The sequence below is a fragment of the Pelmatolapia mariae genome, linkage group LG23 (genome assembly GCF_036321145.2).
Source record: "Pelmatolapia mariae isolate MD_Pm_ZW linkage group LG23, Pm_UMD_F_2, whole genome shotgun sequence".
Lineage (NCBI taxonomy): Eukaryota > Metazoa > Chordata > Actinopteri > Cichliformes > Cichlidae > Pelmatolapia > Pelmatolapia mariae.
In genome coordinates this window covers 50,553,594-50,677,617 of record NC_086246.1, presented here as the reverse complement: position 1 = coordinate 50,677,617, position 124,024 = coordinate 50,553,594, and the positions used below count along the sequence as shown (strand labels likewise).

Below are 124,024 nucleotides of genomic sequence, written 5' to 3'. Positions count from 1 at the left end.
TCAGTGCTGTGATGTGCCAGCGTCACTGTGTGCCTCGTTGTACAGTCAGCATCCCAGGAGCTCGTCTCATAGAGATGTGGAGGTTAGAAAGGCCAGGTGGGACCTGAAGCATCTCTCCAGTCTGGGGACAAAAAGAATTCATCTCTACAGTTTTATTTCTGTTGTGTGTCTGCTTTGGTCTTTTCTTTTAGTTAAACAATAACTTTTGTAACACCCTTCGGACAGTTTCATGAAAGAACAACAAAATCTTTATTAGTATGCTTTTCTGATGTACACTGACTGGACATATTTTTAGGTACACTTTGCTCGGACTGTTATTGGACCCTCTTTATTTCACAGCACAGATTGGAAGTGTTGGAAACGTTCCTCAGAGGTTTTGGTCCATACTGACATGACAGCGTTACACAGTTACAGTCAGTGTGTCAGCTGCACATGCCAAAGGTGCTCTGTTGGACTGAGATCTGCAGTGAGTGCCATCTGAAGATGGTAATTGTTTTCATAAAGTGATGGACATGGTCAGCAACAATACTCAGGTAGGCTGTGACATTTAAACGATGCTCAGTTGGTGCTAAGGGGCCCACAGTGTCAGATCCACAGGATTACACCTGAACTGCTGATACAAGCCAGGATGGATCCATACTTTCATGTTTCATTCACCAAATGTGGTCTGACCTGGAATGGGAGTTGGATTCTGTGATTCTGATTCTATTACTGGTATCGCTTATTGATTCGATCCTTTATTGATTCTGTTATTGAGTCTGTTGGGTTCTCACTGGCTCGCTGTGACAGTCACCGCCATTGCTAAGCAGCGTATGTTACTTTTTCCTGGGAGTAATTAAGTATTTCATTACACTGCTCATTACATTACTTTGGTGCTTCTCTATAAAACGATCTCAAAATTCCCAGTTACAGCTCAGGCTACAGTCCCGCACACCAACGCAAGTTCCTGTTGCAATGAAGACGCAAGCGACCTTTCTCTTAGTATTCAGGTATGAACACACAGCTGACAGACAGGAGCAAAGATGAAACCAGCACAAAGACACTTGTGATCGCCACAGTGATAAGATAACCTTTATTAGTCCCACACGTGGGAAATTTGTTTTGTCACAGCAGGAAGTGGACAGTGCAAAAGTTATGAAGCAAAAATTAGAATAAAATAAAATAATAAATACAGTACACAACTGTACAGAATAAAATAAAATACTATATACAGTAGAATAAAATAGAATAAAATATGCAATAAGATAAAAATAGAATACAAGTGCTATATACAACTGAGTAAAAATACAACGATGCCAGATTCTACTTCAGAAAACAAACAGGTAGAAACCGAGGCTGCAGCTGGACTCTTCATCAGTTTGAAGTTCAGGGTCAGTTTGGGCTGGGGCTAGCTCAGTGTGTTCAGTGTATTCAATCATATATTTTTATTTATGTATTTATTATTAGTAGTACTAGTAATAATTTAGTTTCTCGGACAGCTCTCTGTAAACTCTAGAGATGTTTATGTGGGAAAATCCCAGTAGATCATCAGTTTCTGGAATGTTCAGATCAGCCAGTCTGGAGCCAACAAGCCGCCATGTTCAGAGTCACTGAACATTCTGACGCTCAGTGTGAACTTCACGGTCACCATGACCATGTCTGCCTGCCTAAATGCGCTGAATTAGCTGATTACATATTTGCATTAATGTGCAGTTGAACCCAGTAAAGTGGCCGATGAGTAAATGTTTTCAGTCCAGATGAAATGGTGATCGCAGCAGATGTTCATTGTCTGCAGCAGTAACAAGGCAGCTCTGGACAGATGGTGAGCAGAATGCAGTGTTGCATTCATTTGGTCCGGTCCTGTGTCTCTCACAGAAGCTGACAGAGCAGCTGGTGGTTGCTCATAAACAGGCTTGCATGTCTGTACATGCAGACCAGCACCTCCACTGTTCAAGCGCTGTCCTGGATGATGAATCCTGACTATTGCTAAGCTGTGCTGAGGCTGCAGCTCCCTGTTGCTGTGCTCATCGCTCACAGTGCACCTCTGTGGTCTCACACACACCACTCCCCACTCGGGGCTCCAGAAGAGCATCCTTGGAGAATTTACAGACTGGTCAGACGGATCCTGCTGACCGAGAGAAGACCCGACTCATTTGTGTGTGTTCCATATGCTATCATGTTGATAATGAGCTCACACACAGTGTGCTAGTTAGTGTGCAGCATCAAATAGTCATCAGTTGTGTAGTTGTTTACAGCACTATACTTTGATGCTACTACTTCAGGTGAAAGTGAATGACACACATGAACACCTGAGTGAATAAACTGAGCAAAATATTATATAACAGCTCCACTGTGCATATAATAATAATAATAATAAGAAGAAGAAGAAGAAGAATTCTTATTCCCAGACTTAAAAGAGCGATGCCAACAGTATTTGAATGGGTGGCAAGGGCATTGTCTGAAGGCCAAGAAAGATGCCAAGCGGCTTTACTTTACCAAGTGGATCATCATGGCCATATTGGTCCATTTGATTGACCTTTATTATAATTATGCATTTATTTTATTTTATTTTCGGTTGTTACAGATGGGACAGACATGACTGGGGGAGGACAGGGAGGAAGAATGAAAGAAAGAGGGGGAAAGAAAGAAAAATAGAGGGGAGAAAAGATGGTGAGAAAGGGGGGAAGAAAAAACAAACAAACAAACAAAACACCTGGATCACCTGTATGGAGATAAGAAAAAACAGAAGAGAAAACAAACAAACAAAAAACAGCAACATAATAAATACAGCACCATCACAATAAACTAGCTAACAGTAGATAACAGTAGATACTAAATATTACATGTTATTGTGCAGCACGCAAGATCGACAGCGCACAATGTGCTTTGAGGCAGCAGCCAAGAAAGGTGTAGTTTGTGTCTGTGAACACCCGTGTGTACACCTGTGTGTACACCTGTGTGGATCAGCACGCTTGTATGCAAAAGGTTTCTCCATGTAACGATCTGCTAGGGAGTGTGGGGAGCCATAGCCCCGTCCCCCAGGCATGAAGCAGGTATGGAGGAGATCCAGGCCCCAGAATATGAGGACCCAAGGAGGACCACCAGGGGGGCAACCGTGCCACCCTCCTGGGAAGAGCTGATGTTGATGCTTTTAAAGCATTCATGTTGTTTGATGTTTGAGCTGATAAATGGTAGGTCTGAAATTTCTAGATTATTACATAGTGCCTGTTCTACATCTATCCAGGGTTCATCTAAGAAGGTGTGTTTTAACCATCTAGAGATGAACTGAAGCCTGTTAGGCAGATCTAATCCTCCTTTATCCTTGGTCCTTTGTAATGTTTTTAAGCTGATACGTGGGGGTTTATCTTTCCAAAGGAATTTAGAAATATACGAGTCTAGAGATCTGAACCAGTCTTGTGATGGCTTACTTGGGATCATTGAAAATAAATAGTTTATTTTTGGCAAGACCATCATTTTTATAGCAGCGACCCTTCCCATGAGTGATATGGGTAGAGATTTCCATCTAGCCAGATCGCCTTCTACTGTCTTTAAAAGTGGGATGTGGTTTAATTTAGTTAATTCTGCAAGCTTAGGAGAGATATTGATACCTAAATATTTAATATTTCCAGGTTGCAGTCGGGTAGATGAAGAACACCGTATCTTTTTAAGACGGTCTTCCACGTCTTACTTCGAATGGGACAAGGTAGTCTACACCAACCCGGGTGAAGGGTGGATCATCTGGCAACACTCGCTCTTGTGGAAGATCAGCCATCAGTTGTTTCCCAACTCTCCCATGCAAGCGACAACATGTCACACACTTTGCGATGATCTTTCTAATGGCTGTGTTGGCACTTGGGATCCAAAATGTCTGTCGCAATTCAGAGAGCATGTGATTGCGCCCTCCATGCCCAGGATTAAATCGGAAATGTCTCTAAACAAGATAATAGGCTGCTTAGCGATTTCCGGCATAGCTGCCCAGCTCAGTTTTCCACCAACTCTCAACAGAACTTCCTGTAGTACAGGGTTCAGTTTGTGTAAGTGGCTACTGCGCTTCACACTTTGTCCCTTGTGTAGAGCTCAAACCTCTTCTGAGAATTTCTCCTTTTGACAAAATCTGATTATGTCAAGCTCTGCTTGATTCAGGTCTTCTACTGAAATTTGTGTAGGCTTAAAGCTTGTCCTGAAACTGTCAGTCTGACTTTGCATCAGCTGTCGATCATTGTCTAAGCTATTCTCCACACTGGTTACACATAGCTCTTTATGTTTTTGACAGAGACTCCAAAGTAAGGCTTTAGGTTTCAGGAACCACGCCACTGCTCTTTTCAACTTCATCCATGATGAGAAGTAGTTTATCAGTCTCTTGAATGGAGCAACATTTTCTTCCACCTCTATCTTGTTTACTGTGGCTCTCTTGATCTCAGGATCACCAGAAGTGATTTCTGAATAATTCAGTGGAGTGTTAGGCCAAAACTCTACTGGACTGCGAAGAAAATCTGGCCCAGACACCCACGTTCTGTTCTTCATAAATTCACCTACTCTTTGCCCTCTTGAGGCGCAGTCAGCAGGATTCTTGTCTGTGCTGATGTGTTTCCACTGTTCCACATCAGAGCCTTTCAGGATAGCTGCAACTCTGTTTGCCACAAACGTACGAAAACGCGTGGTCTCATTCCGGAGATACTGGAGCACCACCGTACTGTCTGTCCAAAAAACTGATTCTGCAAGGTTCAGTTGTAGCTCTCTTCTCAGGACACTATCCATCCTACTGGCTACTGTAGCAGCAGTCAATTCCAGACGGGGTATGGTAGGAGGCCTGAGAGGCGCCACTCTGGACTTGCCCATCATAAATGCACATTGTGTCTCATTGCTCGTGTTACGCATGAGTAGGTAGCTGACTGAGCCATATGCATCCTCACTTGTGTCTGCAAAGTGATGTAGTTGTGCAAATACATCATTTCCAAAATCTTTGGGCTTGAAACATCTTGCAACTGAGAAGTGTTTCAAAGCAGGAAGGCTGGTTAACCAGTCAGTCCACCGCCTCTTTATGTGCTCAGGTAAGTCGTCATCCCACCCAATCTTCAATCTGCACAATTCCTGCAGGATAATCTTGGCTGGCAAAACCACTGGTGCCAAAATGCCTAATGGGTCATACACTGATCCAATGACAGAAAGAAGTCCTCTTCTTGTGAATGGGCGATCTTTGATGTTGATCTTAAATCTGAATGTGTCTGACTCAACACACCAATTGAGACCAAGGGCCCTCTTGAGTGGAAGTTTGCCATGATCCAGGTCCAGGGTTTTCATTTCTGCTGCCAGTTCAGACTTTGGGATGGAGTCAAGCACCTTCCTTCAGTTGCTCACCCATTTGTTGAGACGGAAGCCTCCGTTGGCACAGATTTTCATTAGATCTTGACACATTGATATAGCTGCCTCCTCCGTAGCGACAGACTTGAGACAGTCATCAACGTAAAAGTTCTGGAAGACTGTTTGAACAGCTTCAGCTTTGAACTGCCTACTCTGGTCTTCAGCACACTTCCTCAAAGCGAAATAAAAATATAAAGCAGACACCTGGTGCCTACAGGCATGACATATAGAAAGTTAACAGATCTGTGACCTAAACTCAAACGTGCACAGGACAGGATATGCTGTCGTACAGGGAGGAAAGAAGGTAACGGCCCTGCAGCTAGCCAACCAGGGGCTACTCATGCATACGTCTCTCCACGCACGGAGAGAAGTGGTGCCAGGTGAAGAAAGTCAACAAAGTAGGACGCAAGTGTCACATACACTCGCTCGCTTGATGGGTGAGTGCTGACATCCTGCCATGGCCTGGGATCCAGGTTGGCAGCTGCAGCAGGACTAACAAGCTGAGTGACAACAACAGGAAGAAAAGGAACTTTCAAAAGTCAGACAACACGATGAGTCACAATTCAGCCAATATCTTTAGTCTGTAAAGACATCCTTTCAACGACATTGTAGACTGTAATTTAAAGATAGCAGTTCTTAAAATCCAAATCTTACATTATGAAGCCTGAAGTCTCGACTGTGAAGCTTGATGTCATTTAGATAACAGGCTGGCTTTAATTTCCCGAACACGTCTTGCTGTTTTATTGTTCTGCGGTGTTACACTTCCTGTTCATCTTTATATCACAAAAGGACATTTTTCAACACATGCTAAGTGCTTCGAGCCTGCCAGCCATCCCTTTATTCAACATCCACCCTGTTTCCTTTCTTCTGTGTCATCTGCGTGATGCCCCATTAACTATGCTGTCCTTGAGCTCCCCTGACAGCCCCGTTTCCTTTAGCATCTGCACTTCTCTACTTTCATCTAATTATCTATTTTAACAGATTTGCCACAAAGGCTAAACTAGGTTAACCCCGTCGAATCGTTTTTCTGTAGCTGATTATACTAGGCAGCACCTCACTTCACTGATCATGAAAGAAAAACAGCATTTTTATCCACCAGATGTTTTCAGGTGGGCTCAGCACTGCGCACAGCAAGTGTGCTGGAAAGATGAGGCTTCTGTTTGTGCAGGCGTGCGCTGTACAGGTGCTCACTTTGACCCAGATTCACCGGTGCAGTGAGACACTGGGCCAACGTGTTGACTCATAATCACAGAGGAAACACACACACACACACGCTCATTCACACACACACACGCTCATTCACACACACACACGCTCATTCACACAGGTGGTCGGACAGCAGTTGAGGGGGAAAGGCCAGAAAGGTGCACCGGTGTGAGAGGGAATATCCAGGGGCGGCGAACTGTGTCAGGAAGCTGCTGCGCCACCGTGTTTGGACGCCAGGTCAGAGCCTTTCTTCTCTGGTAAAGAGACTAAAACTGAGGATATGTAGGTTTAATAACTGTAAAACATAAGAAAAGATAAAAGAAAGAAAGATTTTAAAAAGGTTTAGTCGGCTTGGTGAGCCACGTTCGGGAACATGCGAACCGCTGGAGGATTGCAGCAGAGACATATTCTTGTCTGTGCATGTAAGTCCTTCACACTCACATATTTGTTGCCTTCTAATTAGCTGACTGGCAAAAATAAATCTCAGCAGGTTACAGCAAGGTTAAATCAGTTTTAACAATAGAAACTCACAATTATCTTCTTTATTTTCTTTTTATGAGGTAATTTCGCCCCTAAGATACGTTCTTGTAAGCTGATCTTTAAATCCATGAAATGCAGGTAGGTTTAGAAAATGTAATTATTTTATTTGTAATATTTATTTAAAAACTGCATCTTGTATTCACTCGGGTTGTCTTTGTCTAATATTAAAATGTGTTTGAGGATCAGAAACACGCATGTCTGGAAAAAAAGAAATCAGAAATGGGGGAAAAAGCTCTGTCAGCAGTTTTTTACCTCTTACATATATGAACTGATGACTTCCTCATCTATGGATAAATCTGAACATTAGCCCAGTGAAACACATCCACGCTGAGCCGTTTAACTGATTTTCCTTCAAATTGGAATTAAATCCCAATTTGCTGCTGTAATGAGATGGAGGCAGAAATGTCTGAATGAAAAATAAAACCAAAACATCTGCGCTGCTATGCCATTACAGCCAAGTGAAAAAATATGTAAATTTTCTCATTAATGAATTTTCTCATTTATTATCTGCTGAATCATGTGTGATGTGATGATTTCCCCAAAAACAAAAATTTTAATAGAAATGTTTCTCCCACGATAACGATTTGTTTCAGATGACAACAGGCGTGAAGTGTCTTATGTAACTACAGGTGAGGACAGTTCAATAATAGATTGTTGAGACTTTTGTTTGAGGATATTGGCACACATTAAAATTACATTTTTCTTTCAAAGGTTATCTGCTTCATCTTTTCATAAAGCTGGCCTCGTTATTGCTACTGTTATTGCTGCTGTGTTCGCGATCTAATATTGAGAAGCTGTCCTTCTCATGAAAGTCAGCGGTCAATATATCCTTATCTCATATTCATATAACGCTCCACACCTCTGAGATCGAACAGAGATATCACACAGAGAAAGAGAACCACATTTGGACACGTGTTATGAGGAATCACTTTACCTTTAATAAAAAGGAGAGGGGAGAAGATAGAGACATGGTGGAAGAGCACTGCAGAGACTGATACTGTTAAATATAATCATCGCTGTCATGTTTTAGAACAATATTCAGCTGCTGTGAGAAGCCTGTTTATTCTGGCTACATTTCTTCAAGCAACCATAAAATAGCTCATGGCTATCAAATAACATATTAAGCTAACATTTCACACCAATCATTGTATATGTATTGTGCTATACTTTGAAGTAGAGCTGGGCGATATAAGATTTTTTCATATCACGATATGTTTTTTTCATTTCAGGCGATAACGATATATATCACGATATAAGCCAAATAACTATATTTGTAAGATTTAAATGTGCCGTTGCTCACAAGTAAAATGTGAAATAATCAGCAGCTTGTCTTGATTTTAATATTTATTTCCCATAATAAGTTCAACAGGGTAGATGTACTTAAGGAACATGAGACTTCAGTTTCAGATAAATAAAGGAAAATATTGCAAACTACACAAAAGGCAGCCGCTAAAGCGTTTAAGTTTCAAAATAGAACAAACAAAACAGACTAAATTGTCAATTCCACTTAGAAACAAAATATTAATTCTAAAAATAAATCTTAGTTTGTTTTACAGAAGAACAGACAAAATTGACTAACTTTTGTCAATATCAAATAAACTGAGAACTAAAAGGAAATTCTCAATCTCTCCTTGTTGTATAGCTTAGCTTTTCAAACAGTTTTAACAGTGACTTTAGTCTGACAAAAGCCGAATGATGAATTAGCGCTTTCAGTCAGAGATTGAGCATGCACCGGTTTATTGTACTTCCAGACTTGCTTTCGGCACAATTTACAGTGCGCTACTCTGTTTTTTGTCAGACTTGAAATAGCCGAAATACCTTCACACTACGGAACTTCTATGGCCCTTCCGTTCGATAAGCTCTCCGGCATTGGAACCATCATCGGTTTTTTCTTCGGTAACCTTCGCTCACGCTCTCGGTTGATTTTTCTCTAGTCGGCAAACTCATTTCCTCCATTACCTGGGCAGCCCGGCTGCAAAAACAAATACACATGTGCGCCTTGGCACTTGTGCTGTACGTAACAAGTCACGTGACGTGACGCTGCGGCTGTGATTGGTTCGGCTCTGCGCTACTTAATTTGGATTGGCTGTTTTTTTTTGTTGTTTTTTTAAGAGGACAAGAGAGATGAGGCCTATCGCAATAGTTTAATTTTTCTATCCAGAAAAAGTTATTTCGCAGTACATATCGTTATCGTTCTATCGCCCAGCTCTACTTTGAAGTAAACTTATTGTCTCCATATGAGGACAGACTTTCTGTTAAAAACATGTTGCCAAGTTGTTGTTTTTTTAAATAGAAAAATAAGATGTATCCAAGCAAACCCTCGGGTCCCAGGAGATTACATTCTGTGTCTTGACTGAGTCGCTAAATGGTTCCTACCTACAGTCCTGTGAAGAAAAAAAAATCAGGGCTCTGTGCCTGTCTGTGAAAAACTAAGTGCATCCTTACTGTTGCTATAGGAATTAAGAGGTTAAGTAGCAGCCATCAGCGGCTACATAAATGCATGGTCTGGAGCATTCAGATGTGTGTTAACACGTTGCCACAGCCTTCCCACTAATGGACATCCCAGCAAATCATCCCAAACCATGCAGTGCTCAGAGAAATGCAAAAAAACCCAAGAACTACATATGAGACTCACAGGTCTGAGTTAACACAATTCAGTTTGATTTATACAGCAACAAATCTCAACAACAGTCGCCTCAAGGCGCTTTGTTCTGTAAGGTAGACCCTACAATAATACATACAGAGAAAAACCCAACAATCATGTGACCCCCTATGAGCAAGCACTTTGGAGACAGTGGGAAGGAAAAACTCCCTTTGAACAGGAAGAAACCTCCGACAGAACCAGGCTCGGGGTCACATTAGAGTTTATGAAAGCACAATTAGAAAAAGACTGAATAAGTTTACATTTTTTTGAAAGAGTTGCCGGGGAAACGCCTCTTTGTTCCAGAAAGACCATGGTCGCCATCTTTTCTAACAAATTATGGACCAAACTGTATATGATTAAAAAAATATCACCATGAGGATGACTTTGTCCTTGACTTTTTTTTTCTTTTTTTCACTTCAACTCTTGTAAGAAAAGTATTGTGACTGTATTCAAAGACACAGGAGTCAGCAGCAATGCAGCAATATTTGTGAAGAAAAGTAATTCACTTCAGCATTTACCCACTACACTACAAGTCTTAATTATCTTAAAACAGCATGCTATTCTTAAAACCAGATGAAGAAGGATTTCCAGGTGCGGTTTGCATGACTGCACGTTTCTGTGTGGATCCGCTACTTTTACTCCTAAAAACTTTGCTGGAAAATCATGCAAAGCAGTGCATTAACAAAACTTGCAATGCTGCTTTAATCTAGCTCAGTATTGGGTAGAATATCTTTATTAATACAAAACATAGACGACAAGAATCTTTTTCTTTTCAGGAAAAAGAAAAAGAAACAAGGCTTTTTCCCCCTGAAACTCTCGTTTAGCAGCGTGCTGACAGTTAGACAGACAGCATTCGTTTAGCATTGTAAATGAGTGGTAAAGCAGGCCAATTTATGGAGGGTCAGATGTGCCTGTTCAGCAGTAACAGGCAATGAGACAGCTCTAACCAGCCCCCCCCCTCACCCAAACATGCTCGTCCAGAGACCAGCGGGACGTGCTGGAGCTCCCAGGGCCCACATTACAGCATCAACGTGGGACGATGGCTCTTACAGGACGGACGCTGTCAGACGGAGCTTTGTGTGACTGCATGCGCTGCTGCTGATAAATTCTCACTCAGGCTGGATCGCTCTCTGCGTGGGCGGAGCGAGGCCACCCCGGGTCATGAAGCACTTTCTGTTGACGTTCAATCCGTCCTTTTTTTCTTTCTGGGACTGACACCACATTAAGACAAGTAGATACATAATTCTCTATATTCTGCAAACATTTACGTGTATTATGTTTGCACACAGGTTCCTGTTTTTGCTCTGAATCACATTCACATTTGTCTTTGACTTAAACCTGCTCCTGTACTTTCATCTATTAAAAATCCAAGTAAACAGTAACTAGCACATTCTGACCATAACCCGGTTAAGTTTATCCTCCACACGCACACACACGCACATACATGCACACAGCACCACCTCCACCTCCCAATCTCTTTTCCTAAATCGAATCCCCGTCCACCCAAGACACCATCAGCTAGCCCACTCTAATTGCAGGCAGCAGTCTCCTTATGAGAACGGCGATTCTGCTGAGAGGAGGCAAAACAATGGAAGCAAATGCTGTTTCTATTGATCAGCCAGTGTCTCTGTCCTCCCTGCAACGGGCCGAGTTTTCCTGTTCAGACGTCCGATATATACGATTTAGTGGCGTGGATACTGACATAGTAGAAATAGTAGTAGATGTGAAGGGGGGAGGAGTTTAAATGAAAAAACAAACATAAGAATCTTAAGTGGCAGCACAGCATAAAGAAATGTAACAATTTTTTAAAAATGGGAATGGTCCTGTGTATCAGGCTTAGATGTATGTGGGCACGACTGTGTGGTAGCTCAGAGCAGATCAATGAGCAGAGAATAAAAAGAGGTTCAACATAATAAAATGACTCATTTAAAATATTTAATACAGCAGGACTCTGGTGTTTTTCCTCTAATATGCTCTTTATACGCTCAGTGCTTGCCTGTGGGCAGACACGGTGACAGATCGCCTCACCTTCAGTGACAGCTAATCATTACGAGTAAATTAGATCAGGGCTGAGGCCAAAGGACAGCTGTTGTGGGCTACAGGTACTGCCCTGCGAGCCTGCCCGCCCTCTCCCATAACTCTAATGATGATGGAGGCCAGGTTAGATTAACTTTTCCACGCTGGTACCGTGTCTTATCAGTCATGGAGCCCAGCGGGCTGCTGAAACGAATGTTAGTGCGTAAGGGAAATTACAGACTACTTATCATTAAATGCGGCTGCTGTGGATGTCCTCTGAGAGATCAAAGGTCAGTCCAGGACACAACCTAATCCATAGTGTGTAGGGAATAATAGGTGAACCCATTAGAAACCCATGAACTAGTTTATATGATTAATCTCACAGGCTGGACGCCACATTTTGGGGGTTTCTGGTGTAGAGCGCTGCAACAAATTTAAAAAGTTCACATTATTTTGTATGCTGCTAAATGTGTCTGATTCATAGCAATCTAATACAAACTGGCTCCACGTGTACACCAGACTGCTTTCAGGATTAAAAGCTTTTCGCTTGCTCATAAAATCTATTTGTTTTTCTAAAAATGAAATCGTTTTTCTCTTCTTACCTTCTGCTTCTCGATGTGAGCATGCACGAGTGTCTGTATACTATGGTTGACTTGCTGTTCTCTCTCCATCAGCATGACAGGTAGATGAGGCTGTGAATAGTGGTCCATCCCCTCATCAATAGTTACCAAGGTCAGGGTCAGAGAGACAGACGCAAAAGGTTATTTATTACTGGAGGCAGAAAGACAGGAAGTGCTGAAAGCTGAGCGCATTCAAGAAGAAAACTTCACGGAGGAACATCGGAGATCAAATAGTGCAAACTGACACAAGGACAAAAAGTCACCTGTGCATCACACGGCGCAGTGATACACGTTCAGGACTTCTTTCAGTATTTCACCAACTGCTGCGAAATGTAGGGCACAGAGTGGGTGTGTGCACAGAGTGGGTTGTTCTTCCAAGCAATGCCACACAAGTCATTTACAGAGAGGTCACATATTTGGATGATGACACATTTGAATGTCCCCTTTACACAAATTATCAACAGCACAAGTCATTAAGGATGTCAGCTTACGTGAGGATTTAGGAATCGGATGACCTGCGATAAGGCGAGGTTTCACACGGCTAATTAGTCCAAGTCTGTTCTTTTTCATGTAGCCTTCTCTACCGAAATTAACTTTAATCAATCAGCTCATTGATTAAAGAGTCATAATTATGGTCTGAGACCTGGCAGTATAAATCACAATAACAGTGTACCGTAATTTGTATGTCCCCCAGTTCGCAATCTGTCCTCGCGGTCCCCTGTCAAATTACACAAGTGTCAGGCTGACATATTTAATCCACCGCACTGTTCTCATGAGACTCCTCCACAGGCTAATCATGCTTCAAAGAATAATTGGAGTCATTTAAAAGTGATGCGTGAATGGTATTTGATAATATGATTTCATCGTCCCCTCAGTCTTCTATTTCCCAGTGATCCCACAGCCCCCACTGTGACTGTGGCAAGAAAGCTGTGGTTTCTGATCTCATACAAACATAAAGAACATGACTTTGTCCCCGTGTTATATCCCTGCTGGATTTCCGTAGGCAAACAAAAGCAATGTCATCTGGAAAATATAATGTACAGCACTGTGCATAAGTCTTGAGCCAGCCCTATTTTGCTGGGAAAATGTGAAATAGGTGCAGAGATTTATTGAAACACAGAAATACAGTGAATGAGTTTGGACAATTCTAATAAGCTTGAAAGCCAATATTTGGTATAATCACTTTTATCCTTCAGGCAAGCTTTCTGGTCATTTCTTCAAGTGGATCAATAATTTTATAATTTGTTAATTTAATTAGCAAAAATGTAACATTTGGAATCATCACTCCATGAGACCCATTGTCATTGATTTTCAGTCCAGTTCTGAAAATCAATGAACTGCTTCTTGACAGCCAATCGTCCACTGAGACATTTCTGATGAGGCTTCGGTGAACAGCGGCTCGATCGATTAAAGGACCAGATGCATCTTTAGGTCCTGCGTCAGGTCTTTGCTCCATGTTTCCCTATTTCTTAATGGCATGATTACTTTTCATCTGCTGTAGATGGTGTTTTTAGGACACTTCCTGCTTTGTCTTCTACTGGTCCAGTTTTTGAGGACACACCGGCCAAACCTTTGGTTAGTTTTTGACTCTTTGGTAAACCCAAAGATATTATTACATGAAACTGTGTTAGATTTGACTAAAGAGATCAAAGGAATCATGGCCTTTGGCAACAGGCTGCTGGTTACAAAGAATTTAAAACTCGTTCTTCACTAAGGTGTCTGTTATGTGTAGATACGACCCTGGGTCGTCCCTTGAGTTAGTGCTTGAATGTTTCATAGGTCAGTGTTAAATGGCTTTACACTAATTAAAAAAACAAGAAGAAAACAAATTGAACTCAAAGTGAGTGAAAAGCTTCAGAAAGCCGGGAGAACTACAGCGCAGCGAGGTGTCGCCTCACAGCAGGAAGCTCCTGGGTGTGTGTGCGTACACTCCGGGTACTCGGGCTTCCTCCCACAGTCCAAAGATATGAATGTTAGGTTAACTGGAGATTCTTGACTGATCATAGGTGTGAATGTGAGTGTGACTGGTTATCTGTCTCTATATTTCAGGTATCAGCCCTGCCACAGATGGGCAACCTGTTCAGAGGTGTACGCTGCCTTTCACCTTATCACAGCTGGGCTAGCCCTTTGCTTTAAGTGCTGGTGTTTACAAACTGACAATAAAGACAAGCTGAGGAGTTGCAGGTATTTGATACTGAGCTAATTAAAGTTTGGCCCTGTTAATGGGAAGAACATTATTATGATTTGTCCTGAAAGGAGGCGTGGATATCTGCACCGAACCAGTTTGGCAGCATTCACTCAGAATCACACACGTCAACTTTATGGTCACGTTAAAGCAAGAGTCCGGGCCAAAGACATGAGACATACGCAAAGTTAATCATGTAATGTGGCACAATTTAACACTGTGACCTGCTTTTGGCATCACAGAGAACAGTTATCATGCTGAGCTGCCAAATTCATATTAATCCAAATCGCTCATAAATATAACACAAAAATCTCGACTTCATAATTGAATTCATATCTTTAATAAATAGATATTTCTTTGTCATGAGACCAACACATCATATCTAAGAGTCATGATGTTAGAAAGTTAAACAGGACTCCAGAACATTTACACCCAGGCCATTTCTATTTGTGGCATCCATTTTTGCTCCCATCTTCTCTTCCTTGTTTTCATTCTCTATCTTGCTCGCTTAAACATTTTCCCACTTTCCCATTCTTCCACCTCCCAAGCATAACTTTTCCTCCTCTCTGTGGATGTAACTACTCATCCATCTTTACTTCCCAAAGGCCGATCAGGTGACTGGAGAGATGTTTACTAAGGAGCAGCTTGTGGCTCCATAAAAGGCGTGCCACAGAGTCAGCGTAGTCACGGCTGGAGTGACGGATTGTGCCAGGCCTGCCTGGTGGAATAAATAGAGGCATTAGCAGCTCTGCAGCTGGCCCAGGCTACTCCTTGGGCTTACTGGTCTATGAAATGTGCAGCATGGCAATGTCCTGGGCCTCGCCACAATGTGATGAATGGCTTATATTCCTCTGTAAAGCATATTAAAGTCAGATCACATGATGGATAGCAGAGAGAGGACAGCAGGGGAGGAAGAGATGGGGGAGGGGGGGGGGGGATAAAATATGTAAAGAGAGGAAATTAAATCCCAGACAAAAATATCAAAACTGGTGCCCCCTTGCTCCCCAACTTCCATTTCTAGTGACTGATGAAAAGAGTGGAGGCGATTTTGAATATTTCATGAGTCCCCTTTAGGCCCTGCCATACTGTCTGGTCTGTGCATGCCCGTTAGCCTCGGCAGGAAGGTTCTTGTGCACTCGCTTTACTTCGCACAGTTCAGGTGAGCTCCCAAAGGAAGCATTTCTGCCCATGACCCATACATCTCTGAATAATTGCCTCGTTCACAGTTTTCCCAAGGTAACCATACAATACCTGCCCACTGGCAGAATATACCTGAACCTCACATGCCACCAAAATGTTTCCGTTCTATTCAAACTACAAGTGAAAGCAGAAAGAAAGAGATCATTCTGTCAGATAGAAGAACTGTTTATCACTGTGGTTATTGCTTCTTGCTTTCTTAACCTGTACCTCACCTCACCGTCACACAGGAACTTGTTTTTATAGCTTATACACTCTGTTTTAAATCAGTAATGCATTCTTAAAATATGTTTGCTATTTGAGAAATGGACTTTTTTGAATCTTCCTTACTGTGAGATCAAAAGAGACCTTTTCTATGTGGCAGCTCGCGACCTTAGCCTAAATAAAGACTGAGCTCATGTTCCAATCCATAGCAGCGTCTCTGAAATTAGCACCACCACCAGCTGTTCTTTTTTCTAACCTCATGTAGGTTTATGAACGTGGTTAGGTAAAGGGACTGATTGGAGTTTGGGTTGAATTACAGAACTTTGAAGTTATGGTTCAGTTCATAACTTACACAAAATACTTATGTTTGAATCAGAAAACACACTCCAGTCTCTCATGTTCAAGTTAAACCAACCCAGCAATCCACCCTGAAGTTGGCTGGACCAGTAAAACTCCGCTTTCTATCAGTGTAAAAGAGTTTAACTACACATTTATTTCTGTAATGTCATCGTTTATCTATTACTTATTTACTCCAGTGTAGTATGCAGAGCTGTGGGGGAGGTCTTTATTAGTAGCCAAAGCATTAAAATGTGAAAATACAGTTAAAAGTGTTATGCCCTTTTATTTATGCCCAACTTCACATTTTTCAAAACGATCCAGTACGTCAGACTGAAATCTTTGGCCCGGCTCTGGCCCCCGGGCTGTATGTTTGACACCCCTGTTGTAGATCTAGAGTCCACATATGGAATGTAAGTATGTCTGCAACCCAGTCTCACCGCTGTTCATGATATATATACAAAGAAATCTCTTGTGCTCCTTGATGGTCATTCAACATGAATTTTCAAACGTTACTTTGTGTCCCTGAAGGCCACCTTTCATCCGTCTGCTCTCATGTGTGCATTTACCCTTTTATGGCTACTTTTTAATTTTTTGACCCCATTTGACCTCATGTGAAAGATGATTGCCATGTTCAGCATGGTTGTCAGCAAAGGCAAGAAAACAATTTATTTCAGGGAAAGTAAACTAAACTTCTCTTTATGAAAGATCGTTGTGTCAAATCGTTCAACCATGTAGAAGCTAATTTTAGAAGTCATGTTTCAATCATACCGGATGGAGCCCTTCCACTTCCCACCGGTTATCCAAATCTCATCTACGAACCCCCAAAATTCTCATTCGTGGCTGCTCACGACGTGGAGCATCGTTGAAGGTTGAAGGATCAAGTTGGATTAGTTACTCGAGCTGATATAAGAAATAGCTGAGCCACACAGTCGATGGCATCCTGTTCAAGAACATGTTTGTCAGGTTAACTGCTGATTCTACAGAGTAAATGGTTGTATGTCTCTGTGATAGGTTGACAACAACAGTATTATTATAATAACATTTCATAAATTGGTCCCATGACTGTATGCTTCAAAGTGATGAAGAGGTAATCCGTCGACCTACACAGCACTGTGCAGCTGCACATTCAGATCTTTGGAGCAACATTGCGATTATTTCATTTTACCTGACACAAAAAAGTGTCTCTGTGGTATTTTCAAATTTCATTGGCCTGAAACAAGCTAGCTTCCTCACAATAGCCTCTGAGCTAACATGCAGTAAAGCGTAATGCTACGCTTTCAGCTGAAACTGTTCTGGATACAAATGATTGCTTGGGTGAGACCTGCTGCTGCTTTCTGAAATGAAGGACCAGCGTTTCACATTGTTCAGCTGAGCTAGCTCATTTTGATAGCTATACCGCTACAGCTGATATTGGCTAACTGCTGATAGCTAACCTATTGGTAGCCTGTTAGCTGAGCTATAATTACCTTCCTTTTGAAAGACATTTATTAACAGGTGACTTCTCTCAGTCTGCTCTCTCTCTAGAATAAATGACCTGTGCTTTAAAAAATACAGGGTCTGTTTGTCCAGGGTGGACCAAACCATTTTGATTCATTTGTAAGGGGTGAAAGTGGTGTCACAGTATTTGGGGCATCAAGGTTCTCTAACCCAATTGACTTATTCAATCAATTATAACAATAAACAGATTTTTTAAAAGTGGAAATAAAGTGTTCATTCATACAAGAGCCCCTTCTGCCTTTGGGGCCCTAATTAGTTCTACTTTTCTCCCTATTTCAGCGGCCGTGCTTTAATGAGCTTAGGTTCAGAGGTACTGAAATATGGCTGACAGTGTGTAGCTGTTGGATCGAGCTGTTTTTCTAGCATTCTTGGCAAAGAAACAACTCTAAAACTGAGTTTTTATCACGTTGTTCAGTATCGGCTTACATGGGTCTGCAGAGCACTGCAGGAACAGAGCTTCCCAACAAGCAAACAGCTTTAAATGAAAAGATCATACGAAGTGTAGGAACACATACATTTGGTAAAGCATTGAACACATGTGTCGGTCTGTGTGCATCTCTTACAAAATAACTTATATTACTAAATACTTTTACCAACTGCTCTGGTGACCTTTAAAAATATACCTGCATTGTGTTCAGGGACATTTAAAAAAAAAAGGCTTCAGCTGAAAAGCTGTAAGGAATATTTAAGGTTAACCAAGCATGTAACTTTCCTCTGTGGCTCCACATCTCTGAATTTTCTCATAAAACAAGTGGAGCAAACTCTCCTCCTTGAGCAGGTGCTGTGTGCCTGAAGATAAAGGCTAATTCTCCTGTGAAGTCGCTCACCGAGCACATAGAAGGTCCTCTCTTTAATCCAAGTATATTTTACTTACTTTTCTCAGGTTGTAGGCTACATCAGATTCAGCAGTTAACTACAGCTTGTTTAAAGAGATTCATTCACATATTTAAATGTGACACTTTAACGTAAAAGCATCAAAATAATGTTAAACAAATCCAGTGCTGAATTATTACGGCGTAGCGGTGACGTAGCATCCACTCGCGTGCTCCTGTCTTGTGACTGTCAGCTCATACAAACCCAATGAAAAGTTGGGTTTACATAACACTTTATACAGTCTACATCTTATTCACAACGGAATATAGAAAACATATCAAATGATTAAAGTGAGTAAACTGACCATTTTATAAAAACTGTGAGCAAAATTTGAATTTGATGGAAACAAATGGCTCTAAAAATTGTGACCAATGTAAAATTGAGAAGACTGTGAAAAGCGTAAGGCTCAAGTCAGATATGAACATGATGCAGGAACATCGCTGCCTAAGCTTTTTTAAAACGGACTGAGGCAAAGTGGAAATCGGTATCCTTCAAACTAAAGACGACCTTTGGGCCTAATGTGAGCACTCAGTTCAAATCCTGCATCTCTGATGGGAGCGCAGTATTGCCTGTGGAACTGGTGGCTCGCACATCTGCAAACCATCAGTGCTGAAAGGCATATACAGGTCTGGATGCTCCCTTGCAGATGACGTCTGTTTCATGGAAGGCCTTGCATATTTCAGCAAGACAATGTTAAACCGCATACTGCATGTGTTACAACAGCATGGCCTCGCAGGAGAAGAGTCTCGGCCTGCAGTTCAGTTTAAAGAAATACAACAATAAAGACCCAGGACTGCTGAGCAGCTCGAATCCCAAGAACAGGACAGCAGCAGCTGGTCTCCACTGTTCACAGGCATTTATGGACTGTTGTTAAGAGAAACGCAGGTTGCTACACAGTGCTAAACATGGCTGTGTCCCAACTTTTTTGAGATGCCATCAAATTATTTTAAAAAGTGACTCTTTTACCTAAAATTCCCCCAGCTTAAACATTTGATATGTTTTTGTGTTCTGTTGTGATTAAAATGTGGACCTATGAGATTTCCAGATACATTTATTCTGCTTTCATTTCCATTCTATCCCAGCTTTTTTGTAATCATTGTAATCTGATTTCACGTGTTCAAATAATTGATAATCTATACATTTATGATCTCACCATCAGATTAAAAAGAAGAGAGATTTGATGAGGTTTCGGCTGGCGCGTATGCTGAACCCATGAGGAGGACGGGGAGGAGAGAGGAGGAGAGATAAGGAGTGCGACAGACAGATGACACAAGAGGGGTGAAGAAGAGGAGATTATTAGATAGATACGACGCAGAGCTAAGCGACTTTGTCACAGTTCACATTTGTCACAGTTCAAAGAGCAGAAGCTAAACCAAGGTTGATCGATTTTCAAAACTGACAGAGCGAGATCCGTCCTGTCTGGGATACGACTGCTTCATCAGTGTCAAAAAACATTTTCTTTTTTTTACTTATGCTGCTGAAAAACTGTTTCTATAACAACAGTATATGTGTATACTGCCAAACAAGCCACCGTATGCACCTCACTGTTGCAGTAACGATTCCTCCTCTGGGCTTTTCCCTGTTTTAAGATCCTGACGACGTTCCTGTAGCAGAGGTGGGTGAGATTAATGCTAGCATTCTTTCCTCTCTGGCTCTCTATAAATCACCTGAAGATGTCACATTGAAAGAGAACTTTCTAAACACCGAGTGTAGGCTTTTCTCTTCCTGTGTGAACGGCAGAGCTCCCTCCTGAGTCGTTGATGTCACGGATGAGTCACAGAGGTGGGCAGCTGAGAAGTGCTTGGAAATGTTTTTGAATTCAAGTAAAAGAGTCGCAAAAATGGACTGAACTTGATTTGTAAGTAAGTTTAATAATGTATGAATGGTTTGTATGACTCACAAAGACATTTGGCAATTCCTTTTTCACGAAATGAACAAAATGTATTAATAAATGATCATTAACGTCCTCGGCTACGGCATTAACTCAACTTTAAGAACAGTAATTACATGAAAATTTCCCCTTTCATTAGCTAGCTGACTTCAAGTAATAGCTTTTTTTTTGCTGAGATGATGTCATTGCAATGAGTGAAGTTGAGGTTTCTTGCAGTCGGTAGAGCTCTGCATAGAGACTGCAGCAAAAACCTGAGCACGTCTTTTAAAGGCTACAAGCTCTCTCTTTCTTCTGCTGAGGGAATCCTGCACAACACTCAGCTGATCAAAACCTGATCTCTTTACTGATATCAGAGAAATTCTGCACCACCTTTAATATTTCATCTTACCTCATGGATGAGAGGAGGCTGATTCCTGGCCTTTGCTGTCTGATGGTTTTGACTCATTGGCTTTTAAGTTGAGTAGTGAAGGGTTAAGCAGGACACATCAACTCCATGAGTCTCCATAGGAAAATAAATTAGGTGCTGACAAGATTCATGGATGTGTGTGTGTGTGTGTGTGTGTGTGCGTGTGCGTGTGCGTGTGCGTGTGCGTGTGTGTGTTTGCAATATCCTTACATGGCATGTAAAAAAAATGCAAATAGCAAATTTGAAATTGATGCATTGCAGCAACATGGCTGGTTGCCTTTCTGGCAAGGCTTATCCCTCATTCGTTACTAATATATTTATTATTTGTTTCATTAATTTATAGCAATGATCAATCACTTTAAATGTGGCCAGAATGAATCCTCCGGTGATGTTAATCGTGTGGAGAGAATTTGAAACGGTGCATCATCAGTCAACTGGCTCCATCACACTATGTTATCTGAACCAAGTGTCCTCTCATTTTAATTTAATTCAGTCCCCCTCCCACCGCTCCTGCTCCTCCTCTCCCCCCTCTCTTGTTCTCAGAGAAGTAAAATTACGCCGTGAGTAGCGGTACAAAATGATTTTGGCAGCCTGCTCTGACAAACTCCGCCAGTCACTGTGTGCTGCTGCGGCGTGATCAGACCTTTACAGCTTTACACTTAATTTCCAGAGCTGATATCAAATGGTCATCAATCATTTAAGTCTGGCAGAAATGAATGTCCTCGGGCTCCGAATCGCATCAAGCAGTTAAAAAGTCTTTTACTGGGGACTTGCTTTCTCACTCTGCACGGGGATTGTTTACTGCTATTGAACATCCATGCATAATTAAAGCTCTTATGAATAGCTAAGGCCGTGCATTTAACCACGCAGCTCTCTCAAAATAAGCCCTTACGATGCTCTTACCGAGGTCAGGGGCTGCGATAATGTCTCATTAAGATCCCATTTTGCCATCAAGGTAACTGGAGAGTGATGGGCTTCCTTAGGTATTGATCTAGACCTGATATGCTGACATGAAAGCTGTATGTACTGTATGTGATGCACTGGATGTTCACAGGTCTGTGGAACAGCCACGACCGACAGCATGTGAAGAAAAAACCCCAAGATTCAGATTATTGATTGAATCAAAAACAGATGAAGTGAATAAAATTATACAAATAACTGTACAGTGAAACTGCCATGTTTACATGTGAGCTGCTTCGTTATCGAGTCACAACATAGGCACACACACAGACACTGAAATCCTGGCACAGCCTTAAACACTTTGAGTAATTAAAGAAAAATAGAGAATCAAATGGACCGTGAAGTGTGGTTCAGCTGGTTGGGGATTGATATGTGTGTGTGTGTGTGTGTGTGTGTGTGTGTGTGTGTGTGTGTGTGTGTGTGTGTGTGTGTGTGTGTGTGTGTATGTGTGTACGGGTTCGTACTATCCTGGTGGGGACCAAAATCTGACTTTTACTATCCTGGTGGGGACTTTCTGCACCGTGGGGACCAAAATCCAGGTCCCCTCGGGGTTGAAAGCAATTTTCACACTCAAAATGTGGTTTTACTGTCAGGGTTACAATTAGGTTATGGTTAGGTTTAGGGTAAGGGTCAGGGTTAGGCATTCATTTTTAATGGTTAGGGTTAGGGTAAGGGGCTAGGGAAAGCATTATGTCAATGGGATGTCCCCACGAGGATAGCAAACCAGACATGTGTGTGTGTGTGTGTGTGTGTGTGTGTGTGTGTGTGTGCACGCACCTGGCTCTGGAAGGACTATAGGCTTGCACAGTGCATGGCACTGGGACAATCCAGGGTGAAGTTGTGAGGCTGTATGATGAATGTTGCCCCCTAACCAGGACTGAAAGGGAACGATTAAACCCCGTCCACCAATCACCTCCCCTGGAGCTTGAAGGAAACCACCGGGGAAAGAGTCTCTGCTTTCAGCAGAGGACACACAAAGGCAAACGCCTACTGTATGCACACACACATTTAAAAAAATCAGCTTTCCAACTCCTGAGCCTTGTTGACTTAGAGTTGAATATTTGCACATAACAGCAAACCCAGTAAAATTGATATGATTTTGTCAGAGTGTCTGGATTCTGTTTGAACGTCCACACTGATGCCTAAATGTAAATCGATGCATAACCTCAGCTTTTTTCTAATATGTGTCCAGAGATGGTGAAGAAAGGGGGAAAATATGCTGACACAGAAATGTTCTTCATCCACTGAAGAGTCTTCACCGAATTTCAATTAATGTTTGTGCATTTAGTTGAATCCCACATTCAACGCCTCATAACGCTGCTTCTAAATATCTTTTTTCGAGGAACTTGCACACTGCTGCAAATGCACCTCTTTATTTGCGATGTCATCAAGGTTCCTCTGTGGTGCTCAATCAGTCATACACACACAGTAAAGTGCACAGACACACACACATACAATAGCACCCCACAGGGGAAGTGACACGGCTCTGAAGGTCAGTGGCTACAAAACAGCTCTGATTCCCAGAGGTCTTTGTGACTTTCAGACACCCTGTTCTCTCTCCCACTTTCACTTTCAAAGCAGCGGCTTTTTATGCATGTTACACCCGGGGACAGGCTCAGAAGCCCTGAGTGACACCTGTCTTCAGGGATGAGCAGAAATTTTTCACGGTTTGGGTGAAATTTCCCAAACACACACACACACACACGATACTGTGTCATCACAGCTGCTCAGTTTGTTTGCAGCCACATGTGTCTTTATAAAGTGTGATGCAATCCTAAATATCACGTTTATTCCTGCAAGATATTTTCAGAAAGTAATTTTCATTTCTGCCAATTGTGATCACACCTCAGTCTCCTCAGTACAGCCCAACACATCCCTATAACCAGTCACGCTACGTCTACAAAAAAAGGCTTTTCGACTCTAAACTGATGATTATGCTGCGCATCACATGCAGCCGAACGCTCGATCTCAACTGTAACTTTCCATACAGCACAAAGCTGATAAAACCTGCGAGCTGCAGCCCAAAAAAGCAGACACGTCATCTTTTTCAGACCATTTAAGAAACAGCAACATATCCTCCAACGCAAGAAAAAGCTTTATTTGCCAAACCATAAATGCGAACAGCATGCCGGGGAGTTGTAAACGGTGTCTGGTCGGTGTTGTGCCGGCTCCAAAGGTTAATGAGCTGTGTGTTCTGTCGGAGGAAGAGGAGACAACGATGCTCTTTACGGTACAGGAGGCGTTACTCGCCCAAGGGGCCGCCGCAACGACACCGCTCAGATCTCATTATCAGGCTTATTGATTAGTCATGGCCGCCTGCCCTCCACCCACACATACACAGACCCCAAATGACATTCACAGATAGAGAAGTAGAAATGATTGCACTTCCGCTCGCACACAGAGGCACTGCAAAGGGTCCCTTAAATCCTGCAAGGATATGTTTTATTTAACCGAGAGCATCAAGAATTTCCTTCTATATAACTTCTTAGCCTGTAGATTTTTTTTACATTAATAACTTGTGTTAAAAGTAAACAACTTTTGGGCACAAAATTTAAAAAAAAGATAGGACAGAAACATTTATTCAGCTTCCCTGTCAGAGTCTAGTTAGGATGACACATATGGGCTCTCTAGCTCCAATCAAAGGTCCCCACTCCCACACACACATACTCACACATTTCAGCAAACACACCTAGGAAAATGACACACTCCACATTCATAATGTACTCGCTCTCACCCACACAGCCACTCCACGGGGGGACAAACACACGCTTGAACATACACGGACGTTTTACAGCCCCTAATGTGAAGCTGCCATTTTGTTCCAAGAGAAAATTGCTTTAATTAAAATTAGCACAGCGATAATAGGTGAGCTGTTCAAAGGCTTGAACACTGCTCTGTGTCAGCCCACATGTTCCCAGCATCACGGGATGAACCGTGTTTCCGTAACGCGGCCTTCCTGTGTTTTGGTGGCATCTGCACAGAAATCGCTGACATTAATCAGAGGAAATGAATTTTTTAAGAAGTCATTAAACCTCAGCTTTGGTTGGTTTATCACTCCTTTACAAACTGGCACATTTTCACATTTAGCCCTTTTGTTGTTTACATGTTTGCCAAGATGCCAAGAAATAAGCTCTCAGGACCAGAAAAGAAATCCATCTCTAGATGGTAAAGTAACATATGCTGCCTCTTCCACTTCCTCGCCCCAACTTCCCACTCTGCCATGACCTGCTCTCCTGTGGACGTGGGCATTGTGCCTGGCATCGGCAGCTCTTGGCAGCAGGTGACTCCCCCACCTGGAAACCTGAAACTGGAAGAGCAGTGGAAGGATGAGCATCAGACTGGCTTCTTTGGTTAGGATAAGAAACTGAGGAAGGATTAGTGTGACAGAATGAAATGAAACCATCGTGGCTGAATCGTTCTGTTAAAATACTTCAGAAAACAAAAGTGAGGCGTGATTTGTCTTCCTGTGGGAGGAATCCCGAGTCTTTAGTGAACTGCACTGACTGTGCTGTGTGTTCATCCTCCCCGGACGCTCCCGATGACTTTAAGGTATCACAAAGAGCCTGAATCACTTTTGTACTGGAGCATGAAATTAAAAAAAACAAACAAACATAAAGGACTCTTGTGGCTATAAATTGATTTTTGCTTTCGATCTCAGTCAAGTAGTTTAAACAAAGTTTGGCACTTGATAACTTCCATACTCGCTCAGCTGAGCATTTCTATTGGTCCTGTAGTGGAAGCAGCAGAGTGGTTTGCCATTTGGCAGGCACACATAAACACCGACTTATTACTGATATTTATCAGTTTCCATACAGATAATGACCTTCATACCTGCACATCCCCCTGCGTCGGTCTAAGCTGTGTTTGAATGATCAGATCAGGTCTTTGCTCTCATGTTCTCCTTGTGACACATTCAAGTGTTTCTTTACGACAAAGTTGTCTCACGTATGAATCGTCTTTGTATTATTGTGCTGAGACCACATTTGTGATTGGCTGCTCGCCCTGCGGGAGGCCGGAGTGGGTGGGGAGCTTTAAGAGTCGCTGCCTGCTTCCAGTCGTGTCTCGGAGCAAAGCGACTCTCAGCAGCAGCAGAAGAAGGAGGAACAAGCGGAGGTGCAGGAGGAGGAGGAGAGCCGAGCACATCCTAAAGTTTGTAGCTGCAGCTGTCTGGACGCAGCGGACGCACGTACTGCGCACCTGAATCAGGTTGGTGTCGTGTGACGGGCAGAGATCTGCGAGCACGCAGCTCTGTAATGACTGCGACTGAAAAACAGCAGGCAGGCAGAAATCATTTAAGTAATCACAGCTCAAATGTTCAGCGGGACGCCTTCGTAAGACACTGCCGTGTGTCGTCGTGTCGCTCGAGGCTCCAAGTTCAAAAGTCCGCAGACGATCCGTTTGCCATTTGTGGCAAAACTTTCCAAGTTATCCTCTCGACACAGATGCTCTGTCCTCCCGGAGCTCAGCCCCAGCCTGCCAAAGCACTATTAGCTGATCACAGTGTTTCTGCCAAAGAGCAGCAGTAAATGCTCCCGTAGGTTTGGGAATAAATAGGGGTGAAGATCGAAGGGTCGGACGACCCAAACTGAAAACACAGACAGACGCTGCTGCATCGTTTCCCATTATCGTCTGATTGTTTTATCTGTTGGAAATGTTGTAAAAAATGTTTATCAAGGCAGCGTAGTTCTTGCAGTTTTAAGAAGGTAACATTAGATCAGTAACCATGTGACCTGCTTACCTGGATATGCTTGAAAAAAAATGCTATGGCCCACTGTACCATGAAATTACTCTGACTGTCCTCCTCTCGAAAGACAGAATTCATTCTCTGCTTATAGCCCCGTGCCAGCCACCTTCAGGAACTATGGATTGAATTATCCTGCTGAAATGGGCTGTTGTTGTTGTTTCTCTCTGAATGCCCTGCAGGACATCAGGTAGGACAATAAGATGGCACAGGTGCATACGTCCTACACAAATGGCAGAACTGGGGTCATTTCAACGTTGGTCAGAATAAAAATAGACTTTGGTTTCATCGTGAATTTCATTTGCTCGTATATTTGAAATCCATCCATCTGCACACTGTGATCGGCTCTGTGCAGCTATCGTGCAGTTTGAGTCACGTGTGGGTTTTGGCCTGTCCTGCGCCGTATAGTTAACTTATCAAAGGATAAATCTGTGTCAGCCATTGGATGCTCCACAGCCTCCTTGGCTTCTTCCATCCATATTGTCTCATGTTACAGTGACAACTGCTGAATAATTTACCGTGCCTCGCTAACTGTAATCAGGAATCCAAGTTTGGGTATCTGATGGTGATTGCTGAGCAGAGAGGTTCGGTGCTTTGGAGACCAGTTGGAGCTTTCAGATTAAAATGTAAGTGATACCCCCAAAAAAGAGAGCTATTTAATTGTCTTGGCTTAAAATAGAACCAATAAAAAGTCTCGCTCCAGTGTCTACACTGTGCTGGCGGCTGCATATCAGTGAGGCAAAGTACAGCTTCATTTGTCTAAAGTACAGACAGACATCCTGCTGTAATGCATAGTTACATATTTCATAAAAATGTTTTGTTTTTCTTAAATACTCCATTGGTATCCGACTGCACTGCAGCTTTTAGACTTTTTCTGTGGTTTTGCTTGCACATTGATGAGCCAAGGCACCTTCATGCAAGGCAAACATGAATTGCTTTCTCCTCCTGTATATAGACTAAATATGCAGGCAAACCGTAAGATTTTTACCTGGAAGAGTTGAGTTTGTACGCAGCGTTCAGTTTGGATGAAGAGGAATTTACAAAAAAAGGGAGAAATTAATCTGCAGTAATGGTCTGTGGCTACTCTCAGCTTACCAGTTCAGATAAAAACACAGCGTAGTAACGCTGAGTGCCACAGTCATCGAGTAATGACATCGAGAGATGGAAAGAAAAGAGAGAACCCAGGTGGGTTTAAGCCCATCTTCCTCGCCTGTCAGGATCTACAGCATGGAGCACGTTAGTGCCACAAAGCTGTCTCACTGTGTCACTGCCAGTCACTGTTATTAGCTTTGACATCATTTACTCTCTGTTGCTCACCAAGGTGGCTGCTTTATTACGTTGTTCGGCCCTCGTTTAAAATCGGCCGAATAAGGAGACAAAGTCGCTCGCGTGTCTTTGCTGCATCATTTTAATTTCATGCACTCCTGAAACGACGACTTCGTGTGGCAGGCCAGACCTGAATCACCTGTATGTTACACTAAGCATGATTCATTTGAACTGTACATCATGTAGCACCACAGCACAGTGAGCCATAAACATCCCTTCTGCAAAACCAGCAGGAAGGTAGAAATGACTTGTGTGTCAGTATAGAGGAGATGCAGCAAAGTCACTGTAGGTCTTCAACGTTAACCAGTAAGAGTGACGTGGCCGGCTTTGATTCCTCGTTGAAGATCAGCCATCAAATATTCATCAAGCCCATAACTTATCAGCCTTCTGTATCTGACTCTGGGATTTATTTGCTCTGCTTCAGCTCGAAGCACTGATAGAAACTCCCACACACGAGTCTGTTAACTCCTCTGGAAATAGAAAGGGAGACCAGTTCACTTACTGGAGTGACTCTGCCGATGGCTCATGATGCACTCTGTGCACATAAGCTGCCCTTTCTTCTGCCCCAGGTATTATGGCTTGGGAGGCTTAAGACCCTACACCCCAGCTCACTGTTAGCTCGGTAATCAGATCAGCTGGACAGCCTAGCTTCACTTCAGCAGATGTCCGAGGTTTTGCTTTGACTCTTCTTCTGTGCTGAGGACTCCGGCTCGGGGCTTCTTTTGTCTCCGGGGATCAGAGCCGTGTGCAGCACCCTGCTGGGCAAAGTTATTTCAGCTTCACAGTTTGAATCAGCACTTTGCTCACTAGTTAAAACTCCTCTTATTCTTTAAAGGCAGACCAGATTTGCTGAACATTTCACCCTGATATTCTACTTTCACGGCGTTGGGTGGGGGCCGCTAGTTTTTATTCCCTCGTTGACTGAAAAGCATTGTTTTACGTCCGGACTCTGACTTTCAGGGTCATTTCCTTTTACCGTCCGGGAGAAAGTTTTTGCCTTTTTCCTTCTTTATGCTGACTCTCAGCCCTTTTCCACCTTGGATTTGAGCAAGTGTCGTGTGGGCAGGGCATGTAAAATATATGGCCTTCACCCTGGGCCCGGCTGACTGGCTGGCACAGGTTCTGTTCTGTCCCAGTGGGCTTGACAGAATGTGTGATGGGAGGAAAGTGCTGTCTTCTGGCTTTAAGAGTGCTGACATCTCCATACTGCTCCTCACATGCACTCGCACACCTTCCATCTCATCTGTTTGCTTTTCCCTTCTTTCACCTCCTTCAGATTTCTTACCTGCAGATGTATCTGCCCCCCCCATGCTCCCTATTAGCTACACACCTCTGCTCTGTGTGAATGCAGGCTTGAATCATAGATATTAGCGCCGCCACCTTTCTGCTTTTCTCTTTCCTCATCATTTGTCTGACCACTCCTCACTTCACCACCAGCTCTCTCTCTGTGAGGTCTTTCAAGGTGAGCTGCTGTATGTGCTTCGACTTATCTTTCATCCTCTTATCCTTTCTCTAAATTAAAAAAAAAAATGTTTTAAGAAGCCCGCTCACAAGCCTTTGTCCACCCACTGCTGATCTGCTCAAACTTGTGAACTGGTCTCCTTTCATCCTCATCATTGTGTGAATATTTCATGTCTGTGATTTGTGAATTAAATATAGGATCTAGGCAGATATGATTGGGCTGACATTTATTCACACTGACTGGTGGGACGGATGGGTTAGCCGTGATTAGAGCTGCGGTGGTGAACAGGAGAGTCCTGTCAGCACACCTGCATCGGTGAGGCAGACGTGTTCTCAGGAGTCTCTTTGCTTTGAGTCAACCCCCAAGGGTCTCATAAATAGGAAAAAAATGACATTTATAGCTTAGAGAGTCGTGACTTGGTCAAATAAAATTCACTCTGTGAGTGTGTGCATTTAATCTTTCTGGGGGTTTTTTTTAGTAATACTTTTATAGCTGCTAATATTTTCTATGACATTTATTTTACAGTAACCTTATTTAGCAGTGGAGGAGGGCAATAAAACACTGAATAAACCATGTAATGCTCTTAATACCCAAACAAAGGTCTTTTATGCTCTGAAATCATGGCCAAATATTTCAAGTCTGTCCTTTTATTAACACACAAAAACACACCGGAAAGTTGGGAATATATTTTTACGCTAATAAATCTCATGATTTTCCTATTGTTTTATTCCTTCCCTGTAGGACTGATATTTTACATTTCTTGAGCTGCTTTAATATTTAAATTTAATTAATTACAGTGAAACAGTCCATAAAATACAAGGAGATCTGCTTATCCCCACTAATCTGGAAAGTGCTGTGTATATGTCCAGCTGTCATTTCAGAAACTGTAGTTGAAACAGTGGCATTTACTAAGCGTTCACTTTTAAGGTGTTTTTCCTCATGCATTACAGGTATTTATACATACATATATTGTACATAAACCATCTGTACAGTATGTACTGTGTTACAGAGTAACTTATTAGGCCTTGCACGTCCTAGAATTGCCACTTGCAGTTTTCTTCAATATGTAGTTAATCCCATATATAGAGAAAAATAAAAAACATTTACAGTGTAGCTCATTAGACTTCAGTCACCTCTGTCACTCACTACAGACATCTCTGCTGAATCATACCTGTTATTAATCTCTGTCTCTCTTCCACAGCATGTCTTTATCCTGTCTTCCTTCTCTCACCCCAACCAATCACAGCAGATGGCCCCGCCCCTCCCTGAGCCTGGTTCTGCTGGAGGTTTCTTCCTGTTAAAAGGGAGTTTTTCCTTCCCACTGTCACCAAAGTGCTTGCTCATAGGGGGTCATATGATTGTTGGGTTTGTCTCTGTATCTATTATTGTAGGGTCTACCTTACAATATAAAGCACCTTGAGGCGACTGTTGTTGTGATTTGGCACTGTATAAATCAAATTGAATAGACTGTCTCGGTCTCTATAGATGATTTCCCCTTCCTCACTTTTCTATGGAGCATCTTTTGTTAAACTTGCGTTTTGCCTGATGACAACAGCAACAGGCTCCAGCCCCAACATGTCCCTGAGTAGGACAAGCAGTTAAGACAATGGATGGCTGGATGGATTGTAAGTTGGCAGGAATTGGCCCTTTGAGTGATAAGTGTGTGTGAAGGTGGCTGTAGGTGCTAGCTGCTGCCCACCATCACTTCAGCTAATTCACATCATTGAACTTCAACTCTTGATTGGTTAACTGTAATGACAACCCGTCCAAGAACTGCCGGGTACTAACCTCTTCTATGAGCATGGTCTCCTCTAGCTCCGAAACAACATCACCTAGCATTGACCATAGTACTAAAATCACAGGAAGTAATCAGTGGTTGATGTCACAGTAACTACAGCCGTATGTTATGTAGAGCCCATAACGTACCATTGTTACAGCTCAGGGAGTTTGATCTGCATTATAACCATGAAACAACATATATATTGCGGGTTGTTGTGCACGATTTTGTCAATATTAATCCAAAGAAAAATGTCAAAGGTGGATGGGACACGTAGACTATAATGGGCATTATCAGTAAATATGGTCTGTAGAGCTTAATTTGGTACAGAATGTGTATCGGTTAATGCCTCACATCTCCACGCATTATTACCAACTTCCTGACAGTTGGGAAAATGAATGTTAAAATGTTAAGGATCCAGATCACAGCAGGACTTCCAGTCCCGTTCCTTCACTGAGCCACAGGATCGACTCCTTCAAAATATTCCCTGTTGACAGTCAGACGGAGCTTCAGGCTGTCAGAAAGAGTGACACGAACACGCTGGACACTAAGTACAGAGCAGGCCCCTCCCCCTAATGTCAGTAGACTTGATCCCACTTTTCTTTTTTTGGAGTAACACGCAGGTCAGTGTACAGCGCACGAGCCTCTCGGGGGGATTTAAGCCTCGCCGTGCTCATGTAGAGCAGAAGGTTTGTCTTTAAAAATAAAAAACAAATCAACAGTGATGAAGAATATTGTATTATTTCACTGTTGGTGCAGGGGTGACCTTGAAGAGGCCTAAATATGCTGATAGAGAAAAGAGACTTGGTGCTCATCTGGGCTGTGATAAAATGATAGATCGCAGCTTTGAAGATGGATTTGTTCAGCTGCATTGCTGCTGTTGAGAATCACAGAAGCCCTGTTTTTTGCCCCTTTGCTCCCTCGTCTGTGCACAGCTCCATTTGTCTTTGCCTCTGTTTCTTCATCCCTTGTTTCTCCTGGTTCACTACATCAAAGGTTTGAACCATTACCAAGAAAGTTTCCTGTAGAAAGGCCTGATCTGTCTGTGTGGGAGCACGTATCTGGATGTGTTTATGTGGACTGACAGGTCCCTCAGTATGAAGTGTGTTGCGCTCTGTTATTTGCATCTACCTTTTTGTTTTCAAAGGTCAGCAGTCTTGAGTGCACTGCTGTCTCATTTGCATGTACATGCAGTAAAAGAACAGGATGCTCTCTCGCTCGCTCTCTCTCTCACATTGTGTCTTTATATCTGTCCTAATACACACATACACACCTTCTCGTACACGTCCAAGTGTGTCCACGGAGCCGGATGAATGGCTGCGTCGGAACAGCGGAATATTTAATTGGCCGACTTTATCACCATTACTGTAGCCACTGACTGTCTGCCAGCCCAATTATGACAGGGGCTATCTGCTGGCCAAGAGTAAAAAGTGCAATGGCTGCACAGACGCTCTGTGCTGTCTCAGTTTAAATGCTAAAAATACCTGTTAGACAGTCGTGTGCGGGTCATTAAATGTTAGTATGCTTGCATATGTACAAGAGGCCGGAGCTGCTGTGAACTCCAGGTTCAAGCCAGACGCGTCCGAGATAGTTAAGGTGGATTTTTTTTTGAAGTATGTTTGTTGTTGTACACAATGCAAGGTGACCTGGTCCCTGTCGTCCTCATTAGCCAATTGTCAACTCCCTTAAGCGACAAATGAGGCGAGACAGTCGCACACATATAAAAGTCCCCCAAACCAGTCTCTCATCAGTGCTACCAAAGTGCTTCCACAGGGGCCTCCAGCTCTTTGAATATATGTGTGCATGTGTGTGCAGTTTATGGGCAGATATGTTTTTCTGATGCCCTGGAAACAGCATTACTCCTACATTGATGGAGTGGGGATGCCCACCTGAGCTGGTGGATCTCACGCAGCTCCCCTTTGCCTTTTCTTCAGGTCCACTTTATCTTCATAAGTAGCAAATTGGAAAGGGTTAATTAAATTCCCAGCAGGCTGTGGCTGGGAACATTTACCATCTCTCTCGCTTTCGCTCCCTCGCCTCCCTTTCTCTTTGTTTCTAAAGTCTAATTACTTTTAGAGAGTGGCTTTACTCGGGCTATAAATAATGACAAATCAAGGCTGTCTCTGCACTGAACTTTTAGAGCCTTGCACGGCTGGCTATCTGTGTACATGAAGCGATAGGACGGTTGTGGTCTGCGCAACACGTGTTGGCTGAAAAGACGATGCTGAGTTTGGGTGTGAAATTTGCATGAGAGTGGGTATCGTGGGCGGAGAGCGGCAGCCAAACGATGATGGAGACCACAGGGCAAAGAAAATATCGTCATTTCTAATTCATTTTTACAGAAAGGCTCCACAGGTTTCCAAAATATGATCGGTATATGAAAAGTTATGATGAATTCTTACGTGATACTAAACATGTACTTGGGTTCAGCATTCAGCTGCTTCGCCACCTTTTATAAAAATGTAACTATTTTTGTCTTTGTTTAGTATTTAGATGAATAATCTACAGTAAATGGTCTGTATTTGTATAGCGCCTTACTTAGTCCCTAAGGACCCCAAAGCGCTTTACACTACATTCAGTCATCCACACATTCACACACTGGTGATGGCAGCTACATTGCAGCCACAGCCACCCTGGGGCGCACTGACAGAGGCGAGGCTGCCCGACACTGGCGCCACCGGGCCCTCTGACCACCACCAGTAGGCAACGGGTGAAGTGTCTTGCCCAAGGACACAACGACCGAGACTGTCGGAGCCGGGGCTCAAACCGGCAACCTTCTGGTTACAAGGCGAACTGCCAACTCTTGAGCCACAATCGCCCACTGCTTTTATCTTCACCACCACCACATTATACAGAGAGAGAGTGCTGATGATGTGGTGGCTGGACACACTAACGCAGACCCCCATTTGTGTGGCCACCTGATACTCCAAGTATTATACGAGTCATAGTTTTGCTGTAAATATTTCCCCCTAGTGTCCGTCTCTGTCGGTCTGTGTCCTCATCCTACGCATGCTGTGTACGTCTGAGTGGTGCTAAAGAGAATAAGAGTCTGCCCACTGTTGCAGTGTCTGTTTTTGCTGGTGCACTCTTTGTGTGTCCGTGTGAGAGAGGTGTGCGTTTAACGGCTTTTTGACGAAGACTGACAAGTGTCCGTTTCATTCCTCTTCATCTCAGGGGTCTCGTGGAGGAAGTGTCCTGGAGGAGAGATGGAGTGGGCGAGAGCTAATGCGAGACGAGGCTGGTGTGTGTGTGTGTGTGTGTGTGTGTGTGTGTGTGTGTGTGTGTGTGTGTGTGTGTGTGTGTGTGTGTGTGTGTGATGGTGGGAGTGAGACTTAACGAGGAGGAAAATAAGCTGAGCAATCTCTGTCTGTCCTCCCTCTACCTCCCAATGACTTATATGCGCGTGCGCACACACACACACACACACACACACACACACACTGACTCTGTGAAACCTTATATACAGTATGTGGCCAAAAAAATCGACTTTTCTGTATCCTGTATGTTTTACACTCACGGTTCTTCAGAGTCCAGCTCATTGCTTGAATAAATCAACATACAGTAGCCACGTAGGAGCAGTCGGATACCTGCTGTCTGATATGATAAATTTCACTATTTCAAATACAATAAATTGTTTTTATTAAAAAATTAATTTTTTTTTTTACCAAATAATTACAGAGTGATTAGAATCAGATGAAGAGGTTATATTTGTAAGTTACATGCATGCACGTTGTAGGTTTAAAGTAAGACTTTACATGCCTTTGATAAATAGACTTTATTAATCTTTCACTGGGGAAATTCAATAATTACAGCAGCACAAGGCTGAGGAAGAAAAAGTCCATTAGAAATTCATTAGAAACCAATAAAAATGGCAAAATTTAAAAAAATAAAATAAAGACAGGGTACAACAAAAAAAAAAAGTGCAAAAATGAATCCAATACAAAGGTAACTTTTACTATATACACGCGGTACAATATGCACGATAATATTTTTTTGTGCAAATTTTTATCTACCTAAACTGCAGAAGAATGATACACGTGTGTATTTGTGGTTGTATGTTGGACTTCTTCCATGACCAGGAAGAAGTCCAACATACAACCTGCACGGGAGGTGGTGCAGGAAAGTACTGGGTTTAGCCCAAATGAATTAGTGTTTGGCCATACTGTGAGGGGCCCACTGTCTGTGTTTAAGGATGGGTGGATGGAAGCAGACCCACCCATGAATTTGATTGACTATGTGAATGGCTTTAGACACAGGTTATATGCTGCAGGTGAGCTGGCAAGAGGCATGTTGGCAGTGTCGCAGGCAAAGATGAAAGCAAGGCATGATCGTCATGCTAAAGTGCGCGAGTTCAGCCCTGGTGACAAAGTTTTGGCTCTCTGTCCGTTGGAGAGCTCGCCTTTTCAGGCTAAGTTTTCCGGTCCTTTTACAGTTGTCAAGCGTGTTTCAGATCAGAATTATCTGCTTTCAACTCCTGGTCACCGGAAGCCAGTGAAGTTGTTCCATGTTAGCTTGTTAAAAGCTTATTATGATCAATCTACTGGTGTATCTTGTTCTGCTATCCAGGATGGGGTGACGGGGGTGGATCCTGTTTTGGCAGTTAATGAAGTAGGTGTCATCACAAGGGAAGGTTCCGGTGCAGCTGTTGAACCGGATGAGGGTTTGTTGTCTGGGCGCCTGAAGAATTCGGAGACCCTTGAGAACTTGGGGGTGTCTTCTGGGGCATTTACCTAACGCTCAGGCAGCTGAACTTGAAGGTCTTCTTATGAAGTATTCAGGTTTGTTTGGTGATGTGCCTTCTCGTACAGACTGGGTGGATCATGATATTGATGTAGGGGAGGCACAGCCTATTCGGCAGCATTTCTATAGAGTTTCTCCTGCTAAGCGTGAGTATCTGGATGCTGAGGTAGAGTACATGGTTAAGGATGACATCGCTGTGCCTTCTTCATCTAGCTGGGCGTCTCCGTGTTTGTTGGTACCTAAGAGTGATAACACACCCAGGTTCTGTACTGACTTTCGAAAAGTTAACCGGGTTACCAAACCTGACTCCTTTCCATTGCCTCGTATGGAGGACTGTGTGGACCAAGTTGGTGCTGCCAAATATGTCAGCAAGTTTGATCTGCTGAAAGGCTATTGGCAGGTTCCCCTGTCAAAGAGAGCGCAGGAAGTGGCAACATTTATTATTCCATCAGGGCTGTATTCTTATAAAGTAATGCCGTTTGGGTTGAGGAATGCACCAGCCACATTTCAGCGTCTTATGAATCGTGTTGTGGCTGGGTTGGCGGGTTGCGCTGTATATTTAGATGACTTGGTGGTCTACAGTGACTCTTGGGCTTCTCATGTACAGAGAATTAGGGCTCTGTTTGACGAAGGCAAACCTCACAGTAAATCTTGCGAAATGTGATTTTGCTCGGGCTACTGTAACTTACCTGGGTCAGGTGGTTGGACAAGGGTGTGTCGCTCTGGTGCAGGCTAAAGTGATGGCAGTCCAGCATTTTCCACCACCTTCTACAAAGAAGGAATTGATGCGGTTTCTGGGAATGGTGGGGTACTATCGTGGTTTTTGTAAAAACTTTTCCACTGTGGTTGTACCACTCACCAACTTGTTAAAGACCAAGGCCCCATTTGTGTGGTCAACGGATTACCAAGAAGCCTTCGATGGTATTAAGTCCCTTTTGTGTTCAGCACCTGTTCTGGCTGCACCAAGATTTGACCACCCTTTTGTTTTGCAGGTGGATGCAAGCTATGTAGGGGCTGGAGCTGTCCTGCTGCAAGCAGATGAACAGGGGGTTGATAGACCAATCAGTTTCTTTTCTAAGAAGTTTAACCGGTACCAGTTAAACTACTCTGTCTTTGATTTGGGCTTTGCAGCACTTTGCTGTCTATGTGGACTCTGGGGTAAAGCCCATAGTAGTTTATACAGACCACAACCCACTGACCTTTTTGCATTCGTTGCGTTGCCCTAGTCAGAGACTGATTAGGTGGTCACTGTTTCTGCAGTCCTATGTTTTGGATGTCCGACACATTAAAGGCCGTGATGTGGTTGCAGATGCACTGTCTCGAGCTCCAATTTCTGAATAGTTTAGTGTACCCTGGGGAGGATTGTATTGTGCTCACTGGGTTTTGACATTTTCTTTTTTTTTTTTTTTTTTTCAGGGAACGGAGATCCTGTGGAGGACTCCGGTCTTATGGGGAGGGGTGTGACGACCCACTGCACCCTGCTTTCCTTTTGGCTCATGTGTGTCTTGTTTGCAGGTATTGGAGAGGCGGAGTTCCCGTTTACAATCAGTGACACTGGCAACACCTGGGCCAGTGTGCCAGGACTCTATATAAAAAACCTTTAGGGCATAGTTTGGGTTGGCTCTGAGACACCAGGTTGGACTTTGGCTGCGTTAGGTTTGGTTTTTGCTTTTGACACTATTACATGCATTATCTTCCACTCATCCATTCCTTCACACACTACTGATGGTACTGATTACACACACCACTGTTTGTTTTGATAGTAGGGTTTTTCTTTTCTGTTTTATTTGTTTTGAAAGAATAAAGCAGCTTGGAATACATTCCTAACCATGTCCGGGGTTTTCTTTGTCATGACCGTACGGCCCGGTTCGTGACACAGAGGCCTCCTGTTGTTGCTACAGTTTAATATGAAGGCAGGAGTCCAGCTGCTGTGGCGTCTTCACTTTGGTATTAAGCTTTTAGCTTTGGATGAGAGCCTGGAATGCTAAGCTATCAGCTAACGTTAGCTTGCTTGGATAGCTTCAGCGCTGATACCTGCTGATCTGTGCTAACGGACTGATAAACAGTGCTGCAGTTTAACACTGAGCACAGACCAGACTGTTAGTACAGTTTGCATACAGGAAGCCAAACTGTCAGATTATTGTGTAGAAAAATACTCAAAGAGGTAGCAGTGAGTTATGTCCCTGTACAGTTATTATTACAGGAAACGTAAGCTACAGAGACACTAAACATATTTTGACCTCATCAGAACATGTTGGTCATGTTAGCTGGTTAAAGTCTGTCGGGGTTGACTTGCTTTCAGAGTCTCAAGTGGCCATTAGTGGAAGTGCAGCAGTTTTCTGTTTGCCTACATTCTTTAGTCATTGACGTTATTCACACTAATGACATTTTAATTTTATCACTTACTTACAAATAAGAATGTAACAAGTACATTACTGGATTAGAATTCACTTTCACCGGACGTCTGATGTTTGTCTGCTATTTTATTGCAACTTGTTACATTCACCTTGGATCTCACCTGTTTCTATAAAAGCTACAATAATAAGCTTTACCAAAAACGTGTTATTTATGTCATTAACAGGTCATGTTATTATATTTATGATGAAAATTACAGTCTCTACTAAAAGCTGTCTAGTTATTTCAGAACAATAAATTACACTCAAAAACATGTTTAAGCCCAAAATGTTGACTTTAAGAAACTTGTACTGAAAAACATTTACGTGTAAACAAAGTAAAATGGAATTGTATCCAATAAAATGTACTTGATGTAAACTGAATGTATATCAATCAGGCATATTTACCTTAAAGATGGATTATTTGACTCAATCAACCTTTGATTTTATAGATTTTAGTGACATTTTACTCAAAACGATTGCTTCATGTTTACGAGGGCAAATAATCATTTTTTTGAGTGTATTCCAGCTGGTCGTGATGGTCGAAGGTCATCATGCTGCTGGAAATCTTCTGCTGCTGCGTGTTTGATATATATAAATGCTGTACGTTATAAATACATTATAGAACTACAGCCCCACTGCACCGCGACATCACAAGCTTTGAAATGAGTGTCTTCAGTTTAGACAGCAGTCTGTGTAACAGCCCCACCTCTGAGTGGTATCAAAATACACCAAGTATGTTAAGTGGTTTGCATAAGTGAGCCACAAATAAACTGAGAGGTTAAGTTTTGATATGAATATTGAAAAACGTTGATTCTGTGAACGCAGCTTTTCTCCTACGAAACGCTGAAGACGTCCAGATGAATCAACGTTCGGGGATTTCCTTGCCTGGTTGATCGAGCATGCATCAGGATTATAAACCAGTTCCAACATTTGCAAACCTGTAACAACAGTTTTAAAGCTTCTCCCGCATTTCATGTGTGACCCCGTCCGTTCACATCGTCCTCGTCTTTGAAATCGTTTTCAAGGTTTTCAGGACTTTTGCTGATCACGTCACTCAAAGGCCAAAATTCTGGAGGTGCCGGCACGTGCGCAGCAGCTCTGTTTTGTACACGCACAGACGTGCACGTTCATTCACAGCGTGAGCGCCTCCTGAGTGTGTCATCCTGCCGCCGGCCTGGGGCAGCAGGCACCCTGGAGACACCGGCTGATGAAGCAGCAGATAGAAAACCTTTAAACTGAACCCGGCACACACAGAGAGGGACGTACGGCAAAGGCATTGTGCCATGGTCACGCAGAGGAGAGTCAGTCCAGTCGGTGCCAGCAAACCTCTCCTCTGTACTGCTGCCTGTTCGCCACAGGAACTCCTGCTCTGTTCATCCATCTTTCGCTCCTCCTACACTCCTGTGTGGCTCCCTGTACACCGAGTCGCTCGCTTGTTTTTCTTCTTATTTAACGCAGCCATAATGCTCTGTGCAGGGCGGCTGTGAATCATGAAAAAATGCACAATTCTTAATCCCTGCACTAATTTCCCCTTAAATGACACTTTTTCAATTTTCCTTCTTTTTCACCCATCTCTCCCACTCACTGCTCTTTCTTATAACCACATGTGACCCCTCCTCTCTTGGTATCATGTTTATTTAAGCAAATAGCGCAGCCACCACCCATCAGACAGGTGAGCAGGTAAAAATGCTTTCGTATCATCTTTCCTCAATGATTTGAAACCTGGTCGGCCGCAGGAGATTTTAGATTATTAATGAGGCTCCTCAGCACATTGTCTTTCCCTCAGTCGTGTGAGCGAGCGAATGAAAGTCCTGGTGTAACAGTGCACCGACAAATATGGGCGAGGCAGCGTGGTATCGGTGTTTATAATCGTGCATTCATTACTGCTAATGTGGCTGTAATGGCAGCGTAATCAGAGTCCTAATTGAGAGTCATTATAGGGATGCTGGTGCTGTGTTCTCCTCACAGATGGTTTATATCATTGTCACTGCTGCTTATTAAGCACGGGGTTGTAATCATCACATTGTGGGGAAAATGACTTCATCTTCTTGTTATGCTTCACATTAAAAACGGTGCATCCTATTGGAACGATGGTGCAAATTTGAATTTGAGTGTCATGATTTTAGGCATACTAGGGACAAGGGGCAATTTTCTAACCAGGTGGCTTTCTCTGGTGTTTCTTTCAGGTGTGGGAGTGGTTGCTCAGCTTAATCCGGACAATCTCACGACGCTTGGTCCTCTTCGTATCGGCCGAGGAGTGGAACGAGCCCATAAAAGATTCTGCATCTGAATGAAGACACTCTTCATTTGTGACCGACAGCCTAACGCATCAGATAAACATTTTCTACCTCTCGCTGCTTCTCTGCTTGTCAAGAAGGGCGTTTTTCTGAAGCGATCACCCCAGAAGGAGGCGCCGGAAAGGACTGGCTTCAGCGTTTGACAGCTCTGACCCACTTATCACGCTCCAGCCGGTCGAAGGGAAAACTTAGCATTTAGCAGACAGCGTCAGGAAAGGTTATGCATTGTTTTATATTCAGGGCCACTGAGCAGCTGACCTCCCAATCTGATTAGCTCCATACAAACAGCCACACATGTGCCCACACAGACGCGCACACACCGGGCTGCCGGCCTCTGCAGGTGCTTTAAATAGTGCGCCGCTCGTGTCTGCGTTTCACTTTAGTGTCACAACACGGAGACACGCGCTGAAACAGCTGAACCCAACTTGGTGTTAGAAGTCCATCTGCGCACTATTAAGTCCCTTGGAGCACGCTGACCTTGACCGCCATCAGTGACGTTTGCATTAGCGGGAGGCGGTGTCACGTCCTGTCTGCTCTGTGAGACTGAGTGAGAATGAGAGCTGGTGTGGCTCCGATAAATACACTAAAAACATGACTGCCGGAGGGCAGGCGCTGAAATAGGAAAGCGGCTGAGCGTCATTAGACTTTTTAGGCAAATGTGTTACACAAAAAATAGTCCTTATTAATTGAGAAGTGTGTGTGTGTGTGTGTGTGTGTGTGTTTGACACACTGTCAGAACACATGAGAGTCAAAGCTGTCTGGGTCATGTCACTTTGACTGGCCTACATTTGATCCAATAAAGTGGCGACCATGGGACTGCGCTCATCGTAGACAAACGCTCTGCGGTCCTCTCGCTCGGTAACTATTCTTCTAAAAAAATAAACAGGGTTTGCAATATTAAAAACTTTCAACATTTCCTAAATGAACGCCTTCCCTTCCTTCTCCGCACCTCCACCCAACACACCAACCATCCAGTCAGTGTGTAAGCCCTGTCTTCGGGCCCCGTGGAGGATGAACGATGTGCCCACGCTTGACTACGAGTTGCTGCTGTCCCCAGCCAGCTCCTCCCTCACTGGCAATCATGGCGGCGGCAGCAGCAGCCCTCCTCTGGCCTTGGTCGGGGTGGACACGGAGCAGCGTACCGCTTTGGCCTTTGTAGGCCTCCTCATGCTCTTCTTGGTCTTCCTGCTGGTCAGATGCTTCAGGATCCTTCTGGACCCCTACAGCCGCATGCCTGCATCATCCTGGACTGACCACAAGGAGGGGCTAGAGAGGGGTCAGTTTGATTATGCACTGGTGTAGGGGGGCACGGCGCAGGGGAGCGTGTCATTGCACACAGACACTGTTTTAAAGCACGGACTGGTTTAGAGGGACATAACATTGTGACTGCACTGCTTAAGGACGTCAACTATTGCAGGAAGTTTATACTGTGTCACTGTCATCGTGTACTGGTGTAAATACGCGGCTGCAGGACCACAGGTAACCATAACGACTGTGGTTCGACATGAGGCTCGCCCTGCAAGCCAAACGCTCGACGCACAGCTGCCTTAACCAGACCTACAGTAACAGGGGAAACATGCGACCCAGGCCACAGCATCACTTTAGGGCTAGCTTGACAGGATTTGGGAAATATTCACTCACAACTAACCTCAAAGCTAGATTTCTTTTCTTTTCTTTTTAACCCACTCCACTTGCATAAACACAGCCAGAGCTTAGCTGAAGGAGTTTACATTTAAGCAGATGCCCCTTTAATGAACCGAAGCCCGTCACGAAGCGTGGGACCTTTGAGGTCTTGGCGAGGAGCACAAACACTCACCTTTATCGTGCTTATTCTGATCGCTTACACCGAACAGTTCCAGATGCTTTTAAGGCCCAAGCAGGTCGTTTGTGGCACTATAAAAATCTTGTCTGTGTATGTTTTGTGTGTTTCTGTGTCTGTAACTGAGAAGCCATACTGAAACTATATAATCCCGTATTACTGCGAGTAGAGTTTCTGTTACCCGGCCGTGTCCTTTGCTGTAGTCAGCCTGCTGAGCGTGTTGATGAGGCAAACGGCAACCTTTAGGCGAAACAAAGCTTTATTTTTCTATTCTCGACTCAGGTTTTGGAGTCTCCTTTTTGCTATCCTTTTCTCTCTTCCTCTTACTGTGTCAACCTTTAGACTCTAGAATTTTGAGCTAGTCCTGCAGCCCAGTCTTAGAAGGAGGCAAAGGAAAACACTTTGCTTTTTTGAGTTTTGTAATTCAATATTTTTCTGACTATACGCTTTGTTTTTGATACGCTGGAGTGAAACAGTGAAAAACAATATGATTTTCTTCTTCAAGTACTCTTCTATAACTTCCACTGATGCTGGACTGTGTGTGTAGTCCATGTTGTTCATGTTTGAAATGAAATAAAAGGACTGCTAGCTAAAGTCTCCTCGTGTCACTTTTGCTAGCTGTGGCCATTTACACAGAATCGGCTCCTTTTAAACCTTCTGTTTACGAGGAGCAGCCAATCAGAGGAAAGCTGGCTTAAAGGAAAGGAGGCCTTAAAAGGAGACGAGATAAGCAGCTGTTTCATGCACCGAGGCCCGCTGGACCCTTTAAAAATGTATTATTTTGAAGTGCAGATAATATAGTGTCTTTTTCTTGCCCCAGCTAATGATCTCTGCATGTTCTCACTACATCATGACCCTCTTCTGTGGCCTTCCTCTTTGTCCAATATTTGCACTGTCCCTCTGGACACGTCCGAACCCTCTCAGCTTCTCTAACCTTGTCTCCAAACCCCACACGCTCATCTCCAGCCGGTCCACCCTGCCTCCACTCTCGCCTCCACCTCTGTCGTGCAGTGTCGGATAGCTGACCTCCAGGTATTTGAACTCCTGCTTCCATCTTCATTGTTACACACATGCTTTCATTCCTCTTCTCCCCAGAGCATACCCCCACCTCTCCAGGCTCTCCTCCGCCTGCTCTCACTACAGATCGCAGTCCACGGAGACTCCTGCCTGACTTCATCTGTCAGCCTGTCCGTCGCCATCATAAACACGACGGGGGTCAGAGCAGATCACTGATGTTAGCTCACCCACCTGTCACACCTCCTCATGCCTCAGTTCCTCTTTTAGCACTCTATCGTATGCGTTCTCCACAAAGACAGTGCCAAGAATACACAACTTAAAAATATAACCCACAATACTTTATTGCCATTTATGTCAGTGGACAAAGGTTTACAATATAATAGGAAGGACTCTAAGTTTTACAGACTGCCGTTTGGTGTCATAAATCTTTGGTTTTCAGAGATGATGTCACAGGATGTCCCGCGATGGCCGCTTTATTACGTGATCCTCATCTTGTAGATGCTGTGTGACTGGATGATTGTCATATCAGCTTTCAGTTAAACTCTGGGATCAACAGGTGTGACAAATGCTGCTTTCGTTAAGCACACGATACCTCGACGATGATGACGATATTCAAGTCTGACGCTGAAGCTGAGATACAGTAAGCACAGGCAACACAGTGCCCTTTAAAAAAATAAAACCATAGTGGCAAGTTTAAAAAAAACAACAAAAAATACAAAATGAGAATAAAGATACAAAGTATACAAAGGTTCCCAGGTTAGAACATGGTTATGTGTTATAAACGTCGTCTTCGATCAAATACCTCAAGTGTTCAAAGAGAAGGATTAGCATTTAGCACCACAGGTCCGAGCACGGTGGCATGTTGGCCTCGATCGTTGTACACACAGTGTAAGCTTCCCTACTTGTTGTGATAAAAGAGCTCCTGATTATCTCAAAGACTGATCTGACTGCAGTAGCCTTAACGCGTCAGTCAGCGGTGACCAAGCACATGCTCGCTTTTGGTCAATCTGTGAGTATTTGGTCTGGCAGCTGTGACATTTAAAAAAAAAATCTACATTTCACTTAAAAATATACAATTAAATCTTCAAGAAGCAAGTTTAATAATAATAATATTGGTTTATCAGCACTGAGACAAAAGACGGAGACAACAGCAATAAAACCTGGTAAAAAAAAAAAGAGACTGCGCTTCTTCTACAGCGTTTGGTATCATGTAGCACCTTTTTCCCCTCAGGAGGAAAAAAATCATGACAAAGGATGTATGACCTGAAGCATATTCTTGTTTTTGTGAGGTTTTGCGTTCTAATGTGCAAGCCCTTACTCTGTAAAGCACTGCTGTTAGTTACAGCTTAACATGTCATGTACCTTTGAGGCTGCTACTGCATTCACGTGTGTGTGTCCCTTCAGCTGTTTTCACACATGAATTCTGGGAAGTGTCGGGAGAATGGGGTTGGTACGACATCCCACACGGCAGGAGATGGTTCTGGCTTCTGGAGATACTCCGTTTGCTTTGGACGGTGCCGTCTGTGAGGAGCGTGCAAGAAGGCGAGAATTCAACAGATGCTCTCGAGTTCAAGTGAAATGGACGTCTGTGTCCTCAGGGCTGCAGTGCATGTAAATACGGCTCAGTCCTCAGACACCGAGCTCACGGTAAAGCCAAAGAAGGCAGATAAAGTCAGCTTAATGTCATTAAATGTGTGCCTGTAGTAAAGAAGCTACAAGGCTCCGACAGCCAACACTGGTAGGAAGACTGTTGATTACATGAAGGCTCACAGGTCCTGAATCAGTGAAGTCAAAATCACTGAAAGCTTAAATACCTGATCTGACCTGATCTATCTTCTTTAAAGTCTCCGAGCTACTCGCTGCTGTATTCCCTGCTCACGATGGATGCTGAGGGACATTAGCACCCTCTTTTGTTTTAAAGTTAGCATCACAGCATGGTGTTGAGAAGTACTGAGGTAACCGAACGTGACAACACACACGCAAACACGCAGGACCAACATCAGAGGAGAACTTGCTGTTTTCTAAAAAGACTCGTTGGCATCCGGATATCAAACAGAGAGCGAATCAACCTGAAATGCTGTGTATGCGATGCAGTCCTTTGTGTTTCTGAACAGCACAAATACAATAAATGACTTACTAGGATACGTGAGGGGCCCAAGATCACAGAGAAGTGAGCTTGTTCTTAGACCATAGTGGCACGCTTATCTTGAACCTTAAACTCTATTTTTCTCGATGCTACTAAACACAAAGACGTCTGTAGATGCTGCCTGTGATTTAAATACTCATCTTAACACAGTTCTCAGCACTTCACTTCTAATTAAAGCTTTGTTGTTTGTGTCTCATCTACAAAAGTGCTTCGTGGACTCGTGAGCCTCCTGTCTGCTTTTGTCTTGTTTGGGTGGAGGTGGCCGCGGTCCAAGCACAAAGACACCTCTCTGCGTCTCCTCCGCTGGTTCTCCAGGTGGAGAGCGAGCGCTGGGTCGGGTAGGAGTGGAGGGGAAAACAAAAAGAACAAAAACACAAAACAAGAACACAGAATAATTTGAACATTAACAAGGTGGTGGTAGAGCTGACTCAGTTTTTTGTAGCCCTTGATTTCCCCCTGTTGGTGAGGTGGCCCTGTAGGGGGACTCTGTGTAGGAGTTACTGGATAAAAGGTTAAAAGGCTTTAGAGATCAGTCCAGAGCAGGATGGCACTCTGAGCTCAGTGCAGGTGGATGTGGAGCTTGATGCGCAGGGCGTCACCTATTTCCCCTTGTAGGTAGTCAATGTCATGCTGCTTTTCTAGTTGGTGCAGTTTTCGGGGCCCAAACAGCCGAAGGCTGGCAATCTCCAGCCGGTAAGATCCAGGTGGAGGCGGCTTCTTGCCGAGTCGGAGCACGCTCTTTCCGTCGCGGCGTTCCAGCAGGCGGAAATGTTCGTCGGCGTTGCCGTGGGTTATGACATAACGGACGTGGTGCTCCAGGGGCTGCAGGGCGGGCAGAAGCTCGAGTAGAGGCTCCTTGTTGAGCAAGGAGGGCAGAGAGATGTTAATAGGGATGGAGGCCTGCGTGTCCACACTGGCCATGCTGACTGCTGCTTCCTGCAGGGGGAACGAGGATACAGAGGATGGCTGTCAATTCTCATAATCTAAAAAAGTTCAACCTGAAAGCAGAAGGAGCTAACAAATATACCTGACTGAGCTCATTTTCATCAGCATCACGCTTGTGTCGTCCAGTCTTTCCTCCTCCGTTGATCTTACATTCGTAGCAGGCCTCGGGAGACAGGCTGTCTTCATCCTCACCCTCTGCGTACTGGCCTGGGAAACCTGAGCCGGTTATGCAGTGACTGGGTGGAGACAAGCACATCAGCAAAGTTCAGCGTGTGAAAGAAAATTCGTTTCACGATCAGCATCAGGAAAAATGTTTTGGTGAAATGTGACCCCCTCACCCCTGTCCTGCTCTGTAGAAACCTCCAGGACAGCCACACAGGTAGCCTCCATCAGTATTGGAGCAGCCATAGATGCAGGGGTTTGTGGACGTGGTGCACTCATTCACATCTTGGCAGCCACCGACACCCTGATCAAAGTCAAAGCCAGAGGGACACACACACTTGTAGCTGCCCAGCGTGTTGTAGCAGGAGGCCGAGCCGCAAACCGACGCTCCCTGACACTCGTTCTCATCTGCAGTGAAAGAAGAGAGGAAGTTCTTAACTTCTTATACACTCGCTGACCACCTTAGATATACCAGCTGAACTGCTAGTTAACACAGATATCTCACCAGCTAGTTACATGATAGCGACCTGAAGCATTTAGGCATGTAAACATGTACAAAAGTTCAATCTGGGGGGAAAGGGTGTATGTTTGTTGGAGGCAGAGAGGCTGGTGTTTCAGAAACTACTAGGACTTCTAGGGTTTACAGAGCGCTGTGATGAAGACTTAAAGCAGGTCCAACCGGGTATTGACAAGATATGCCTAATAAAGTGGCCGGTAAGTGTGTATTAAAACATTTCTATTGTTTATCAATGAATGAACAGCAGAGGATGCAGAAAACATTGAAATGTTACAATCTGTGTTACACTGAAAGCCCGCACAGACGCTCTAATAGAAAAAAAGGAGCAGATGGCCCCGCCCCTCCCTGAGCCTGGTTCAGCCGGAGGTTTCTTCCTGCTAAAAGGGAGTTTTTCCTTCCCACTGTCGCCGAGCGCTGGTTCATAGGGGGTCATCTGATTGTTGGGGTGTGTATTATTGTAGGGTCTACCTTACAGTATAAAGCACCTTGAGGTGACTGTTGTGATTTGGCGCTGTATAAATAAAGCTGAATTGAATCCATACTTTATAGCACACAGAGCTCTCAAACATCCAGATATTTCTGTATTATCTTTATCTCATTTTTTGCTCCAGCTTGTCTTATTATTATAAATATGAATCTATAGTTTCATTACAAAACTAAAAAATGTCTCGCTTACTTACTAGAATCACTAGCTCCTCTCTTCTGGTCTCTGTACTGCTTACTGCCCTGAACAAGAAGCTGACAGACTCTGGGTCAGGCTACTCACCCACACACTGGTTCCACTGGTAGTGCTGGACGTAGCCCTGAGGACAGCCACAGCGGTAACCTCCCAGCATGTTCTGGCAGCCATGCTGACAGCGGTGGTTGCTGCTACATTCATCCACATCTGAAAACATGAAAACTTCTCACTTAGTGACACGAATCAGTGGAAGAACAATTTTGGATCCCGCTCTGCTGCCCGATCATCTCAGCAGAAACACTCGTTTCTCGTTGATCTCTAACTGTGAAGGACATCACGCCTGCTTACCTTCACACTCAAAGCCCGTTGTGTCCAAGGAGAAACCTTTGGAGCATTCACAGTTGAAGCTACCAGGCGTGTTGACACAAGAGGCCCGGGAACCGCACACGCTGTTCTGAGCGGTGCACTCGTTGTTGTCTGGCAACATTTAAGAAACAGATTAAAAAAGTGTTTCTGCAGCCACGAACTGTAAAAACACACGTGCCTCATATTTAACCAGTTTCAGGTTGATCTGGTTTTCTTTTTCTTTTGCACTCACCAATGCAGGCAGTCTGGTGCTGAGAGAAGCCAGCGGGGCACTTACAGGTGAAGCCCCCAATGGTGTTGACACAGAGGAACTGGCAGTTGTGCTGCTTGGTCGCGCACTCGTCCAGATCTTCAGAGAGCAGAGAGAAAAGAAATCACAGCGGTTTGAAAAGCCTTTTCCATAATTTAAGAATCTGCAGCCCAATTTGAAATCAGGAAACATTTGGAGGCCCAGTGAAACATTAAATTACAACTCTGCTAAACCAGATCTGAGTTTCATACATTTCATAATTTGATTATTGATGTGTTTGTTTAGGTTTGAACTCTTTCCTGTCAGTGAGCTGATACAGTCACAAATACTACACAACTCAAACATCATTTACATATTTAGTCAGGAACATTTCGGGGTTATTAAAATGTAATCAGTTGTTTACAAATCGAATAATTATCTGTGTTTATTGTAAATGATGCAGTACTGTCATTGCTCACCAGGGGGGCACAGCTCACACTTTCATAGAACACAGACGCCTCAAAACCATAAAACTAATACTTATAATATGTTTGTTACATTGAATTATAACCTTCGATTTTGTAGTTACACGACCCATAGAAAGGACCAATAGAAACAGCTTGTGATTTGGACACAGCTACAGAGAGATGCGGTGGGTACCTTTGCAGGTCTTCCCATCAGGCTGCAGGCTGTATCCTCTGGGGCAGGAGCACAGGTAGCTGCCTTCTGTGTTTTTACACAGGAAGTTACAGGGCTTCGGGGACAGGGCGCACTCGTCCATATCTGAAAAAGTAAGACCACAGTGAGAACACAGAGACATTCTTTATCAATGTTCAGGAAAGGCAGAGAGCAGACGTACCGACACAGGAGGTTGCTGTGAAGTCGGCTTTGTATCCCACGTTACAGTGACAGCGGAAGGATCCGATGGTGTTGATGCACTGGCCGTTACGACACAGATCCGGCATCACCTGGCACTCGTTGATGTCTGGAAGAGATGAGAGATTACAGAAGACGGACAGCCACACCGAGAAGCACAACATTCAGCCTGATGCTCTGCTGTGTCAGCGCGCTTTGTTTCCCAACATTAATTCTTCCAGTCTTACAGGTTAGAATTGTAGAGCCAGTTACACTAAACATTATTAAATGCAGAATAACAGAAGTAAAATCTTTTCTCATTACTGAGCGTCTCACCTCTGCCATCAGTGGTGTAGCCAGGACCGAGTGGGCACATCTTCTTGTACTGTATGGTGCCAGGCAGCGGGCAAAGCTCGCACTGTGACCCCCAGCCCCGACCTGCGTTGCAGCAGCACTCAGACTTGGTCACGCTGTTCCTGTTGGTTGAAGACTGCTGGCACATGGTCTGCAGGACCTCTGTGAAACAGAAGCCCTTTCTGTTGTCTGGAGGGAAAGAAGGACCGAGCAGAGCAGAAGCAGTACTTTAGTTACGGCCCCGTTCACCCCAACGCTGCGCGCTTAGCAGGCTCTTATACTGCAGCGGTCTCACCGATACACTCGGTCCCAGTGGAGCTCGGCTCAAAGCCGTCGTTGCACTCGCAGCGGTAGCTTCCCACTGTGTTGACACAGCGGCCGTTCTTGCAGATGCCGGGCTTGGTGCGGCACTCGTTCAGGTCTGCAGGGGTACAGAGAAAAGACGAGTGAAGAGGACAATGCTGTATGTGCGAGAACTCCATCTCTCCCCGTGTTAGTCACTGTCACTCACCCATACATCCCTCTCCGTCCGGTCGGCGCTGCATGCCAGGCGGGCAGATGCACATGAAGGTGCCGATGAGGTTCTTGCAGGTCATGCCTTTGGAGTCACAGTCGTCCAGTCCCTCTGAGCACTCGTCCTGGTCTGCTCAGGGGAATGAGAGATGGGTCATCCAAGGTTAAAGCTAAAGCACTAAAAAACCTGTTACACTGTTTAGAAAATACACGAAACAAGATTCTGTACGTCACACATGAACACGAAGACACAGGAAGGTGAGCTGTCTACAAAATAAAAGCAGCACTTTTAATAACGAATCTGCAGTGGCAGGCTCACCTCTGCACATGCGCTGGTCGTCTCGCAGCACGTAGCCAGCGGGACACATGCACTCGTAGGAGCCAAATGTGTTCACGCAGCGGAAGGCGCAGAGCAGGGGGTTCTGGGAGCACTCGTTGATGTCTGCGGTGAAGGAGAGAGTCGATTGGAGACGTTATTTTATTAACTGCCCTCTGATGAGTCAGTTTGACTCGTGCTGCTGAATGACTGACCTTCACAGGTCATCATGGGTCCTGGTTCAAAACCCTCCTCGCACGAACACTCGAATCCTCCCACCACATTGGTGCAGGTTCCATTTCCACAGGGGTTTCCTATCGAGCACTCATCAGTGTCTGCAGAGGCCAGAGAGCAGACAGATGAATTAAAACTGATCAAAAATTGATGCTGCACCGTAGATTTTAAAAGCATTCATTAGCAGGTTAAATCCCAAAATAAATCAAGGCTGGAAAACGACCCGGACACGGTGTTGATTTTGGTGATTAATAATGGTGATGCAGCCGAAAAAATCCAAGAGGTCACAGTTCCTAAAGAGAAGTGCTTTTTATTAACTACGACCAGTGTTTGCCTACAAAACTGGAGATATTCCTGATGATAAAATGCTAAATGCTTAAAAGTCAGTAAATTATATTACACTGTTACAGCAATGGCAAAAAAAAGTGGATTAAATGCAAACTCTGCACATCTCACCGATGCAGTTAACGCCAGTGTAATCCAGGTTGTATCCAAAGGGGCATTCGCAGCGGAAAGACCCGTCTGTGTTGATGCAGATGCCGTTCTGGCAGATGCCCGGGTTATCCAGGCACTCGTTCAAATCTGCAGAGAAGGATAGAGAGTTAACCCATCCAAGCCTCTCGCCACTCTTCTTCAAATGAAAGCGCTTCGCTCGGTGTTGCAGCGCTCACCTTCGCGAGCATCACCCAGTCCAGGCAGGGCTCCGTGGCCGTAGGGACACAGAGTGTTAAAGGCAGCTGGAGACACATCATAAAAGACAGTTTTAATATTTGAAGCATGCTACAGCTGTGTTGGAACAGCTTAATGACTTTGTTGCACAAACCGTCGGTTTCTCGTGGGCACAGCTCGCAGGGCAGTCCCCAGCCCTCTCCGGGCATCTTGCTGCAACAGCACTTGGCCTTGGTGGTGTTGAAGGCTTTGGGGACGGAGCACTTGCCTGCCTCGAATTTGGTGAAACAGAAGCTCTCTCTGGTATCTGGCAAAGCAGAAATAAAGAGTCAGCTTTGTTTTCAAAGATCTCCTCCAAGTTTATGACCGTCAACGTGCTTCGATTGTACTCGACAGCTTCTCTCACCGTAGCAGCGTCGTTTGTTGTCAGAGAGCACGAAGCCCGGCTGGCACGAGCACTGGAAGCTGCCCGGGGTGTTGGTGCAGGTCCCAAACTGGCAGAGGCTGAGATCCACACACTCATCGATATCTTGGAGGTGAGCATAAAAGAGCGTGCGTGCATGAGCAGACGGCCTGACTGTCTTTGACTCCCTGATGTTCAAGCGGAGGCGTTCATCAGGACTCTTTGCGTGTCTTACCTATACACTGGTCATTTTGCACCTCGTAGCCAGGAGGACAGATACATCTGAAGGATCCGTCCAGATTCTGACAGGTTCCTGGAGAGCAGGTGCCGGGCAGACTCACACACTCATTGATATCTGTGAAAACCGTACACAGATGTGTGTCAAACATGCTGCCAGGGATTTTTACCACAGCTTTTCCAAACATACAGTAGCAGTATTAGTATTTCAGATGCTATTTTACAACAATGACCAGGGTCAAAATGATTAGCCTCTCTGATGCTAACAGGCCTTTAGCTGGATAACAGCGTGCAGCTGTTTGTCTCACACTCGTCTCCTGAGCAATCAGAGCCCGCTCATCTTTGGAGAATCTCTCGAGCTCTTCCACATTTGATGGTCCTCAGACGTGGACCTTGGTCTTCAGTTCATCCCACAGACTTTCAGTTACGTCACACCTTTGTTCAGACCACTCGTTATTCTTCACTTTGGTCTTCTGGAAGTAGTAGCGACGGATGCTTTGGATCTTCGTCTGGTTGTAAGACAAAACCTGACTGACCACCTAAAGTTTTCTTTTTTTCTTCATGATTCCCATTTCCAGGCACACTGAGGCTTCCCTGCAGCATAGCACTCCCATCCCAACTCAAACATCGTCTCTGTGGTTAAAGAACGTTTGTCTCAACGGACCAAAGGACCTAATCTTTCCTCAGGTTGTCCTCAGCACACTTCAGTCCATCTTGAAGGTGTCGCTTCAGCAAAAGTCGACTTTTCTTCGGTCTCGCAGTCCTTTCCTGTGAAGGGTGGTAGTTATTGTCTCGTAGTTGCTGTGGGGTCTTTAGACACGTCTCTCACTAGTTTTCTTTCCAGAGTCTTTAAAATCTTTTGCTTCCTTATCTTCCAGGCTCGTTCTGGCTCTCTTTGGATGTCTTGACGATACTTTTCTTGACACTTGGAAACCCTGTGAGAACTTTTTAGATCCGTCTCCTGCTTTGTGAGCATCAACAAGTCTAAACTGATTTCTTACGGCATGATGCTTTCTCCAGTGACAGCTCAGCATTTTTGTCCTGATCTGTACACGTACCTCGACCTGGTTTCCTACTCTTGAGGATTTGACCGATGACTCACCAACACAGTTCTTCCCATCGGGCGTGTTCTCATAACCTTCATGGCACAGACACTGGAAGGAGCCCAGTCCGTTGATACACTGTCCATTCCTGCAAACTTGGCCCTGGAGAGCGCTGCACTCGTCTATATCTGTGAGGTAAACGGTGGAAAGATTAGGATTCATCTGAATTTCTTCCTATTTTGGAAAGAATAAACCTATTTTCTCTGTGACAAAGCTGCCTTCAGGAAAAAGTTCATAGACATAATGTTTAATACAGTTTGACAAATTTCCCCATGAAACCAAAGAACAGTAAGAACACAGAGCATCTAAATCTTACTTCACGTCAGTCCAAATGTCACAGCGCAGCAAAGGGCAGCTTGTTTTTATTGAATTGTAAGGGCGTAACTTTTAATAACATGACAACTACAGCTTTGTCAAGAAGACGTTGACCTTTCACACAAAGCTCAAACTGCCGTTGACCTTTGTGGAGGAGAACAGCAACGATTCGTACCCATGCAGTCGTTGTTGTGAGTGAGCTCAAAGCCGGGGAAGCAGAGACAGTTGTAGGATCCCACGGTGTTTTTACAGGTACCGTTACCGCACGGCTGCCGTTCACACTCATCGATGTCTGAAACACACAGAAAAGAACAACATCAAAGTAAAGTGCATTTATATTAAGGTGAACCACTCTGTTGATGAACGCAGACTTTGGTGTTCAGACCCAGCAGCTTGTTGACACTGCACGTTAAGCCCAAATGTACCCAGTTGTATTTTTATTGTAACACCTGTACTGATTTCCCTAATCTTCCCTCTGACATTGGCCCTCTGTACAACACTAATGAAAAAGACTAAAAGTCTAAATGAAATGTTTTTGTACAATAGTTGTTGTTTCCTACTCTTTAGTTCTTCTCTGTTTCCTTTACGATGTCGCACACTCTGTGTGGTTGGAACAGATAAAGTGTGCGCTCTGTGGTTTGCTCACCCATGCACATGGTTTGGTCAGCAGTGGCCTTAAAGCCGTTGTGGCAGATGCAGCGGTAACTGCCCTGCGTGTCGATACACTCGCCGTGGCTGCACACGTTGGGGATCTCCTGGCACTCGTTACGGTCTGTGGAGACGGGACAACAGAAAATCAGCAAAACGTAGCACACCAATAAAAAGTTTAGTTATGATCATCATGGCGAGTCTTAAAGACTCAAAGACAGATTCCCAAAGTCTAAACTGACATCTTTAAATACATTTTTTTACATATAGAGAAGCTGAATGAACTTAAAGCCATTTCGTGTCTCCCTGGACTCCTTACACGATCGCTCTGTGAGCCTGTCACACAGTGTGGACTCACCCAAGCAGGCCCCGCTGGGAGACAGTTTGAAGCCTTGCGAGCACTCGCAGCGGTAGCTGCCGGGAATGTTGATGCAGTTGGCGTTGCGCTGGCACAGGTTGTCCCCGCTGTTACACTCATCGATATCTACGCCAGAGGAAGGAGGAGAGAAACAGTGGGCATCAATCACAGGCTCTGTAACTGTCTGGTCAGAGCACGCCGTCAGCTCGCGGACAGCAGGAAACACAACAGCGCCATTTTGGCTCTGATACAGTACAGACAGCTGCTGACTGGCTGACTGATGGCTCTGGCAGGTACTTCCACTTAGAGCCACTGTGCTTTTTTACAAGGAGATACCTCTTGTTGGTAAAGGCAGCAATGACTGTATTGGTAGAAGTGATTGTATAAACAACTATCAAAGTATTAATTCGAGTGTGCACACGTGTGTGCACAGAAAAATTATTAAGTCAGAGTCTTCCCCTGTCGCATTGAGGATGGTGTGAGGATTACAAAGGAAAGCCTGAGTGCTACCTTCACAGATCAGTAGTATGTTGTTGTAGCTGAAGCCCATCGGACATTCACAGCGGAAGCTCCCAATCTGGTTGATGCACACTCCATGGGCGCAGATGCCAGGAATCTCCCTGCACTCGTCAATATCTGCAGAAAATCACCACCGTGGTCTATTTACAGCACGAGGCACAGCATGCACGATTAGCAGGTGGGGGCTCTTGATGTCGTAATACTTACCAATTGGTTTGCCAGTATGGATGTCAATAATGAAGCCAGGAGCCTGGTTACCACACAGCAGCTGGTATTCAGCTGGAGAAAAAGAAATCCGATGAGAATCAGCGATGGAAAACAGGCTTTAGCTCATGTTTCGAGGACTTTGCTGGAACTCACTGGTGGCAGGAGTTGGACAGGCTTCACACGGCTTGTTCCAAGCTTTTCCCACGTTGTAGGCACAGCAGCACATCTTCTTGGTCATGTTGAAGGACAGCTCGTTTTCACACGTGTCGTTGAAGTTGCGGTAGCACACACTCTTTCTCATGTCTGCCATACGAGAAGGAAAGTAGTCATTAGGAAAGGTTTGACACAATCCTGTTTGACCGTTGGACGTGTCATTAAATAAGCAACAGCGAGGACGAATCTGCTCCACCCACCCATGCAGTTGTTTCCTCCATTGACCTGCATGTACTCAGGTGGACACACACAAGTGTAGTTGCCCAGAGTGTTGTAGCAGGTGCCGGGCCCGCAGATCCCAGTGTGAGTCGTGCACTCATCGATATCTGCAAATAAAGACAGAAAGCATGAGCAGCGTGTTAAAGACCTGCTGCTGGAGCTCTGGACATCTGTGTCACGCTTATTTCAGACTGGATCTGAAATTTTATTATCGTTACAATTTTACTTTGTTACTTTTTATCCGTATTTTAATCCACAAATAATATCAGCTACTAGCAACAGCATTAGCTAATAAAATGTTCTATTTCATGTACTTATCTACTTAGCTACTTCAAAATGTGTCCTCATTTTCACCACTACTTGTAATATTAATAACAAATTATGTATTAATTACATATTTTGCAATGGGGGTAAAAGTTGTATTTAACCAGAGGTGGGCAGAGGAGCCAAACATTGTACTCTAGTGATAGTAGCACTACCTCAACATAGTTTTACTCAAGTAAAAGTACAAAGTAGCCTCCAAGAAATTACTCTAGTAAGAGTAAAAAAGTATTTAGTAAAAAAGGCTACTTGAGTACTGAGTAACTGATCATAACATCTGATTTAATGTTTAGTGCAAATGTTGGTATTTTAAAGACTGAAAAGAATAATAATGTCCTAAGCAGCAGAGAGACGTTTCCCAGTCATTATTAAACGAATACTTAGAGAAGGTAATATAGATATAATAATATAAATATATGTTAGAACAGAGTGATGGTGTAACTTCATCTCCAACAGGCTGAGCAGACAGAGGAACATTAACAAACTGCAGGTTTGTGTCTCCTGCTTTTTTGGTTCAAACGTGTTTATTTTTCACTCGAGTAAGAGTAGCGATACTTCATGATAATATTACTCGAGTAAAATTAAAAAGTGTAATGTAGTAAAACTACTCCTAAAGTAATTTTTCCAAAAAGTTACTCAGTAAATGTAACTGAGTAAATGTAATTAGTTACTACCGACCTCTGTAATTAACATATATTGTACAGGCACAGTGGTGAGAATCATATTAAGGACGTGAAGAGAAACAGAAACAACACTGAGGAGAACGTGTGGTTGTGTACAGGATTACTGCGTATCCTTACTGTGTAACTCAACTGACTGTAATTGTTTGTGTGCTTGAATGTTGTTGTTTTGTGTGTGTGCATTTAGGCAGCAAATGAATAAATATACAAAAATAAACACATTAAAAACATCTTGAATTACTGTTTATCTGGTGAACAAGAAAGGAAGTGACTCAATAAATAAAAACAATACAGTCGTACAACTGAAAGAACTCTAATAAGAGGAGGACGGTCGTCAGACATCCTCAGCAGGCGAAGAAGAAGAAGGACAGGAGGGACCGGGACACGCTCAGTCCATCTACATCACATGACCCGGGCTCAGGGGACGGGTACCGACTGCATGCCAGGTTTACCTCATATGTTTATGCGTATGTGTTTATATCACATGTGATTAATACTATGATTTAAAAATAACTGCTAAGGTTTCTCCTCACACCTGTTCACTTATTTCAATTCTTAAACTGCAGTTTCTCATTGGTTCAGTAGCTGAGTTTATCTGTGCATGTTTCCTTGGTTACAGCAGACGTACACCCTGGTGTAGCTCTGACAGGAAGTGTCTCTATAACGAGGGGCGAAACAGGATTTTCAGTGTAACTGTGATTTCAGCTCTTACCTTCACAGATGCGAGTCTCTTCATTGAGGTAGTACCCCGGTGGACACTCACACTGGAAACTGCCAAATGTGTTGACACAGTTTCCACCCTGGCAGAGGCCTGGAAGCTCCTGGCACTCGTCAATATCTGGAAAAGAATTCACTTTGTTACATCCATCAGTGACACCAATGTGTTGTCTTTAAACACAGGAGAGAAAACAACATTTTACCCTCCAGGATGACAGTGATGGGGTTGGGTCTGAAACCTTCTCCTCCCGGACACAGAGTCTTATAGTCGGCTGCAGACGAGACAGAGACACACATGCAGGTTTGCATTTGGAAATAAACACTGTAAATAAATGAAGTGAGTGGGTCTGTGCATACTGGAGTTGAGCAGGGGGCACAGTTCACAGGGGTTTCCCCAGGCGACCCCTTCTGAGCAACAGCAGGAAGCTCGGGTCACACCCACTCCGATCTCTGCGCTGCAGGAGATTCCTCCATCGCCGCGGGCGAGGACATCCAGGAAGCAGTTCCCAACACGGGTGTCTGAAAAAGACACAGAACGGCAGCGAGTCCAAGAATGAAATGAGCAACATTTTGGGCGGCTCACAAATATATTAAACACATTAAACTTACAATTTCATTATGCTGTGTGACCCATCCCGGTACAGAACAAACAACATCTGCATTTCTCAGTGTGACTCACCCACGCAGCCCACTCCTGTGGGGTTTAGCTCAAAGTCAGGTGGACAGTTGCACAGGTAGCTTCCTGGTGTGTTCACGCAGAGTCCATTGATGCAGTTAACAGGGTCCGCACACTCGTTGATGTCTGCATTGACATGCAATCAGAAAACTTGTTCATATAAATGCTTCCGTAAATGGAAAAAGCAGATGAAAGAAACGATTAATGAGCTGAGACGGAAGCACAAACCAGTGCAGTTTCCTCCACTGCGGTCCAGTTCGTAGCCATCATCACACACGCAGCGGAACATCCCTGGAAGGTTCTGGCACGTTCCAAACACGCAGATGTTCTGGAAGTTACACTCATCGATGTCTGTGGGGAGCAGAGAAGGACAGTTTGGGTTTTTGTCTTTTTGACACCACCTGTTTGGAAGGAAAACGAGTAAAGTGACGCGCAGCACCTTGGCAGGCCTTGCTATCTTCTGTAGGAGTGAAGCCCATCTCGCACTCGCAGCGATAGCCTCCCGGGGCGTTCAGACACTGGCCGTTCTCACACAGGTTCACATTGTCTGCACACTCGTCCATGTCTGCGAGAGATATATTAAAAACTTACTGTGCGCTGGACACGCAGTCGCTGGCTTTAATCGGGACAGCTCCGACGGTCTTACCGGAGCATGAAAAGCCATCTCCGTTGAAGCCCTCTTTGCAGGTACACCTGTAGGATCCCGGCGTGTTGACACAGTCTGCGTTGGGGTTGCAGTTGTGGTCCTCTGCAGCACATTCGTCTTCATCTGCAGGAGAGAGAAGTGGAAAGCTTCACGTCAGCATATTCTGGATTTAACGAGGAAACTGTATTCCTTTTATGCTCTTTCGAACCCGATGCCGCAACATAAACTACCCCGAGCGCATCCCAGCCGAGTAATACCCACTCACCCACGCATTTGATGCCATCTCCCACCCAGCCGTCTCGGCAGCGGCATTTGAAGCTTCCGGGAAGGTTGACGCAGGCGGCGTGCATGTCACAGTTATGGGATCCAATTTCACACTCGTCAACATCTGGAAATATTCAGAGTTCAGTTAAGCAAAAACAGGCAGCCACTTTTGTTTTCTAGCGAGGAACGACGGCAAATCAAGTCAAAGAAGAAGCAGGCAGCACTAATAATGTTAGCGTTGGTTTACTCAGGTGAAATTCTCCTTTATTTAAGGAAAGGACAACTCTGACCAGGTCTTCACTTTGAATTAATAATTTCTAAACTCTAGATCGGGAACTATTGTATGCATGAACGAGCCGTCTCATCTCAGAGAGTCCCGACAGAAGCTCAGGCCTCTCAGCTCGGCCTCTGATGTACCTGTGCAGCCCGTCGATCCCTTTTTGACAAAGTATCCCATCTGACAGTGGCAGATGAAGGAGCCTTTGGTGTTCTCACAGTCACCATGGAGACAGATGTTTGGGTTCAGATCGCACTCGTTCACATCTGAGATGGACAGATGAAGATTATACATGAATGTTCTCACCGTGGAGATTAGAGTGACACAAAATGAGAGTGACAGTGGAAGTCCCACAGATGCTGGGCAGCCACAGAAAGCTCATCTATATTTATAAACACGTCAGAGACTGAATGAATAAATTAAGGCGGCAGACGAAAAATCACAAAAGAGGGAAACGGATTTACAGATCAAGATGAAGATGCCAGCGTTGGCTTCACACTCAAATTATAGGCCTACCGATACAGGTCCTCATGTCCATGGAGGCCATGAATCCATCGAAACACAAGCAGCGATAGTCTCCAGGAATGTTGCTGCACTGGCCTCCGTCGCAGATGTCTGGAGTCTCCTCACACTCATCGATATCTGACAGCACAGGCAGACGATTAAGCCTTCTACACGCAGCGACGCAGTAACATTTCTCCTTCATGCTGTCTTTTTACCTGCACAGGTCCTGAGGTCAGGCATAAGTGCATATCCCTCACTGCAGCTGCACTCGTAGCTGCCCTCTGAGTTGGTACAGTGGGTCTCACAGCCTCCGTTCATGATGGTGCACTCATCGATATCTGCAATGAGAGGTCACAGCTATGAATGAAAACACACATCTGTGTGTCTGTGTTATTCGGGCGTTTGGGTTTCTAAGTGATTAAAGTTAATGTTCTGTATAGTTTTATCGTTTCTGTTATAGTTTTATTTTATGTTTTCAGTTCTGTTATCTTCTGATGTGGGGCATTGGTTCCTCTAGTTCTAGTTTTCTTCGTTCCCATCCTCTTGCTGCAGTCCCATCTTTGTGGAAGTCTCGTGTATTTCTAGTCCTCCTGGTCAGTTGTGTCTCTCTTCCTGTTTTATTTTGGTAAGTGTGTCGTGAGCTGAGTGTCGCTTCCTGTCTTGTTTGGTTTGTTGTCTGCAGCTGTGTTCCCACCTGTTCCCTCATTACTCTTTGTATAAACGGTGTCAGTCTCCCTTTGCGCCCCCACTCATGTTTCTGTCCTGCATGATAATCATTAAAGCTTGTCTCGGTTATTTCTGTCTGCTGCATCCGCTCCGCAGATAACTGGACCCAAATGATTGCACCTCTCACAGCCTTAATCGGTCTGGTTCTTATGTGGAACTTTTCTACTCTAGCTGAAGACTCGCAGCACTTCATACAACTTCTTCTTCTTCTCTGGTGTACAGACTGGAGGATCAGCCGGGGAACGAACCCCAACCTCCTGATCAGTAGATGACCTGCTCCACATCCTGAGCTCCCATCATCTTTGCTTCCAGGTGTCGTGCCTCGCTTTCACACACCCTCTAGTATGACTTTAGCTCTACTCACCAACGCAGCCCTGTCGGTCCGGTGTGGCCTGGTAACCGGTGTCACAGGAGCACTGGTAAGTTCCCATCATGTTGACGCACTGGCCATTCTTGCACAAGTTGTCACTCAGCTGGCACTCATTCACATCTGAACCAACAACAAAGTGCAGAGACTTTAAAATGATACAAAACTATTTTTTGTTAATTATTAAAGACCTCTCCGTCTTAGCTGGAGGATGAATGAATGCACTGTGACGTATGCCGCACCTTCACAGGCCGATCCATCGATGCTGAGCGCGTGTCCAGGGGGACATTCACACTCGTAGCTCCCTTCTGTGTTCAGGCAGGTTCCTCCTTGACACAGCAGTGGGTTTCTCTCACACTCATCAATGTCTGTGAGGCAATGAAAGACAGTGGGATACAGAGGGAGTCAAAGGGAAAGCAGAGCTAAATATCGACTGGACTGACGTCACATTCAGTGTGGCGTCTCAAAACTCTCTGAGCGTGTTTCATCCGTACCCATGCAGTTCTTCATCATCATGAAGCCACTCTCATAGCCCTCAAAGCATTCACACTCAAAGCTGCCGGGCGTGTTGACACATGTACCGTGACCGCACAGGTCGGGAGAGATTCGGCACTCGTCGATATCTGAAACACAAACACAGAACGAGTGCTCGCTGTGTGCTCGTTACAGGAGACGGTAACGTTCCGCTTAGCTGCGGTCTGCGCCCATCGTTCACACCTGTGCAGTTCCTCTCGTCGGAGGTGAGAGCGAATCCGTTGTTGCACCGACACCTGAAGCTGCCGATGGTATTTCTGCAGGTGCCGTAGGTGCACAGACCACGGAAAACCTTACACTCGTTCACATCTGAAAACAAACACAGATAACGTGAAGCAAAAGAACGTATGAAAGCTGTGCATATTCAGTAAGTGGAGGATGACCTTTGTAGAAGGGCCTGCCCGTCAGGATATCTCCTCTGTTGGCAAAGCCATGTCCTCGGGGACAGATGGCTCTGTACTCAGGTGAGCCTAGTTTGGGACACTCCTCACAGTCAACACCCCAGGCAGCACCCACTGAACAGCAGCACATGTCCAGACGGTATCTCCCAGGCACCGGCTCGCCACACTCATCCTCATGCCACTTCAGGTAGCACTGCTCACTGCGCATGTCTAGAAAAATTGAAAATGAAAGTCATTTCTCCCAGAACTTTGGAAAAAAGGATAACATCATCAGCTGACGTCTGACTTCTCTGCAGTCCTCTTACCCACGCAGGTGCGCCCAGAGCTGTCCAAGGTGAGACCTTCGGCGCACTCGCAGCGGAACGAGCCCTGGGTGTTCACACAGCGGCCATTTTTGCATACTCCGGGGAACACCTCGCACTCGTTAATGTCTGCATGGTGGCAGATTTGGAGAATCATAATTGCAAGGCCAAAAAAATACGCACATTTTGAAGCAATCTGCAGGCACACGTTACAGGGACTAATTATTCCACAAAGGTCAGTTCTCAGTTAGACATCAGATGTTCTCACCTTCACAGACGAGGCCCTTCATACGAGCAAATCCTCGGGAACAAGCAGTGTCTGAGAACCACGAGAAATCAAGATGAGATGTAAAAGTATTTCTATGAAGCAATAGTTTGGTTTATATTTGATTTAATAAACTGCCACACGTTTGTAGCTGTAATCAACACCATCTATGAGTCTACGGACCGATCTCGCAGGGTTCACACGGGCTGCCCCACGCAGCTCCCAGCGTGGAGCAACACTCTGACTTCAGCGTGGCTCCGTTGATGTTGACTTCACAGCGGTTGTCCTGAATCGTAAGCCAGCAAGTACTCTTCATGCTATCTGTAGAGCCAAAGAACAACAGCGTGAGTAAAGTATCGCTGTAACAGTCACAGCTTTGCTCTAAAAGCACACGGTGCCACAGTCTTTGAGTTTATTAAGGTTTTGTGGTTCTTTATTTCAGATTTAGGAGACAGATTCATATTCTAGTTTCAGTTAGGCTTTTAGTATTTTGTAGCACATCTGACTTTGTTATTCCCAGTTCCTGGTTCCTGTTCCCTTTGGTGTCCAGCCTGTTCCCGGTCCCAGTCTGTCGTGTCCTCGTGTCTGGGTCTACTGGGCTACTGACTGTCCTATGTTGGTAATAGTTTTAATAAATGTGAGCACCATGAGTGGAAGATTAACTTGTTATTTATTCCTGCATTTGCACATTTTTGTTGTATTGTATCACTTTGTGTGTCCCTCACGGTTTCCCGTCACCACCCCCTCCCCTCCCTGCACTCTCTGTTTTTGTGTCCCGTCCCAGTATTTTTATTGGCCCCCGTATGGCCACCCTTATGAAAAAAGTCTGCTCGTGTTTCAGTTGTTTCCTGTTTTATTTTGATAGTCTCCTGCCTCGTGTGCTTTATCTTTTGTTTCGCTTTCCTTGTCTCAAAATGAGGGAACAGGTCACAGCTGTGTTCCCACATGTGGCCGTTCCCTCATTTTCCTCTGTGTGTCTGCGTCTCCCTCTCTGTGTGAGTCTGTCGTCGTGTTTGCCTCTAAAGTTCTTTAGTTTGGATTTCCAGTTACGTTCATGTGTTGTGTTGTTTTGTTGTGAGGCCTCTGCAGCAAAGCCGCTCAGAGTTTTACTCCGAGTCTGTCGAGCCGTTTGTGCCTTTTCCTTCCTGCCTCACAGCTGAACCTGACACAAGGTCAGTAAACATAAAACCACCAAAGACTACCTTTTCATCCTCCATCCTCCACGGGACGGGCTCTCAACATAGCAAGCACAAATGAACTCAGCCAGAGGAACCAGAGACGAACACAACCGGCTCATGTACTATGCATGAGTATTCATTCAATGACTCATTCACCCTTCCAGCTGTAGTGATGGCATGTAGCTTCTTCAGAGAGATTTCCAAAAACAAATAAAACCTCTTAAAAAAGTCACGTCATTTTAAATCTGTGGCAGATTTCTCTGAGGTAAAGCAGAGAGTCAAGGCCAGGCATGCAAGTATTTATCTAAAAAGTCTTTTTGTGTGTTGCTTTGTCTGTGAGATCATCTGAGGATGATAATCCTCCTGGATCGCTCCTGAAAACCTCAGTGTTTGTTTACAAAAGTGGAGAGCGGACGTGGGCTAAAATCACTCGAAGGAAAAGACTCTTGCAAGAAATTATTGGTGTAATCGTCTCACACAAGCTGTGTCTTGGACCCCGCAGTGCTTCCTTAATTTGCACTGACCATTGAGGAGGAGCAGTATCTTACCCACGCAGATGGTGTTGGTGGAGTCCAGCTTGCTGCCGTGGGTGCACTCGCAGTGGAAAGACCCAGCCACGTTACGACATGCGCCATTGATGCACGGGCTGGACTCACACTCATTGATATCTGAAACACAGGCGAGCACACACCTGAGGTCAGAGCTGATTCTAATTCATCATCATTGTTTGACACACACACAACAGATTGTTATCGTGTGTGTGTGTGTGTGTGTGTGTGTGTGTGTGTGCGCGCTCACCTTCACAGGTCTCTGACTCAGGCTTGAAAACAAACCCTTTAGGACAGAAGCATGTGTAGGAGCCAGGAGTGTTTCTGCACTGGCCGTTGTCACAGAGCAGACGGTTCACCAGACACTCGTTGATGTCTGCCAGAAAGAGGAAACAGAGTGCTGTTTGGTCACTGCGTCAAAACAGGAATAATGCAACTTAACCTATTTGGAAGTACAAACATGCAAACCATCAGAACCTTGTAATGTTTACCCTCTGACATGTACCAGCTGAGCTAACGTTAGCTGCTCTAGCTCTGTAGACCTGTCAGTATCGTAGAGAACTGAACATCTGCAACTGCAGCAGCTTATAAGAGTCCAACACATTCATGTTTGTGCAGTGATTTAAGCTGTTCAGATATTTCTTTTTGACATTTTCATGCATCTAACAGCTGAAACTACAAAAGTAGAAACTATGTGGTCAAAAAATGAGTTCCTATACGCTGTACTCCTCTTGGCTCACACCGAAAGCACAGCTAACTTTGAAAAGCACAGTTACGAACCACTTCAGACCGACTCACCAACGCAGTTCTTGCCACTGGTGTCAGACTCGTAGCCAGCGTTGCAGATGCAACGGTAGCTTCCCCTGAGGTTCTCGCAAATGCCGTTCTGGCAGATATCCGGGTCCAAGGCGCACTCATTGATATCTGGGAAACATCATATTTTATTCAGAAGATGTTGAAGATTTTTTAACAACACCGTGGTTACTTTCAAACTTCCTGCTCACCCCTGCCATCAGCTGTGATGCCAATGCCACTGCTGCACACGGCCTGGAACTCAGCTGGGCAGAAATAAAGGATGTGATGAAAATTTGATTTGTGTGAGCTGAATGTTTGGCTTCGAGTAACGTTATCAGACCATAACTGCTAATCAAGTGTAAGATGAACCAAAGAGGGTACCGGAGTTTCTGGCGGGGCAAGGTTGGCAAGGCTCCCCAAAGCCATGTTCTGGATTGGCACAGCAGCACTCCGACTTGGTCACTGCACCTGGGAACGGGCGCGAGCACGTGCCCATCTTGATAGCGCCGTAGCAGGTGGTCCGCATGTGTGTGTCCACACACACTCGACCATCCACATCGACAGCCAGGCCCGGTGGGCACTCGCAGCGGAAGGAGCCCTCAGAGTTGATGCAGCGGCCGTTCATGCAAATGCCAGGTGTCTGACACTCATCGATATCTGACGGAGAGACGGTGCACATGCATCACATCGAGTCACGCTCAGTTTATCATACAACACTATAAAAACCAGAATTACAACGGGTTTCCTCCAGAAATCACCGGATTTTTCTTAATGATTTATTTTTTGCATTACTCTCTCACAGCTACTTCAAATGTTCTTTTAGTGCATCTAAAGTTATTTTGTTTTATTTAGTTTTATTCAAAATTAGCCTACCATATCCAGCGATGAAAAAAGAATAAAAAGTGTTGGTTTTGTTTGATGTTTGGGACTAAAGATTAAATCTTGTTGAATTCGGGTGGTGATAAACTTGTAATAAACTCTCAGAGTCTGCAGGTACATAAAGACAGAACGAGGTCACTCAGAGTTTAGATGATCTGGTTTAGCCGTGTGTGTTTTGGACGTGCGAGCGCTCTCTGTACTATGGTATGATCGTCATGGGAATGGCGGCTCCTCTTGAATGTTGAAGACAAAATCTCTCGACAGAGATTCAGAAATTCATCAATCTTTCTTTTTCTGGGCTCTGCATAAAAGCATTTTGGGGGAAGCCTCAAATACTCTGACTACTGAAGCAAAACTTCAAACGGTCAACGGGGAATCTACAGAATTTCAAACAACACCAAATCTGTCATCGCTGTTTTGAAGCAGAACGTCTTTGGCTGACTTTTAGTCTGCGTTTGTACTGAATAAATCGACATACCGGTGCAGTAGCGCCCGCTGGGTGCAAGTGCAAAGCCAGGCTTGCAGATGCACTTAAAGCTGCCGTCCTCGTTGATGCACATGCCGTTCAGACACATGTTGGTGGTGGCACATTCGTCGTGATCTAGAGTGGACCAAGAGGAAACGTTCACAGAGCTGCTGGCTTATGTGAGCTTCAGCTTTCTCTGGTTTTGCTCCTTACCAATGCAGTTCTTTCCATCAGGGGTGAGCTCAAAGCCAGCATTACAGATGCACTGAAAGCTTCCTTCAGTGTTGACGCAGCGGCCATTGCGACACATCACTCCATTCACAATGCACTCATCGATATCTTAAAAAAGAGAAGAAAGACGGCTCCTTACATGGTCTCTGAAACTAAAAAACTTGAATGAAAGGAAAACACAGATTTTATGATATGACTTTGTTTTCACAGACATACCAATGCAGGCCTGTTTTGTGGGGGTTCCCTGATACCCCTCGTGGCACTTGCAGTGGTATGATCCATCTGTGTTGACACAGTCTCCATTGACACATGGATTACTCACACATTCATCCACATCTGGAGCGGGAAAATAAGACAGCATAAAAGGTCAGAATAAATGGATTTAACTCTCAAACACGAACACCACGCTTCACATTTCAGACCCACGTTTGAATCAAGTTCCTTAGACTGGCAGAAGATGGCAGTGCAGTGCATGCAGTTAACTGTGGCGCTGCATGTACCCTCCACAACATGCAGCGTGTTTCTTACCAATGCACTCCCCACGAACATCCTGTTTGTAGCCCATGTTGCACTCGCAGCGGTAGCTTGTAGGCGTGGGGATGCACCGTCCGTTCAGACACAGGTTGGTAAAGTGTTTGCACACGTCCACCGTTTCATTCACAGTAACGGTGCCTGAGAAGACAAAACAGGCCCGTAAAGCAGACGGCACAAACACAAAGTCTCCCAGAGAGCTTCATCTAAATCTCATTTAAAAGAATCATTCAGATGCACAGACTTATGTGCTGGACGGTTCCTCCGTTGTTCCCAAACGTTCCTCCGTTGTTCCCAAACGTTCCTCCTCCGTTGTTTCCAAACGTCCCTCCTCCGTTGCCGATCCCTCCATTACCGTTGCCATTGGGGAACTTGAATCCATAGGGGTAGTGTCCATTGTGGTGTTGAGAGAAACCGTGTACTTGAGGAACGCCCACAATACACAGACGCCTGAACTCATCTACCAGAGAAAACAGAGCACAGATTAGTGGATCCCAACAACTGAAAAACCATTTATGTGGATTATTACAGCGATTTGGACTGAAAGTACTCGACTGCTTAAAGCTGCAGAGTGGATCCACCTGAAATATCCGCTTCCTTCAGCTGCAGTGAGGCCATCGAGTAAATGAATTTACTGGGTTGAGATTTACAGAACCTGACTACGTAATATGATGAATACGACATGCAGCTCTGTATGCACACGTGCTTTTTAACAGTTAACATGGACAAATGTAAACCTCTTAGTTTGGGAAGTCCCAATAAATCAAAACACACGAGCCAAAGTTTAACGGTGGGACAGAGCGAGCACTCTGTAACAGATGAGTCTGGGTCACATGATCTCATGCAGCTTGAGCAGGGGGATGATGGGTAATTATCTCCACATAAATCCTTTCCATGCTTCTTTGTTTGCTCTTTGTTCATGACATCATGCTTATCAGCCTAAGTGGATGATGCCCTTGCCTTTATGTCAGAGCTGCAACACAAACTCAAAACAGCCTCACGCTTACAGCGTTGGCGTTGTTTAGTTTGACTGCGCTGAATTCGTTTCACTTTTTAAAATCTAATTTTGTGTAAGAAGGTGCTGGATGGTTTTTCCTTATTTTAATCTCACATGTATCTCACAGAATGAGCCAACATGTATTTTTGTTATCAGGTTCTCCTAAAAACTCTCTAAGAAGCGTTGCCAACATGGTGTAGCTGAAGTACAGACGGGAGGCAGAGCCTTCAGCTTCCAGACCACAGCTCCCAGTCTGGGTTTGGGAGAAGGACGCCCTCTCTACTTTTATGATGAGACTTCAAACTTTCCTTTTTTAAAGCTTACAGTCAGAGCTGGAGCAGGTGATCTTAGTTATGCTGCAACAGGCGGCTGCTGGGGGATTCCCATGATGCACTGGGTGTTTCTTTATCAGTAACCTTTGTGTTTATACAGCTCTCTGCATTTAATCAGTAGTTATTATTATTGTCTGGTTCACTTCCACAGCGTGTCTTTTGTCCTGTCCCCTCACACCCAACCAGTCACAGCGATTCTATTTCAATTCAACTTTATTTATACAGCACCAAATCACATCAACAGTCGCCTCAAGGCGCTTTCTATTGTAAAGTAGACCCTACAATAATACATACAGAGAAAAACCCAACAATCATGTGAGCAAGCGCTTTGGCGACAGTGGGGAGAAAGAAACCTCTGGCAGAACCAGGCTCAGGAAGGGGCGGAGCCATCTGAGAGAAGGAAGACAGGATGGCCGCCCCTCCCTGAGCCAGGGTCTCTTCCTGTTTAAAGGGGGGTTTCCTTCCCACCCTTGCCAAGTGCTTGTTCGTAGCGGGTCATTTGATTGTGGAGTTTTCTCTCCATTATTGTAAAAACAACACGAAGCACCTTGAGGTGACTGTGTTGTGTCGGTGCTATATGAATACAATGGAGATGAGCTGAACTAAAACATGTGTCCTCTTTGCTGTGTGTCACATATACTCACCAGAGCCTCTGACGGGGCACATCTCAGGGATCTGCCCTAAAGCCCAGCATCGTCCGGTCTCACAGCAGCACTGCATCTTGGTGTACTGGCCAGTCAGATCTGCAGCACAGCGACCGTTTGCCAGAGCAGAGAAACAGGTTCCCGCACGCTGATCTGAAGAAAGAGAAGAATATCAGGTTGCTGAAAATACAGCAACAACTGAGACTTAAAGACTTCATGCAAACAGGACAGCAAAACAAAGCTTTGTCGCAGGCCGCTGAGTTACGATTTAAAACATTCAAATCAACACAAGTTTAGGTCAGAAGGCTGTGCTGCCCTCTGTGTGGTGCCTGGGAGGAAGTTTCTTTATAGGTTAGCAGTGGGAAAGGTTGCCTGGGCTTTCAACTAACAGCAGGCATCTGAAGGGCCTCCAAAAAAGAGGTCTTATTTGTTACAGTCGGCCAGGTCAGGGTCAATGGGGCAGGACGTGGGGCGGGGGTTCAATGAGCGTATGTAAGGAGGTGACTGAGGGGGAAACAAAAACCAAAAGACAGAAAAAAATCAAGGCAAAGTGGCAGAGAGATTGTGCATTTTTATCTTTTTATAAACTGAAAGACATATGTGAAGGAGATGTTTAAGTGCAGAAAAGGAAAAACTAGGGAGCAGGGTGGGGGTCAGGGGGTGAGGGAGGAGTGCAAGTCGATTAACTCACTAATGAGCCAGCAGTCTGGAATTAATCGGTTCCATGTGGCGCAATTCTTGCCAATTAGACAGAACATGCGGTGCTGTGCTGCGTCTGCGAGCACACATATACAGTGCAGCACGCAGACTCATGCTTACAGGCAGCACAGAGGTATACCTTCCCATGCATATTCACAAACATATGCTTTTCCACACATGCAAGTACACAGTGTACGCAACCAACTCCACAAACTATAAGATCCAGAAGGTACGACTGAGCTTTAGGCACGGTGGAGGAGAAAGGGAACGGGGAGGGGAGGCGCTGATGAGGATGGTGATGACTTCAATTGGATCCAGATGTTGGTTTGCTCACTAGTGTTGCTCCAGTGCACGAGCATATGCTTTCATTTGGTGAGGTGTTTTTACAGACTGACTGACTGGACAGGTCTTCTTTTCTTTTTTTCTTCCAAACTTTCACTGTGTGACGAAGCATTAGGCTCTGATTACTGTCAGCGGCCCCAATAGGTCCCAGTGGTCTACTTCATCACAGCACAGTACATCCAACAGAGACGAGAACAAACATCCTGCTTCTAAAACACGAGAGCGAGCGAGCAAACAGTATGCCCTATAAAAATGATTCACTCCTGTGAATTTACTCTAACCACAAAAAACCAAAGAGATCATGTATGGAGCTGAGAGTCCAACAGTCACATGTTGAGGAAACAAGCTGAGATTGTCTTTTGTTTTTAAGCCCAGTTTTGTGGGCTTTTTGATCGGTTGGTATAGGTTTACTGATCTCCCCTTGGTTTCCTCTCAATCCAGCCTTTCCATCTGTGCAGACAGCAAAGGTGTAGGGGAAAGGCTGTACAGGAGCAAGACCAACATCAAACCGCAACCCACAGATTTAAGGCTCAGGATATGGATGTCAGAGGGATGTAATGGGAAAAATGGAGGAGGATGGGAGTGTGAGAATATTCCAGTTTGGTTTTTTTTTTAAAAAAACGAGACAGAATAAAAGAAATGTTCCACTTATAGATAAAAATGAGCACCGCTCCAGAGTAAACAGCAAGACTTTCTATTGTAAATCACTGAGCTGCTAGCTGAGGGAACGAGCTTTGGTGCGAGCCATGCTTCAGGCAGAAGAAGGATGGAGTGAGAAAGACGGGAATAAAGTGAGAGAATAATGTATTACTTTAGGGGAAAGGAGAATAACGGGGCTGAAAGTGATAAAGGGAGAAAAATGGACTCGTATAAAGACAAACAGATGGAGAACGACTGAATTCGGTGACTGGAGCACTGAGTCAGTGCGCAATTCGTGTAACACAAACATACCACAGACACATGCACGACTCCTTTTTCATGTACTCTCACATTCCTGCCGGGAGTGACTAACACGCCGACCGATCGATCTAAAGAAACCACATTTCTCTTTGAGTGATGGAGGTCGTTAGCACACGTATTGATTAGCAAGGTTTGGAAACGGGGTGTGAAGTCATGCAGGGACGTACATTTCACTTCTCAGTCCTGTGACAGCTTTTGTCTGAATCTCTTTCCTCTTTGTTTTTTTCACCATATGCTCGATGCTCAACAATCCCCTACATGACTGCGAGCTCTCTACCTGCGACATCAGCCCCCGCTCTGTGTATGCGCTGTATGGATGCACACATCTGCACATCTGGGCGAGGCTCTTCTTGACATTTTCACGCGAAGCTCCACTTTTTCCAAAACAAAGTCAGCGAGCCAAATACCTTCCACGGATGATGGATGACATACGTGAAACTAGGAAATAACTTAAATATAGGAATATTAAATTTAAGAAAGCACGATGGAAGCAAAGAGAGGCTGCTTTTCCCTCTGATGTTTAAAATTGTCAGACAGGCTGACGGTGAGTCGTCCATTTTGGAGCAAAATCTTGAAATGACGTATTAATGCCTGGCTGCGTTTCACTGTAGCTCCATATGGGGGAGGATTGCAGGGAAGTCCATATGGAAAAGCAGCAGAAAACGTGTATATATTAACTTTGTACTCGCTCATACTTTTTATGTAATCATGAAAGTGCCCCTGTTTGCAGTTTTGTCACATCATCACACACTGATTCTTAAAACTATGTTGCATAGAGAGGCCACTTTCACAAGTAAATCATATTACGAGGCTAATAAGTCTCATAAGAATATAAATATCAACTTTGCATTTTTGCTATTTCTCGTCCATACGGTCTCCATTAATACCGGGCAGAGTCTGACTAGACATGTCAGTTTGGTATGGACTGTGTGTGAGTCACTGTGTGTGAATGAGTCACAGGGATGCTAACATTAGAGCAGATTAATGCTGTCAAGGACAAATAATGTGTGTAAGTTTGTTTTCCCGCACATGGCGACCACAGGTCTGCCGGCCAGCTCGATTCACCAGAACTCCACTCACAGGAAGCAGCGAAGCAGGGAGGGAGGGAGGTTACCAGCCAGATGTGGAGCTCTTAGCGAGCCAGGGGGCGAGGAAGTGCACAACTGACAGAGAAAGAAACGTCGAAACTGTTTATGTGTGTGTGACTCACCCACACATCTGGAGCCATCTGTGCTGGAGATGTAGCCTCGTGGGCAGGTGCAGACGTAGCTGCCGGCGGTGTTGGTGCATTCTCCTCCGTCACACACACCGGGAACGGTGCTGCATTCGTCGATGTCTGAAAGAGGCCGTTACATCATAAATACCTCCGTTCATCTGATCATGGAGCACATCTGTTGATGTTCAAATGTTCAGTTCTTTGTTAGGATGCAGTAGCATGCTGCAGTAAAAGTTTATTACGCTGGAGCAAGAGTTTCTCCCTCGGGGAAACTGAAGGAAACCAAATGGATCTGCAGCCTGACAAAGTGGAATTACTTCACTTCTGGTTTGTTCTGTTCTGGCTAAAACTCGAGCTCATCAGCCAAACGTGTAAATAGCAGGAACAATCACACAGTAAACCGCACGGCTCGGAGAAGGAAAGCACATCCGCGCTGACTAATGCATGAAGGTAACATCAAAACAACCAATCAGATTACAAAAATATCAAACAAACAGAAGAAGCTAAGAAAACAATCACAGGCTGGGAACGGGACATGTCCAGACTAAAACAGAACCTTTTCATGCACGTCTCCTTCGCTCTTACATTTAGTGTCTTGGCCATGGTTAAGCAGAAAAAGCTGATGGAAAATGAAACCCTGTTGGTGGACAGCCTGCACTGCCACCCACGTGGCTGCCAATAAGTGGGTATAAAATGTAAACACGGACGAAATAAGCAAAGAGAATAAATTCATGCACAGGTAATGGTTTCCTTTAAAATCCTGTTGTGCAATGAAAAAAAAGAAATAAACAGTATGGGGTAAACGTAATAACCACAGCTGCTTTCAATCTATAAATTACGACTAGACTTGAGGCTAAATTCAGAACAGGATAAAGGCCAAACGTACCGCGGCGTGACTCAGACATTATGCTGGTCTGAGCGTATCGAGGTACGGGCAGCGTCGAGCTCAAGTTGTATTATTCTGTGAGAGAGGTCCTCGTTGCTCCATCATGAGGGAACCCAAAGTTTTATGGTGTGTTACGCTTATTTATCCATATATGTAATTACTGCGCCACTGCCGGGTATAATTACAGCATCGGTGCAGTGCACAGCTCATGCAGTAATGCACAAGTGAGTGCGCTGAATGCGATCTGCTAGACAAGTGAAAAGCGTGGTGTAAGTGTTTGTCTTTGCAGGAGTGAAGAGTGTGTAACTTAAATCCACGTGTCCTTTGTCTCTATGTGCCTGCATCTTAGTGTGCAGTAACACCTGGAGCTACAGGCTGTTCTCCCCCCGCTGACAGCAGTGGCAGAAGGCCTAGGTGAGGCTGTAAAAGCCCAGGCAAATAAACCTTACGTCAGCAACAGCAAGCCAGACATTACTCCACGCAGAAACAGCGCTTGAGGGACTGCCCGTGTGTGTGAAAGGAAATGTGTGTCACCTGAATAAATGTCTGCAAACAGCCACTGAGTCTGCTACGTGTGCACGACTGTGTGTACGTAACATTCATGTATATGGGAAAAACTCCCACATACATGTAGATAAGCTAGAGTGTAATAGTATTCATTTTTTTAATCTAATTGCAACTTTTATATGTGAAAAACAGAGTAAATGCATGAGAATCTGAGTGTAAGGGCAACAGTGAGGTCTCTGTGCAGTGATTATGTCTCCCAAATGCTGTTAAGTGTTTCTTTGTTCAGCACTAACAGCTGGTTTTGAGCCAAAGCCTTTCCACTGTATTTATGGAAGAAAAATGAAAGGCGAGGCAGAAACAGGATGAGGAGGGTAAAAAGCAGAGGCTGTTAAGCAGACCGAGCTCAAAAAAACAACAGGTGTCCCGTTGGGTTCAGGTACTGTATGATCAGACACCCATGACAGCTTAACTGCTCCAAAACACAACTCCTCTAACAATGAAAGCTCTCATTGTGGCCGCTTGTTCATTAGCTAGCAGCGTATTTCAATAAAAACCGCTCCCGCAGGATCTGGTCTGATTGTGAGGGAGATTTCACTAAACACGGGTTTCCTGCGAATCCGTGACTTAACGTACACGCCACAATTGTTCTTTTGTTTTTTACAAGCTTTGCAAACACTAAACTCTTTCTCCTTCACTCTGCATGAGTCAAATAAACAAATGGCAATATAAATAATGAAATCAACAAAACAGCACGAGGGCTCAACTCATTTTTCAACCAAATTTCAAAATAATTTAATAATAAGACCAAAAGAAGTCGTTTGCCAAACATGTTTCACACGCCACGCCTTATTTCAGCTTTTTTCTGAGGATAAAACCAATTTCATTGCTGTCACCTGCTATTATTATGATCATACCTACTCATATTTTGTTACTGCTTCAGTCCCAAAGGATCCCAAAGTCTCAGCCAGACTGTTGCCAGACAGGCAGCAGACTGGTTTCACAATAAATATGTGGTCAAATGTCTCCCAGGCCACATCAACGAGTGGTTTGAGTAATCAGATCACATTGTGTCTTGGTGGTCATCTATGCTTTCTATGATCTGATTGCCCAAGAGCAATTTTAAAATGGGAAATATTTGGTGGGAACTCTTGTGGTGCTTTGACCAGTACTAAGGAAATAATGTCATCCCACAGTTCACACACGGCTCCTTTTCTCTCTTCTCATCGCTGCGATGCGTTCACGCTGCAGATGTCAATAAAGTTGTGATTGTGAAACTTTAGCATCTGGTTCAAGGCTCCAGCCAGAAGTACAGAGGATGAGCGCGTATTTCTAACCAGCAGGTAGTTTCACATGTTTCAAACAGCTCAACAAATATCACAAAACATACAAACTGTTTCTGTGCAGTTGGGCCCACAACACGTCCACAAGCTAAAGGTACAGAAGCTAGCGAGAATTAAATGTAAGTGTGTGACACGGACAGACAGGGAGCAGCAAAAGGAAATTTAAAGATTAGATTATAAAGGTTGGAACTTTTTAAAATCAGATCTATGCATGATGTGTTGGTAAGGTTGTGTGCTTTTTGTTATTGCATAGACTAAACAAAAACAAATGTAACTTTAATAATTTGATGTTGTTCAATGGTGGCATGAAGATACTAGACAGCTTAGTGTAGTTACATGCACGCTAAACTTGTTAGTTTGTAGCAATAAGATAAGATAAGATGGATCTTTATTGTCACTGTTACCAGACTTGTCGGTTTTTACATTTGCATATTTCAGATAAGAGAATAAGATAAATAAAGATAAAATACATGGGGTTAGGGTTACCTAACCCTACTATACCTAACTAATACCTAACCCTACAACCGTAGAATAAACCCTAAAATGAGGTGAAAGGTTGCAGTGATGCATCCTGTTGGGACGGGTGCAGAGCAAGCTGTGGTGTTCATGGTCAGTGTTAGGCTAAATCAAGGGTAGTAGATATTAATTCAAATTTAAGATGATCATCTGCTTATCGGTCACAAGTCACAACTACTGGAGTTCATTAGACACATTTTCAGTTTTTGGATTATTTTACCCAGGCTGCACTGCTACACCACATATTCCCCACGTGCCAAATCCCAGCCTAACAGGCCATGGGGAGATATGATAACTGTCAACACTTGGTGGCAAAAAGCTTACAAAGAGTTGCTAAATCTAAGATTATGGGGGTTTTTAGTGTCCACCATCATAAACCTTAGACCAGGGGTGTCCAACTCCAGGTCTCGAGGCCCGGTGTCCTGCAGGTTTTTGATGCATCCTTGATCCGACACAGCTGATTTAAATGGCCTCCTCAACATGTTTTCAAGTTCTCCAGAGGCCTGGTAATGAACTAATCATTTGAATCAGGTGTGTTGACCCAGGGTGAGATCTAAAACCTGCAGGACACCGGCCCTCGAGGCCTGGAGTTCCCCACCCCTGCCTTAGGTGTTTCATACATCCTGCTTCAATAAATTCAAGCTCCTTCTCTTCTTACTGTAAATCCTGAGCTGAGCTGGCGCTTCGCTAAAATCACGTCTGTGACTCTGGTAGATTCAGTGAACTCATCCGCCCCATTTCCTGCTCCATTCACGGAGACATAAATTACTTTTTAGTGCGTGACGGTAACTGCCTCTCATGAATCTGAAGGTGGAAACCAAAGTTACCAGCAAATATAAACAGTTGTGTTCTTCTGGTATCTGCTGCTGCTGTTACTCCTGCTGCAAGCTCATAAAAGCAGGACAATAATTCATACGCTGACGCAGTGCACCCGCGGTCTTGTTCAGCAGAATAAATGTCATCTGGCTCAAACAGTTTAAAAGCTTTCTGTAATCCTCTCAGACGACTACGAACACATCGGCTTCGGTCCAAAAGACACAACCCCTGCCTCGCTAACTATCCGACTGTTTAACCTGGGCATCGTTTAAATTCCACCCAATCAACACGCTGTAATGTGATCCCGCTTGTGTGCGTGCACGTGCTTCAGTGTGTTTGTGTGTATTTATGCGCACATGTCAGGACTACTTTAACTTTGGACACATCTCCGCTTTTAAAGCGCCTGTGGAGATTTGTCGAGCCAATCCCAGCAAACCCGGAGTTATCGTAAAGTACACAGTCTCGACTGCCTCACTATTAAATCAACAAAATCTCATTTACTTTTAGAGGTTTTTTATTTCTGAGGAGACAGGATTGTGGAAAGTCCATTTAATGCTTTTGGTTAATTATCTGTAGCCACTAGATGCAGATTAGCACCATGAACTCAGGAGGAAAATAATGTTTTGCTCAAGAACGCTTAAGAAAGATAGATGGGAACTTCTCTGTGACTTACTCGCTGCTTACTTTATTTATGCAGATTTTTTCATATAGTCATTCTAATTTGCAAATATTCTTAACTCTTACTTAGAAGGCTTACCTTCACATTTGTGGGTGGTTTCGCTCTGACGGTGGCCAGCAGGGCATTTACATTCATAAGAGCCGACAGTATTGATGCAGTTGCCCCCAGAGCACAGCCCTGGCACTGCCTGGCACTCGTCCACATCTACAAAAAGGAAGCAAAGACACTGAAATTAATGACAAGCAAACGCACATAAGAACAAAGGTTGTAGTAATTACTGGAGTTCCCAAAGTTTGGGAGGCACAGCGTCTTATAAAGATGAAATCTGCACAGACTAACTTCAAACAAGATGCAGCGTTCATGGTATCAGTTAATGACAGCTCAAAGGATCTTTTTGTGTCTGGCAAATACTCTCTCGCTGTAACTCTCCTCTGTTTTTTCTTTTTGCTAAGAGAATGAGTTAAAACAGGCACTGACTTGGCACCGGCTGCAGTGTCTAAGACCACATCCAGAAAGACCCGCTTCAGCTCTTGCCTGAACAGGAAATGGCTTTTTAAATGTACATTTTTCCCAGCATTCAATGTGAGTCACTTTTACCAGTATTGGGAATATGTCAGTGGGCGTACTCCTTTCAACATAAAAAAAATACAAATGGGAATACCTCTGATCTTGTCTGGGGCCAACCACTAAGTAGAGTCAGAGCGCTGTGAGTGGCTAATCCCTCAAAAAACACTGAACAACATGAATAAATCTGCATACAATGCTGCTTTAATAGGAAACAGTTTGTTTAATCTTCAGAGAGAACGTCCCGTCTACTGTTAATGAGCTCTCCATGGCACAGGCTGAGAAAGAAAGCAACTACTGGCCAACATCCTGACGTGGAGCCTGGAGCTCAGTCCTTACATTTGGATTCAGTCATGTGTGCTTTGTACTGCTGCCAGAAAGACGTTGCTCCTGGCTCTCTGGCGATTAGGTATCTTTAGTGTGTGAGTGAGTTAAAGACAAGAAAAAGACAGAAACGGATATTCTGAGAGAGATGGAAGCACAGACACAGACTCCTGGAGAGGAGTTAGTGACACATGAGCAACCTGGCAACCCCGACAAAAGAAAGGAAGCTGAGGAGCTAAATGGAAATCAATTACTGCTTCCACATCCTTTACATTTGCCAGTTACGCCCATAAATAAGACAATTATACATATAGATGAGTGAACTGTGGAATTAGCATCTCATCAGACTCATAAATTAAACACACTAGGCCTATAAATAATTACTGCTACACACAGTATTCATCCCAGCTGTGTTTGAGGTAGATGATAAGCTGAATACTTACCGTAAGCATCTACCAGCACTCTGACACTTCTGTGTCTGGACTTTCTGGGCCTTGCTCTGCTCTATAAGGGATGCACTATGTCACCCAACAGAGGCAAAACTAGCAAAAACTGCATGCATCCGCACACAGCTGGCTTGAAGCTATAAAGAAATAAAGCTGTAGCTAAACAACAAGCATCTACATGCATCCTGTCAGTTATTAGGTTTAAGGCTCTGCGCTTAACTTTAGCTGAGTTTAGCACTAAATTATATTATTTAAATTAAAGTCTACACTGTCCCACCAGGATGAAGCAACAAAGGGCCTGACTGTGATCATTGTACAGTGGACATGACCTCCACATGAGTCATACATGGAGAAGGCCTCAGGTTATAAGATATGCACGCAGAGGGAGTCTGGTTTTATCTGAGGGGGGGTGTCGATCAAAGAGGGGGACTCTCAGTTCATGTTACTGTCGCTCTGCTCGCCTGATTTTCTTGACTGTGTTATGTCTACGCTGCATGTGTTAAAGAGCAGTAAAGTCAGATGAACAGTGCAGTAAGGGTGCAGTTCTTGGTGGAAGCAGTTTGCTGTTACTGAAAGCTGCAGACATTCCCGTTCCCTAAATAAGCCTCCATCCTCTGTGTAGATATTACTTTAGCTGGCTGCCTTTTTGAGAAAAGTTCAGAAAAACGTATCTCAGTGCCGGCCCACTTGCTCTTTGTCCCACTGTGTCTGTGAGCGGATGCCCCTTCCTAATCCTGGGATTGGTGGATTGGACTTTTAGTTTGGAATGTCTCCGATTTTGTTTCTGTCTGTGTTTTGATTCTGTTTGTTATTCCAGCTTTCCCAGAATTTCCTGTCTTTATATGATGTTTAGCATGAATCTTGTCTCTGTGTTTGGTCTACTTTCTGTTTGACTGTAAAGCTTAGTTTGCTGTTGTTCCTCGGTGTGGTCATTTGTAATTGCCGTCACCTTGCGATGATGGTTTTCACGTGTTCTGCTCCCTCGTGTGTGTCGCTGTGTAATCCGTCCCCGTCCTCTTTGTCAGGTCGTTTGGTTGTGTTCCCTTTTGTGCATCCCTCCTTGTATACAGCTCGTGCATTAGCCAAAATAAAAGCCTCCTTTGATTTCATTCATTTTGTTCTCACTACATGCATTTAGTACCTCACTAGAAAACAAACCTTCAAGTGTTGTTGAGTTATCATCATCACACAATGTTTAAAAGATCCTCCTTTTACATAATGGAGCTGCCTCTAAGTGGTTAATGATATGTGATCATATATTCTAATAAAATGAAACTTTCTGTTTCACTGAAGCCGTCGTAGCTTATTAGGTCGTGGATGCACCAAATCTGGTTTACTATCAGGACAAAAAGCTAATCGCTTTCATTTGGAAAAAAACAAAACAGATGACAGTGTTTGAACTTTCATCAAAGTTTTTTCCCATTAGGACTGTGAAACTAATAAACTAACAGGCTTTATTTCCTCAGCATTTGGAGCAAATAGTTCAAAACAACCAAACTACGTGTCGGTCGACTCCTGTCCTTTACCGTTCGTGGCCCCGTTACGCGTGCGGCGTCACCTCTCAGAGGCCCGCTCGGAGGCACCGCATGGACAGCTTCAGCTAAATTAAGACCTTAACGGGAAAATACAAGCTCGTATCCGGACTCCTGTGTACATGTAAACACGCTCTGTGCTGTTATCACTAGTCTGAGGATGTTGTACAGCAGGAACTCCAGCTGAGACGATGATGGATAAAGTGATGGTTTGGATGTTTATCGTGCACGGCTGTGTGTGTGTCTGTGTGCGTGCGTGTGTTATTACGTGCGTCCTTTTTCATCTCTGTTAACATGAAGTGGTAAAGACGTTCTGCCAGGTGTGTATACAAGAAGAGAGAGAGCGAGGTCTGACCTTGGCAGGCTCCAGTGCGGATGTTGGGTATGAAGCCTCGTCTGCAGGGGTGGGGCTGGGCAGGACACTGCTCGCAGGGGTGGCCCCACGCTCGGCCAATGGTAGCGCAGCACAGTGTTTTGGTGCAGACGATTCCACTGAGCTGGCCCTGACACATCTGGTTGTTCACCTGGGTGAAACATGGCCCGGTCCTGTAGTCTGCAGTTTAACAGTGAGATCAATCCTTTGTTAATTGGTGGCTGACCTAATATTTCATTGACTCAATGATAAAGCAGTGATTCATTTCCTGCAGCACATCTGGTGCAGGATTAAATGAAACCACACAGTACATAAATGAGACATTTCTAAATGGAGGAGGCATATTTCCTGCAACATCTGAGTCTTTTCACTTCTTCCTGCCTTTCTTTGTTTACTACATTTTGGTGCAACATTTTGGAGAGATGACTCGCCATTCAAACACATGCCTGCAGTTTAGTTTCTTTAAAAGTATTGAGCACTGGCTTAAAAACAAGAGGAGACAAGTTTAGGAGTCCAAGACTTTCAATAAACAACAGGAGGGTTGGTTCCACTGAAACAGGTTAGTTCAGGCCTAAGATTTCAGACATTAGCTTATTAAATTTGCTCACATTAGGCTGTAAAAGTGGTTTCACTCAGCAGGAATTTGGCAGTCTGATAAGAATGACTTCTGCGTATTTAGAGCCTCTATTAGAACCACATTTAACGGACAAACTGAAGCACGTTTCAGCTCTTTAACTAGGAGCTGACGGTAGGCTAAACAGTGGAGGTTACAATTTCCGTCACAACTATGACTCAACCAGCTAAATAACTACCACAGAAAAAATGAAAGGGCATTTGAACACTTCTGTAATCTATCATGGGGACAATGCCTTTTATTTTGGCTGTGCAAAAACACATTGCTGCTAATGACCAACACTAATGTTGTGTTTGAAATGAACACAAACATGTCAGACTGATTCGTGCAGCTGTGACAAACTGAGCTCACACGCTGCAGAGCTCCGGTTCGATCGGTTTATCATCAATGTTTACTGAGGACACCAGTGTAAGTAGTTAATGCTGGAAATTGGCCGCACGCCCCCCTGGGCTTTGTTTTTTGGACATGCATGTATTTTTCTAGACATTCAGAACTGCACACATGGTAACAACGGCAAAAATAATTGCACGAGAAAAGCAATCACCTCTTTCGTGCTGCACTGCCGCCTGCCAGTGTAAATGGCATAATCTTGTTAACTGCACTTCACAAATCAGACTCGGTGAGCTCACGCTGAAACCATTTCAGCAATACGACGTTCGTCCTCTCAATCACATACAGCCTAATGATTGCTTCTCTTGTGGGAGAAACCCCTATTAAGTTCTCTGCAGTGGCGCCAAACTTAATATAGCTTTCATTAAAAGAAAAGTACGAGAGAAAAAGAAGCAGATTGTTAGACTGACTAACAATGAAATGAAAGGCTAACTGCATGGTTGGCTCGCCAAGGCTGTGACAGAGAAAGAGAGCTGCCCGCTCAGCTCTGAAGGACGAAATGAGATGAAAGCTTGGAGGATTCGAGAAGTGGTGGCTGTCATTCTCCAGTCTTATTGCCCTTATTCGTTCCTTGTGCCATATGAAAGGGGATGACAGAGAATGGGCCAAAAAGTAGGAGAGGCAAAAAAAGAGCAGAAAGTAGGTCAAACTGAGCACGCAGCAGTTTGCAACTCTCACCCATCTGTCTTCGTTTCTCTTTGTCCACTTTAGCTCTGTTTGTCTTTCACTCTAGTCTGCTTCCTGCTTGCCTCCCTCATCTGCTCTTTGAGCTTTCATCTTCATGTGACCTGGTGTCACATGACCGACTGTATGTGATGCATTTTTCTCATGATTAGCTCTAAAGCAACACAATGCATGCAAACGCCTCTGTGCACAAACACACAGAAAATGCACATTTAATTCCAGATTAAAAATGAATAAAAAAGAAAACGAATAAAGCTGCTGGTAATTTATAATTTACATTTTTGTCAATAAATCCAGTGCAATCAATGATAAAGGTCTGACTAATAACACTGCTCTTTATCAAAAAATACTGGTTTCTGAACTGTGACATAGAAGAATAGCTTCACACACACACACACACACACACACACACACACACACACACACACACACACACACACACACACACACACACACATTACTAGCGAGCTGAAAGACAGATAAGGAAAGCAAACAAATTCCGATTGCTTTATCCGTTAAAACCAAACTGTTTAAACTGACATTAAAAAAGAAACAAAAGGAAGAAAATCCAAATAAAAAATAAAAGTCATGGGTCTTCCAGCCTCCTGTGTTTAATTTTGTCCCTGCATCAAAAATAAATGGACTCTCCCACGCTCAAATCATCGAACAACACTGGATAACCAAACACAGCTTATTTATAAGTTCAGCAGCGTATTCGTGTGTGCTAAATTAAATATATATGCGTGCACATTCTTTCTCAAGCAATGCCCCACTGTTGTCTGTCTCTTACACACATTAACACACACGAATGCGTCTGCTTGTCTGTGTACATGATGGAAAACACAACATCTGCACGAGCTGCAGCGTTTAGCCAAGCAAAAGACTGGAGCAGCAATCACAGCTTAGCTGAAAAGAGTAACAGTGAATAAAGCTCTCCTGTCTCAGTGTCTGCTCTCCTCAAAGTGTGTGTGTGTGTGTGTGTGTGTGTGTGTGTGTGTGTGTGTGTGTGTGTGTGTGTGTGTGTGAGCCATGTGTTCAGGGTTTTGTTTGTCATGCACGTAAACTCGAATTTGGAAACAAAAAATAGCCTCAAGCATTCAGCCGAGAGTTCAACACGTGTGTCAGAGCGTGATGTCATCGGTGTGTTATACATGTAAGTTTAGCAGACACATGAAAACATGAGCACTGGCAGGTTTGGACGGGAGAGAAATTAGAAATCCTGAATATGTCTGGCTGACAACATTTGGAAGCAATTTCGTCTAATTAAAGCTCAGAAAGATGAACAGAAAAAAACATCCTTACACTCCTTACTCCTAAATCCAGAATCAAGGGACTCTGAAATCTCCTGTTTCATCCACACATTCTATGGATGCTACGTTCACTCACTCTATGCAACATAAAGAGTCTTTACTCTCCCGTTAGGACGGCTCGTGAACTTGCTTCAGTTTGTCACCAGCAGTGTGTCTGTGTATTAGCGCAGAGTCTGCTTAATGTGACTGATGCACTTCCACCTCTGTTGGCTTATACAGTCAGCCATCAAACACTGTTAACAGAATGCAAGCTTTCACATATGATCTTGTTTTATTAGTAAATCCTGTCTGGGACTTAAAGCATTCTAGGCAAACATTTTCCCATCAACTGTCTCCAACTATAGGATCACAAAGATGAAGAGGGCACAGGCCTGAGCACTGGGAGGAAAAGAGAGGGGAAGAGAAATGGCACAAGGGAAGAAAAAAATCTCATTTCAGACTCATTAATAATCGCTGAAGTATTTATAAAACTCCCAGGAGGGAAAGTCTGGGAAAATAAGAAACCCAGTAGGATTTTTTTCATGGAAATCAGGCTATTATCATTTATACATACTTGTCTATGACAGGAGTTCAACAAGTCAAATGAATAAAGCATGTATACAAAAGCCTTTGAGTGTGTATGTGCGCGTGTTTACATATCTTTGTGGGGACCAAACATTGGATGTTTACTATACTCGTGGGGACCAAAGTGCCCGTCCCCACGAGTCTGAAGACATTTTTGGCACTCAAAATGAGGTTTTAGTGTCAGGGTTACAATTAGGTTATGGTTAGGGTTAGGCGTTCATTTTTGATGGTTAGGCTAAGTGGCTAGTCAATTAGATGTCCCCACAGAGATATGAAAACCAACTCTGTGTGTGTGTGTGTGTGCTGAGCACACGTCTGGCGGGTCTTGTGGAATTTCTGATTGCAGCGTTTTGTTTGTGTTTGTGTGTCCTTCTGCTGATGTGGATGTAAATAAATGATTCAAATGTGTGGGCTTGTTTGTTTGCATGCGTGTGAGTGTGAGCATGTCTGTCCGTGTCTCCCGGCCAACCATAGCAGTCTCTGTTAGTCTTATCAGTGCCATTATCAACAGGCTTGAAATCGCTCTTTTCCTTTAGCCGTAATGATTCTTTAAGGAGCCAGCTCCTTTCATTTCTTCCACACTGAAAAAGCAGCCACTCAAACGTGACTAAATGTTTAACGCACACACAAGAAAGGCCAGCAACTGTGGGAGAATGGCAGAGGGAGAGATAAGCCCTCAGCGTTTAAGATCTGATACCCTTTTGCCTCAAGCAAACTGTGTAGAGGCACAGCTCACACACCCATGCCAGTATTCAGGAGAGGCTGTGGATGCTGCACTTCCTCTGTTATTGTTTCTATATCGCGCCCATTGTACTGTACAATGTGTTTGGAGTTCTGCAGCTACAGTATTTTATTCTGTTTTAGGAAACTTGTCTAACAGTGGAACAATAATCCTCACTCTCATGAATGCAAACAGAGCCGCTGCCAAACCAGAGTCAGTCAAGTGGGCTCTAATCTCCATCAACAGCTCCCATTCATGAGCCGTTCTCCTTACTCAACAGTGGAAGAGTCTTTGTAGCGTTTTTTTAAACTGGAGCAAAACTAAATCGGTCCATTTTTCAACCAGCCAATCAGAGGCGGCCCCCGCCCACCACCGTGGAGCGACGATACTTAAATGCTGATATGAATGAGATGGATCATTACGTTTAGCGCCCCCATGAAAGCAGACACTAAAACAGCTAGTGAAATGTGACAGTCCTAATTATGTTTAATAAATACCAGGATGATTTCACTCAGAACATGTAATCATAAAAAGGATCTGGACGAAGGACAGGATTGGTTACGCCAGCAGAGTTCACAGAGTTTGCACATTTTTGCAGTTTTCTGGACTCTCGGCTGATATTTGCTCCTTAGTGGCTCTATCGGGTTTATTTTATCTTTTACTGCAGAAGTTTCTGCATATGGAAAATGCACCATTAAAAGGCTTTCTGCAGGTCAAATTTAGCCAGGCTCCAAAGTGGCTGACTCTCGCTAAATTATCACCGGGGGATATTTTCCACCCGTGCCTGCTCCAGCGCCCCCACACGCCCAGCGGTGCAGCCATCCTGTCCAGCCATGTTCTGTCCGCTCTTATCCAGAATCAATAGAACAGAAATAGCACAACTTCCTACAATTCCAGCACCTCAAATGCCCCTGACGTCAACACTTGCTGATGTACAAAATTGCTCCTCTGTGATTCTTATTATATTTGGGCTGGACTGGAGAGAAACTGGCGTTTGAGACTTTATAGGTCTGCAGAGACAGACAGATTGGACCAGACCTGGAACAGAGGAGGCACAAAGTTTCAGACTCAGCTCATTCTTACTGTGCACCATACGTGAACACAAAGGATGACCACACGGTTAACGTTGTGTGTTAATGTTAAGCTCATCGATGTTATGGCCAAACATTAACTCACATGACGGTGCAGGTTGCCCTGCTTGGACAGATATATGGGTACACACGTTTGTATCCATTACATAACCCTGGCGACTGTACAGATGATATATGATGACGACATTTCCGTTTTATATAAAACAGAACGATGAAACTGTCCCCAGACCTCGAGCGTAGGCTGTTCGCGCATAGCTGCACGAGCTCACACTCCCCACGCCCGCCGGGGCTTCCCATGAGCCGTCACACACGGCGTTCACCCATACTGGTTGACTTTCACTCCCTTCATAATCACAGCTCATCAGCAGTCTCCTCACTGAATCACACAGTAAATCTACTGACTCATGACCTCAGTTACACAAACTCTAAAACCGCATGCAGCCTTATGGCGAGCGCACCCGAGCACACACCAGGGACACTTTGGCCTTTTCAGGCCAAACCCAATGTTAAAAAATTACTGCTATTACTGTTCATTTATCAGACTTGCAGGAGAATTTTTGGACTTTAAATTGCAAATTATTGTTATGGTCAGTGTGACAACACTGCCCCATCCATCCATCCATCCATCAACCTAGGGTCATGGAGGACAACCGCTGCTCCTCAGTATCAAAAGGAGGTAGTTTGAGCATCTGGTTAGGATGCATCTTAGGCGCATCCCTTTGGAAGTTTTCCGGACACGCCCAACTGGGAGGAGACCCTGGGGTAGATCCAGAACCCTGTGGAGCGATTATTTATTTCGTCTGGCGTAGGAATGCCTCAGGCTCCCCCCAGGAGGGGCTGGAACGTGTTGCTGGGGTCAACAACATTTGAGATGTTTATCCTGCTGCCATCGCCACTCGACGTCAGCTAATGGATGCACAGACTCAGAACAAAATACATATATATATATAAAGTCATTTTGCTTTAAGGGTTTACAAAGGAAGTAAGTTAAAAATTAAAAAACTCTAATACCTGATCTTCAACCTTCATCCCAGCAAGAGACACTCTTCATGTCTCGTACTAATAAGATTCCCTGTTACTCTATTGCTATTACCACCTTTCAATCTAAGGCAGCTACAAGGCACCAAAAACACTTGTAAGCATTTCTCTTGTGATTTCCTTAAAGTGCGTCGGTCCCCCGACTCCTTTAACAAGGAAAACATTTACCCCCCCCACACCTCCAACAGCCTGTGTGTACACAGCTGGGGAGTCCATTTTCTCACCCCGGCCCACCCATCCTCTTCTCCTCCATCGCCCCTCTTTCTCTTGCTCTGATTTCCTACCTTGTCCCACTTCTCATCAGGAAACATGAAGAGTCCATAAGGAAACTTTCCTTTCTTAGTCCTGTGGGGATGTTATGGTGTGGGGGGTCTTTATGACCAGATGTTGTGCTGACAAACTCAGCACTATTTGGAACAAATATTAGAAGGAACAGAATTTATTCCATTTGACAGACTAGTTACACAATATGGGATCAACAAGAAAAGATTTTTGGAATATCAACAAATTAAATCCATAGTAAAAAAGAGATTTAAACCGGGTCAAGTTGAACTACAAACACCATCAAGTGTGGTACAATTTCTTACTCTTAAAACCCCCAAATTACTTTCCAAAATATACAGAATGCTTTCTGAAACAGATGAATCAATATCACTTCCTACTGCAAAATGGGAAGCGGATTTATCAGTTAACTTAGACCAAAACTTCTGGTCTCAGATTTGCTTAAAAACCTTTCATCTAATTAGAAATCCCAGTCTTCAATTAATTCAATAGAAAATACTACATAGAGTGCACTATACAGGTCATCGGATGTTCAAGATGGGCTTTACGTCTACCAACAACTGCTCACACTGCCAAACCAGTTCACCGGACAATTATATCCACGCTCTTTGGTTCTGTCCACCAGTTCAGAGGTTTTGGTGCGAGATATGTGAAGACTTATCGAAGTGTCTGAAATGTAACATTCCAACTTCCCCTTTAGTGTGTTTGTTGGGCAGCTTAGATAATGTCACTTCAGAAAAGAATATAGCCCACATGGTTTTCACTGCCCTATGCATAGCCAAGAAAACAGTCCTCATGAACTGGAAAAATAAAAATAATCTTAATTCTAACCAGTATAGAAATTATCTATTAGATTACATTAGTCTTGATACAGCCTCTGCCACCACATCAGATCAATTGCTCTGGGCTCCTTTGATCAGCTCCATCACCTAGTGGGGGTGGGGGGTCATAGTTTGGTCCCACCTTTACTGTTGTGATTGGTGTGGGGGTAGGGACAGGCTTGGGGCGTCGGGGGATTCCCCAGGAGCATCTTCCTTGGGGGGCTCAACCGGGGTTGCGGTCATGGCCTATTAAGGGCTCTGTTGGCTCTTAGGTGACAGCTGCCCCTCTGTTGGTCTTCCTTGGTCTCCTTTGCTCTTGGGCCCTCTGGATGTCTGGAGCCTGGATCTCCTCCATACCTGCTTCATGCCCTGGAGGACGGGGCTGTGGCCCCCCACACCCTCTAACAGATCATTACATGAAGGAACCTTTTAAATACAAGCGCGCTCATGCTCACAGGTGTGCACACGGGTGCTCACACACACAAACTACACCCTTTTTGGCTCCTACCTCAAAGCACACTGTGCGCTGTCGATCTTACGTGCTGCACAACAATGCTTAATATTTAGTATTTACTGTTATATTCACATAGATCATCACGATGATGTTGTTTATTATATTGCTCTTTTTTTTTTGCTTGTTTTCTCTTTTTTCTTTCTCAACAGGTGATCCAGGTGATTGATAGATGTATTTTTTGTCTGTTTGTTTTGTTGGCTTTTGTTTTTTGCCCTTTATCACCGTTCCTCTTCCCCGCTCTTTTTCTTTCTCCCTTTTCTTTCCCCCAGTCATGTCTGTCCCGTGTGTAGCAAGTGAAAATAAAATAAAATAAACAATAATCAATCAAATATGAATCAAATAGACCAATAAGGCAAGGCTGGGATGGTCCATTTGGTAAACTCAGCACTGATGGTGTTGTAGTCTCTGAGAAAACAACTTTTAACAAGATCGGAAAAGTGTTTAAAGAATCTGATTAAGTTGACAGGTCGTCCAAAAGAAGCTACACAGGTACACACACACACACACACACACACACATCTGCAGAAGGATGAAGTGATTACAGGCTGAGAAGTTATTCTAGCCAACAGCAGGTGGGAGGAAGAAAGACAAAAAGGGGAGTGGATGATGAAGGTCAACAAAAGGTAACGTGACAGAAAGTATCTGACGATTCTGTTTTTCTAACAAACAGAACAGAAATGACTGGAAATTAAGAAATCAACCACGGCGATCTTTCTTTGGGACCTTGGGACTTACTTCCCTGCCATCACTCCCCACAGCACACATACCACAGGATACGGTTCAAAGCACAGGACAAACACCCACTGTCTGTCTGAGCTATGAAGTCATCCACCTTAGAAGAGCCTGAGGTCTCACCAGCTCTGCTGATAGGAACAACACTCAGTCACAACATCAAAGCTTTCCTGTTTGATATCTTTCCTAACATTAGTGCATGTGCGTGGGTATGAAGGGTATTGACGAAAGACAGATCACTCCTCCAATCCAAGAGGTCAGGTCCAATTATAATACGCCAAATACACACAAACCTCTTATTTTCAGTTTTTAGCCATTTTACTCGGTTACAGTGTTAAAGTAGCTGCTGAGAATCAATGCAGGTGTACACTGCAAACAAATTAATTTACCCATATCATCTCAACAACGTCTTTGGGCGTGAAACAAAAAGCAGGCACACAGATTATCATATCATACGACATGTACGCGTTCAACCACAGCAAGCATGACGAGTGGAGGGTGTACTGTCTTTGTTCCTCGTGGTTTTCCCACCAAAGTCCGAGCAGGGATTCGTATTTGAAGGCCTCCTCAAAGGAAGAGAATCAGTTCACACAGTATAAACACAGCAATAAGGATGAGCGCTCACCTCTCTCGCACTGCGGGCCAGTGAAACCGTAGACACAGGCACATCTGTTGGGCCCGATGCAGCGCCCACCGTTCTGGCAGCCATTCTCACACACAGCTATCCGAGACAGAGGAAAAAGAGATTCAGTGAGAATTACAGACTTTGCGCTCTCTTTAATTCTTTCTGTTTCTTATAGAAATGTCACGACCACATTCTGTATTGTGTTTGTAAAACAAGCCTCTGTGAGGCTCTTCATGTGCACAGATCAGACTGTAGATTTCTGCAGTGATATAACAGCACTTCCTCATTACAGTATGCTTCTGCTTGTACGCTCAGCAGGTAAAGACAGGAGCAACAGGCCTGTGAAGAGTTGGCGTAAACTTCAAATGTCCTCGCTTCTGTTCTTATGAGGCTTAAATGTAAAAGACAGAACCGTGACCAAAGTTCTGCAGACAACTTGAAGAATATCAAACATTCTTCTGAACACGCGTGGTCTGCGCAGCACACAAGACACTGATGCAAGTTACACATATGTGCACGCACAGCGCACCGCCCCGCACCCAGGCGCGCTGACTCAGCAGTTTTGCACTCACGTTGTCCACAGTGGTTGCCGGTGTATCCTTTTGTGCACAAGCAGGAGTCCTCGGCGCAGCTGCCTCCGTTCATACACCTGACATTACAGGACTGAACTGTAAGAGAGAGGAAAGGTTTGGCTCAGAAGGCACATTAGCAGCTCCGCCTGAACATCTGCATTTTAAGTAAATATGGATTTTACACAGGTTGGTAGTTTACACATGTTTGGAGGGTTCAGATTAACATACACTGTTCAAAAACACCCCAAGCTACAAATCCGGAGCTAATCATACGGACTGGGGTTAGGCAATATGTCAAGCCAGCTGAAGGCTACAGCCAGTCAGGAATTTGCTGAAAAGAAAACTGGGGGAAGGGAGCAAAGAGAAGAGCGCACAAGAAGCAAAGAAGAAGAACAAAAGCCAACAGGGTGTGAAGAAGAGTACGGCCGAGGAGGAAAGAAAAAAGAGCCATAAGTGGTGTCTCTGTAAAAACCTTTCAGGCTGTCAGACTGCTTCCCCGGGTTGAGAGGGTCAATTTGACGATCTCAAACACGTAGGAGCAGCTTCCTTAAGAGCAGTTAATAGGCGTTTCTGGCAGACAGGCAGCTTCTGCTGAGCCAGCTTCTGACTGAACGCAGCAAAGCAGAGACACCGACGTGCAGAGAACTTGACCGTCTTCATTGGGCCTCAAAAGTTGATTTCATTGTCCTTTAGTCCTCCTTCCCCTATAAACTCTGTGCCTTTCATGCTCTTCTGTTTTTATCTAAATCTTAAGTTCAACATTAATTTCCTCTCTCTTCCCTCCATCTGTCTGTGTGCGCGTCTGTCTCTCTTTAACATTTCTGGCATGCAGCGCTCTGCAGCAGAGGGGAAATGACTGAGCTTCCCCAGAGCTGACTTTGTCTAATGAGACTTTCTGAGTTTGCACACTTGCCAACAGGAGGTATTTCAGCCACTATAATCCACCCACTTACTTTGACTGTACCCAAACACACTAACTATGCCTTGTGTGGATCATAATGAAGGAATACGCTCTGAGGTAGCTTTTCATTTTGATCGCAGATTTCTGCCTTACTGGAAAGTCGCGCAGCACCAAGTTTTAGTGTACATGAGTCAAAGCACAGTGGCATGAATCCTTGGATCTGGATCCTGTGCAGTTTTGGAAAATGTAAGGCGGAGGTATTTTTCACAGGAATGGTTTACAAAGCTCTCATTTGTTCCATAGATTGAATGCATCTAGAAGGAGTCCCAGTTAGCTTTCTCACGTGCAACTCTTGGCAGGCTCCATGCACAGATTTGGCAGAAGCTCATTCTGTCTGGACTGTTCCTCATAGCAACACATGGTGATAAATTAAAGCAAATAGTTTGGGACTCTGGAGGAGCCTGCATTTACAGGTCAGTGTACTAGTGGGCTGCCGCTGTCTTTCAACTTTCTTCTTGTTCACTCCTTTAGGGAGTTGGGTACGGCTTTGCTCCCAGCTTTCAACCTCGCCTTCCTTCAAGATGGAAGATTACAGCAACTGTCTGTAAGGCCAGCAATAGAAGCAGTCATGTGAATCATAAATAATGACTGCAGTCAGTGATTACAATTTTCCCCACCATGAAACAAACCGTGAAGAAAACCCCCTAAACTCAGGGCACCTCACAAAAACGTGTTTTTCAATAGGTCCAGGAAGAGCAGGGAAAGACTTTGGCTAGCAGCAAGAGACGCTGTAGTGTGAGGCTCTCTGTCTGCTTATCATCCTCTGTTCCTCAGGAGGATAAGAGGCTGCTGACTGAAGAGAGAGACACTGGAGGTAAGCTTTCATGTCACGAGCTTTCTCTGTTACAGGAGCTCATCTGAAGGAGCAGGAGGAGGAGCAGGAGGAGGAGAGGAACGACCACATTTGGACACAGAAGAAGATGATCTCATTGGATAGCTTCTCCTCATGACACTCCATCTCCTGCAGGTGGAAAGAGATGGTCTGCCCCAATGACCCGTGCATGGGAAGCTGCACGTGCAGAGCAACATGATTGGGAGGCTGTGTGTGTGTGTGTGTGTGTGTGTGTGTGTGTGTGTGTGTGTGTGTGTGTGTGTGTGTGTGTGTGTGTGTCATCCAAAGAAGCAGGGGTGCAGGGTTGTGGCAGCACAATGCGCTTCTGTGTTCTGGTAGTATCGTCGGTAAGCTGCTCACATCTGGGTGTTTTTTACGAGAATCTGAGAAACACAGGAAGTCGAGGCTCGCGTGTGAGTGTGTGTTGGAGCTGAGCGGGAGTGTGATGGAAAACTGAGGTGCTTTGTAGCTATGTTTTGTCCTGATTTACACACACCCCAGAGACCTGTGACAAGTCCCCGTGATGTAGTGAAAACAAAGGTTGCACAAGATGCTCTCAAAGCAGCTCACACTACAAAGGAGTCTTTGAGTTTCAGGAAAATAACCCTCCCCAACTTTTGTTTAGTTCTGTACCTCGCTCAAGTCATCAATCAGTTTTTGGGTTAATTACAACAACTCTTTTGTTTTATTTGCACTTTTAAACTTTACACCAAACAGCACAGAGACTCACTTCTGTGTAAGATAAAACTACAGTGGAGCGGTTGGTTTCAAAGCCCGCACTCTTTCCCTTTCATAGAATATGATGTTGGTTTCAAGCCTGAATGAGCGTGCTGGTTCTTTACCACAGAGGTTACAATGGTGACTGACCAGTGACTCTGACTGCATTAGCAGATAAGCTGTATCATAAATCACTGTCTTTGGATGCTTTTTCTGTTTTGTGGGTGACTGCTGAGTCAAACTGTCAACCTCAGTTGACAAAAAAACAAAAACTTTTTTATTTCCCATGAAACACACTCAAACGTATCCTCCATGTATGATAGAACAACAACAGGATAATTTACTCAATAAGTCTCTAAATCTGCCTGTGTGGGTTCCAGCTTTACTTCTTATTAAAGACAGCACACACTGGTTGCAACACCAGTGCCACAATCTGGAGCTGTTACAGTTTTTCTCAGTTGCTTTGGCACAACTCCTGAGACACAGTTGGGCTGTTTGAAATCCTTTGATTCAGCGCGCAGCGTGTCTCCTCGTAGAGCAGTAAGGATGTGAGGCAGCGCAGCAAACGGGAAGACGTCAGAAATTAAGAAGATGCAGAAAAAAGTGCAGGTGATACTTGTGGTGCACGCACACACACACACACACACACAGGGGTGCAACAATACTCGTATCGATATTGAACCGTTCGATACAGTGCTTTCGGTTCGGTACGCATGTGTATCGAACAATACAAAAATTTTTATTTATTTTATCAACTTTTCTTCTGACCAGCGCTCAGTGGATCTGCGTTCGACTACTCCGCCTAGGCTGCACTGTCGAGTGCAGATCCACTGAGCGCAGCGCAAGCTAGCACAGAAGCTAAGCTCGTTGCAACATGGCAACTGCCTCAACACTACCTGAAATTGAACCTCCCCCACCCTCATTCAGATCTGGCCTTTGGAACTATTTTGGTCTTCATGTGAAGTATGACCCTGATGGTAAGCGCGTCATGGACAAAAGTAAAACAGTATGTCGGATGTGCCACGCAATGCTCAATTGGTGGGAACTAGTGCGTTAGCGTGTTAACGTGTTGACGCCGTCCAGCCCCACGCACGGGGCGATCTGTGGTAACTCGTTAACGGAGATTTGCCGCGTTATGGCGTTAATGCCATTTTAACGAGATTAACGCTGACAGCACTTGTGGGAACACAACGAATATGACTGCACATTTACGCCAACATCATCCTAGTGCAAAGACAAGTGGAAGCAGACAAAAACAACAAGCACGCATGCTACAAACTTTACCCGAGTCATTTAGACCAGCGGTCCCCAACCTTTTTTGCGCCACGGACCGGTTTATGCCCAACAATATTTTCACGGACCGGTCTTTAAGGTGTCGCGGATAAATACAACAAAATAAAACTAGTACCGGTACCGAAAAAAAGAAGATTTATTCATAACACACGTGAAAAGACCCAGGAAAACCGAGTTAACGATAAAAACGATAACAAAATAACGCTGAAAACCAATAAAAACCCTGAAAACCAGACATTTCACACCTGAGCCTCAACTCTCGCGGCCCGGCACCAAACGACTCACGGACCGGTACCGGTCCGAGGCCCGGGGGTTGGGGACCGCTGATTTAGACAGCTGTTAGCACATGATTCTCCTTATGGGGACCTGATATGTTTAATATGCTGCTGAGAGTATACCCCAGAAGAAGCGTATAGTATAGCTTTTATTTTGGAAAGAGCCATTTCTCTGTAATAAACCCTCTTTTCCAAAGATGAGGGATTTCTCGATCAGATAGATTTATTTATTTTTTATTATTTTGTTGTTTCAGCAACATTAAATGTAAAAACTGTACTTTTGTGTTAAAATATATATTTATAATTTTAATAAATGACAAATTAAAAAGGCATGAACATTTTTTTGTATCGAAAAAATATCGAACCGTGACACCAAAGTATCGAACCGAACCATGAATTTTGTGTATTGTTGCACCCCTACACACAAACACACACACACACACACACACACACACGCTCAGATGTACAGATTCACACACAAAAGTTTTTTCTCTCTCTTGTTGTTACTTGGTATCAACATTTTAAGTCCTTTTACTGTGTAATTTGTATCTGTGTACAGCACTTTGGCCAACGCTACTGTTGTAATGAAATGTGCTATATAAATAAAATAAACATAAGCAAACATAAACAAAAGCGTGTAAACTTTTAATCGTTCCTGTTAATAGTTTAGGGGCAGCGTGGACATGTGGTGGTTAGCGCTTGTTGCAACCACCTTTGGGAGGATCATTCTGTGGGACGCTTCCATCTTCTCCCCTCGTGCTTTCCGGGTTCCTCCCAAAGTCCAAGGACATGCAGTTAGTGGGTTTGGTTAACTCGTGGTTCTGGTTGTCTGTCTCTCTGTGTTACCCCTGAAACAGACAGGTGAGAGGGTGTACCCCACCTGTCGTCCTGCTCTTTCTCTAAGAAAACCCTGCACTCTTGACATCAGCATCAAAAAATGAGTCACTTTTGCTAATATATAGTCGTCATTTATCCTCATAAAAATCATCAGTCAGAGCAGGCTTTCAGTGTCAGTAAAAGTAATTATGCTGTTAGGAAATCCTCTAAAAGCTTCGATCATTTAGAGAAAATATCTAAATATTTGGGTTACCTACGTTTACACAGTGTCAAAGGAATTTGTCATTTTAGTGGCACTGACTTATTCATTGAAGCAGAAACTTCATTTTAACAAATGAATTCATGGTCTGGGGCGAGCTTCAGGTTTTTGTAAGTATGCATGTTTTGTATGCAGGAGCTGTGAACTTCAACAAAGCTGGAAGAAATGAGCCAGAACAGCTGAGAAAAACTGTAATGCTGGTTAAAGCACGGCAGTCACCTGAGAGCGATGTAGTTTAAAGGTCAGACAAAGACCAGTGACTATAGTGGCTCTTTAAGCGAGCCATGTAAGCATAATCATGTAAACATGACCCATGTCTGAATGAGACTTGATCAAATCTGCCTCTCTCCATTCCCAGAGCTCCATAAAGCTCCGAGTCAGATGCCAATGGATGCCTGTCGGTCTCAGAGACAGCTGTTTCTCAGCATCAGCGCATCTCTGGTAACGATTCTGTAATTACGGTTATTGCAAGACGAGGTTTTAAAGACAACCCAGCACAGCTGCTCTGCCAGAACTCTCAGTCGGCTGCTAACAAGGGCGACTTGTCTGGAAGTGACACATACTTTCTGGTTATCGATAAATGTGACTCATTTATTCGATCAGCCTGCTTTCACACACATTCAACATTCCTTCTTCTGGACATGTGTACGTTTCCCAAATCCTGCCAGGCCTTGTTTCCTGGCAAACAGGAGATTCCAGGAAGAGCTATTTAAAAAATATCACGGCCATCTGTGTGGACGCAGCAGTCATCACAGACACGTGGGTCACGTGAAGGAAGTCACAACTGTGCTGCTAATTTATGTAAACCTCTGCGTTCCACAGGCAAGACGTGAAACATAAAAAGGCTATCTATAACTCTGGAGACCAGGGTGCTAGAAGTGGGCCGTATAATTAAGGCGGAGGAAATTGGCATTTAGAAATGGAATTCCATAGAGCTGCAATTTGTTTCCAACTGCACTGAATTATCCTGTTAAATGATGGACTCTGACCAAAAGCTGAATTTGGGAAGACAACAGCCACACAGAGAGTGTAGATGAGCCCTGTGAGACTGCTGGGGTTAAAAAGCGTTTTAAACTGCGGAATTTGCTCAACAAGTCAAGCCTTACAACCGACTATGGACAGAGCTGCAACACCAGAGCGGATCTTTCCTTGATTGGGTCACCACCTGGAGGCTTTTCCTTCAATCTCGTCCTTAGAGGAACAGCGACCCAACAGCTCATATGAATATGGTTTCTTTTAAATCACATGTCAACAGAGTTACAGCCTTTTTACAACTCAGATGACATTTTATTAACAAAGCCAGTTTCTTCCAGCTGAGAGCTTTTTTGAAGATTAAGAACGTTTTCTTATCTGCTGACTTCTGGAAAATAATTCCTGCTTTCATTTCACGCAGGCCTGATTCCTGCAACAGCCTTTATTTTGGAATCACACAGGCTCTGCTTTCTCGTCTGCTCGCTCAGAAAGCAGCAGTTCAACCACTGACTGTGAAAGGAGGATCCACTGTGGACAGAGAGAGACACACTTACACCTACAGCCGGTTTATAATCACAAATGATTCATGACTGTGGGCTGTGGGGCAAAGCTGGAGAGAATCCAAAGAGGAACAACAAGAACATGCAAACTCATACCAGTTGATTCAGACCTCTGTGTACGCTGTTCTTTCTCAGTGGTTCCTTTTCTTTTAAGTCTCGTGTGGAAGAGAAGCTGGCAGGAAAGGTTTGGGAACCCTGAGTTTGCAGGATTATAACTTCATGTTTGAGATCAGCTCCTGATACATTCGTTTCAGAAGAGCAGAAATTACAACATGATCCTCGATCGCTTTGGTAAATTGATGGGGCTTTACTTCAACTTTGGCCATAAAGTTGTTTGACCTTTGACCCTGATTACTGCAGCCACAGAGGCCAGCGGACGTTCTTGCACAGGCTCCACCGTTTTGCACCTTTTCCATCAACCAATCACTGAGCTGTAAAGTTGTCAGTAAACTGGTCACGTGGTATCGCAGCAGTTGCCGTGGGTAAACCCAGCTCGGGGACTGTGGGAGTGTGACAGGAAGTTTGGTCCAAGCTCTCACACTAATCTATCACTTCACTTCCCCTGAGGAGCATGACTTCATAGCCAAAGCACAGATTTTACTGCACATCTGTGCGTGTTCTGCCAGACAGGTCAAAGGCACTTTTTCCTCACCCCGCCCTCCGGCCTTCTCCTAATCGTTACTTATGGCGGGAAGAGATCCTGTTTTACAGCTCTGAGCCAAATGATGATCACTGTGTGTGTGAGACGTATTTTTCTGTCTGTTTGGATTTAGGTTCGAGTGGATCTGTCTCGCTGTGTGTACCGTTAAGCGTGTGTGTGTGTGTTAGTGGGCTTGGTGGAATGTGAGTATGTGTAAAGGGTCTGGCAGGGCCAGGCGTGACTGATGAGCTGACTTTGGCCTACTAAAGCAATGAAGCTGAACGCGCTGCATGCTACTTAACACACACTGACACAACTTTCTTGCTCCCACAGTGGTACTTAACAACAATGTTTGCAGTGTGTCTTGCACATATTAACTTTATACTGAAAAGCCGCACACTGTGCAGTAATCTCATAAAGACAAACATGATTTCACACACTCTGTATGTGAAGTACAACACTTTGCTCCAAACACACATCCTGAGTGGTGTGTAACTAATCCCAGCAGACTGAGCCGGGCAGCCAGACTCTCCACTTTAATCCTGACAAACCCTGTGACCTGAACGCTGCGTCTCAGGCTCCACACACTGCTATTACACTGGCCTGAGTGTTACTATAAGAGTAAGGTGGGATAGAGACGTGTGGCGGAGGAAAAGAAAACACTTCACAGCTTTGAACAGTAGAGTGAAGTAAGGCCTGAAACCACTCAGAGGACTAAAGGAAATACACCATCTCTGCACTTTCCATTATAACAGTGACAGCTGATTATTTTGCTTGTGCTAGTAAGAAAACATACAAGTGGACGTCATGCTCTCAAGCAAAAGGCTTGAATTTGAAGAAAAAGAAACCACCTCATGTTTAGGACTTGATACAAGATACATGATGTCATTTTACCATTTTACATGAATCTGGTACCCGACTATTTGCAGAAACAGCTAAGGGTTTTCTGCTTCTGAATAACTCGACGGGTTTTCTCATATTTATGCTAAGATGCTGCTGGCTACGTCCTAAAAAACCTCCAGTTTTCATATTTAATCTTCGAACTCTTGGGCAAAGAGAGAAAGTGACTTTGTTTGATTTACTTAATCTACTGCTGCCTAATACAAATGTCTAATCAGCCAATCACATGGCAGCAACTCAGTTTATTTAAGTATGCAGACATGGTCATGATGATCTGCTGAAGTTCAGACTGGCATCAGAATGGGGAGGAAAGGTGATTAAGTGACTTTGAATGTGTCATGTTTGTTGGTGCCACACTGGCTGGGCTGAGTATGTCAGAAACTACTGGGATTTTCCACACAGTCATCTCTACGGTTTACCAAGAAGGGTCTGAAAAACAAGGAACATCCCGTGAGTCGCAGAACTCTGGGAAGTGTTGATGCCACAGGACAGAGAAGAATGACCAGCCTGTTTCGAGCTGATAGGAAGGTAACGCTGGACAGGGCGTCACTCCTGTCAAATAACAACAGGACACTGAGGCTACAAATTAGCTCACGCTCACCAAAGCTAGACAACAGAAGATTAAGCAAAGGTTTCCTGGTCTCAGTCTCTGCTTTGGCATTAAGATGGCAGGGTCAGAGTTTGGTTTAAGCAGCATGAAAGCATGGATCCTGCTTTGGTTGTGGTGTAACAGTGACGGGGATACTGTTTGATACATATCAAAAAGCATTAAAAACCACAGCTACCCAAAGACTGCTGCTGACCGTCCCTTTGTGACCACAGTGTAACCTTCTGACCCAGGATAAGGCGGCACGTCACAAAGGTCATACTCAGTTTAGAAAGTGGAAATCTTTGGAGATTTCTTGGCAAAGACATCCCAGTGAATTCATTATCAAAATGATTTTTATAGTTACAGTTATGATAATCATCATAACTGCACAGAAACATCACAGGTGTAGCGAAAGAAACAAATCATTGTCAGTAAACTCTCAAAAAGATGATCCGCTACTTAAAATGTGTGTGTGTGTGTGTGTGTGTGCGTGTGTGTTCGTGTGTGTGCGTGTGCGTGCGTGTGCATGTGTGTGCGCGTGCATGTGTGTGTGTGCGCGCGCGTGCGCGCGTGTGTGTGCGTGCGCGTGTGTGTGCGTCTGTGTGTGTGTGCGTCTGTGTGTGTGCGTGTGTGTGTGTGTGTGCGCGTCTGTGTGTGTGTGCGTGTGTGTGCGTCTGTGTGTGTGTGTGTGCGTGTGTGTGTGTGCGTGTGCGTGTGTGTGCGTGTGTGCGTGTGCGCGTCTGTGTGTGTGTGCGTGTGCGTGTGTGTGTGTGCGTGTGCATGTGTGTGCGTGCGTGTGTGTGTGCGTGTGTGTGTGTGCGTGCGTGTGTGTGTGTGCGTGTGTGTGTGCGTGTGCGTAAATACTGACCTCCTGCTCCACAGCTCGGGGAAAGCTGGCCATTCGAGCAGGTGCACATGTTGGGTCTGGAACAGAAGCCATCACCACAAGAATTCCTGCAAATCGCTGGAGAGCGAAAAGAACAAGACAGAGCGGAAAGGAAAGGAGAGTAGATCTAATGTCTTCGACCATACATAATCGCACGAACCAAATCGTGCTATGCCTATTTGCCATCTTCTCCGCTGAGTTTTGCGATGTGGGGAACTTACGAACAATGCACTGGTTTCCTCCCGGCAGAGTCTTCCAGCCTGGACAGCAATATGAATGGAAGCGAGAGCCGCACACATTGGGTCTGATAGAGAAAAGAACAAAGAAACACACTACTTACTACTGCCAGCATACTTCAGTACATCATTAAACAAACACACACATACCAGCTCATTTCTGAGGAGCCCAGAACCTGCTCGGTCTCTGCTTTCAGAAAAAACAAACTTTGATATGAAAGCATTGTAAAGTGATGGATTGAGGTATTCTCAGGCTTGGTAGGAGGGAAATGCAAGAGGCCTTCAGCACAGCGTTTTGTTTTCCTTCAATGCTCATTTCTAAGCTTGGAAAGACAGGATGTGTAGAGTCCTCCTTTCTCTCAAAGATATGCCCGGCCGCCCTGATTTCTGGCTCTGATCCTTAGTGGTAGAGAGCAAACTTTGACCCTGTCTGACAGATGTAACACTCATCACAGCTCATGGGCCGCTTGTCTGGCCTTAAAGGTTAGCCACAGAGTTTTCCTCAGAGGAAATGGCTAAACCACATCTAGAACTGACTGCGTCTGCTCACACACTCAAACACACACATAAACATGCCGTCAAGACTGAGGTCTGTTTTACAAGCTAATGAGAGGAGCTCTACAATCTCAGTCATCCGTGAATAAAAACACCTCTTTGTATATTTAAAGAAGGAGGAGCTGTCCAAACGGGCATCGGTCGTCAAAGACTCGTGCAAGCATGAGACACTCAGGTCAGTGTCAGTCAGGGTTCCAGCTGTGTGGCTAAACTACTGGTATCCTCAGTGACCTTCCAGAGCGTATAATGACGAATGTTTGTGGTCATCCAAGTTGGTCATTTGCCGATGGCATGACTAAGTAGCGATGGACCGCAGTGTGGTGAGTTGGGATAAAGCCTGATCCAGATGCTCGTAGTAAAATAATTTGCCGCAGGGATCACATCCCGTTAGCCGGGACAATTTTCTACCCCCAGGATTTAATTTATTGTGTTGTGAAAACAGAAACTTCTTTTGGTAAAAGTAGATTATTCAAAGTTTTTTTTAACACCAAACATGAAGCAGTACAAACCAGACTCATAAAATAAGTTGGCAGAGCTGAGATGTTCTGAGTTCTGGTCCCTAAGTGACTACTGGATACTACATTTCCCATGATGCAGCTCAACACAGTCCTTTATTAGAACTTTTCCAGAGCTAACAGAAATATCTTTGCCCCGTTTCTTTCTAAGAACATCAGCTCAAAGGCAGAAATGTCGAATTAAGAAATGCTAAATGGACTCCGGTCACCCAGCACTCTACACTACTCTCACTTTGCACAACATACACGTTCATATTTATAACTATAACACACTCACACACACACCAACAGTGTTGGCTGTGATGCATTACAAAGTAACGAGATACTGTAATCACATTACCTGTTACAATAACTTAATAATGTGACGCATCATTGTACTAAATTCACTGCTTACTTTACAGTTACTGTATGTCGTTACTTGTGTTAGAGAGGCGCTGCAGTTGCCTGCGTACCAGGTGGATAGAAAGAAAAAAATCAAACAAAAGTGCTTTTTCGTTTACGTGTGTTTGTTACAGTCGGCTTATTTCGGTTTCTGTGAGAGAAGGTCCATCGATACAGGTCTCGAGGGTGGAAATATGGACGTTATTTTTATTTTTATTGCAAAAACTGACAACGGCGCAATGGTAGAGTGGAAACTGCATCGGGGACAGAAACATCCGCATCATGTTGCAAACGCAGCTTAAGCTCTTTGTAAGTATCTGCACAGACAGCATGCTAACACCAAGCTAGCCAAAAACACAGAGTGATGTTAAAGCTGGGCGCGTGTCCGGGTTTCGGATCAGTTTGGCTTCATGAGACGATGCTAACACCCTCGTATGCAGTGGGAACAGAGGCCTGTTAGCTTAGCTTAGCATTAAGACTCAAAATGAATAAAGCAGCTAGTTTTTTCTTGGTCGACAGCTCATTAGTTCAATTAGTTAGCTCATTAGTTCAATACTTAAATACATTTCATTTTCTTTTTGCTAACTGTGCAAAAATTGTTGCCCAAATGTTTAAAAATTACAATTTTCCGCTTTGCAAGGAGTCAATGTGCCCGACTGTTTTTGTTTTTATCGGAACAGCTGAAAAGATTTTAGATAGATTTTAAAACATTTTATGTGGAAGCTAGTTGATTTTAGTGAATAAAAAAAAAAAAAAAGACAAACACAGTAACAGTTTGGTTGATGTATTTGTAGTTCCAACCCACTGCAACACAACAGTGCAGCTTTTCCTTGATTAATCCCAAATAAAACTGGAATTTAAGGCGTTGATACTGATGAACTTAAGTTGCTCCTGTGTGCTTACCCCGCCTCACTGGGCAGCGTCTGCAATAATCCTAGTTTTTTACCAGGAAGATGACAGCTGGAGTTTGAGTCTCTGATATATGGAGAACAGAGCACACCTCCAACCACATTCCCAGATGGCACTGGGGGACAACAGGACAGAAAAACAGGTGGGCAGGCAGACGAGAGATATTTATGAAGGTAGAATGAACGGTCAGACAAAGAAAGAAGACAAACACGTAAAAGAAAAACGGGGAAAATTCTTTAAGGGTGTTTGCAGAAACCAAATTGTGACCTTTGCCTTTGGAGAGAAAGGGTGAAAAGAGCGAAAGGAATGGTGATTAGGAAGAGGAAAGACTGGTTGGTGGGAAAGGAACGGGAGATCAGTGGGAGAGAAAGCAAACAAGTTTATGTTGAGAAGAGGGGGAAACAGGAGAAGGAATGGGAGCGGAAAACAGAGATATGAAAACGAAGCAAAGAGCAGCGTGAGCTGGACGAGGCCAGACCCTGAGTGTGGGCTGGATTTCTGCAAACACACAAACCAAAGTTCAGAAATGGATACAGCAAGAATCTAAATGCCAACGCCTAACGAGCGCTCGCGAGCAAAATTATTTCCTGATCCATTCCTTCACGCAGAACTGACGATTTTCCGCTGACCTGAGGGATGTCAATATACAACCAATTACGAGGGTGTGACCCCGAGGTCAGAAGCTCTGGTTTGTTTTCTTTCCTCTTTCTTTCACCTCTCTCCTCCGGGTCAGCGCCTTGTCTCCCGTTGCACAGGCTTTACAGGGCGAACCAAGAGCAAAATGAAAAACTGCCATAAAAAGGAGTTTAAGCCCCAGGGGGTTCCCCCCAATATTGAAATGTCCTACTGTTCTCACAGCTAAAACTACAACAGATGAACTCTTCTGTGGCCATGTTGCTGCCTTTGAAGCCAACCCCCGCCCCGTGGATCGCTCATTAACTGCCATTAATAATAACAAAAGGGAAATAGCTGCCACCTCATCCAAAGGAAAGTGAAGAATGAAGGCAAAGTTACAGGGAAGTGGCCCAGAAACCTGGTATGCTGAGAAAATTAGTCACCCTAATCTGCGTTGGCCAGTGCAGAGCAGCCGGACTCACGACGACGGGCTGACTCATAAAAACACCGACTGAAAGTTCACGGTGTCTTTGCCCACATACGCTTGTGATTGTACTGGTCACAGGTCAGACGCCTGAAGCCTCAAACAGCCCGGGCCCGTTTCTCTACAAACGAGTCAATGAGTCTGACGATAAAGAAATGTTGAGAAAACGAGCTGCAGACAGATACGAAGCTGACGATGATCAGTAACTTTTTATAAGTCAGCTTTAACAAGCTGAAAAAAAATAATGTGCAACAGACAAAGGAGGAAAACTCTGGCTCTCGCCCAGCTCGGATGACACGTTGGCTTTAAGCCCTTAAATAATGTGCAAAATTATTCAATATTTGATGCTTTCAAAGCAGCTGAAGAAAACCGTCAAGTTTAAAACCTGGAAAGAAACTCGGGCAAGCAAGTGAGAAAATTAAAAACTGAAGAACAGACTGGAATAAAAAAAATGGAAGGAACTCTGAAGGAACTACAATAAATCTGTACGTTTTATCAGGCGTCAGCGATCTCCCGTCAGTCAGAAGGACTGAAGGGAGATAAAGTTTTACAGCACAGTAACTTTCTGTGTTTTGTGGTTTTGTAGGCCCAGAGCGAGTGTTTGTTCTTATTGTTTTGATATAAAAAGAAGTGATTATTTTTCTGTGGGCAGAGATTATTCATGCCATGAAAAGTGCTTCTTGTGAAGAAACATGGTGACTAATTGAACAAAGGTAATTGTAAAACAAACACAGCTGTCTACACAAATGTGTTTTTTTGTCTGTGAAGTTGTTACAAAGTGTGCGTACATATCAGAAGAAGGAAGGAAACTTGTGGCTAAGTCTTTTCACGCAGTCTGACATTAAGCAGGAGCCACACGCCAATCAGCTGTCCCAGATAATCCTGTCAGCTCACTCGCAGCGAGCATAAAATCCCAAAATGGATCCGAATGTGCAGAAAAGAGAAAGGGAAACTCTATAGCTATATTTTTTAAGAGGGACTTTCTTTCCTGTGCTCTGAAAGCACTCACACTCCTGTAGGTCTGAGGTGAAACCGTTTTGATATCCAAAATCGTTCTTTTATTCTGTTTCAAATCAGGCACATGCCAAGGCAGTCTGTAAATAGAGGACCCCATCCAGGCCATCAGGGTGGTATTGACATTATCCTGGAAAGTAACTAAATGTAATCCTCTGGTTTGAGGCCGACTGGCTGCCAGTTTGCCAGCATCTAAGGCGCCTCATCTCAGCCGGGTGAGGAGCTGCCAAGCAGGGCTAAGTTAAAAAGGTGAAAAAAATCATGTAGCAAGACTTTTCAGCCCTAACATACGAGCAGTCTTATTAAACGATAAAGAAATGATACACTTATTTGAGTTGGCTGGTCTCGCACTTTCCTTCTTCTGCCAACCAGGTAGTCAATCACAGATTTAAGTAAAGGAGGTCAGACGGCGGTTTGCCGTGGGACACGGAGCCAGCCAGCTCGGATTCGATCCCGCCTTCACATGAGGCGGTGCCAGGGTGCGGTGTGCTGCGGGAGCCCATAAATCAGTCAGTCAACATCAAACCCAGCACTGCCAGAGACAGACCAGGGGAGCTGGAGCTGTAGCCAGCAAATAAACACTGCACCTCAGCCCAAGGCCAACGTAATGACCATCATTAGGCTAACGTCCCTGCATCACCCACACGGAGAATCTGTGAACGCCTCACCGAGTTACTGACAGCCTGCTGTGATTAGTACCACTCTCACATGAATACAGACCCAGTGTGAATGAATTGCCATGAAACTCAACAAACAGTGAGCTCGCTCTACACAAAGTCTAACAGCCCAAACTCGTCACAAATGAGATTTCTTCATTTTCGAGGTTTCCGTCCAGAGCTGCTCATGTGCAGATGACTAATTTTACCCGATGTCAGATGAACCGCCGTCGCTTTGGGCCAACGACCCCCAAAGTGTAACTGAAACTAGATTCGACACTTGGGCTCGTGAGCTTTGGCCAGAGCGCTGCAATACACGGGAGGCACCTTAAAAGAATCATTTCAGTGACAGTTACCAGGCACACCGAGGCACACGAAGTAATCCAATCAAAATAATCAGAAACCAAGTCCAGCATTTTGTTAAACAACTCTGGTTTGTGGTACTCGCCATGGCCCCAAGCCCAGCGTGCGAGCGGACCTTTTTTAGCCTAAACACGCCCCGAGTTTCAAAGCAAAGATGCTGTGAGTTCACTTCAGCGCAGCTATCGCTGCATGAGCATTTTATTCCTAACACTGTGGGGTTTCAAAAGCTCAGCAATGTAATGGAAAAAGTCTGCAGGCTTTTGTTACTTGTTCTCATGAAACCGCACTCTATTGGATGGAAATAGTGTGCTATTGTGCAAGGGTCTCCTGATTTCTTGCCTCTCTCTCCCCTGGCCTGTCACACGAACTGTGAATGTGAATTATTGTTAAGCGCTGATCACATGTCCGTGCTTATATTTGTGTCAGGCAGGATAACTCATAGGATTGGTAAAGGGGTAGTGCACTTTGGTATATCTCCTTTAAATATGTCAAGGAAAAACACGTGAGTCAGTTTGAGCGACGGGACAGACCGGGCTATTTGTGGTACAGAGCTGGACATGTTGTGAGAGAAAACACCGGCTCGGTGACGCCGCCCCGCACTTCTAATAAGCCTCAACTCAAAACCTCCAGCTATGCGCTCATAGTTTTCCTCTCTGGTGCTCGGTTGTCTTCCATTCCAGCCCCACGTTACTCCTTCAGCTGCTCCGTCACCTGCAACGGTGAAACAAATGCCCTTTTCATACCCCCCGTGGGTGATACGAATACCTCATTTCCTGTGACTTGGCACCGGGGGAACCGTAAGCTGGGACAGATGGGAGACTGATTGGAATAACTGATGCAGACACTGAAGCTGGCTCCAACAAAACACTCTTTGTTTTTCAAGAAGAGGTGAAATATACAACGAAAACTCTCTGATGCACTGACATGTATGTTCCACGCCCTGATTCATGATGTTTAGGTAACAAAGTGAAAGAGACGTGAAACAGGAGGGAGAGGTGAGCGGCTGCAGCTGCTGAGATGTGATGTTTCTGGATGTTCCCCACACATAGACAAATAAACAGCACTTTAAAAACATTCACAGGTTCAAATGTAAAATGCTTTGGTGTTCAAACTGTGTCATGTTTGGCATTTTTCAAATACTCAACTAAAGAAATTGGAACAAATATGTGTTTGTCTGGTTGCACGACACAGGCTCATCGCTTATGTTAGATGCCTTTTTATGCATGAATGATTTAAAGGTCAGCATAAAGTAGTTTAACAATGAAAAAGACAGAAAATTCCTCTGAAAAGCAGCCAATGCTCAAAGAAAAACTTTGAAAGACCTTCAACAAAGCCTGAAGAACTACTGCTCAAAACTTTGACTCCTGGGAAGGAAAATATAAAGAAACGAGGAGCGGTTGATAATATTGCACAGTACTGCTTAAATACTTTAGCTTAAACACTGAGGCCTATAATGTCCTTACATTCCTGAATAACTTTGTATAGCGTAACCAGTACACTTCAGGGTATTTGGGTTGTATACTTGTATAGAAAGCTGTGCTTTCCCATGAAAACGGCCGTATGTTTCACAAAATACAGGAGATTTTATTCTGGCGAGTGGTCTATTAATGTCAAATGTCCTGTTTTTGACAAAACAACGCTGTAGTATTCAGCAGCATAATCTGGTATAAGGCGAGCTTGGCCTGAGCCCAGAAAGCACAGCAGCTCAAATACAGCTGCCAGGAAAGCAGAGAAGGAGAATACATTCATGCTTTGAATCCTTGTTCAGATACAGAGACAAATGTTGCTACATTAACTTTGGGTTCATTTCAGCCTGCAGTGCCATGTGACTCTGTATTATGTTTGTGATTGGCCATTGACAGTAAAACACACAGATTCTCACCCTCTCAAGGTCTCTTGGCCGCGGCGTCGAACCCGCTGCACCTCCCTCTGGTCCACGGTGCCGGTGAAGCGGCTAGCTTGGTATGGGCCATTCCCAGTTTGACTGCAAGCCACCTGAACCGCCCCGAGGCACATCACCACCCATCCCAGCAGAACCTGAGTCAGCTTCCCAGATCCCATCGGTCGGCTATACCTCCAACTGAGTCCCTCCTGTGCTAATGCTCACTCCGTGACTCTTCACTTTACGGACCCAGACTGAGCAGCAGGACCTGGACCTGGATCCAGACCAAATCACGGTGTGCACTCCACAGTAAGGGCTAGACAGAGGAAGAAAGGATATTAAAGTTAAGAGACAACTTAAACACAGACGTTGGTCTAACAGGAAACACCTTTCCATCAGATTTACTCTGCAGGCCTCTCAGACGGGCCCATTTCACCAGCATGACCTGAGTTCATTTCAATAAACTAGATGTTTTTAACACTGCTAATTACAGAAAACTTCATCTTAACTATGTTTCACATCAGCTCTATGACTCTATCACATCATCAGTGTTTTACTTCAAGTCAGTGTTATTTATATAGCACCAAATCACAATAACAGTCGCCTCAAGGTGCTTTATATTGTAAGGTAAAGACCCCCACGAACAATCACCCCCTATGAGCTACAACCTGACAGCAGTGGGAAGGAAAACCTCCCTTTAAACAGGAAGCCATCTTCTGCAACCGGTTGGGGGTGGTTGTTTTGGTTACGCATTGATTCTTCAAGTGGCAGATGTTACATTTATCAATCCTTTATCAATTATTTTTGGCTATTATATCTGTTTCTTTACAGTGTTAGCTAATTAAACTACTTCAATGTTTCAAGAAGCTAGCAGTTTCAATTATTTTACATTTTAGCTGTTTTACCTGTTCCTCGTTTGAACTTTCAGATGACATCTCACACGTGCCATTTGATCTTACAGTGCTGCTGGTACAAGCTTCCCTGTCTGGGTCTTCTGAGAGCACCAAAGTTACATCCCAAGGGGTTCACACCAAGGAAGACAGTGGATTTATGCTTCTAAAACCTGACAGGTGTGACCAGTGGCACTGACACCTGTGCATCATGTGTAGTTACACTTCGGGGGGAAGGTGCATGTCGGGTTACACGGTAGGTTCTGGCTGTTGGGCGCAGTGTTGGGAAGGTTACTTTTAAAATGTATTCCACTACAGATTACAGAATACATGCCCCAAAATGTATTTTGTAACGTATTCCGTTACGTTACTCAATGAGAGTAACGTATTCTGAATACTTTGGATTACTTAATATATTATCATGCTTTTTACAACTACATGAATGTGATTTATTACTATTACTGAAGCTGGCTAATACGTCGGGTTCGTGTGGGGCTCGTAGCCGAAAACTAGCTTTACTTTGTTGTCTGGGTCAACTTAGAGACAGAGAGAGGCGTTGAAAGGCTGCTCCAACGGAACTTATTGTTTCGGAGGAAAACACGAACCGGGTGTACAGTCGAGTCTTAATAGCTTACTTACAACTGGGCTCGTCAGGCACTCTTCTTGGCTGCGGTGGTTATTATTATATTTACATGCTTCCAGCTCCCGTTTCTGCTCCGTGACAGCTCGGACTTTTCCACTCTCCTTTTTCTCCCTCCCTCGCTCACAGACACATAACGGGTATGGCAGTCCATTCTCGCTGCAGCACGGACTACACTGCCCATGAGGCTACATTCTTTAGAGCTATGCCTGTAGCATTCTGCCTATTAGCTTAGCACAACAACAACAACAAAAAGGCGCTCTCTCACCCGAGAAGGGTCTGGCTGCAGCCACTGGGGAGCGCCATATTGGAACCTCCACACTAACCGGAAACACGTGACCTCCACAGTAGCCGGAAACACGTGACCTCCACAGTAACCGGAAACACGTGACCTCCACAGTAACCGGAAACACGTGACCTCCACAGTAGGCAGAAATACGTTCCTGCGTGCATCATCGACTGTGGAAACCTTGGAAGTGGATCGTAAAGTTTGGGACAGAGTTTTTCATGTATAAATTTGCCGTTAATAATTATATAATTCTAGGAATCATCTAGTTTGCTTACACCATTGACTGTAGAAAACAGTCATTGGCTTACACTGATTATGTTGGCACTTTGTTAGCGTTACAGCAACGGTCAGACCCCCGAGGTATCTAAACTTTAGTAAGAATGTGTGTACTTTTGACACCCCTGGTTAGCATTTAGTGGGCAGTTTCAAACGTATTGATTTTTGATTGTTATTGAACAAAATCACTTCACTACTTTTCACGATCTTTAACACCAGTGTACATTGTTCCATTTACTGCATATTGCACTTTATTCATGTCTTTCATTCCACCTGCATCAACACTGTATAGTTCGTCACAAAGAGATTTATATATTTATAAATACTAATATTCTCTATTCTATGCTCTACTGCTTTTTTATTGCCCAGATTTTAGTTAGCCTTTATTAAATTGTCTGTTATATGTCAATAGATACGTATGTCCCAAATAAAAGTGTCTTGTAAATTATGTTTTTGTAAAGAATTTTCTCCCAAATCTCTTACATGCTAACTGTAATGTGTTATTTCTGCTAAAACCCGAACTTAAATGTGTATATGGTGTTTATATGTTTTTCTCTCTGTTTTAGATGCAAATGTCAATTTGGAATTCTGCCTCCAAGCCAGAATTGCAGGAATGCAATGTGTTGGCTGTTTCACTGCCCTCTGTACCCCACTCTCAGCCCTACTGTCAGGACAAAGATTGAGGAGCATATAAATGGACACATTAAAAATGCTTTGCCTTTCAAAGGTATGTTGGTATTAAATATACCTCATAGTTAAAGTTATAAATATGCACTTCTTTTCAGCACACCTGCAGTCTCTTTGTTGACTTAAAATTTGCTTTTCACATTGTACAGTTCAGTTCATTCATCAGCAAGAGAAAAAAGTGTGTTTTCATTAAATATTTTTTTTCATGTTCACCACATTTCCTGACAGCTCTTGTGATCCACACCATTTTGCTTTCATTATTGAGAATGGCTTGGATATTTTTGTTAATATGTACAATCTGATTGTTAGATAAACTGATTGCATTCTGTACAACTACATTTAAATTACATGTTGCTTTTTTCTTTTTTTTCTCTCTTACAGACAGAATGATATACCGGTGCACCTTCACTGCCCTGTCTGTAACATGACAGTCATACAGTGTGGGGATATGGCAAGGCAATTATTGTCATGTCAGCGTTTAGGACTGCTCCCCACTGAACTCTCTGAGGAGCCCTGCCTCTCTCCCTCTGCACTCTCCGAGGAGCCCCATCTCCCTCTCGATGTCTTGTCTCCAGCATCTAAACCATTTTCTGAATCTTCAGTAGAACGTTCATGTGTTCTACCCTCTGTGCTAAATGAAATTGGGGCTTGTGGAAAGTCCATGAAAATGAAACGCCCTCACTGTGGTCTTAGTCTTCTTACAAAAAAAACTTTAAGGCTCACGTGATGAGGAGGCATTCAAACAGATCAATAGATGTTTGCCTGGCCTGTCATCTGCAGTGTTTTTGTGCAGAGGGACTTCTTCCTCTTTGTTTTTCAGTTTGCAGAGGACATGGAGCTCTTTTTAAATGTGCTGATGAGCAGGGACTACGGGTCAATGTGATGTTTGACATTTAATGGACAGATGAAGGCCCTGGCTGTTTGTTTGTGTTTTTTATGTGTTGTTTGTTTTTCAGTGTACAGAATTCCAGTTAAGCTTATTATAAAATTTTGTTCACTTGTTTCCATGTCCATACTAATAGTAAAAAATTGAAGTGTAAATGTAACAGCATTGTTTATACTGGTAACTTCAAAGTAAAAAGCTTATTGTTGATATTAACATGAATGTATTACCCTGTAATCAATAATATTTTTATACATTTTACGCATTAACCCTCTGGGCTCTGTGCTGGTCATTTGTGGCCACTTCACTTCTTCTTTTTGACTACTACACTGCAGTGGACCAAAAGAATGACACAGGTTTGATCTTAAGGATCTAATAGTTGTGTGTGTTGTGCATGACATTGCAACGCAAATATGTATTTGCAAGATAGACTGGAATAAATTATGATGCATCAAATATTACACAGGCTGCAGTGAATTTTTGTTGATACAGGTTATTGAGCTTTGTGTTTCCCACTCAAACTTAGCTTTGACACACATGCTAACACTTTTACTCTTGTACATTTCATAACAAGACACCATAGCCAAAATATTAACTCTCAAAAAAAAATTCGCAGCTGCAGAACACACAGCAACAAACACTGTTAGTAAATGTGTCCTGGAGTTTATGCAGGTGCAGAAAGTGTTACTGCTGTAAGTAAGCCTAACAGCTTCCAGATCACTTATATTTCTGGAAAGATGGTAAGAAAGGCATCACTGCTCATCTCTACAATCTCCCAGATCTGGGAATACAATGCCTTTGTCCCATGAAAACCACTTCACAGTAGTAGGAGTCCACTAAAACATACAAATGAAGAGTGATCCTGGAAGAAATAGGGTGTACACTAGTGACCTCAACAATTGCAAGACAGCCTTGTCCCTGATGCTTGTATGAAAAAAAAATACGAAGATTTATGAAACCATTAGGACTTTATTACTGTTTTATCTGAAAAGTTACTGGTAATATATAACCTAACTGGCATTTAAAGTGTAAAAAACAGAATATAGATAGAATTTTGGTTTTGCTGAAAAGGACTGGTGCTAATTTAAAGTGTCGGTTTAAAGTCGGTAAAAGTAGATAAATGTTTTAATAAATATACATTTTACAGCATTTTGAGGACATACACAAAAGACACAAAAGTGGCCATTTTTGGCAACGGACAAGCTGAGAAAAGGTTTTATAGTTTTTGCTCTCCTTGAACAAAAATAATAGTGCATAATAATCAATGTTGATGTTAATCAATTAGATGCCCCAGACTCTACTATTAATAATATTGCGGTCCCTCGTTTATCGCAGGAGTTACGTTCTAAAAATACCCCGCGGTAGGTGAAATCTGCGAAGTAGCCAACTTTATATTTTACAATTATTGTAGCTGTTTTAAGACTGTAAAAGCCCTCACTACATGCTTTATACACTTTCCTCAGACAGGCACGAACATTTTCACACTTTTTTCTTTTGTTTAAACACTCTTAAAGTTCAAACCTTCGTAGAAACACAAGTCCAATATAAAATGAAACCGTGCAAAACGTTTCGTCGGCATTGTTGTGTTTGTCGGGGAGAAAACTCACAAACATACAGTGCACCACTTCACCACTGCTAGCGATCGAAGATTTATATAAATTCGACAAACTAAACTCATTCTGTGCTGTACAGCAGCGGTCTCAAACCTTTTTTGCACCACGGACCAGTTTAATGTCAGAAAATATTTTCACGGACCGGCCTTAAGGTGTCGCGGATAAATACAACAAAATAAAATGATACAGACAAAGACAAAAACGGTGGTATTTTGTAAATATAATAATAAACGCAAATTCACTGTGTGATTGTGTAACTTTATTAGCAGGATCCTCCTGAAATGCACCAACAACATTGAGATTAACATCCTCCTCTCTGCTTCTTGACGCTCTCTGGTCGCTATGGTAACGCGTAAATAGTTATTTCAAAATAAGACACACGACTACAACACGGGAAAAGACCCAGGGAACCCGACTTAACGATGAAAAACCCTGACCGGTACCAAACGGGCCCGGGTTTTGGGGACCGCTGCTGTGCAGAAGACACGGCACTAGATTGATTGACAATGGTCTACAGCAATCAGAACGCACAAAACAATGTGCCGTTAAGAAAAAAAAAGAAAAAATCAGCGAAACAGCGAGTCCGCGAAAAGTGCTGATAAATATTTTTTTTAAACAATCTGGGTTAAAACACTTAGAATCAAATTTATTTATCAGCAGCATCAATAGTAACAAAAATACAATTTAGTTTTCGCTGTCAAAGTCGATCTAAATAAAGTTTCGTGTTTCTGGTTACTGTGGAGGTCACGTGTTTCCGGTTACTGTGGAGGTCACGTGTTTCCGGTTAGTGTGGAGGTCGCAATATGGCGCTCCCCAGTGGCTGCAGCCAGGTGCTCTTTGAGACTTTGTGTGGTGTATTGTAATAAGCAGCAGTTATTACTACCTCCCACCCCGTAGGTGGCGCTGGGGTATTGTATGTGTTTGGTTTTGGAGTATTAGTAGTAAAGAGATCTGACCTCCACCATTGCCTCGTCTCAGTCCTCTGTGCTTTATCAAAGTTGGCCTTGGCCGCAACCCACGTTAAGCTGGCAGTTGGAGCAACGCTGCATAAAGACATAACATGGTGTCAGAAGTTGGCAGGACCGTGTGAGCAGGGACCGACCGCGACGTGAGTAAGCTAGCTGTGGATTAGCTAACGGTAGCAGGCGCTAACGGCATGGAGCAATTCAGGCCACCATCGCCGCTACTGCTCACCGGCAATTTATCTGAGACCTGGCGCAGGTGGGAACAACGATTCAGACTATATATGACTGCTACGGGTGCGCTGGAGAAAGATGAAAAGGTTAAAACAGCCATTCTTCTCCACACTATCGGCGAGGAGGCGCTTGAAGTGTATAACACACTCACCGTAACCTCGGCCGGAGACGCGCTAGCTATGGAGGACATTCTGAAAGCGTTTAAGGAATACTGTAGTCCACAAAAGAACGTTGTCTTTGAGCGCCATACATTCTGGTCGTACCCAATGACAGCAGGTGTAACAGTGGACAGATATGTCACAGAACTCCGTCAGAAAAGCAAAAGTTGCGAGTTTGGGGTCAATGAGGATGACATGATCAGGGACAAGTTGGTGTTCAGCATAAATGATACAAGACTCAAAGAGAGATTGCTTCGTGACAATGACCTCACACTGCGCAAGACGATAGAAATATGCAGATCAGCAGAGGTGGCCAAGTCACAGATTCAGGCTATGCAGTCAACAACTGCAGCCCGAGACACGTCAGTAGATGCATTAAGGAAAACGCCAGGATACATTAAATCAGGACACAGTAAAAACAAACCGAGCAACGACAAGCAAACGGCTTGTCACAAATGCGGCAACAAACACGCGCCCCGACAGTGTCCAGCCTATGGGGCAACATGCCACAGGTGTGGGAAAAATAACCACTTTTCAAAAGTATGCAGAGCGGGCGCAGAGAAAAGTAGAAATTACAAGAAAACAAAGACTATTAATAACATTGAGACTGATGGGGACTCACTGTACATAGGTATGGTGTGCAGTGACAAGCACCAAACTGGAAGGTGGCACGAAAGTGTAACAATCGGGGACGCATCAGTCACCTTCAAGTTAGACACAGGCGCGGACGCAAATGTGCTCCCCAGATCGGTTTACAACAAGTTACCAGGGATGCCTCGGTTACAGCCCACAAAGACTGCACTCATAGCTTTTGGTGGAGCCCGCATACGTGTAGATGGTGTGGTGTCTCTTGAGTGTGAAGCAAGGAAGCACAGGGCTGTGTTTGATTTTTTTGTGTCGGACCATGCAGATAAACCGATCCTAGGTGGGCAAGCTTGTGAGGAGCTGCATCTGGTGAAGCGAGTTGAAGCCCTTGCCTTACCATCCGCTGTACCGAAACTAGCCAAACCACCTTCTACCAAGGAAGAGCTTGTGGAGATGTATGCTGATGTGTTCACAGGCTTGGGTGAGTTCCCTGGAGTCCACCACATACACACTGACGCAAATGCAACACCTGTGATTCATGCATGCAGGAACGTGCCCCTCTCCATAATGGGCCCGCTGAAGCAGACGCTACAGGACTTACAGAACAGAGATGTCATAACGCCTGTCAATGAGCCTACAGATTGGGTCAACAGTCTTGTCGCCACACAGAAGAAGAACGGAACACTAAGGGTGTGTTTGGACCCTTGTGATCTGAACCAAGCAGTTAAACGCCAGCACTACTCCATTCCCACACACGAGGACGTTCGAAGCAAGCTAGCAGGAAAATCCATCTTCACCATATTGGATGAAAAAGACGGATATTGGCAGATCAAGCTGGACGAGCCGTCATCGAAGCTGTGTACCTTTAATACACCTTGGGGCCGGTATCGCTTCCTCCGGCTCCCATTCGGGATCAAATCCGCCAGCGAGGTTTTTCAACAAAAGAATTGTGAGACTTTCGGCGACATCCCTGGTGTATTTATCATTGCAGATGATATGATCATTGCAGCTACATCAGAGCACGAACACGATGAGATCCTGCAGAAGGTCATGGAGAAAGCAAGAGCAGCTAACGTGAAGTTTAACAAGGACAAAATTCAGTTCAAAGTCGACACGGTGAAATACATGGGCCATATCATCACAGCAGCTGGGCAGAAAGCAGATGCTTCAAAGATCAAAGCTATTGTCGACATGCCGACTCCAGAAGACAAACAAAGCCTTCAGCGTCTGCTGGGAATGACGAAGTTTTTGGCACAGTACATTCAAAATGAAGCATCACTCACAGCACCTTTAAGACAGCTACTCAAAAAGGACACAGCGTGGCAGTGGCAGCCACACCACACAGCAGCGCTACAGATGCTCAAGGCGACGCTCACACAAGCACCGGTGTTGAGATTTTATGACTACAGGAAACCCTTAACATTGCAGGCCGATTCTTCAAAAGATGGGCTGGGCGCATGCCTATTACAAGAAGGGCAACCTGTGTGCTATGCGTCACGAGCACTCACAGACACGGAAAAAAGGTATGCACAAATAGAAAAGGAGCTGCTGGCCATTGTGTTTGCCGCTAAACGATTCCACCAGTATGTCTATGGAAGACCAGTAACCGTGCAGTCTGACCACAAACCCCTGGAGGCGATAATGCGTAAGCCGCTATGCAAGGCACCGGCAAGGTTACAGGGAATGCTGCTGCAACTGCAGAGATATGATCTCACCGTCACATACACCCCCGGCAAAGACATGTTCATAGCCGATGCACTTTCACGAGCCACAACCACTAGTGACAACGAGAATGTGAGTGAAGACACAAATGAAGAAAGAGTTGTGTATGCTCTGGAGGCCACAGCAGCGTTGAGTGAAAAAACACTGAGCAGCCTGAGAACGGCAGTTGCAGCAGATAGCGTGCTACAAGCTGTGCGTGAAAGGCACCTCAACGGATGGCCAGCCAGAAGGAAGAGTTTAGACAGAACACTCCACAGCTACTGGCCTATGAGAAACAACATCAGTATCCACGATGACATTATTATGATAGGGGACAAGATCGTAATACCCCAAAGCTTCAGACAAGTGATCCTGGAGAAGTTGCATCTCGCACACCAAGGTGTACAGCGCACAAAAGCCAGAGCAAGAAGAGTACTGTACTGGCCGGGCATGTCGCACGACATAGAGACTATGCTTGAGAAGTGTGAACAATGCCAGCAAATGCAGCCAAAGAACCAGGCCGAGCCGCTTCTTCCACATCAGATTCCAGAGCTGCCATGGATGAAAATCGGAGCGGACATCTTCGAACAGAACGGTCAGCCGTATCTTTTGTTAGTTGATTATTTATCCAAATACCCAGAAGTTCTTAACTTACCTGACAAAACGGCACACTCTGTGATTCAGAAGATGAAATCAGTCTTCGCGAGACACGGAATTCCCAAAGAGATAGTGAGCGATCATGTTCCATTTGCCAGCTACGAGATGAGATCGTTTGCAGCATCCTGGGAGATAAAGCTAACTTTCTCCAGTCCCGGCTTTCCTTCTTCAAATGGAATGGCGGAGCGAGCCATAAAGACTGTTAAACATGCACTTAAAAAAGCGGCGCGAACTGGAACAGATCCACATCTAGTGCTGTTATCTCTGAGGAACACTCCAGTCACAGGACTGAGTGTGTCACCTGCACAAATGTTGATGGGACGGGTTCTCCGCAGCACACTGCCATGCGCCAGTGCTGTGTTGAGACAGTCAACCCCACAGAGCATTCACGTTAAAGTGCGTGGACTGCAGTCAAAGCGGAAATACCACTTTGATCAGCATGCAAGACCATTGCCTGTTTTGACCTCGGGCGATACTGTGCACATGCAAACACGGCGCGGTTGGGAGCCAGCTGTTGTAGCACATCGGCGAGAGGAACCACGCTCCTACACTGTGCAAACACCAGAGGGTGAGGTGCTCAGGAGGAACAGGAGACATCTGAGGAAAATACACCCAAGTCTGTGTAAGGACACATCCATGGACCCAGATGATCTGTCTGTTCACACCCAAGAGCCAGTTGCGCCACCAGCAAGTGACACCCCACAACACCCTCGTCCTGCAAGTATGGACAATACACCCACATGTTACACACGCAGTGGCCGAGCAATAATACGCCCTGCCAGGTATAGAGACTAAGTGATTTGGAAACTGAAAGTCGCTCTACCCTGTACCTGAGTTGTTTGTACATGTCAGATAACTGTCCTGTTGGATTAGAGCAAAATATGTCATGTTTCATATGTTCATTCTGACATGTCTCATCCAATTTGTCACGTGTTCGTCTGTTTCAAAACTTTGCACTGACATGTATTTGCATTGTTCAAATGATAGGCAATTTAAGGTGTGCTTGACCTAATGTTCCATGAATATAATATTGATAATGTTCCTACGGTTTAAAGGGTACATTCATGTTACAAGATATTGGAGTTAAGAGGTTGTATCTTTATCTCGGAAAGGAAGGATGTGGTGTATTGTAATAAGCAGCAGTTATTACTACCTCCCACCCCGTAGGTGGCGCTGGGGTATTGTATGTGTTTGGTTTTGGAGTATTAGTAGTAAAGAGATCTGACCTCCACCATTGCCTCGTCTCAGTCCTCTGTGCTTTATCAAAGTTGGCCTTGGCCGCAACCCACGTTAAGCTGGCAGTTGGAGCAACGCTGCATAAAGACATAACACTCTTATGGGCGTTTCTCAATATGCGTACTTGTGCGTACTTGCGTTCTCGTGTACTCGTGATACGTCATCAGTCGGAGACCAAGTACTGTTCCAATTCGAAGTACGCATCAGGCCGAGAACGCGAAAAAGTCCCGGATGTGTTCTCGATCCGCCCGTTTTATCGAGCATGCATCGGTGTAGACTTGGGACAGCTATATATCCCAGAATGCATTTCGTCCAAAACTCAACAGCGGACTCCCGGCACATCGTTTTCAACCCCCCCCCACCGCTCGCGGACTTCTCACTACTCAGGTTAAAGAAACCCCAGCAGCTGTCTATAGTATTGAGTGTCCACTAGAATAGAAATAAAAGCGTTCTAACATCTCACCTGCTTGTTTTTATTAAGGTATGTACACGTATGTACATGTACACTATTTTTATTAATAGAGGTTTCACTACTGAGGTTAAAAATGATATATAAGTCACTTAGATCACTTCTAAATGTTAATGTTTGGTTTATTTCAGTGTTTTATTTGTTCCTGAGTAAACCGGTTTGGCTGTGATTAAAGTTAAGCTTCATAACATGTTACTCACAGTTAAATTAAGAGGGGACGGCAGTAAAAACTCCGGACCTGTGACATCATCACGTACGCTGGTGTTCCAATTGTACACATCGCGAGTCCGTGCTCGCGTTCTCGGCGGGTACGTACTCCCGTGCGTTCTCGGCGAGTACGTACTCACCGAGAACGCGAGTACGTACTCGCGTACTTGGGCATTGATAAACGGCCTGTGTCTCACCCAGGAAACACGCAGTCGCAGAGAGAGCGCCCGTCGCCCTGTAACCATGGCAACCGTAACGCTGCCGCCTGGTACAACAACATAGCTGTCAAACAAACCCAAACAGTCCTGACCCGCCACAATATGAAACAGGAAAATACCGCCGTGTAATCCATTTATTTCAACAAAGTAACTGTATTCTAAATACCACCTTTTTAAACGGTAACTGTAACGGAATACAGTTACTCATATTTTGTATTTTAAATACGTAACGGCGGTACATGTATTCCGTTACTCCCCAACACTGGTTGGGCGTGATGATGGTGTAGAGCTACTGTTAATCTTAGTGCAGTGTATTAACAGCCTCACATTTACACTCGGACAAAAGCAGAACCTCGCAAAGCTTTGGATGAGGAGAGTTTAACAACACCACTTCAACTTCTCTGCTTGATATCTGAATTTCATACACACTTAATTTGTAATGTTGTTACAATAAACTATTTTATGGTATCTTATTGATGATGATAACTTTGCTAGTTAATTAATTGAGTTTATATATCGTTAAAGCTCCACATCTACCCTGTGTAATGAGCAGATAAAATAAATGATGCCCGAGTTAAATCGCCCATCATAGATTTCTGACCACTGTGAAGAGAACACGATATACTCCGATGCAAAACACTTTGCATTTGATTTTCTTTTTTTTCTTTGTGATGCTGGGCGGTTACAGTAAGACAATAGAAAACGTGATTTGAGGGCACGCAAGGAAAGAGAAGAGAGACTTAAATTCTGACTTCTAGCAATCTGTTTTCAGTATACTGCACTTCAAAGCCTTCTCGTAACAAGTTTATCACTCAACAGACACCAAAAACTGCAAAAACTGGGAAAGAGGTCATAAACTGATTAGAGAAACATGATGTGTGTCAAACAATACAGCGTTCAGTGTTGTTTACTGACATTAAAAAGGATAATAAAGATTTTACTTATTAAAATTAAAACAAAGTGAAGGGGGAGGTTATTTTGGCCCTTTGGGACACTGGACCATGAAGAAGCTTTTACACTGCTGTCCCTTAAGGGATAGTGTGTCATTTACACATATTATCTTTAACTTTAGCTAAGCTTTATTGTTGAAAACATAAATCTTACAGCTACTGAAGCACTTCTGCTGTGATTTCATTCACACACCTACTGGTCCAAATGGCTGCCTTCAGACCAGAGGGAGCTAGAGAGCAGGACTAACGGCATGCTGGTAGAAAAGCACAGGAGTTAAGGGTTAGATAGTCGTGTACAGTATCAGATAATCAGTCGGGTCAAAATGCCACATTTCACAACCAGAAAGAAAACTGATCATTAACAAAGAACAATTAGCCATTTATTCATTCATACAGTGTTCATCAAGTGATTTATGGAGCCTTGGTTTCTAAATGTAACTGTGCAGCTCAGTCCTAAGGGCGTTAGGCTAAATTCAAATGAAAAATATCCCGACTCCAGCGGCATTAGACAGCCATGAGGTTCATTCTTTACCTCCTTACAGACTACGGGTTTAACGGGGAACTCTGGGGCCCCAGTGATATACAACCTCAGCAAACCCAGTGTCCAACCGCATCACATATCTGGGCTGGACACGGAATACAGGAGAAATATGGCCCCACATCCTAATGGAAGACGAGAGATGGATGAGCCGTGAACTCAGTCAAGTATGCAGAGCTCAGACACAGGGAGAGGTAGCTGGCAAAACCCGGCAGGAAGAGATGGATGTTGAGGAAGAAAGAAATGTGAATATAATTGTCCACTATTATACTATAATTCACATTTTTCCGTTTCTTTAAGGCAACAAAAAAAATGGAGCGCGTCCAAACATGAATCTGGCGCAACTTTTACGCGACGTCCTTTTTTAATCATCGCTTTTTGTTCTAAACACTGATTCAAATAAAAATCCCTCGAAAACCAAAATGTTGCGCTCCCTGCAGCTGAGTATGGAGGCGGGATCAGAGCCGAACAAAAGAAATGCATGATCAATTACGGAGAGCGAGCTCTGCCGAGCACTACTCCAAGTGTGCTGTCAAAATAAAGCAGGTAAAGCATCCGTCATGATTATCGTTTAATCGTCGGACCGCTGGTGCAAAACATGCCCTTTAACGCGGCACAAAATGAGCCTATTTGCTTAGGGATAAAAATCACACCAAGCACAGTTTACACTCTTTTCCACCTAAACAGTTAATAATTACGTAAGGTGCAACATTACAAGTGCATTTAAGCCTGCTGTTAATTCACTACAGAGAAGCACAGATAATTTGGAGCAGGCTGTGCACAAGTATGTCTGGTTCAGTCCCCAACTCTTAAAAAGTGCAAACCAGCCATTCAAGACATCTGCTGCAAGCTGACCAAAAAAAGCACATAAGAGTTTCCACGATAGTGACGCGCTGAAAAGAGATCTGCATGCCACCACGACTTTATGAATGGAGAAAAAACGCAACATCAACTCCTACTAGTTGAAACACAACAGATGGAAAAATAGGTGAGTGCGCTCTTCATTCCGCTATACTCTCCAAGAAACTTAAGACCACACTAAAACTCAAACAAGGCGAGCAATGCATTATCTGCAAAACGTGACGAGCCCATTTTAACACCAAAAAGCCGGTCAGAGGGAAAAGTGCAGCATCCGCGCTTCATCCGTTAGCATTCTTAGATTTTTCCATCTACCTTTGTGCATCTTCAGATGGCAGCCATGCATATAAAGAGATAATCTCCGTGAAACAACGGGCTACTGAAAGAATGGTCAGAGCCATTGATAAGCAAATTTTAGTGTTGTCAAGAGGTTACTAATACCTTGCAGCAGTTGGAGTGCCTTGGCGTCGAGGAGCCCCGTCGGAATTCGAGACAGGATATGTGCCCCCGAATGGAATATTGAACTATAGCCTTGTGAGAAAAAGAGAAAAGTTAGGGAATTGCCCTGTTTGGGAGAGGGGAGGGGACACAGAGTGAGGCAGACACTGAGCGAGAGGGGGGTAGTAACGGACTGCAGGACAAACCCACATTCCTCAAGACTCCTAGAGTTGTTATAACAGGGGCCAAGTAGCTAAACCTCCACACTGTGGCTGACATAGCTCCACTATCATCACCGAGCACAAAACTCCCCTTCAGGCTAAACCAAGTGATGAGATAAGAGTTCCTCAAAGGAAACGAGCTTGGATGCAGAACGAATCACAACATCAGGCAGTGGAGACAGAGGCAAAACTGCCAAATGGTTTCTAATGATGTTATGGTTCGTGATCAGAGCTTAAAATACTGAGATTAGGTCGTTGTAGATATAAAGTTTTAAAAAATCCAACAGCCTCACACGTGGCTCTGATCACAGACAATTCATTTTTCATTTACATCTAAGTACAAAGCAAGTGTTTCAACTGTACACTTGCTGTTCAAACAGATTTATCTGTTTACTGCCTGAGCCTGCCGGTGACTGTGACTGACACATCCTCGTGCTTTATTGCCACAAGTGTTGGTAGGAAGTTGGCATTCATGGTTGGTTATATTGGTTAGGACAGCTGAGGAGGTCTCAGAGCTTCACTGGTTCAGGGCAGTTCTACAAAGGAGACTTTTTTAAAACAAAGTCTCATGAAAATGAAGATTCAACTTGGCTTAAACACAGCAGTCAGTTGCGTTTTCATAGCTAATTCACTGCTAAGGGGAAAGGTGGGATTGCAGTTGCACTGTCAGTGAGCTCAGGGCCAGTGTCCCACCAATTTGCTTGCATGTGCAAAGATAATAAAGGAAGCGAGGTGTACTTGAGTTTAAAAAAATCTGAGCTTCTGTAAGTTCCTCGAAAACATTTCTCCTCTTGGATGAACGGAGAAACGTCGTCACAAACCAGCTGCCTTCTTCTTAAGCAGCTGAGACGACGTGTCCCAGATGACTGAGAACCAACTTTTAACCAACTTCTAAACTTTTGTCACTTTTGACGTGTAAATAAAAACATTGACAGTGAAGAGTTACGGCTTTCATGGTGCATTACGGCTGGACTCCGAGTCATCTGAATATCCTAACCCTGACCCTAGTTTGGAGAGCTATCAGAGTTAAAAGAAGCACTGGTGTGGTTTAATGGAACCACTAATGTTTCTGAATACTCGGTGTATAAGTGCTCCTTTGCCACGTGACCAGCACCATTAAGCCCTCCAATGACTTCAAACTCTTTGGAGGAGAATGAGCCCATTGGGTATTTACAGGGGACACTTTGTCTCCTGGTTGTTCGCACACCGGTTTGGTATGGGTCATAAATAGTATTTTTACACAGCACCTGGTACCTGGAAATGCTTTTTATTTCCCTAAACATCCTCCACTTGAAGACTGACAAAGGAGCTTTGTGGTAACATCTTCGGCCCGTTTTCGAGGAGAACATTAACAAAGCTGGATAATTACGACCATGTGCGTGATCCTTTTTTGTCTCTGCAGGACACGGCATGATCTAAATTTGCCAAACTGAATGCTGGCGGTGAGGATTTCCGGAGAAGAGATGATGTAAAACCACTTGTGATTATCACGGGATGTATTTAAATTTTATTGTTACTTATTTCCACATTGTGTTCACTGATAAACTTTGTGTGCTCTTGGCACCAAAGGCCTGACACAACAATGAAAGTATTAAGCCATATTCCCATTAAATCGGATCTCAGCATTGCCGTTTTCTCTCCTTGGAGGCTGAAATAGACACGCAAACTTCCACATAGTTGCTTCATGCTGTTGGACATGGCAGGGTGTTCTAGTTGGGAACATGCAGCATGCTGTGGGACCCGGGATGATTTGCAGTGTGCTGCAGGAGCTCTCGGGGAGTCTCACAGTCTCACACTGACACAATGAAAGACTGGGACGACTAG

General features: G+C 44.2%; 2 protein-coding genes across 3 annotated transcripts; one reads left to right on the top strand and one right to left on the bottom strand.

Annotated features, from left to right (window-relative positions):
- The first annotated feature begins 25,996 nt into the window (after positions 1 to 25,996).
- Positions 25,997 to 43,070, top strand: LOC134620532 (cortexin-1). Of its 2 annotated transcripts, XM_063466736.1 has the most exons (3): positions 25,997 to 26,124; positions 37,381 to 37,479; positions 40,547 to 43,070. In XM_063466736.1, the coding sequence occupies exon 3, from the start codon at positions 41,579 to 41,581 to the stop codon at positions 41,957 to 41,959; it is 381 nt and encodes a 126-aa protein (XP_063322806.1). In that variant the 5' UTR covers positions 25,997 to 26,124; positions 37,381 to 37,479; positions 40,547 to 41,578; the 3' UTR covers positions 41,960 to 43,070. The 2 variants fall into 2 exon arrangements, with proteins under 2 accessions (XP_063322806.1, XP_063322805.1); XM_063466735.1 differs by lacking the exon at positions 37,381 to 37,479.
- Positions 43,071 to 43,809: 739 nt separating this feature from the next.
- On the bottom strand, positions 43,810 to 122,084 carry fbn2b (fibrillin 2b). Its single transcript, XM_063465985.1, has 65 exons — positions 121,983 to 122,084; positions 107,491 to 107,806; positions 100,102 to 100,184; positions 99,863 to 99,958; positions 90,160 to 90,255; positions 89,588 to 89,683; positions 80,164 to 80,361; positions 77,021 to 77,146; positions 72,193 to 72,318; positions 68,982 to 69,134; positions 67,253 to 67,468; positions 67,006 to 67,149; positions 66,694 to 66,813; positions 66,460 to 66,585; positions 66,259 to 66,381; positions 65,283 to 65,558; positions 65,111 to 65,164; positions 64,905 to 65,030; positions 64,357 to 64,482; positions 64,107 to 64,226; positions 62,564 to 62,701; positions 62,384 to 62,434; positions 62,119 to 62,244; positions 61,796 to 62,023; positions 61,596 to 61,721; positions 61,373 to 61,501; positions 61,121 to 61,246; positions 60,876 to 61,001; positions 60,001 to 60,123; positions 59,798 to 59,923; positions 59,422 to 59,547; positions 59,006 to 59,128; positions 58,741 to 58,863; positions 58,534 to 58,659; positions 58,323 to 58,445; positions 58,098 to 58,220; positions 57,776 to 57,937; positions 57,622 to 57,690; positions 57,414 to 57,539; positions 55,682 to 55,807; positions 55,422 to 55,571; positions 55,269 to 55,340; positions 55,053 to 55,178; positions 54,543 to 54,668; positions 54,183 to 54,308; positions 53,712 to 53,828; positions 53,221 to 53,349; positions 52,117 to 52,236; positions 51,885 to 52,007; positions 51,633 to 51,785; positions 51,481 to 51,546; positions 51,266 to 51,391; positions 50,791 to 50,910; positions 50,579 to 50,701; positions 50,258 to 50,389; positions 50,042 to 50,167; positions 49,729 to 49,935; positions 49,397 to 49,522; positions 49,198 to 49,320; positions 48,541 to 48,657; positions 48,291 to 48,419; positions 48,030 to 48,149; positions 46,923 to 47,154; positions 46,667 to 46,820; positions 43,810 to 46,575 (listed from the first exon to the last, which is right to left on the bottom strand). The coding sequence occupies exons 2-65, from the start codon at positions 107,667 to 107,669 to the stop codon at positions 46,198 to 46,200; spliced, it is 8,631 nt and encodes a 2,876-aa protein (XP_063322055.1). The 5' UTR covers positions 107,670 to 107,806; positions 121,983 to 122,084; the 3' UTR covers positions 43,810 to 46,197.
- Between the last annotated feature and the right edge of the window lie 1,940 nt (positions 122,085 to 124,024).

What these genes read in the sequence shown, in the direction of transcription:
- LOC134620532 (XM_063466735.1), top strand. Translation starts at nt 41,579, where the DNA reads ATGAACGCCTTCCCTTCCTTCTCCGCACCTCCACCCAACACACCAACC.
- fbn2b (XM_063465985.1), bottom strand. Translation starts at nt 107,669, where the DNA reads ATGGGATCTGGGAAGCTGACTCAGGTTCTGCTGGGATGGGTGGTGATG. An exon ending in TGGCCCGCAGTGCGAGAGAG is followed by an intron (nt 80,362 to 89,587) that starts GTGAGCGCTCAT and finishes GTTAAACTGCAG; the next exon opens with ACTACAGGACCGGGCCATGT. An exon ending in TTGCCCCGCCAGAAACTCCG is followed by an intron (nt 65,165 to 65,282) that starts GTACCCTCTTTG and finishes ATTTCTGCCCAG; the next exon opens with CTGAGTTCCAGGCCGTGTGC.